Source organism: Aedes aegypti, chromosome 3 (assembly GCF_002204515.2).
Source record: "Aedes aegypti strain LVP_AGWG chromosome 3, AaegL5.0 Primary Assembly, whole genome shotgun sequence".
In the NCBI taxonomy this organism is placed as follows: Eukaryota; Metazoa; Arthropoda; class Insecta; order Diptera; family Culicidae; genus Aedes; species Aedes aegypti.
Window position 1 is genome coordinate 55,479,195 of NC_035109.1, and position 144,179 is coordinate 55,623,373.

At 39.3% G+C, this 144,179-nt stretch overlaps 7 protein-coding genes, 1 long non-coding RNA gene and 1 other non-coding gene across 17 annotated transcripts; 5 read left to right on the plus strand and 4 right to left on the minus strand.

Annotated features, from left to right (window-relative positions):
- Nucleotides 1-4,317: 4,317 nt before the first annotated feature.
- LOC5579897 (3-ketodihydrosphingosine reductase) lies at nucleotides 4,318-5,951 on the plus strand. The gene is made up of 3 exons (XM_001657827.2): nucleotides 4,318-4,526; nucleotides 4,602-4,860; nucleotides 4,916-5,951. Exons 2-3 carry the CDS (start codon nucleotides 4,644-4,646, stop codon nucleotides 5,689-5,691), a joined length of 993 nt encoding a protein of 330 aa, XP_001657877.2. The 5' UTR covers nucleotides 4,318-4,526; nucleotides 4,602-4,643; the 3' UTR covers nucleotides 5,692-5,951.
- A 5,442-nt stretch (nucleotides 5,952-11,393) lies between these two features.
- Nucleotides 11,394-24,057, minus strand: LOC5579896 (methyl-CpG-binding domain protein 3). 6 transcript variants are annotated; one of them, XM_021854561.1, is made up of 5 exons: nucleotides 23,905-24,057; nucleotides 23,417-23,833; nucleotides 12,396-12,710; nucleotides 11,903-12,077; nucleotides 11,394-11,841 (listed from the first exon to the last, which is right to left on the minus strand). In XM_021854561.1, the coding sequence occupies exons 2-5, from the start codon at nucleotides 23,437-23,439 to the stop codon at nucleotides 11,530-11,532; spliced, it is 825 nt and encodes a 274-aa protein (XP_021710253.1). In that variant the 5' UTR covers nucleotides 23,440-23,833; nucleotides 23,905-24,057; the 3' UTR covers nucleotides 11,394-11,529. The 6 variants fall into 6 exon arrangements, with proteins under 6 accessions (XP_021710253.1, XP_021710252.1, XP_021710254.1 ...); XM_021854560.1 differs by having other exon boundaries at nucleotides 23,893-24,057; XM_021854562.1 differs by having other exon boundaries at nucleotides 24,026-24,050.
- LOC5579894 (metaxin-1 homolog) lies at nucleotides 18,863-25,827 on the plus strand. 2 transcript variants are annotated; one of them, XM_021854556.1, is made up of 4 exons: nucleotides 18,863-19,127; nucleotides 24,492-24,636; nucleotides 24,717-25,580; nucleotides 25,651-25,827. In XM_021854556.1, the coding sequence occupies exons 2-4, from the start codon at nucleotides 24,568-24,570 to the stop codon at nucleotides 25,720-25,722; spliced, it is 1,005 nt and encodes a 334-aa protein (XP_021710248.1). In that variant the 5' UTR covers nucleotides 18,863-19,127; nucleotides 24,492-24,567; the 3' UTR covers nucleotides 25,723-25,827. The 2 variants fall into 2 exon arrangements, with proteins under 2 accessions (XP_021710248.1, XP_001657873.2); XM_001657823.2 differs by lacking the exon at nucleotides 18,863-19,127 and having other exon boundaries at nucleotides 24,221-24,636.
- Nucleotides 25,828-32,586: 6,759 nt separating this feature from the next.
- Nucleotides 32,587-35,206, minus strand: LOC5579917 (vacuolar protein sorting-associated protein 45). Its single transcript, XM_001657822.2, has 3 exons — nucleotides 34,941-35,206; nucleotides 34,648-34,846; nucleotides 32,587-34,192 (listed from the first exon to the last, which is right to left on the minus strand). The coding sequence occupies exons 1-3, from the start codon at nucleotides 35,031-35,033 to the stop codon at nucleotides 32,760-32,762; spliced, it is 1,725 nt and encodes a 574-aa protein (XP_001657872.2). The 5' UTR covers nucleotides 35,034-35,206; the 3' UTR covers nucleotides 32,587-32,759.
- Nucleotides 35,207-43,390: 8,184 nt separating this feature from the next.
- Nucleotides 43,391-45,317, plus strand: LOC5579893 (probable nucleoporin Nup58). Its single transcript, XM_001657821.2, has 2 exons — nucleotides 43,391-44,518; nucleotides 44,677-45,317. Exons 1-2 carry the CDS (start codon nucleotides 43,544-43,546, stop codon nucleotides 45,253-45,255), a joined length of 1,554 nt encoding a protein of 517 aa, XP_001657871.2. The 5' UTR covers nucleotides 43,391-43,543; the 3' UTR covers nucleotides 45,256-45,317.
- A 5,067-nt stretch (nucleotides 45,318-50,384) lies between these two features.
- On the plus strand, nucleotides 50,385-85,678 carry LOC5579891 (putative elongator complex protein 1). Of its 3 annotated transcripts, XM_021851984.1 has the most exons (6): nucleotides 50,385-50,655; nucleotides 50,718-50,788; nucleotides 50,875-50,945; nucleotides 81,388-84,384; nucleotides 85,091-85,461; nucleotides 85,526-85,678. In XM_021851984.1, exons 4-6 carry the CDS (start codon nucleotides 81,407-81,409, stop codon nucleotides 85,588-85,590), a joined length of 3,414 nt encoding a protein of 1,137 aa, XP_021707676.1. In that variant the 5' UTR covers nucleotides 50,385-50,655; nucleotides 50,718-50,788; nucleotides 50,875-50,945; nucleotides 81,388-81,406; the 3' UTR covers nucleotides 85,591-85,678. The 3 variants fall into 3 exon arrangements, with proteins under 3 accessions (XP_021707676.1, XP_021707678.1, XP_001657869.2); XM_021851986.1 differs by having other exon boundaries at nucleotides 50,385-50,788; XM_001657819.2 differs by lacking the exons at nucleotides 50,385-50,655; nucleotides 50,718-50,788; nucleotides 50,875-50,945 and adding an exon at nucleotides 78,153-78,672.
- Nucleotides 55,276-76,237, minus strand: LOC5579892 (mucin-19). Its single transcript, XM_001657820.2, has 4 exons — nucleotides 75,926-76,237; nucleotides 75,602-75,864; nucleotides 64,381-67,095; nucleotides 55,276-56,375 (listed from the first exon to the last, which is right to left on the minus strand). The coding sequence occupies exons 2-4, from the start codon at nucleotides 75,856-75,858 to the stop codon at nucleotides 55,556-55,558; spliced, it is 3,792 nt and encodes a 1,263-aa protein (XP_001657870.2). The 5' UTR covers nucleotides 75,859-75,864; nucleotides 75,926-76,237; the 3' UTR covers nucleotides 55,276-55,555.
- A 591-nt stretch (nucleotides 85,679-86,269) lies between the features above and the next one.
- On the plus strand, nucleotides 86,270-86,353 carry Trnal-uaa. Its single transcript has one exon. It is a non-coding gene; the product is annotated as a tRNA-Leu (tRNA).
- Nucleotides 86,354-108,114: 21,761 nt separating this feature from the next.
- On the minus strand, nucleotides 108,115-108,595 carry LOC110678772. Its single transcript, XR_002501927.1, has 3 exons — nucleotides 108,460-108,595; nucleotides 108,325-108,400; nucleotides 108,115-108,249 (listed from the first exon to the last, which is right to left on the minus strand). It is a non-coding gene; the product is annotated as an uncharacterized LOC110678772 (long non-coding RNA).
- Nucleotides 108,596-144,179: the final 35,584 nt, after the last annotated feature.

A 144,179-nucleotide genomic window follows, 5' to 3' on the forward strand; every position in this document is an offset into this window, starting at 1 on the left:
ACCACAGGTACCTTGAATCAGTGGATACGAGTAACTGACACTGAAGACGACTGCAAGTGGTAGTCGAAATACGCGTATCTGTCAAAGATAAGCATTTAGGAGCGGAATTAAAAGGTATACGGTACTCCATCTACTTTTAAGTTTCTCTATTGAGATTCTGCTCAGAGGATTCGAACATTAATTAAAGACCTTGAATCCTTCCCGACGGCTGACAACAACGTTCGTCGAGAAATAAGAAGGCTGTCGGTAGTCCTCTACGGTCAGGAGAACGAAGTGTGACGGCCGAAGAATGAACCATGAGCCCGCTCAACTCTACGGAGAAGCTAGTATCTTGAAGGTGGCTAAAGCCGGATATGTTGGGCAGGGAATGTTGAAAGAATGCCAGGCAACATGGGCGTAGCCAGAGGGGGGCAGAGTGAAGTCGTTCCCCTGCCCTGGTCGGCGAAAAAAATCAAAATCAACTTGTTTGCTACAAAGGATAATATATTGTTTAAATTTTCCAAAGATTCCAAAAATGCGTATCTATCAAATAATAAATAATAAAGCTAAGAGACTTTCTCCAAATCAAAGATCTCTCCAGAAATTATTTAGAGAATTTGGCATTGTATTGCTCCTTTCTGTACGATGAAAAAAATGCCACGGAAATTGAGCTAATGTTTGAATTTCTAAGTTATTTTCCAAAACTAAAAGAAATTCTTAAAATAGCAAGATTCGAATTAAAGTCCCAACAGTCCCCACGGATACCTAAAATATCTTCATCAGTCAATACGATGTCCCAGAATTACATTTTGTCAGGAAACTTGGGGGCTGAACCTCGAAATGGTATCCAAGGGTGTTACAATCAAACTTTTGTATTGGGTGAGCTCTAAGGAATTATGCTTAGAGGTTGCCTCGTAGGGATCGTTGAAAAAAAGTGAGATTTTCTTGAGTAACATCGAAATATATTTTTAGTTTACCAAAATTTTTATATTTTTTGAAGATCCCTTGGAATCCAAACTATATCTTAGAAAAATAATTTAATGTATGTTTTGCATAAACATTTTGCACACAAACACTAATTTTTCAATATGTGAAAACTATTATGGTTTTTCAGTACATTTTTATTTTGTTTCACTCAGTGGATATCAAACTTAACGCTAATATTATTTTTTAACTATGAAAAGATGGGAAATTTTGTAAGGAAAAACTTCCCTAATTTTATGCGTTATATAAATCCAGCCTTCCAGCAATTATATTTGAAATATGATGCGCCACTGGATTTCCTTCGGTTTATGGTTACATGTAGGAAATTGGATCACATTTATATATTCTGCAAAAGATACCAAAAAAATTACATATCTATTCTCTGGAAAAAATAAAAAAAAAATAGATTTCACGAAATTTTGCTACGCTAAAAAAAAATTGGATATTACTTACGAAAATACGAAAAAAATTAAAAACCAACAGGTCAACCTCTATTTCTCAGAGTTTCCCTATAAGGTACCGTGGGGTAAGTGGGTAATGGAATTCGCATAGTTGAGATTCTTCAAATTCTAGAGACTTTAAATTGAAACAAATGAGGTCGTGTATATTTTTTAGCTTGACTGCCACCAAATATAAGCAGCATGCTGAAATTGATTTTTATGAAAAATTAAAAAAAAATACAGAAAAAGTTTTTGAAAAATGTCTCCTTACTTTTCACTTGCCCCAAAAGTGGGGCAAGTGAACAGTTTACCGTTTTAAATAATCAATTCAAAAATAAACAGTTATATCCACGATTTCTATAAGCTTTAACATTTGTTAAGGCTTCCCAATGAACAATGACATAAGTAATCTGTAAACAAAGAAAATGTTATTCTTTTCACTTGAATTTTCTTCTGTTCAGTTATGTTAGTTGAAATGATTCGACAACATTATAACTGCAACATTTCCAATGTTAATTCTTAAATTATAGGACAGCAATTGCATTTCTGCTCTGTATAATTCCCACCGCTCGTTATTTGTTTTTGAGAAAGTCGGATATGACGTCGGATAACTCTTCGGGAGAAATCAAACGGAATCCTTCAATAACGTATTTAGAATCTTTTTTATGTGGATAGACCTATATCCCATTTTTATGTTTTGAACTAGCTTTACATAGACATTCCACGAGATTTCCGTGTGTTCTCTAATATTGCAACTTTTCAGTCAACGTCTTCCTTTTAATTGGCTGCTCGAAGTAGACATATTAATATTGTAATGTTTGGCAACATCTTTTAGAGAAGTTCCATGATTTCTAATAGCTTTTAACGCTTGAGTATAGTGTTTCTTGAATTATCAGCACGTTATGTTTTTCTATGATAATTGCGAACCATGTTTACTTATGGCGACTTAAAGAGAAAACACAAATTCAATCTCTAATGATAAACTTTTCACTTGCCCCACCTGATAAGAAAATTGACGGAGTTTAAATTTAGTTATTTTTAGGTCTACGTCGAATTAATTCTAAAACTTTTTTTATTGCAGTTTGAAACTGTCACAGAAGACAACTAAGAAGTGGTACAGGAAATTGTTTTCCGCAACTTTTTTCCACTGAAAATATTAAAATAAGATTGTACGCTGCCAACTTGTTACGGAGTAACAGTTGACAGGTTAACAATTTTTCACTCTATTATGCAATAATGGCTGAAAAATCTCAGAAATATCTTACCTATCGTAATGTTCTCAATGGCCTCAAAGGTTTACGCATGAGTTCAAAACGTTATTTCACATATTCAGTGAAATATATCAATTGTTTTCACTTACCCCATTTACCCACTTGCCCCGCGGTACCTTACAAAAGATTGATTGTTATATCCCTAGCTACAGTTTAGGTTGAGCTCCCAAATTTTCTGGCAAAGTGAAATTTTGGGGAACTCTAATAGTTACCATCATATAAGCGAACTTCATTCACACTGTAATCTCTGGATTTTGCAAGAACTGATTAGCCTTGTTAGCCGACTGGATATTGATAAGACTATTTTGGAAAAAGTTATTAAAAGGGAGAAGTTGTAAGTACATATCTACTATTCAAATATAGACACTCTGGACATTCTAGGGTAACGGTCGTATTTTGGACCCCCTAAGGAAATGATTTTAGTTTTTTGTCCCAATTAATTAACTGCACAGTGTAACCAAGTCAAAGAACATGCCAAAATGTAGAGAAAAACTTCCTCTACGAGATAAAAATGCCCATACGGTCATGTCCAACCCAAAAAAACGTCGAAAATAATTGAATTGTAAAGCACTGTTTTTCATTATTTTGGACAAACCAATACATTTTGGACCTCCGGCATTTTTTATCGTTTGGCGACAAAGTCCATGACACTGTATGTATAATATGCTAGCCCGTAGTCTAATCAATCGATTGACAATGGAAAACCGAAGAAATTCTACGCTTTTGGTTCAGAATTTTGAAAAAAGTTTTTGTTTACATTTGAAAAATTTCTGACGGCTTCAATTTCTGTGTGTAACGTGTTGTAACGGTTGCATGGATGACCCGATTGAATTAAATTATATATAGTATAGTCCTCTCTTTCCAAATGACATGCGCATTGAGTTGGTCTTCCGATTTAAACTGGGAAATTTGCAGGAAAATGGCTCAGGGGGTCCAAAATATATTGGTTACCCTACTTCCCATATGATCGCGTCTCTATGTTTTCATCTCTTTAAACTTCGATTCACAGGTAATATTGCAAAAAACAATCGTTTACTATTTTAGGAGTTTACATCTGCGATTTCTTGGATTAGCAGCAAACTACATATTTCGAACACTTCTACCATTGCTATTATTTTTTTTTTTTTCTTTTGTTGAATTTTCACTTAGTATCAGGAATTGTGAAAATTGAGCTTCTTTATAAATATGTGCGAGGCTAGGATCTGATGAATTTATTCCGCTAAAGAAGAAGAACTTCATTATAAGAAAATTGATTGAAAGTAGACAACAAATGTTCTGTAAAATGAAGAATAATTTAATTTTGCATATAGAAAGTAAGGTAACTTGTTGTATTTTCGGCAGCTTTGTTCTCTTCGTCATGGAAGTCTTTTTAAAACTTAGTGGGCTCAAAATTTGCACCAATTATTATTAGCCAAATTTCTAAAAAATGGTCTGCAAAAAAACATGACTAAGAGAACAGAACGGCAGAAAATAGTATCTATATTTATTTTTTATTCCAAAGACAATTTTCATACTTTATCGCTAAATCTATGATGTTTTCAAACTGTACATTTGAAACGAACCTTTCTGGCTCCGATGGAACCGGTTATTCCCAAGGGTACTTCAGAATGCAGCCATACGCACACAGAGACATATTGTAAAAAAAATCCATAATTTATCACGGGAGGGGTCAAAAGAATCTGTCAGAAAATCGTTAACATCTTTTAGAAGCCGAAAACTGCATCAGATGTGAAATTCTCTATTGCTGTTTTTTTCATCTATTCAATCCCTATTCGTGACCTGTTCTATACACCGAAATGTAATCCTAATTCCACCGAAAATCTACACCGAAAGTGACAATCCCATTCAAAAGGTATGTGTTTTGGGTGAAATCATATTTGCATGACACATACCTTACCTACTGAAGTTTCGACATATCTTATCACAGAGCAAACACATCACACCTCAATTTTATCACATCGAACTCAAAATGGATCACCGGACGGAAATCATCCTAACGGTGCTCGGAATCGTTCTGGTGCACGGGCTCATATTCTACTGGGTATCCCGAAAATCTCGCACCAACATCCGCGGAAAGCATGTGATCGTTACCGGCGGATCCAGCGGAATCGGATTGTGGGCAGCGATCGAATGCGTTCGCTTGGGGGCTAACGTTACGATTGTGGCGCGCAATGTTAAGCTACTCGGTAGGAACACGAAAATAGTATTAATGGATCCTAAAATGATGATTCTTCATTTCAGAAAAAGCTAAGGATCAACTCGTATCGAACAAGGTTCGCGAGGACCAGAGAATTGAGTACCGCTCGATAGACCTCGCGAAGAGTTACGACGTTGTGCAAAAGGGCTTGCAGGAAATCGAAGCCTCCCTGGGTCCCGTATTTATGCTGGTCAACTGCGCCGGAATGGCCATCTGCGGCACAATCGAGGAAACATCCGTCGAAGATGCCAAACTGATGATGGACGTCAATTATTTTGCTACCTTCTATCCGACTCGCTACCTTCTGCCGAAGATGAAAGCGGCCAAAGAAGGGATCATCGTCATAACCGCATCGCAAGCTGCTCTGATCGGACTGTATGGATACGGAGCTTACGCGGCGTCCAAGTTTGCCCTCCGCGGATTAGCCGAGACCATCGCCATGGAAGCGAAGCATTGCGGAGTGAGCGTTACCTTAGCGCTGCCGGCGGATACGGACACACCCGGATTCGAGCGAGAAAACCAATCCAAACCGATGGAGACGAAGATCATATCCGGTTCGGGGGGACTGGCCAAACCCGAGGACGTTGGCAAACGTATTGTGCACGATGCGCTGAAGGGATCGTTCTTCTCGGTGTTGGGACTGGAAAGCTGGATTTTGAGCACGCTGTGCGTCGGAATGTCACCCTGGAAGGGACCGGTGCTGTGTGTGCTACAGTTTTACCTGCTCGGACCGTTACGACTGATTGGACTGCTGATCCAGTGGAACTTCCAGCGGGTCATCCGAAACTGCGCCAAAGAGAAGGAAAGCAAGAAGGATTAAGATCTTCAACATGCTCAACGAAGAGGAGGACGATAGATCGGGGCGGAGGTTGATTTTACACTCGCACCACATTAATATATTATCGATGTTGTTCACAGTAGTGTTAGGATTCTTTGATCTTCCTGCATTTAACATAGGCACAAATTTTAAGGAAGGTTAATATTTGCTTGTAAGTGCACTAGCAATAACAATAGAAGGAGATACAAATTTAATAAAGTAGATAACTGAAGTCTCTAGAACCTAGATTAGATACTTTGGAACATTTTTTTTCTCATAACCAGAAATAACTCATTATTCGATGCGATCAAACTCTATGCAAAAGGAGGTCAACAATATTTCCATAACGAAATATCCTAGATCAACCGGGAAAAGAACTAAGACACCTTCCGCATGGATTTGCTTTGTAGCCGAGGACGTTACTACTAGGCTAAGGAAGGCCCCCTAACCGCAAAATATCAGGAAGAATTTCAAGGTTCTACCCCGTTTGGCATAATGCCATTTGGCATAATGCCGTTTGGCATACAGTCGTTTGGCATAAAGTCGTTTGGCATAATAGTCGTTTGGCATAACAGTTGTTTGGCATACTAGTCGTTTAGCATAATGGTCATTTGGCATAATTTGAAAAAGGAATATACTGTAATGGTACAGTAATATGCGAGGCCATAAGATACGTCATAAAATACTATGTTCCTTTTTTCCAAATTACATGGAATAACTGAGGCGTCGGATACATTTTTGTTAAAAATGCTCTATAATATCCCGGACATAATGACCCCGGAAGTCATGTCATTATGCCAAATGGCGATTATGCCAAACGACCGTTATGCTAAATGGCATTATGCCAAACAGCTATTATGCCAAACGACTGTATGCCAAACGGCATTATGTCATACGGCATTATGTCATACGGAATTATGCCAAACGGGGTAGACCCGAATGCCAAGAGTTATTCCTGCACATCAGTTATCCGAAAGACGATTTGAGAGAATATCTGAAATAGTCATGGGAAATGTGGCAAGCGACCTTAAACATTCATTCATAAACTCAACGCTAAACGATACACAACTTCTGCACCCTTTTTGCACGAAACGTTAAACAGTGATGATATCAACCCTCCTTTTTGTTTTACAGTGAGTAAGGCGAAATCCGAAACGCGTCTCGGTTTAATTGAACAGAACAGAATTGAACAGAAATTTCAGAACTATTGAACAGAAATTTCATCCTAGCCAATTATTGAACGAGATACATGGATTTCATACAGTTCCTCCAGGAATTTCCGAACATAGAATCCAGAAGTATTCCATCCAAGAAACTCCCGAATTTCTCCAAGCATTTAACATGTATTCCTCGAGGGAAAATGTACCGTGATGCTACCATATTTCGCGCGCGCTCCTAATTTCGCTCATTTATCATTTTATTCATATTTGCTGATACCGTCGGACGGGGCCACTTTTGATTCCGGGGGCTAATTTGGATACTCACCTTTTGTATTTATTTGCAGCGTAAATATTAATCTGAGAAATTTTGTGTATTCAGCACTTTTATTAACCAATGTAAGCTCTACCACAAGGCATGATTTGTTTTTGGAACTACTTCAACAATAACAGGATAAACAAGAAAACATTTCAAAAAAGTCCGCATAAATATTCACAAGGTATAAAACATTGGCTATGCAAACATTGTATGAATTTTTCCCATGTCGTGTAAAGTTATTGGGAGCACCACAAAGCTATCGATTCGTCATGTTTCATAAAAATCTTGAGATTTGTTTTGCCTAAAATTGTTGTTTTATTAAAATAATTGATCAAAGGTCTTATTTTTACGACTTTCATTTTATTATAATATTTTGGTTTATATATTTTACAACATAAAAAAAAATAAAATAAATATTTGGAAACGTGAACAGATATAGAACACACATATTTCAATACGTACCAATGACAAGTTCACAACATAACCTCTAAAAAAATATTTTCCGTCGTATTTCAAATGAATTTGCAGTACAAAACAATTGCATTCTTCAATTGGGTCCTAAAATTTTTAATAAAATCTTGTTTTTATTTAACAACACGAAAGAGCATGTTACATCAAGTACTTTAGCATTTTTTCCCGCTCAAATAACGGCTATATCATGTTTAAACTTTAATTTTAAAGTTGGGTCCATAAATGAACCTTGACACTTGAGATCATGTTTGACGTTCACTTAGTCGACAAAAACACCACAGGGGTTTTAGTTTTAACACTGGGGTTGTTCCTATCTGACATTTCGGAAGGGACACGGAAAACAAAATACACCCAAAATTTGAGTTTAAGCCAAGGGGTGTGACAAAATCTAAAAAAAATGTTTTTTGGACTTAAACCAACGGAAAACATTAGAAAATTGAGTAAACATGTATTTTTGGCCTAAACTTAAGCGTTTGGCACTAAAATCGGGACAGGGCTTTAGGACCCTATTGCTAAAATAAACTACTTTCAAGCCAACTCTAAACAGCTAAGAAGCTAAAAGCATATTATATAAGCAAACTTTTACTTCTCTACCAGCTTTACTTCATAGGTTCATTGCGTTTATAAAGAAAATTACTTTTTTATTACAGGTATTAATGTGATCCTTCTACACATCGTTCATATAACAGTAAGAATAAAAAGACAGTTTTTGTACATAACTCATCAATCATCGCAGTACCTAGTAGTTACATCATTTGTTTATGTCAACTTCAACTTAAAAATCAAGCATTCGTAACTGATAGTTCCATTCAAGAGGAAGTTGAAAGTTTAAGTCTCATACTACAAATTGAAAATAGTGAATAGCATGTTTCGCTGAAATTTGTTATATATGTGTAATTGTTTCGAGCTTTGCTTTGCAATCATTCTAAATTATGTTTATCATTGAAAAAACGTTCAATAACATTACAATTGACGATAATCTATAAAACCAGTTTGAAATTTATAAAGAAAAATCATTTCATTATCAAATTGTGAAAATGTCCAAAGTAGCCCCTTTTTTGTCTTGAAGGACACGTTTTTTCGTTATTCAAGCATTTTTGTTATTCCTTGATGGATTTGCCGCATATTTTGCACATTTGTTACTTACATATACAACTTAAATATATGCAAGAATCATCAATATCCATTCCTAATTCTAAATCCTCAAAGTTGAAGAATGTGGAAATAATGTCAAAAGAAGCCCCGTTTGACGGTAGGGTAACGGTCGTATTTTGGACCCCCTAAGGAAGTGATTTTAGTCTTTTGTCTCAATTAATTAATTTCACAACATAATCAAGTCAAAGCATATGCCAAAATGTAGAGAAAAACTTCCTCTACGAGATAAAAATGCCCATACAGTCATGCAGAATCCAAAAAACGTCGAAAATAATTGTGAAGCACTGTTTTTCATTATTTTGGACACACCAATACATTTTGGACCCTCAAAGTATATATTTTGGACCCCCGGCATATTTTATTAACGCGAACCATCACTACTCCTCCGTTAAAATTCATTCGCTCCATGGTGCACTTGTACCATCTTGTACTGTTTTTGAGAATTTTCTTCGAAAGATTACGGTAGGAAGTAGTTTGGAGAAACTATTATAGATATTATAGCTTAAAAGTTTCTCTATGAGCCTTTTTACTTGTTCATTATTATTTCTATAATTTATACCTGACTAATCATTATAAAGAGGATGAACATAATAATAAGCAGTAATAGTTGCATCATCCATACGCTTCGCCCCCACTCCGCCGAAATTTCCCATATATTCAACATTAGCGTGGACGATGAACAGAAAATATTTCATAACAAACAGCTACAATTCCGTTGTATTCCTTATGTATAAAAGTACGTGTTTTTTTTTTATTTGCAGCATAGCTGAGCGCTTCGAATTATAAATCCAAAATATTACAAATCACGCGTTGAGTATCATACAGGCGTATCTGAAGTGATCGATTTCTCTTCGTCGATTTTGTCTTAGCATTTTTACACGGAATTCAATCGGTTTTCGATACATTTTACGGTGCAGTACGATGAAGGATGATGAGAACTTTCTACTGAGTCAAAAATAGCTGTCGGAAACAGTCGCCAGACCAAGTCATTAAATAAAAAGAAAATCGATGAAGAGAAATCGATCACTGCAGTTACGCCCTTATGATACTGAACGCGAGAAATAATTGTTTCGAAATTGTCTGCGTGGTCTTATAGTACTCCTATCATATATCATATATTCAACACGACAATGTGTCTAGTACCTGGATATATAATGACTTTGTTGACGTAATTTTTCCACTAGGAAACGGTGTCATCTATTTTTTTTCCTCAGAACTGGTATATATTATGTTTTGTTTCCTCAGAACTGGTATAATATTTTGTTGTTCATTTGAATTTTCTGCATTAATATTTACTGATATATTCACGATAGACCTAAGATTCGAATTCCCACAGAGTGACTCCCCTATTTTATTTTGTACTACAACACCATAGGAGACCACATAACATACTCTGTCTATAGTACGGCGTCTTGTACCTACTAACATAGAGCAAATCTCGCATAATCTGAGATAACGCCCTAAAAGCCATTGGTAACCACGTGTGTAGCTCGTTGTTTCTGAGCAAATGAATGAATAAGCACCCAAACCAACACCACCGGCAGGTAGAGCATGATCCTTTCTTCACCATAGAGTTGTTTAATAACGTGCCCGAGATGTTGGTTTGGATGCTTATTCTCTCTTTTAATCAGGAACAACGAGCTACACACGTGGCTACCAATGGCTTTTAGGGCGTTATCTCAGAGTATGCGAGAAATGTCCTTTTACTCCTATTCGCAAGCGCCCTGTTGGATCTCGAAGAGCCACAGAGAAAATTACATACCGTCAATGGCTTTCCTATACGCTATCCCACATTGCCCATTCCAGGGTCTGACTGGGCTTATTACCTTCTCTCAGTATGCAATTCTTTCATCAGCTTGGCATTACATTTTCCAACAGTATAATTGATTTCGACGGATGTCCGTTATATTATGAAGTTGGATAAATAGAACCACAATATCAGCAAATGAAAAGTCTGATATGTATCAAATATTTTGCCATCGTTCTATTAAGATTTGTAATTTCTATTTAGCATCACAAAATACATCGGCCATATGTGTCTAGTCACTGTTTCCTGGAAGATATAATCCCAAGCCCAGGGTCAAACGAGACCCCATAGAACATGGAACAAAAATGCTAATAGGGCTAGTATACGAGGCCGAGATCTCCTACCTCACTCTTCTCTTAGGAATAAGTTCAATTTTTTGAGTTTTTAGTTTTCCTAGGCATAACTTTTATGTTTCCGAATGAGAAGCTTTCCGGTTTATTTGATTATTACTAATTGGAAGTACAACCAAAGTAACATTAATACCTGAGTAACAGCTTAGTCAGCTGAAATGAGTATATTTTAGCTGAATAAACTGTTTTTCAGCTGAAACTGTTACTTGGGAAGTCCCCCCGATTGGCCTAGCATTGTTATGTGCAGTATATCAACTGATAAGATAAAGAGCTTTGCGCTATGATACCTTTTCACAATTCATGCTGGGGGTGAACCAGTTAACAGATGCTTTTTATGATAGAATAATAATGGTTATAACCATTACGAACATGCCTAGTGTGAAGCCACCACACCATCCGATGTTCAATCCAAGGCTGTGATATCTCCTGATACCACACAACTCGCCTTTATCAAGAATCATTCGAGATTTATTCCCATCCACACGTCCAAGCACGGTTACAAGATGAAAAAGATGGATCACACTTCTTACACAATTAGAGAAAATATCCTTACTTCTACAGAACAATTTACCATTAAGAGTCCTAAGCTCGCAGTGCCTCCTGCAGCCTTAGCCTCGCAAATTGCACCCGCTCCTCCTGGCGCTTGATGTCATCTTCGGTCACCGTTGCCACGTGCATCAGCGGCTGGTCTGGGTTGAGAAAAACCCCGGCGTTGGTGTTGAGGGACGTTTTGGAAGCGGTTTGCCCCGTCACCGGATGCGTGTTGTGGTGCAGGGCGGTGGCCAGCGATTGCAGAACCGTGGCCTCGTCCACGCCCGGACCCACGGATTTCAACCGTTTGGGCAGTTCCAACGTGCCGATCTCCTCGTTGAACGTATTGTTGGCGCGAAGATTCTGCAACCGACAGACGTGCTTTCAGATTACTACCCACAGAATTTGACCCATAGGAACCAACCTCCAAGCGTTTCTCCCAGAACAGCTGTTTCGGTTTGACCTGGGAACCGTGCTGCAGCTCTCGTTTGACCTTGCTGTCTCCATCCTGGGAACGAACCACTGTCACCGGTTGCTTGAAAATAGAAGCCGTCTGCCGGATCGGTGGAATGAGCGAAGTGTCTGCTCGCATTCCGCGACTGAAAGTTTATCAAAAACCATAGAACTATTAGGGGAAATTTGAAGTAACACGACGGATGCTCGTTAACTAAACCATACAGAAAACAGCCTTGATCCAATAGTCTGACTCTATTGGTTTCAGTGCTACCGCAAAAACCGCCAATCGGGTAAAATTTTCAATTTCGTTTCATAAAATCACGTCTCAGCGGAATTTTCTGCCTTTGGTCCTAAAAAGTGTTCTGCCAATCGGGATCAATTTCGTACGTGGAAATCCAAACTCAAATCGAAACGGAAGCAATACAGAATCAACAACATCCGGTCCCTTGCGAGACCGGTACCTGTAATCGTACTGCTGCTGCTGTTGGTTATGATGATGATGGTGGGATCTTCCGGCCGCTGGAAGCTGGTTGTAGATGGGAACCGGTGGTGGTAGACTGGGACCCGTAGGCCCAGCCACGATTGCACTGCTTGACGAAGATCCAACTCCGATCGGTGTAGTGTTGAGCTTTCGCTTCAGGGCGTTGTGCTGCAGCATCATGTGGGTTGCACTGGGAACAACGCGCCCTGCTTGGTAGTCGAATGTCGACAAATCGATGGTGTCCCCGAGGGCACGGGCCAACTGGGGTTTGCTTTCGATTTTCTTACCCGTTGGGCTGAAGAGGGTGGGAGGGTTATGCGCGTTTACATGAATCAAAGATGAAATTATTAAGAGTAGATGAAATTCAATTTATGAATTGAAAGGGAAAGCGATGGAGTTTGTTCAAATATCTCCTATAATAACTTGAGAATGCGGTATTAGGGAAATGTCTTGATTTTTTCTTAATTTTGTAATTTGTTTCTTTATTCTTACGATAACTTGTTAGTTTACACTTTTTATCAAGTCAAGGATTGATAAAATCTTTCAATAGTTGGTGGGAAAATTATGACAATAATCTCTGTGGAAATTACTGGAAATAATAGTTTTAGAGTGCGGTTTCCTAAAGCATGTTCTGTAAAAATTCCTCTAAACGTTTCTTGAAAAAAATCTGGGAAAATTCTAGAATTAGTAGCGAAATATCTAGAAAGCATTCAAGAGGGATCCCTTGAGAAGTCTCTGAATTTATTCTTGAAAACTTCTTTGGAGAAACCGCTAGAAAAGTTCCTAAATACAATCATCTCTTCCTTGCTCGATATTGAAGGGACCATCGAGTTAGGGAGGTATCGAGTTAAGCCTGATTCGCTGCTGACAAGTAATTTCTTGGCCTATCTTGATGCATGGGAAATTCCTGCAAGGAATCGATCAAGGAAACGCTTTTTTCTGATCGCAGTACGCAGTTGAAAAGAGATGTCAGTTCAAACGGGAGTCGCTGTAGAAAATTTCTGCAAGGAATCGGCGAGAAATTTCTTTAGCGATTCCTGTTCAGCAGCAAATCAGGCTTTACAGAACAAAACCAGTGCAACTGCGATCTAAGGAACCATCGAGTTAGCCATGAAAACTAACTTTTACTATGGTTCTCTAACTTGATATCGAGATACGGAATATCGAGTAAGGGAGAGTTAACTGTACTTTCTTCAAGGAATCTTGTGGAACAAAACCTGTGGAATAGTCGTGTTTGAAGGTTTCGCTAAAGCTTTTAAAACTTTATTCCGGTATTCAATGTTAGCATGATAAAAGAAATAGTTACTTAAGATATATATTATTTTGGTCGAAATAGAGACTTTCCCTTAGAAAAAGACAGTTTTCAGAGACTTGCATTAAAATAGTAACCAAGTATCTAAAAAGAGACCTGCTACCAGCCCTGTATGGTGGTATCCCGCACTTTTATTCCCGATGTCGTACATTTTGGAGGTGTTAACAATAAAATTCATATTGACTTTATAAAGTTCATACTAACATTTTTCTTCCAATTAGGAATAATAATTCCCCCAAAAATCAAATCCAGCCTTACCTGTAGTAGTAAACATCCACTTTGCCCGCTGAGAGACCGGACTTCCGCAGGACTTCTTCTCGTTGCCACCCCTTTGGCAATGCAGCGCAATCCGAGCGTTTTCTCTCGATTGATACGTTCATAGTTCACTTGATTGTTTTACGCTAAAATGCCTAAATTATTCGAACTTTTGAAAAAAAAAAACTAATGCACAAAATCACAAACTTGCACGAACTGTTGGTAAACTTTTCTGCCAAGCTCAAGGATGTGAACCGATATGTCGTCTGACAGTTGCTGCGAGCGACACACAGTGGGTCCAATTGAAATTTCTAGCAGGAATTATTTTGGAGATTTAAGCCTGATCGCTGCTGACAAGAAATTTCTTGGCCTATCTTAATCAATTGATGCATGGAAAATTCCTGCAAGGAATCGATCAAGGAAGCGCTTCTAGCAGGAATTATTTTGGAGATTTAAGCCTGATCGCTGCTGACAAGTAATTTCTTGGCCTATCTTAATCAATTGATGCATGGAAAATTCCTGCAAGGAATCGATCAAGGAAGCGCTTTTTTCTTATAGCTAAGTATGCTGTTTCGCTCAAGAAAAGTAAAGAAATTCCTTGACTGAAAGGGTCAAGAAATTTCCTACAGAGAGCCCCCTTTGAAGTGACATTTCTTCTCAACTGCGTACTGCGATCAGAAAAAAGTGATTTTCTTGACCATTTCTTGGGAAGAAATTTTCCATGCATCGAGATAGGCGATTTCTTTTCTTGTCAGTAGCAAACCGGCCTTATCACAGTACGCAGTTGAAAAGAGATGTCAGTTCAAACGGGAGGCGCTGTAGGAAATTTCTGCAAGGAATCTGCGAGAAATTTCTTTAGCAGAATTACTTAATAGATTCCAGGTGGAATATTCTCAGCGATTACAACCTTTAGCAATTCCACCAAACCTCCTCCAAAGTATTTTCTCTAGGTATTTCTTGAGGAGATTTCATCAGGATTCCCGACTGGGGTTTGACCTGGTAGGGAGAAACCAATACGAAATTTATGTACGTCAAGGTGAGCCGAGATTCTGCTGTCACGAACTGTCACTGTGAGCCCAGATCTAAAACAATGGACAGACATTATAAAAGCGCGTAATTGATTAAAACGTATTTTTGCATTTTATCAAAGGTGACAAAAGATCGATTGAAAAGCTATTCATGCTTATTCAAAAGTATTGTCACAATAGCACCTTTTTCCTGATTGAATATAAATTGAACACTTAACGCATTATTTTACTTTTTCTATTGACCATTGCACGAATTTTTAGATTCTAATGCAATTGTTCATTTGCTGAATACAACTTACACACTCGCTAACACCAGTAGGCGTATTTTTTAAAAGCTATGACGTTTCAGAATTAATCAAAACAGTAAAGATGGATGTTATCAAAACTTATTTATTTTCATGTGAGGTCTTTAGCCTCCAGTCACCCCAGCCACTCCTATCTTTATCTACTCACGGTACTGGCCGGCTACAACCAATCCCGATAGGAACTAAGGTCGTGCGTTGACAGGAAAACGGGAGGGTTTGCTTCTGCAGTGTATGTACTGAATTCTATCGGAAGTACTTCAAGCAGTCTTAACCGTTCAAGAAGAACTGAGCTGCAGAATCACCATGGACATCTGCAAGTGTAGTTTCTGCGCTACTCACTGGAGCTTTCCGGCGGAATTTCTGGCAATGATCGGATTGCCTTCTGAAATTTTAAAATGATGTCTAGAACAAGATGCGTTTCGAGAGTCAAAAATTGATCACTAAAATATGTCGAGTTTCAAACGAAACACTTACCAGAGATAAGTTGAGATAGTTTTAATGTAAATTTAAAAAATTGCACTAGTTTTCTCAAAACCTAATGTCTTATTTAGGTATTATCACCTCGCTCGCGTAAAGAAAAAAATAAAACAATGATGAAAAACGTTGGTATCGAAGCAACTGTCATGCTGTTATGCGAGTGTTTGTGTGAGGTGTGAAAATGTTCACTGTGCAAAAATTATTTGCACAGTAGTCTAATAAGGTGCAAAATGCTCAATAATAAAAACGAAAATTAAATGCACAGAATACTTTGGCCCTTTTTCCATGTTTGTCCAGAACGATCGAAGTAACACAACAAAATAAAACTAGCGATTTTCATCAAGTCTGCCTTGAGTGTCGTAGGCAAGCTGGAATTGTCTTGAAATTCTAAATAACTTTGTGTCATATTTCGTGTGTAATATCGGTGCCTCCCTTCCAGGGTTCGACCATATTTTTTTCAAGAATTCTACAAGGAATTCCTTCAAAGATTCCACCAAAAATTTTACTAACAGAGTTGAGGGGAATATATTATCGAAACTTCTGAAAGAAATCCTGGGTAAATATTTGGTGAGTTTCCCGGTTGAATCCCGAGTTGTATTGCAATTTTATGGGAAACTTTCCATTTTACGGTCGAGCGGAAAGCTACCGCAGCAGTCACATCACTGATTTGCTTTGGTAAATCATCAGTAGGCTTCAATGATACCTTGGATACCGTCTTGATGTTTGTTGTTTGTTGCTATTTTATAGCGTTTTCTCTTTCAAGCACACTATGATTGAATTGTTTGCTTCAACGATAGAATGATTTCGAAGCCTGCGGTAGAACTCTGCGGCTACCGTAAACCGGAAAATTGGGTGAGGAAAGGAAATCATTGTGAACAATTGTTCAATCGCCGAAGAGAGTTCTTTCTATTCGTAATAACTGGGCGAATGGTAATGGTTAACACACACAGTGGCTTCGTTTATAAAGAACTTTTATCCTACCTTATCACATCAGCAGCTTTAGCACAGGACACCAACGCGCCAGGCATCCAGCACACCATCATCCTAGTTGTGGGTACGAATCCTGATTCCAACAAAATAAAATCATTGATATGGTAAAGACAACCAAAGGTAGCCAATGGATTCATTATGTTGTTTACGTTTAACGCATGCTTCAAATATACATTATTTAAGCTAATATACATCATGAACCCTAAAAATACAACCATAAAAGCTTTAGTAGGGCTTGTGCATTGAAACCAGGTCCGTCACACTCGCGCTCAGATTGGGTACCACTTCTAGTACTGCATTTGGTCCCTCAGTAATGCAAAAGGTACCCAAGTTTGACAGATCACAGTACACTTTTCACGGCATTCTAGATTACCTTATGAGCCATAAAATTTTGGGCAACTGCAAGGGACATGGTGGTCTTTAATTTGTCTTTGTTGAAACTGCTTTACCAAGTATTGGATTAATTTGGTTGTTGTGGGGCCCTTTCCCACTATAATTATGCTTTATAAAGCTCTTAAAGATTACGCCACTTTATAACAAAATCTGATAGCACACTATAGAGCAAACATAAAGTATTCATATATGGGTTAGTGGTTAGTTGGGAGGTTACTTTGCCAATGCATCATTTTTGCATTCGTATACCGTGTGGTAGTTACAAAAATACTCTATACCCAGGAAAGTCGAGTCTATTACGAAAAGATCCATCAGTCGAGGATTTCGAAATTAGGGTGATCAAAGTAATTTGGACAGACCGTTACGCGTATATAATTCGGCCATTTACGGCAAAATCAAATGGAGGTGGCCAAATTATATACGCGTAACGCTCTGTCCAAAATACATAAAACACCCTACAACCCTCAGTTTGGTCACAGACAAACAGACGTCACACTCTCATCATTGGCCATCGACCACCTTTTTAACGGTCGGTTCAAAAATATGGTAGGTGGACGATTCACCACCCGCAGCGCTCGCATCGTTTTTGTTCGTGTTTGACGTTTGCACACTACCGCCATCTGTTGGCCTATCGGCCAAACACACCGATTTTAGCATTGGGCGTACATGTCCTCGTGACTATGATTTTGATCGACATTTGTTCTAAGTGTTACGTCTGTTTGTCTGTGGTTTGGTCTTTAGCTCTTTTGGCGTATTGGCGCTTTCATCGGAAATTCATCCTTCTTTTAATAAGCTGCTGTTCTTTCGTAGCGTACTGTTGTAAACGCAATGGCTTTAACCTGCCTATATTTTTAACAGGAAATACTCGCCTCGTTTTTTAAACAGAAGAGCCTGTTTTCGGCACCCTACTCCTATTTTCATTATATATGGACCGATGCACGAGTTCACTATTTGACTTTTGAGCGGTGCCGTGTTATTTACGTGACCATGGCAACGAGTGAATTCGGCACCGCTCAAACGTCAAATTAGTGAACTCGTGCATCGGTCCATACCCCATTAAACATTTGACAGTACACCAGCCGACTAAATTGGTTGAAAAATCGGTCGATTGTTGCACCGACGCTTATGGAAAATTAAAATAGGGATCAACCGAATATCATCAGATTTAATTGGGTGGGCCGAAGCAATCCTACTAAATAGGTGGATAAATCGGTATTTTAAGTAAAATCCAAGCAAGTTGACCTACTGAACATCAGATTTCCTCGGTCACCCGATTTAATCTAGCGATTAGTCAGTTGATCGCTGTGTTAAACTTCCATAAGCATCGGTGCAACAATCGACCGATTTTCAACCAATTTAGTCGGCTGTTGAACTGTCAAATGTTTAATGGGGTAGGCCTTTTCATGTGGCAGGTCCGTCTATGCATTTGTTTACATCGATGGAGATCCGGTGCTAACTAGAGCTATGTATGCTGTTCCGCTCAAGAAAAGTAAAAATTTCTGCCCAAGAAATGGTAACGATTTCCTACAGTGAGCTCCATTTGAATTGACATTTCTTTTCAACTGCGTACTGCGATCGAATAAAAATGCTTTTCTTGAGCATTTCTTGCAAGAAATTTCCCACACATCGAGATAGACGATTACTTTTCTGTTGAAGTGCATACTTCGCTTAACAAATGTAAAAAGATAATTAATAATTGAATTGTTTGCAAAACTAGGTAGGTTGATCATTTTTTTGCGTTACGAAGAATGTTAATGATGTGAACCTGAGATAAGTATGAACAAAAATAAATGAGTTTTTCCCGAATCGAAAAACTTCTTGACCACTGTGCACCGAGGAGTGCGGCCAGATTCTCGCACTGATAACGCGAAACGTCATCAGATGACAGACCGTCGCGAAACGATGTTGCCGATGTTTCACAACCGATGTAAACATTGCAATTTCCAGTTTCGGTGCACGATTTCATTCGTTTGGTAGATCTCGATCGTGACGGACGTGTTATTTTTTTCGGAGTGAAGAAAAACGTGTCTCGGACGCCATTTTGATTTCTCGAAAAATCCACGAAACGGTTGTAAAAAAGCGAATTTAATACCTCCGAAGTTTCTCAATACAACGTGAAATACATTTTTTTGTTGGAAGAGAGAAAAAACTACATTGTGTGACTGAGTTCTAGTGCCGAAAAGTGTGAAATAGGAGAAGCGGGAACCTAACCTCGCACGATGACGGAGCCTCCTGACAAAAGTCGAAATGCGGAACAGCAGCAGAAAGTTTACACCATCTACGAATATCACCAACAGGATGTGTTCCCGTACAGGGTGATCGTTCAACTCGCAGACGACAACAAGGGAGAACTAAGGATCAACAAACTTACCCTCGGAAGACTGGTCAGCAAGCAGAACGACTACAAGAACAGCATCTACAACATGCGCGCGCTGGGTCGAAACAAAGTCCTTGTCTTCCTTAAGGATTATCAGACTGCGAACAAACTTCAATCGGATCCCATGCTGAAGAACAACAACTACAAGGCGTACATCCCGCGCAGCTTCGTGTCGGTGTCTGGAGTTGTGGCTGGAGTCCCTACCGACATGGACCTGGAAGAGATCAAGGAAAACATCAGCAGCAATTTCCCCATCCTAGCGATCAACAGATTGCACCGATACGAAGCAGGAAATAAAATCCCGACAAACAGGATCAGTATTGTGTTCCGCGCCAGCACACTTCCGACCGAAGTTCGGCTGTTTTGCTGCATAAACTCGGTCAGACCGTTCATCAACAAACCCGTACTGTGTCTGAATTGCCTGCGATACAACCATAAGACGGAGAGTTGTCGGTCGAAAAAGAGATGCGAAAACTGTTCACTGCAGCACGAAGGGCTCGAAACCGGACAATGCCAAAATAGATCGAAATGTCTCTACTGCAGAAACAACGATGAGCACAAAACAACCGACCAAAACTGCCCAGAACGGATACGCCAGAAAAACATCAAGAGCATAATGGCGAAGACAACACTCACATATATGGAAGCAAGAGAACAAAATCCTACGTTTACGCAGAACCGGTATGAAATCCTGGAAAACGCTGACGAATTTCCGACGATTCCCGAAAGCTACGCCAAAATGACAAGCGGAGTCTACAAACCAGTCAACGCGCACCAGTACAAGCCACAGAAGGCAAAGCGTCCCATCGAGCAAGTCAACATTGCGGAACAGGTGACGGTTTTTGCGGATAAAAAGAAGAAGAAGGATGATGGTGAAGAACAACGTAATGGAGTGGCGCTCTTCAACAAATACCGAGTCGACGATTTTGAGAAGTTCGTGCAAAAGTTCGAGCTACAGCAGAAGCACAAAGATCAGCAGCAGCAAATTGGCAACGATGGGGATGGCAATACAGCATCTACGAGCGGAGCAGTAATCGCCAGCCAGCAGGTCCCGATGGTACAGCGCAAGAACAGATCTCGAGACAGATCCAAGCAGGGGTCTGAAAGGTATGATTGGTCTATGGATGTCAACGACAAAATGTAAGTAGAAATGACAAAAAATTTCTTGAAATTTCTACAATTAAATATACAGAGCCTTGAAAAACATAAAGATGAACTAGCTAGAACACTAATAAAAGAGAAATATGACGTAGCATTTATAACAGAGAGTTGGACAAAAAAAGAATACGAAAAGCTTAAATATAAAGTGCCAGGGTACTTCACATATCTTGACTCCAGGGATGATGGATACGGTGGTGCCGGTTTGATTATCGACAGAAACATTAGGACGTGTGAAGTAGAAATTGCGAGTTATCCGAAGATCCAGGTTATTGCACGAAAAATAGTGAACATGGATATTGTAATAGTTTCAATATACGTCGCTCCAAATGTGTTTCACCTTGACCTAAAAGATAAGCTGAAATCCATTTTTCGTAAATTAGCACATTATCCTAAAGTGTTGGTGGGAGGTGACTTTAATTGTCACCACACTTCCTGGGATCCCAGACACTCGGATAATAAAGGAACAGCTTTATTTGAACTTATAAACGAAGAAAATGTTATCCTGATGAACGACGGTCAACCAACATTCGTTCCGGCAGAGTTGGGAAAAACGCCATCTACTATAGACTTGGTACTAGTGACTCCGCAGCTCTTCAATAGTACAACAATGAAAGTTCTTGATTATGGAATAGGTAGTAGGCATCTAGCGATCGAAAATAGGATTTGTTTAGTCGAACCTAGGAGAGCACAAACCTTCGTAAACAAGGCCAAGGTACATGAGGCTTTCAAAAAGATCAATGTTAGCACAGCAGCTACTTTCCAGGAACTTCAGAACGTGTCTAAAAAGATACACAGGAATGCTAGGCAGAAGGACAAATACGACCCTAAGTTTTGGTGGTCTGATGAAGTTGAAATGGCCTGGCAGGACAAACGTAATGCCAGGGCGGCGTTCAACAGGAATGGAGGCATGAGGGAATTGATTGAGTTCAAAAAAGCAGAGGCTATCTTCAATAAAAAGAAAAAGGAGGCATCAAAACAACGATTTGAAGAATTTGTGAGCAGCTTTGACCCCCGAACACCGTCCAAAGAAGTTTGGCAGAAACTGAGATGTTTGAATGGCAGGAAGAAGAAGGTCAATAATGTGATAGTTCATGACGACCCACCGATGGCTCGGGTTTTCCTGGACAAGCATTTCCCGCAGGAAGACTATCTTGATTATAGACCATGTTACCTACCAACATATGATATCATCACGCCTTCGTTCTGGGAAACAACTCTTGCGTCTAAAAAGAGTTCGTCACCCGGTCCTGATGGGATTTCCTACAGTTTGTTGAGAAGCTTGAGCCCCGAAGTTCGAAATAGCATCATTAGGGATATGAATCACATGTGGCGAACGTGCTCACTAGCTGAGGAAATAAGAACCATAAAAATTGTTGCTATCCCTAAGGCCGGTAAGAATCCGGAAACCGTAGAAGGAACCCGGCCAATTTCGCTGATTAATTGCGGCCTGAAGATGCTCAACGCAGCGGTGCTAGATAAGCTACAATATCATTTGGAGAAGCAAGCGTTTCTGCCAGACTTGTCGTTTGGTTTCCGTAAGCGAATGTCCACGGTAAGTTGCTTGGAGTTTGTGACTAACAAGATTATGCAGATTAGACGAATGAACCACATTGCAGCAGTTGTGTTCATCGATTTATCCAATGCGTTCAACGCTGTGAAGGTAGAAGTACTGGAACAAACACTGTTGTCTAGCGGAATCCCTCCGGAATTCTCCAGCTGGATGATTGCTTTTTTGGTTAATAGACCTGTACATTTACGTGTAGGTAATGACACTATGATTCGCTATGTGAGTCAAGGACTACCGCAAGGAGATGTTCTCTCGCCCACAATGTTCAACATATACACTGCAGCACTACACAGCATAGAAGTAGAAGGAGTGGTGTTAGTGCAATATGCAGATGATTTTGCCATGATTATTGAAGGACGTAGCATCGAGGAAGTAGAGGCAAGAGGACAACGTTTCATGAACATCTTTGTGGAAAAGGCCAGAGATCTAAATTTTACGGTAAATGCTCAAAAAACAAAGGCGATAATTTTCAACAGCAGTCCCAAAGATCTCAACATTTCCATTGAGAATAACAAAATCGAAACTGTTAGGATGCACATGTACCTAGGTTTATTGCTAGACAAAAATCTAAGGTATGGGCCACATATCCGTGAACTTACCCACAGATTAACGGATAGGCTAAACATGGTGAAGGTAATCAGTGGACTCAAGCACGGAAGTCACCCCGAAACTCTAGGGCTGGTGTACAACGCACTTTTCAGAGGATTCCTAGAATACGGTGCTAGCATCTATGGGTCAGCTAGTCCTACCAATCTGGACAAATTAGAAAAGATAAACAACGCGTGTCTAAGACGAATAACTGGCTGCACAAAAACGACTCCACTAAACACGCTCCAAGCCATATCGGCCCAACATCCGCTCCGTTTCAGGAGGATCAAGGTAATCGGTAGGCAGGTAGTTAAACACTGCTACGAAAGAACTCCAGTTTGGGAGCAACTAACACGTCTAAACACATTTGAAGAAAATAAAATGTCGATGGTAGAAAGGAACTATCGGCAACATGAGAATATTTTGAAAGATATGTCATATCTTGTAGAAATAGAATGCCAACTCGGGGATGTGTTTGTACGTACAGCTTTAGACAGGGATTTATGGCCTAAAAAGACAACAAATATTAAAATACTTAAGCAACTTACCCTATCGCTGATAAACGGAACATATAATAATCGACAAATCATCTATACTGATGCCTCAGACAACGGTGAAAACTGTGGCATTGGAATTTACCACGAATCCAGGAACGTCAGGATAAGTCTTCGTTTGCAGCACTCTGTGTGCATTATGTCAGCCGAAATAGAGGCAATATACGTCGCACTGCAGTACATCACAAGAAGCAACATAACGAGCCCAGTGATCATGACGGATTCCAAATCTGGATGTGAATTGATTAGAAGCAACATCGCCAAACGAGAACGAGATCGAGTCATAGACAATATCCTGGAAATGGCTACGAAATCCGGAACAACTATACAGTGGATACCCGGGCACACTGGCGTCAAAGGCAACGATATGGCGGACCAGTTGGCCAAGGCCGGCACCACCAGCGACAATATCTGCAAAAACAAATTGTTAATACACGACGGACTGAACTATTTTGCTTCAGTCAGCGAACAGGAAGCTCAACTATGGTATCTCAATTACACCGCAGAACTTGGAAAAGGGAGGAAGTTTTTCCAGGTTTGCAACACAATCCCTAAGAAGCCCTGGCACCACAAGCTACCGTTAAACAATATTGAAGTACGAACACTCAATCGATTGCTAGCGGGCCATGACTACTCCAATTATTGGCTAAGCAAAATGAAAATCAAAGACGACTGCATCTGTGATATATGTGATGTAGTCGACAACTCTGAGCACGTCATATTTTACTGCGTAAAATACGCATTAACAAGGCAAAAATACAACCTAGACCAATACTGCAATATACACCAACTCTATGAGAAAAAAGATTTAACTCTCTTGAAAAATGTAACAAATTTCCTGCGAGAAATCAAAAGCACGATATAAACACAATCAGAAACTGACAAGTGATAAGCGCCGTCAACTAGATCGGCCAGCGTTCACAGTCTTTTTCACGTCACGCTGACAGCGAATCGTGTACGTTCATGAAGTCTTTCAGACTATAAAGAAAACCGCTGGCAATATAGCGAAAAGAGCTGTGCCATCCCTAAATGCCATTGAACAAGTGGCGACAGAAGAAAGAAGAAGAAGGTGCACGATTTTACCTGAAAAAGTTTATTAAATTGCCGACTCTCTGCCATTTCTATCATTCCGAATAAATGAAATAATGGAACTGTTTCTGTACCGAGGCGAATGGGGTCTGCCCACAATCGATTACGATTGTGCCCGGCTTTTGGTAAGTGTGGAACGTAATCACAAGTGTCTCCGGTCACAAACCGATCCATGCTTTTCCCATTACTCTTATGTATTTTTAAGGCTTATCTGAAGTTTGCGGAAGCCAAAATTACCCTCAACTTTAATGGCAATCCGTTCAGTTCGCCGACGGGGATGCTTCCGTACCTGGTCACGGAAGAAGGCAAAAAGATTGGCGGGTACAATCGCATAACGGAATTTCTGCAATCCCGGGGCTTCGATGCCAACGCGCAGCTCGAAGGCCAGAACTACATTGTGATAAACGGTTGCATTCAGTATGTGTTCGAGAATCTGTTTCCGTACTTCATGTACAGTCTATGGGGCGATCCGAAAAACCTGGACACCACCAGGGCACTGTACGCCAAGCGGATTCCTATTCCGTTCAATTTTTACTGCCCTCGGAAGTATGTGTTGAAGACGAACGAGCTGACGGTTTCGCTGGCCGGATTTAACCTGGAAGATTCCGTTGAGTTGCACGACGTAAAAGATTTGCAGTTGAATGCGAAAAAGTGCATCAACTGGATCTCGGAGAAGCTGGGCGAGAATCGATTCTTTTTCGGAGACACTCCGAGCGAAATCGATGCCATCCTGTATGGATACCTGTCGGTGCTTCTGAAGCTCACCCTTCCGAACAACGTCCTGCAGAACCACGTCAAGCAGTGCAGCAATCTAGTCAAGTTTGTCGAACGGATCACGACGATCTACTTTGCACGGGAGGGCTTTACCAGTGCCAGCTCAAATTCGTCGTCGTCGTCTTCGAGCAATGATTCGTCGAAGGAGAAACCGGAACAGGAGCAGAAGTTCTACGACGGGACCCAGAAGGATTCGGACGATACGCCGTACGAGCGCCGGAAGCGCTACGTGGTGTCGGGAATATTCGCCACCATTGCGATGGTTAGCTATGCGCTGCTGTCCGGGATTTTGTCGGTATGGTTTGAATATTTTATTCGCGCGGACATTACATTATGGTTAATGAAATGACTTTCTTTCCTTTCAGATTTCGCAGCATGACCATGGTGGAGGTGGTTTTATCTCGTACGACGAACCCGAGTACGATGACGAAGAATAGAAGACGGGGTCTTGTTGTTTGTTGAGAAGTAAGATGCGTGATCAAAATATTAGCGTTGCCTGTCTTCCAAATATGATGGACATAGCTGAAGGCTTAGTTATCACATTCATAGTTAGAATACATGTATCCGAAATTCCTCACCGACGTGTAGAAATCCCTTTGTCCAGGGATTCTTGCGAGAATTCCTACGAGAGTATTTCAAGATCCCTCAACAAATTTCTCTGGAAAACCATTCGGGTAATTTCTATAGGCCAAATATACGAGAATCAATTTGAGGGTTTCTCCAAAAACGGATGCCTCAGAGATTTCTTGATTTTTTTTTTTCAAAAATTACTTCTAGGACTACGGCAAAGGTATCCTAGTTTTCTTCCGAAAATTATACAAGGATTTCCTACGAAAATTCCAACCGAATCCTTTTAAAAATATTCCAGAGATTCTGCCAGGAATTTCTCCAGCCAATTCCTCCTAAAATTGCTCCAAAAAATCTTCAATAATACTTCAAACCAGCTTCAAACAATATCTCCTATCATCTTTCCAGAGATTCTGTCAATAATTTTGAAGGATTTCTAAGGCACCATTTTTATCCGTGTGTAACTGTTTAAGTCCGTGGGTATAACTAGATTGGAGTGTATTGTTTACATGTGCAAAAATGTCATAACAATCGGTTCAGTGATTATTGAGATGGCATCGAAACAAGAAGAAAATCTCCGGAGAATTTTGCGCGCCGTCATGGAAAATCCGACTGCATGAGCATGAGATGGATCGGAAGGAAACTGGGAATCACCCATACAACTGTCTCTCGGATGGTAACATCGTTTAAGGAGTCTCAGACGACCGAGCAGCGGGGTGGAAGCGGAAGAAAATCGAAGACAACTGACCCTGTGAAGGCCCGGAAGGTGTTGGCACAGACAAACAGACGTAACAGCTAGAACAATTATCAATATACAACATAGTCACGTGAACATTTACGCCCAATGAGAATATATACTAAGGTGTGGAAGAAGAAGCAATGGCTATGTATTACAGTCGACTCTCCACATCTCGACGTTCTACATCTCGATATCTCTCTTCAATCTGCATACATTTTTACTCTCCATATCTCGATATCCTCCTTATCTCGATATCTCCACTGAGGAAAGCAAACGTAAGACTGTCATAAGATTTGCTTATGGAATTACGACACAAGAAAAATCTTTGAAATTCATAAGACCATCGTATGGTTTTCGGCAGATGTTGTTTCCATAATACACTTCGAAGGAATTTCGTAAGATGATCTTATGAACCATCATTGACTTGATAACAAAATCCATAGATAGTCTTATGAATTACGTTCTGAATCATTATTGGTTCCAAATGAATGAATAATACTAATCCGCGTTGAAAAATAGGTTAACCAACTTGGGAAAATCAAATTTTCATCCATTTTGTCACGCCGCAATTCGATCAAAGCACTTTACTGTAAGCATTAGAATCGATTTGCGATACGACAAAATGGATGAAAATTCGATTTTCTCTAGTTGGCTAACCTATTTTGAACGCAAAGAAGTATATCATAGCAGCGAAACATTATTGAGAAAAGTTGTGAAGAACGCCTGAATTGTTGCAGGTTTACGTTTGGGGCGGATTAATGGATGAGGGGGGTTTGTGATTTCTTACGCGTCATACAAATTGTTTTGAATTTTCATTCCCAAATCTTATTATTTGGATCCAATTCCTTAATCTGTTCGAAAGAAAGTGTTAGTTACAGCGGAATTGATGATAAATAGAATATATTTACCCTTTGATGCATTAGAAACGGAGTCAGCCAACGACAAATCAGCAAACACGTCCATATCGGAAGCCATATTGAATTTCTGATAGTGAAATGAGAAAATTTACCTCACGTGGTTCTTCACAATGATGAGCAATGGGTTTCATAAGCGTTCTTATGACATTGACAATTGATTGTTATGAAAAAATTACACTTGTCTTATGTCGCGTTCATTAGTGTGATCTTATGAAAATCATGCGAGATTTTTGCCTCAGTGTCCATATCTCGATGTGTTTCTGTTGATCGTTTGTTCTCAATTTTCTCTCCGTATGTCGATATGACCAATATCGAAGGTTACTAGACCATAGTTTTGTAATTCAAAACAAATTAGGAGAGCAAAATGACGTCTGTTTGTGTATTACTTTCTTGGCAACGGAGTGTTTTTCAGTATTCATCAAAAATTTGTTCTTTGTCTCGATCTCTCCCTATCTCGATGGTCCCTTCGAGATGTGGAAAGGCGACTGTAGTACAGAGAAAAAAACGTAAACAAAAATAACTACGTCACTAATTTACACGGCTTCTTATGGGAACTCGCTCGCTTGTAGTAGTGAAACATTTTGCACCGTACACGGATGTCACGCACACTAAATGTCTTCTTCCTCACCTCGGTATATATTCCCATTGATTTACGCCCAATGCTAAAAATACTTCTTTTGGCCAACCGCGAACTAGGTGGCGGTAGTGAGCAAACGTCAAACTCGAACAAAAGCGATGCGAGCACAACGAGTGGACCGTCGGCCAACTATCAAATATTAAAATTGGGTGCTTTTCTGTAGTGCGATGAAAATAATTTGAGTGTTATGTCTGTTTGTCTGTGGTGATGGATAATTTCAAGCGTAATCCGAACTTTCCGATTCGCGACGCGATTCTGAAGGCCAAGTGCTCCGCTTGGTTCGTTTAACAAACAATGAAACGAGCTGAGCTTCGTGTATTCAAGGTCCGGAAGGCACCGAACCGGCGTGATCAACAAAACACGGCGGTCAAATCTCGCGTAAGGAAGCTGTGGTTATGGATGACGAAACCTACATTAGGGCAGACGTAAAGCAGATGCCGGGGCTGGAGTTCTACATTGCCAAATCACAGTTTGATGTTCCGGAAGGCATAAGGAAGAAAAAATGGATCAATTCGTCAAAAAATACTTGCTCTGACAGGCCAATGCGGTAAACTGAGTAAACCGTACATTACAACAAGTACCATCAACATCGAAATTTAACATCGAAAGGTGTTTAAAACGAGCTGGAATTGAAGAAAGCATGGATGAGAGTGACCAAAAAGGTTGGCTCCATTATCATACAAAATGTAATGAGGGGTCTCAAGGGAAAAGTGCTTTCAGCGAAGAGAAGGACATTGAATAAAGTAATTATGCCGAAACATAATCCATTAGTTCATTGCCTGAAAGTTTCAAGAAAATCCGACCTAAAACAAATTTTTGGCAAACCCTTTTGTCTGGTGCATTTTTTTTGGGTACAGCTGCCGTGAATCGCAAGTCAGTCCCATCTGCATTTTTGTCAAAATTGAGTTGAGTTCAGTTTTCGACATATCTTCCAATGCTCTTTCAGCTGCACCATGCTGTCCTTTCAAGGAATCTCTAAAAGTGCTCCTCCTTAGATTCCTTTAGAAATTCCTCAAAGGATTTCTTCAGAAATCGTCCAATCGCTTTTTGTAGAACTTTTCCAGATGTTTCTTGAGAAGTTCCACAAAAATTTCTCGAAGAGATTCTGAATTTTTGTTCAGGAATTTGTCTAGATATGCTGTCATGATTTCTTCCAAAACTGTTTCCAGAATAAAAGTAATAAACCATAGAAGAAGAATGTCGCTGGCGTCGCAGTAGGAACATCTTTTGCTGGCGGAGATAGGCGGGGCTATAAATGTCATCGTGAAAATGTATGCAGTTTGACACTTATGCACCCAACATGTTTCTGAGCGAGAACAAAGGGAACACCAGCGACATTATTCTTCTATGGTTTATTATTTCTATTGTTTCCAGTGAATCCTATAGGCAAATTTAATGCGCCACCATCATAGAGGTCGCTAGGGAACTAGGAGAGAAATGTTGAAAATGTTTGTTTACGTCCAAGATTCAATTTTTCGATCCAAAAATTAGCTCATAATCAATTAATTATTAAACTATTTTCTATTGGCATAATCATTTTGACCCTTTATTCTTGAGATACGCGTGATTTCACAACAAATTTAACTACAAACAAAGAATCCGGAAGTTTATAACCTATGTTGCCAATGATTAATTTTCTATTTTTATCCCACTAATCTTATATGAGCACTGACCGGATCTGTACATTTTCGAAGGGAAAAAAGTTTATCGTGTTTTTCAACGGTCTCTGATCGTCTACAACATAACTTTTCCGAGAAAAAGTGTAATATGTGTGCTCCTTCCTATGCTGCACACGGTGCGTTCTCAACCCAACCTCTTTTATGACGGTTCTCCTACTAGCCACCAGATGTCGAAGTGATCGTTCAGCTTTGAAAATATTAGCCTATAGGGATTGCTGCAGTGATTTCTTTATGTATTTCTACCACTTTTTTTACAAATAAGTTCCTCCGACAATTCTTTAAAGATATTCTAGCGATTTTTGTAGGATTTTATCAAGTGGTTCATCCTTGACTAACTGGTCAGTGTTTAGTCAGACTGAGCCGGGTGCTTTTTAATTACTTCAGTAAAACGTACTCCAAGCATTAGGAATAATAACATATTTGCATTATTTGCCGTAATATTGGAACTAATCCAGATATTGGAATATCTTTATCAACATTACACCGGAAAATCCGAATTGATGAAGTCCTTTGCAAGACCAGAATATCTAGTTCGGTCTGTCTGAGCATTGACCAATTTATTCAGTGATTTTTCTGAAAATACTTCTGAGATTCATTCAAGATTTTTCCTGAAATTCCTCCCATGTCTCTTTCAAAAGTTTTGCCAGGTAATCTTACAAGGATTTTTTAGGGATGTTTTCAGTCATTCCTCCAAGGATTATCATATAAATTTCTTCAATAATTCCCCAAGCACTTTACGGAATATTAGACCAGGAATTCTAAAATTTCTTCCAGAGATTCGTTCAGGAATTCTTTCGGATATATAGTCCAGAATTCCTCCAACAATTCATCAGGCAATTAATTCAGAAAATTCTAGAAGGATTCTTAAAAAAGTATTTTTCACGGAATTCTTCTGACAATTTTTTCGAAGTTCTCTCAGAAGGTTCGACAAATCATGTAGCATTCTAGGACTTCTGGAGCTACCTCTAGAGAACCTATGGAGAAATCTTAGAAGGAACACCTGAAGAAATAATACTACTAAAGAATATTATTGAAAAATCTGCGAGAATTCTTGGGAGAATCACTGCGGAAGGTTTTGAAGAAAATCTTGGAAAATCTTATAGCAATTATTCGACATTTTTCTCTCTGGATTTTGTCTTTTAAAAAATCTAAGAGAAATCTATGGACAAATTGATGATAGGTTTTTTTAAGGAATCTGTTCTATAAATTATAACTTTTATTTTATAACGAACGTGTGGGCGAAATTTCTGTTGGACTTAGAGAAAAACTTCTGGAGAAATCAATCAATAGCTTACAAACAATTTATTGAAGGAATTCAAGAGAAATTATTGTTAGGATATTTTCAGAAGAATTCCTAAAAAATGTTTGGAAGAGTTGTTTTAGTGGCACGGGAAGTGGGACAGGACATGTACTACACACTAAAACAGGTGGGTAGGATGTCCTACCAACGATTCAACAAAAACAAAAAACAAACGAGAAGGCATGAAAAATAGATTAAATTATTTATCATCTCTTCAATATACATACAACTTCCTACTTATTCGTATGAAGGATGGAAGACACGCTACAGTTTTTCATGGTTCACTCTAATTCCTAGCCAATTTCTGAAAAAGGATTTGATCAAATTCCTACTAATGTTTTCATTAGAATATTTACAGCAGATTGACGATTTCTTGAAAGATTTTTTTGCAGAATTCTTGCAGAAATTCCAGCGATATTTGATGGGAGTTTCTGCGCGATGAAACATTTTTTATACATCATTAGTTTCTTCTGAAAACTTTCGTGATTAGCCGGGTTACTTTGGCAACACAAATTTACAGAATTTTTAATGTTCATCCTTGTTATCTAAAAATTGCAAAGGCAAGCAGTTTCGTCTATTTTCGTCAAATTTGTTCAATAAAATTTATTCAAAAAGGATATACATATGAAGCATACTCACATTTTAAAAGACGATCCAATGAATGATCCTCAAGACAGGACTGCTAGTAGGTTTCTTTTTAGATACTTGGTCTCTATTTTAATGCAAGTCTCTATTTTTAATGAAAGGTCTTTAAAGTATTTTCTTTAACCAAAATTGTCGCTCAAGTATCTTTTTTCCTTATTCTGCTTGCACTGAATCCTGATGCAAGATTGAACAGACTCTAAAGAAACTTTCAGACACTATAACGGGATCAACAGACTCTTCGTCCCACATTCCCCGAAAAAGGAATTATCATAATGATGTCATATAGAATACTTTCAGGGTCTCCTGGAGGGATCTCTCCAGAAATTATTCTGTAGATTCATCTATCAATTCTCTCAGAAATTCTTTCAGCGATTTTTCAAAGGATTCTTAGAAGAATTTGCTTTAGGAAATCCTTAAGAACTCCGAAACTGCTACCTTCAGTAGTTTCCACAGGGATTACTTTGTTTTTTTTTTCCAAAACTATCCTGGAGTCTCCTTCAGATATGTTTTCACTAATTTTTCAGTTACCCTAGGAGATCATCCAAAGATTTCTACATAATTGAACGGGTTGCTTCCACACATATGTACATGTGTATGCTTTTGAGCTTGAACAGATTACTAAGCTGTGGATTTGGTTCAACAGTGGCAGTTTATCCTATTTTAAGATTTGTTGAATTTGATTGTTTTTTTTTTTTGAATTAGTTGTTCGATTTTGATTTAAATGGTCTACCTGTTCAATGAACAGGCTGATCAGCTCCACTCTCGAGATCAAAAATGCAGTCATCATTCGACCAGCGCATCAAATCAACACATTTCGTTATTGATGCAACTACATAAAGCATAATATATTACGTTCTCTTACACAGCGATACCCTATTTATACAGAGACAATAATTTACTCAGAAAGTTAGAACAATCAATGCTGGAATACATTTCGTACGACGTTAGATACAGACAATGATAACTTACCGACTATTCGTCCAAAAGCACTCAAGCCTCTCCGGTCGGCGCATGATGGAACTGCTGCAGGGAGCGGGAATGTTTGAACGGTATCCCGGCGGTAGCCGCCAGTATCTCATCGATGAAGCTGTCCCCATTATGGATGGTTGTCCCACCCAGAATGATCTTGAAGCCGTCCTGGTTGAACCGATGGACAGCCAGTGCCTCTTCGTAGGTCGTTCCTCCGACCACAAACACCACAATCTCCTGCGGTGGCCTCCGGAAGGGCAACTCATTGCCCATGATGGGGAAGGCCGCGTCCAAGGGGCGACCTCGCGTCACATCATCCAGCACCTCTTTTAGCACACAGTTATGCTGCGTGTAGACGTTTTCGACCCCTTTGAGACCCTTGATCAGGTTTCGAGTTAACTTTACGGCATCGGTGATCTTGACCGTGTTGAAGAGTTCCTGCCGAGCGCTGGTGCTGATGTATTCCAGCATCCGCGGAACGATGTGAGCCCGACCGCCACGGTCCTTCAACAGCTTCAGCAAACCAGATGTTCCACAATTGGCGTGCCGCTCGTAACGCATCGCGTAAAGCATGATCAAGCGAAGTGCGTTCTGAAGATTGATTTTGTCGTCTGCAATGAGCTTCTTAACCCGTTGCAGTTGAGTCGAATGATCGGCGCGGCAAGCTATCTCCTGCTCAAGCTCGGAAACTTCAAACAGCTGCTGCTTGCTGACCTGCAGCGACAGCTCACTGATAAGCACCAAATGTTTGGACACCGTCCCGGACATCTTCTTGAACTGCGGATACGTTTCCACAAAATTCTTCATATCATTGATGCTCTCAATCTTCTTCTGATCGTGAACCTTCTTCTGGAACTCATCCATCAGCCCCTTGATGGTGGTGGCAATCTCACCAAAGTTTGAATATAGATTAGCGGCGAAGAATTCGTCCTGTTCAGACGACAGAACGATTTCTTTCAAGTCCTTTGGAACACCTTGAACATCAGAAAGATCCACCCGCTGTTTGTTAATGGTCAACAGTTCGTGGACCATCGCCTGATAGGTCCATTGGTTGAGCAGTGGGGTGATCGGATCGTCCCTCCGATCCAGAATCAACAGCAATGGCGGCGGAGCTCCATCCTCCGGGGGACGGAAACTGAACAAGGCCGTTTCCTTGTTGATCGTTTCGTGGATCTTTTTGGCTAGGGTTTGCGCCGCACTGGAGCTTGATTTGTACCGGATGGCGGGCCGCAATTTGAACGACAGTAGCACGCTGATCACTCCCTGTACAGAGCGGTCCAGAGCATCTAGGTTCCATGCAAGCGACTGCAGGCAGGTTGGAATGTTTAGCGAGAAGAGGTTCGGATTTACCGGCAGGTAGTCGGCGTAGGTCTCTTTCACTTCGCGAACCGATTCGCTTTCGTCGCTCTCGGCGAGAGCTTTGATGTCGGTGCGAGGAATGATGTTACTGAAATCTGTGAAACAAATTTTAATTACTTTCTGTTATCTACTTCACGATGCTCCTCTCCAGACCGTTATTTTCATTTTAATTTTGCAGCGTTTGGTGGGGCAATAAGAACGCAAGTCAATCCAAATTTGAAGATAGGAGGGGTATTGGCTGAATAGTCTATGCTGACCACGCAAACGCCATGGGAGACGGAAATAGGATTGGCTTGGGTAATGCTACTAATGCTGAAAATGGATATAAAATGGATTCAATTTGATTTCCAGTTTGGGTTTCCCAAGAGTCCGCCAATGATTTTTTATTTGATTACCTGTGTTGGACGATTATTTTCCTTCTCTCTTCGCATTATAACTTAATTTCTTAAATTTGATCAACTGTAAGCACAGATCTTTCCATTTTTTTTCTGATAACGGTCTGAGGAGCACCGCGTACTCGTAATATGTACATAGATTGGATGGTACTCACGGACATAGTACGAGCCATATTTCGGGCTCTTCAGTTCACTTTGCAGCCGCAGGACGTTATCCCGTGTCGGTCGGATGAAAACGATACACTTTAGGTATTTGAGCCGCTCGTTGGAACGCCCAGAATCGATCCTCTCGAACAGGAACACTTCTTTCTGGAGCATCTCCGACTGCGAGAAGGCCATCGAGACGATGCTGGTCTGAAAATAATGAGTGATAACAATAATTTATTCTCTTTTGCTCTTCCATATGGTAAGAAACGGTCGATTGACTTTTCTGCTCCGGGGCACTTACGGTTTCTCGATCCATCATCAGCATCTTCATTCCGGGGCCAGCGTCCGCTACCATCTTCTCCAGGTACAACTGGACCGCTCTGATTACGTTCATTTTACCGCCGGCGTTGGCCACAACCGGAATTGCTTGCAAAGCTATCTAATTAAATGCGAAAGATTAAATTTTCCAGTACAGAAAAACACTTTTTCTTCCGATTTTGGGTTCGACTTTTTCCACTCGTCTGCAAGACGACGATGACGAACAGCGGTGTTTTGATTTTGATGACAAAGAAAGTCTACACACAACTTAGGGGAAATCGGGGTGACCTGCACCTGCTGCACCTGCAGGATTTCATTGCCAATTCAAACTCTTTCTGAAGGGCTTGTAGGCCGCGCACACGGAGTTCACATATACACTCAGGCAAATGGACTATCGATAAACATAGGAACCCCTTATGAAAATTCGCCACAAGAAATCGGATTGAAATTCATAAATTTGCCTAATGAAACCAGAATTAAAAAAAAAAAAAAAAAAAAAAAAAAAAAAAAAAAAAAAAAAAAAAAAAAAAAAAAAAAATGTTTGCGCGGCAACCCGGAATCGAACCAAGAACCTTGCGATCGATAGGCCCGAGCGTATACCACACGCCTATCGACGCCTTGACGTAGAGTGATGCTGAAACGATACATAAAGCGTTCGTATTGCAATAATCGTTCCACCTTTCATAAGGCAAAATGGAAATTCGATACTCCAGTTCGCTGCGTGTAACACACGCTTTTGTGATCAGAAACGCTTCAATAATTATTATGTATCCGGTAGAAATTAAGACCAACATTTATTTATAATTATTGTTTTCTCGGGCCCCGTGTGTCGCAGCTAATATGTGAATAGTGCGCTGTGTTCATAAAAGTCATAAGAATGCAGCGCCACACTAAAAAACTGATTTCAAAATCGCGCGAGTTGAGGCGCGTCGCGAGTCTCACTGGCGCGATCCGGTTTGGTGGTGGTGCGACAATATTCTTCATATAAGTTTTCGGCTGTAAAGCTACGCTACCCGGATAAAAACGTACCATTCAGTGAATGGAATAAACCATTAATGTACAATATAACGTATTGGATACAATACAGCGTATTGTAATTGAATGTCGAAGCAACATTATTCTTGTTTGAACATACAATCCAAAAATAATATAATATGTTGTAACAGAACACTGTATTGTTTTCTATTGGTTTTATACCTTACAATTCTGGTCAAATTCCTATTTTCGCGTAAAACAACTGTTGCTTTTTTCTGTGTAGCTTGGCTGAAAGAAGTAAACAAAACAAGTTCAGAAAGCAAGAAATGTTGGGTGAAAAAAATTCAAAAAGTAAAAATAAGTAGTTTTGTAGAAGTCACTTGATATTAGCTGTGGCGACGAATGCAACTATGATAAATATCTTTACTTCTGTAAGAATTTAAATTATGTTGACACGAATATCCGGTAAGTTGGGGAACAATCCATACAAAATACAAATACTATACTTTTCACCACTAATTGGGTCCTAAAATTTTTAATGAAGTCTTGTTTTTATTTAACAACACGGAAGATCATGTTACTGCAACTACTTTAGCAATTTTCCCCGCTAAAATAACGGTTATATCATGTTTAAACTTTAATAGGGTCCTAAAGCCTTGTGCCAATTTTAGTACCAAACCATTATAAAATTGAGTAAACATGTGTTTTTGGCCTAAACTTAAGCGTTTGGCACTAAAATTGGGACAGGGCTTTAGGGCCCTATTGAAATACAGTTCGTTGAATTGTTTTTGTATTGTACAACAATACACAAATTGCTAACTTAACCACCCATACATTATATTGCAAAAAATTCATATACCATACAAAGAACTGTTCAAAACAATATATTGTACTGTAATTGTATTGTCATTTTGCAATATACTGTATTGTATTCCAATATATTGAATAGTACTGTTACAATACGTTATATTGTTTTTGTATTGTATTTTTTATCCGGGTAGAAACGCGCACAGTCATCAACCATCATCATCGCGAAAACTGATGACGATGATTGAAAAGATAAACTTAACTCCCAGGTCTCCTGTCATTTGACCAGCTTCATAACATGGTTCATTCTCTTAAACCCAAAATCTCTCGGTATTCTCTATTTTCCCCGCACAAATGTTGTCAAAAATAGAGACAGCTGCACCTACCTAATAGGGATAGTTTGGTCTAGTAATCCTTTATAAGAGAGATTTGCGGAAGCTGACATTTCTGTCAAAGTGTGAGCCAATCTAGCAGCAAGAGCTGTCAAAGTGTGAGCCAAACGAACATGCGTTACGTTTGTTTTGAACTTTTCTTGAAGAGTAATGTAATCCGTTTGAAATTATTTCGATAAAAGTAATTTTGCATGAAGCAAACATATTAAATATTTTTCTTATTTAAATTTTTGTCAATGCGATTATTAGTTGTTGATTTTTTCGGCTGTTTATTAGTTTGGATATGTAGCTCAAAGATCTATAACGAAACAAAATAAACTTTTTAGCAATGAGAAAGTCATGTCCGTGTTACAATATTTTTCGACGCCGAGCAAAATCAGCACTGCTGGTCTGTTGCCAAATCATTCCATTTTACTTCCGCTTATCTCTCTATAAAGGATCACTAGTTTGGTCCTATAAGCCAAATTTGGGTAAATGCATTATTCTCAAGCTTGGGTCAAATTAATTAAATTTTGCATTGAATCAAACCAAATTTAAGTATTTTTTTCTTATGGCTTCAAAGGCAAAATACCTACACGAACAAAACGAAGTACTCAAATTTGAGTTCATTTGACCCAACTCGGCACGTTCGTGCATTACCCCAAATTTTAGTAAGTGGCCTAGTACTCAAATTTGAGTAGCTGCATTAAATCATATCAATTGGTAGTTTTTACCCAATGCTACCTCGAGTGAAAAAACATATGTAATATATATACCCACAGTTTTGTAAATAATGAAAGAGAACAGAATTCAACCATATATTTTATTTTATTTCTTGATATCATCATCACATTTTAATTTACTCATCACAATTAAATCAATCACATTCACTGTAATCAGTTGCAGTTGTCGGTTCCGGCAATCGTTCACCGAGAACGCCTACGAACATCAGACCAATGCAAACAGGATCGGAGGAAAACACTAATCATAATCAGGAAACATTTGCTGATGGTGGTTGAGTGGCTGGAACGGCAGCAACAACAGTCGGAACGGCCTTCTCGTTTTTCCATCATTCATGGTGGGTGGCAGGAACGGCAAACAATACTTTGAACATGTAGTAGCTATCGAGAACAGCGCAGTAGTTTTTTAGTCAGGAACAGGCACTTCTTATAAATTCCAGCTATCTTGCGCAAAAATCAATCGTGGAACCAGGAAAATCAAACTCCTGAAAGAGAAAGGGATAATTTTTTTTTTGTCGCCGCACCGAACTCTTTGGTGGAGTTTACCTTTAATTAATTCGTTACATTTCCTGCCAAGCTTCCGGAATTCAGTATGACACGACCTCAGAAACAATTATTTCACCATTTTAAGGATATTTTTTAAAGAAACACTATTTGTTTACTGTTTGACGATGACGGTTCCAGAATGATCAGCGTTGACATTTCAAAATGGCTGGCTTACTGTTTCATCCAAAATTGAGTTTAAACTACTCAACGGCAAGAACGCAGTCTCAATGCCACACGTTGAGTTATTTCTACTCAACTTATTGTTTTTAAAGCGTAGAAAATTAATGATCAATTTAAATATGCTTGTTTGATATATCGTTTAGAATAAAATTTTGGGAAAGGGCCTGTTCACAAATTTCATAACGCTGAAGGGGGTGGGTGGGTGTCTTCGAAATGTACAGCTCATAAAAAAATTGTAGAATATTCATACAAAAAGCGTTATGAGGGGGTGGGTGGGTGTGAAAAATGGCCATTTTTGGCGTTATGACATTTGTGAATGAACCCAAATTTTTAAATACGTTGAATACCTGCAGTAATATGCATGAACAAAGTAATCTAGGTTTTTTCATTATTTTTATTAACTAAAACTCAAACAATTAAATTTTATGGTTAGGAAGCGCAATCAATTGAATAAGTTTTTTTTTTTTACTCAAATTTGGGTTTTCATTAAACTACTCAAAGATTGAGTTTAATGTACGTATTTGGCAGAATGAAAATCACTCAATTATCCAGTTCGACTGTCTTTACCCAATTCTTTTTTTATGGTATTCAGTTGGAGCTGCCTGACAGCTTAACTTGTCAAGGCTGAACCCTCGGTCTGGCATTTGCCAAGTTTCCCTCTACCAGGACCAATACTCAGACGGACTAGGCTATGGTGCCCACATGAACACTGTTTTTTTATTAATATTGTGACGTGGTAGTTTTTTAAAATATCCATATTCCCTTGCTTCTGAGAAAAGGAAGCATTGTACAAATCAGCAGCTCCATCCGAATTTTTTGAAATAGTAGTTTAGTAGTGTCATTACTAATACTGTCTAGTCGAAATGGTTTTGAATAATTTGTCATTTAAGCCTGGTATCCACATCCTAAGTAGAGCGGTCAAGTACAATTTGTTGCTAATTACCAAAGTAATTTTGACAGCTGATCCAGAATGAGCGAAGTGTCACTTTTACTAGCGGAATAATTGAGCGGCACATTTTTCTGTACGGAATAGAGACAGCTCCATTTGATTTGTACGGCAGGCGTTGCCAATGTTACGAAATCAGCTCTACTTGTCAACTGGGTACAGCTCAAGTAATTTGGACAGCTGTATTTCTTGGCCATTACTTGTCCTATCCTTTTGCACAGTACTTACGAAGTGGATACTACCCATTAAGTGCTATTCTGATTACTCCTGTCTTTTACGTAAGATTAGAGTCTTAAAGGGCCCAGATAGCCGTAGCGGTAAACGCGCAGCTATTCAGCATGACCATGCTGAGGGTCGTGGGTTCGAACCCGCTGGTCGAGGATCTTTTCGTAAAGGAAATTTTCTCGATTCCCAGGGCATAGAGTATCTTCGTACCTGCCACACGATTATACACATGCAAAAATGGTCAATCGGCAAAGAAAGCTCTCAGTTAATAACTGTGGAAGTGCTCATAAGAACACTAATCTGAGAAGCAGGCTTTGTCCCAGTTGGGACGTAATGCCAGAAAGAAGAAGAAGTAGAGTCTTAAATGTCTATTGTCGTCAAGTCCTAACAAAGTTAGGCTGTTTAGTAATAGTTCTAGTTAATTTCAGGTCTTTACATTCATATATCCTTAAAGAAAAAAGTCACTTTCCTTGTCTGTTCAACAATTTCTCGAAACTAGCAAGTGTACCCTAATGATCGATCTCAGCGTCTTACTTTCCATAGTGATTTTATAGTGAATATTTAAGAGTAAAGTTACCTTAGGCTTCTATTACAGTCTCCTACAAGATTCACTTTTCGGTGGCAAATGCAATGCTTCAGAACGCCTACCCGCATAAACTGGAACCATATCAGTACATTTACCCGAACTATCCACAACCACTCACAACAATATCTAAACAGTACCGTATAACACCCAAAGCAACAATAAACTAACAATACCGGGATCTGTTTTTACAATCTGGGAAACAGTAAATGGACAAATAACAATGTGGGGATTAGGCGGTTAAGTTATGTAACCATATAAAAATGGCGATTTTCTCGAACAAATTTTTTCGGAGACTGTTTGTCAAACTGTGCATATATTGTACATTTTTTGACAAATCAATTGTAAGGCAAACAGTTTACAAACTATTCAACCATAACATTCTAATGAAAAGGAATAATGTATGTATAATTATTCGTTTATGGTGATGTGTGGTATTTAAACCAAATACTGGACTGTTATGATACATTTATACCATTAGAGGAATTGCGATAAAATATTGTAGAGGATACAATGAAACAAGTAATTGTGTAGAAACAAACAAATTTAAAAAATCTGTTCATTTTATTCAACAAATATTCATGATGTTCGAGGATGTATTAAGTAACTGATTAAGAGCACAACACGACCATGAAAATCGATTCCAACTGGTTCCCCGAACCAGTAGTTCCTCTGTGCGGTAGCTTCATGCCGTTCAGGCACAATATAAAACAGTTCCTGTAAGGATTTATCCTGCTGCTGGAGATCTAATGATACGCTCTGGTTGCGGAGACTGGAACGTGTCGCGTATCGGCTTGGAGGAGGTTGCCACGGAGGTGTTGTCGGTTCACATCTGCCTTTTGCTCAGCGCCAGCATTGCGAATCCTTTGGGGGGGGTAGAAGAAATTTAGTCCCGTTGTAGGCCGATTTGAAACGGTTACTTACCAGCTGCAGTTCTGGATCCGGTACCAGATAATAAAATAGATTTTGTAGCACAAAACAAGCAAAAATCGGAGTCTATATACATATAAACGCTGGCAGAAACCGGAGATGAAAATTTTGTGGCACCGCAAGGATATTTGGTTTTTGTTTTTGGCACACAGGCATAGGAACACGCTAAAAAAAACACCACGCAGGTGTAGTTTTAAATTTCGAAAAAAAGTTTTTTTTTTTCTACTCACCTTTACTGGAAAACTTAAACAACACAATTTTGTTGTTTATTACACATGTATTTCCTTGGGATGTGCAAAAAAAAGAATTGTTCATGTTTTGTGCACTTGCGTGGTAGTCACTTAAAGTTATTTGGATAAATTAAATATTTCATTACTGTCCGACTTTAACACTACTAATTGTTTTTTTGTGAGCGTGTATAATAAAGGCTGCTCGCACAAACCAATCGTTTGCTGTAATGTATTAATTTGGTAATATATGGTAGAAGCGCAAATCATTCGGCAAATGGTGGCCTTATAGCTCCACTGTTTCTTATGAGTCTCAACCCCAATATAATTTTACAGTTTCCAGCCATTTTGAAATGATGTTACTATTTCATATGGATTACTCAAACCATTTTTAATAATCTAATGCTTTAAATTTAATATTGTCCAACATGAAAGCTACTGTTTGTGAAACATTAACCTTTACAGCTATAAGAAAACTATTGTTTGCAATGTATGGCAAACTGTGTTTTTCTATGCGGGTACTTTCTCCTTGTAAATTTTGCGAAAATGAAGCTGGAATCAGATTATTTATACCGTTGTTACAAAAGAGGTATTTCTTATTATGGCAATGTAAAAACCATATTAAAATAAGATTGTCACCACTTATTTCTACTCAGTGAATCTACTAGTCATTTTCCTCAGAGTAATAAGGCCCAAACGCAATGATAGCGGAACGGCAACGGAATGCGGAACCGGTTCGCCAGCATGAATCACACCATCTCGACTGAGCTGACAACGAATGAAATCGAACCAACACTGAGTCGCTAAGCTTGTTGTAGTTCATGCTGGCGAACCGGTTCCGCTTTCCGTTGCCGTTCCGCTATCATTGCGTTTGGGCCTATATTCCCTACGTCGAATATGATAACGATGTGTCTAGCTAGCTAATAGTAAGAGTGGCTACGGATCATTCAGTTTAGCAAAAGGCAAACTGATCGTCACCAATAGTATTAATGTCCACTTCGAATAGATTAATTATTTGAAATGGGCATCAATTGGGTCCTAAAATTTTTGATAAAATCTTGTTTTTATTTAATAACACGAAAGAGCATGTTACTGCAACTATTTTAGCAATTTTTCCCACTCAAATTACGGATATATGTTTAAACTTTAATTTGAAAATTGAGTCCAAAAATGAACCTTGACATGTTTGACGTTCGCTTAGTCGACAAAAACACCACAGGGGTTTTAGTTTTAGCACTGGGGTTGTTCCTATCTAACATTTCGGAAGGGACACGGAAAACAAAATACACCCAAATTTTGAGTTTTAGCCAAGGGGTGTGACAAAATCTAAAAATACATAAAAACCAACGGAAAACATTAGAAAGTTGAGTAAACATGTGTTTTTGACCTAAACTTTAGCGTTTGGAACTAAAATTGGGACAGGGCTTTAGGACCCTATTCTATCAATGACGCAGAATGTCCGTTTGATCACATCCGAGATATTATTGCGTCTATGCCTTATGAATTATGACGCGGATTTAAGCAAAATATGCCAAAATGTGATACCACTACTACAGGTTACGCCTTTTAGCTTCCATCTAATGGGCTAATGGATTATGCCCTCCCATCGCGCCAAGGTCGCATAAACAAGGAGAGGGAATTATCCAGTTCGACTGTCTTTACCCAATTTTGAGTATAAAAAAACTTATTTTTGAGTATTTCGTTTTCTCCGTGTAACGGAGGATTTGAAAATTTAGCCAGATTTGGGTTATTGGGCTCAACTACGGTTTTGCGTTGAAACAACTCAGATTCGAGTAGATCTGCGTTGCATTGCACCCAAATGATAAAATCAAAAATTTTTTGAGACACCCTAGTCGGCTTCTGGCCAAGACCAACTGTTTCTGAAGGGTTTATTGAATCTCTCAGCGGCTGAGTCTCAGCCCAGCTGTCAAACTCGTAAATTCCAAAACGCGGACGCCCGTTTCTTTTGCCGCTACGTTCTGTAAATTTCCAAGTGATTCGTTTGTGTTTTGTGGCAAACAGATTCCTGGCAAGTTAAATCGAACCGACGTTTGCCATGTCCGGTTTTAGTTTCGGAACGCCGACGACGAGCGCTCCGGCATTCTCGTTCGCAACGCCTGCCGCCTCCACAACAGCAGTTCCCACCGCTGCTTCCGCGGCTCCGGCTGTAACAGGATTCGCATTTGGTGCCACTCCAACGGCGTCGATCACTGCACTGCCAACAACCGCAGCACCGGCATTTGGTGCATTGGCCACCAAACCAGCCACCTCGGTCACTCCTTTAGCGGCTACTGCAGTTGCCGCGGCAGCTCCCGCTTTCAGCTTCGGTGGAGGAACTTCGACAACGCCAGCCACGACGACCACCACTTCAACGGGATTTGCCCTTCCGGGAGCTTCTGCAGCAGCAACGGCACCCGCTTTGGGAACGGGATTGTCCTTTGGAGCTACAGCTGCAACAGCGAGTACTTCAGCAGCCCCAACACTTTCCTTAGGAGGGGGATTTGGAGCGGCATTCGGAGCACCCAAGGCCGCTACGGCTACAACCGTAACGACGACAGTGGCCACGACCAGCACCGGAGGATTGGGTAAACCGGTCGGTCTAGGCGGAGTTGACATCAACGCAACGGCTCCGAAATCCGTGGAAGGGAAGCCGGACAGCACCAAGGCGAAGGAGTTCCAAGTTCCCCAGGAAATCGTCAACACCGTAGAGCAGCTCAAAGAATACATCAAAAAGCAGAAGTCCTTCAGCTCGGACATTGCCCGGACCTCGTCCCGTAAGCTGTACAATGTTTCGTCGGAAATTAGTCGCCTCAATTGGAGCTTGATCGACATTTCCAATAGCGTCACAAACAATCAATCGGCCATAAAACTGCTCCGCGCGGAAACGGCCAACATTATCCAGCAGGCTGACATGGCCCAGAGGACACACGACACGCCCGCCGGATTGCAGTTCGAGAACACGATGCCGCTGCAGTACTTTATCGAGCTGATTCAGAAGTATGAAAGCGATTTGCTGAACCTCAAACAACAGGTGAGAAAGCGATTTCCGGTTGCAGGGTTGGTAGCACGTTTTAATAGTCTATATTTTAATGGAAGGTATCTAAAATCACTATCTTAATCCAGCCGAATAGGATAGCAATTTCAAAAAGTTTGGAAACCACTGCTCTATCAAACTTCTTACACTTTCAGGTCGAACTAACAGAAAAGCACATGCAATCGCTGACGGTTCCTCAGCACTTCACCGCCACGGACCTTAAACGGGGTCTGCAGCAAATCCACGAGAGTTTCATCGCCCTGGCCGGTCGGTTGCACGAAACCCATCAGAAGGTGGAAACCCAAAAGGAACGCTACATGAATCTGCGGCGTTATCTTCTGCGCGACAACACCGACGTTTTCGACGGTCAATCATCCGGGCAGTCCACGAATCAGGTTCGCTTTACCAGTGCAGTTTCCACCGGACCGACGCCATTCTCGCCACTCATGGGTCCCGTCAATCCGGGACTGGTACCCAAACCGACACAGGAATCGACTCTGTGGCCACGCAGTACCGGTTTCGGGTCGGCGTCCGGGTCGATGATGGGTATGGCTGGTCCCAGCGGAATGTCAGGCACGGGATTCGGATCGGCTCTGGGCGGTGGAGTCGATAGTAGTGGTCTAGGGAAGACGACCTTTGGTGACGGAAGTGGTGCGGCGACGACTTCCACATTCGGAGCGGGAGGATTCAATCTACAAACCCCGCCACTGGGGAGCAAGCGGAATAAACACTAAAACCAGTAAGTGAGTGTGCGTGTTTAGTTAGATTTCGGAAATATAAGCGACTAATGAATGTTTGGGAATTCTTGTTGGATTTGTTCCGAAATTCATCGAAAATGATGCTTTGTCATTGTAGAAATTTTTACTACCCTTTCAATATAGTGCTATTTAAGCATTTCTACAGTTATTAATCGAAGGATATTCTTTAACGTAGGTACTCTACATCAAGCTTATTTTGTTAGTAGGGAGCCGGATCCTATTATAGGCACTTTTAATTCACTTTAGGTTTTTTTTTTTAATATACTGAGCCCGTATTTGGTATTTGGCCACAATGTGCGTCGTCGGGCCTTCCTTAGCCGAGTGGTTAAAGTCCGCGGCTACAAAGCAAAGCTTGGAAGTGGCTGGGTTCAATTCCTGGTCGGTTCAGGATCTTTTCGTAAAGGAAATATCCTTGACTTCTCTGGGCATAAAATATCATCGTATACCTGCCACACGATACACGAATGCGAAGATGGCAACTTTGACAAAGTTAATAATTCAGTTAATAACTATGGAAGTGCTTATAAGAACACTAAGCTGAGAAGCAGACTCTGTCCCCTTCTTCTGTCGGGTGTGAGACCACTGCGTCCATTTTTTAGAACTATTGTCATATAACCTATTGCTTTTACAAAGACCCTCAGTGGCGAGAACGCCACCGGAATACTTTGAGCGGTGACTGAACTTTTAGCCATCTGCCATTGATGGGCAGAAGTCCTAAGTTGCCGCATTGTGAATCCCCCAATCTGGTACGATCAGCCTGATAAAGCCGACCACTTCCCTGGGGGATGCGTTCCAAATATCGTCCGGCTCCAAAAAGGGCTTGCCAAATATTTTGGACCTTCGTTGTATATGTGCATTGCAGGAGCAGAGAAAGTGTTGAGAGGTTTCGCACGTTTTACTACAGAAGCGGCAATTTGGGTTTTGGATGGTTCCGATCTTTTGTAATGCACTGAGAAAAATCTACACGTCAAGGTCGTGTGTTTTACTTATAGATTTGCGCAATGAGGAAAACCACATGATTTGAGTGTGGTAGCCATATGGATTTCATCATTGATTTCACGGTATAATAACATGTGTATCAACATTAGGTTGCCATATGAAACAAACATGAATTTCCAAATATTAAATCATGAAAACCAACTGATTTGCTTATTGAATTCGAAATGTAGTAGCTTTAGATAGTCATGTGTGATAGAACATAAATGTCAAGGGACTGAAAGAAGAAATTTGGTTTACCTATAGAAAAAGTTTTGCTCCCCAAAATATGGATCCGAGGCTCCTCTGCTTATCGCAAGCTCTCTTGATTTTTTTTTTTCAAACCCGTGAGCCAGCAACAAGCGGGGCGCCGCAAATCCATGATTTGGGAAGCCAGGGATAAGTATATTCCATTTTTTTCGAAACTGAAAGCCAGGAAAATCTGTTAGTGGAATCCGATTTTTCTACTAAACTATACATTATAATCATTGTTTTCTTATAGAAAGGTAGAACTCTCGTATATCGGTCAACTTCACTAATAAAAGAAAAATCGAATTCACAAATTTTCATCTAACACTTTCAGCTTCAAAATTTGCTTCTTCTCTTTGGAAGCATGATGATGACTGTCGTTTGACACGAGGTCCAACCGCAATTCAGTTCACTATGCATCCTATGGGTTGATCACAAACAATTTAGAAGCTTTGAACATGGAAATCGATAGCCTAGCTCATGGATTTCATCATAACAATCTCATTGCGCAAATCAATGAATCGACCAACTTGAACATGATGATTATGACACAAGATAACCATAAGCAAAACACACTGAATCCGTGTTGGAGTGATGATCTATGCGTCCATAGGTTGACACATACGAATCTGAAGAGAAAGCTTCGGGAACTTATGTGGAAACAATATGGAATTTGAACAAATTCCTTCAATTAAGCAAAGGGGCTGTTGATAAACTGCTCGCGATCGTACATTCTGCTGTTAATTATTAATAGGACATACTGTAGATCTTTATTTTTAAAGGAAACCAACATCTAATAAAGCTCTTTTGGAATTATATCATACATGATTCCCGATGCCATTATGTCCGGGGTATTATAGTGCTATTATTATTCAAAAAATAACAAAAATGTGTCCAATGCATAAGATTTGCCATGTTTTTTGAAAAAAGAAGGAATATGATAAATTGATTTCATAACCCATATCCATCCATCTCATGTTAACTACCACACGCGGGAAGAGCGAGTGCGATTTATTTAGTGTTGAAACTGTTTGCCTATCGTAAGGAGTCCGCGTGGTCTGTAGGGATTTGAATTCTAAACTTGTAACCAACTCAGTTATTGGGTCACCAAGTGGCTCGGTAGCTTAGTTGATAAAGCGCTCGTCTAGCATACATGAGTCCTGGGTTCAAATCCCAGCCGAGTACGTGGATTTTTTTCATAATTTCACCCATAATTTGTCCATCTTTACCACGCGTAATGAGTTAATTAATTCAATAACCATGCGGATTGGATTACCGAACAGCTCAATATAAGCGTCAATTTATATTAGAGTGTTACTGCCTCTCTGTAGTAGTCATGTCGTCACTTGAGTGAGAACGACACGTTGATAGCCTTCCCACATCTTTACTGTTCCACAATACAGTTGTTGTGGAAGCGATGTAGGTACGGTAGGCAAACAGTTTCAACACTAAATAAATCGCACTCGCTCTTCTCGCATGAGATGGATGGATATGGGTTATGAAAGGGGTCCGCGTGGTCTGTAGGGATTTGAATTCTTAACTTGTAACCAACTCAGTTATTGGGTCACCAAGTGGCTCGGTAGCTTAGTTGGTAAAGCGCTCGTCTAGCATACAAGAGTCCTGGGTTCAAATCCCAGCCGAGCACGTGGATTTTTTCATAATTTCACCCATAATTTGTCCATCTTTACCACGCGTAATGAGTTAATTAATTTAAGGAACATGATATTTTCTGACGCACATTATGGTCCCGGATATGACTGTACCATTGTAGTATCTTCCTTTTCAAATTATGCCAAATGACTATTATGCCAAACGGCATTATGCCAAATGGCATTATGCCAAACGGGGTAGACCCGTGTCCAGTTATTAGACCGGTGCACAGTGGTTTAAAACCCAAAAAAAAACACGATCATCAGCTTTTTCAGTATCAAATAGTGAAAATATTGCCATACTATATTCGGCAAAGTTACTGCATATGTTAAGCAGCAACTTTTGACATTCACAAATTTTTGATGAATTTACTCATAAGTGATAAAAAAATTTTATTTTCTCTTTTTTTCGTTAAAAGCAATTGGTGTCTTCGACAAAGCTGTTGGAATTGTTAAATGATTTGTAATTTGAACTTTATTATAAACGATAACCTGTTAGTTGAACTTTACATCGGGTCAAGAAACGTACAGATATTACATTGAGAAACATTGGAAGGCAATATAAATGAAGAAAAGTTGTCGAAGACACTTTAACTTTATTTATTGAAATAAAGGATTTATAGCGATTTCCATATAAAAACCACTTTAAAAGTACAAATACTCACTTAATTTTTTTCGCAGCGATTTTCATGGCTTACAATGTTCTAGGACTATGTACAGTGCTGTTCTGAATAATAGCAGCGCATGTCGATTTTCATACAAAATGCACAACTTTGACATGCTGTAGTTTTGTTCCCTTTCAAGCAATCGAGCTGAAATTTTCTCCACAGAACTACAAATATGATCAATTTTGTAACTACAAAATTTCAGTTTTTTCTGAGTCCCTGCCGAAAAGTGAGACACTAGGTGAAATTTTTCGAAAAAATAGCAGTTTTTCATTTTAAAATTTTTCTTCTACAAATATTTTAAACATTTTTGGTTTAGATGTAGGTTTGATAAGTAGGAGGAGATTGTTCCAATGGTAAGTTATATACAATTTAAAACTATAATGTCAAGCCGAAATTCAAATTTTTAAAACTGCTATTTTTTCGAACAATTTCACCTAGTATCTCACTTTCCGGCCGGGGCTTTGAAAATTTTGAAATTTTGTGTTTACAAAATTGGGCATATTTGTAGTTCTGTGGAGAAAATTTCAACTCGATTGCTTGAAAGGGAACAAAACTACAGCATGTCAAAGTTGAGCATTTTGTATGAAAATCGACATGCGCTGCTATTATTCAGAACAGCACTGTATATATTTTCAAAATACAACACTTGCTGAACATACCAAGACAATATCTTCATATTTTCTATGAGTTTTATTGTGGAAAATTTACGTTTTTACACTAAAATATCTCGAAAAGTTGCAAACAAAATTACATGCATTAGAAAGACCAACATATCTACTATGTTTTCCAGGTGGACTCATTCGTGTCTTTGCCACGTTTCTGCCAGTTGAAAACTTTAATATTTTTACTTTATAAGTATTGATTATGCGTGTGAACACTATTTATAACTATTTATAACTACGCATAATTGAGAAAAACATCAATCCACCAAATTGCCCTCAGCTTCGACCCATCGAACGTTACTGGGCAATCGTGAAGAGGGTCTTCAAGAAGACTAGTAAAGCAGCTGGGAACATGCAGGAATTCAAAAAAAATTGGGCTCAAGCGTCCAAAAAATGTGATGCAACTCTTGTCCGGAACTTGATGAAGAGTGTTTGATCAAAAGTTCGAAAGTTCGTAAAAGAATAGTTTTAATTTCATCCGGTCTTCTTTATGTTCAAGTTAAATCTTGTACAATACAGGATCAGTTTTTTGTTTGAACAAAATATCAATTTTTTACATGATTTGAAAGAAAATATGTGGATAGCTTATTTTCGATACACTCCTTAGCATAAACTTCAGCCTGAAAAACTGTAGGCAACTGTCCGAGAGGAACAGAGATTTTAGTTCTTGGTCCGTGCACTCCAGATCCAGAACGATTGTTCATTTTCGATCGATCAGTGTAGAATTTGATTGAGCCTGGAGGATACTCGGTCCACCTTCTTGCCACTCTTGGCGAGAAGAAATGAACACCGTATATGGTATGTCATAATTCACAACCATTTTCATCCAGTCACTGCATTTTTCTACAATTGGATTTATAGAAAATTCGTTTACTATGCTTAGGTGACCGTGTTGAGTACACCCTGATGTACCTGCGCGCCTCTCTATCCAATCTAGCCTCTTTAATTATTACATACACCAATCTACGCTGGTAGCGTATGATACCTTCTTACCTAAAGAGGGATATAGAACGTCATCATTCAACGGTATTGGGGACAAAGAAAACGTTGTTACCGTGAAAACCACAACATCATTCTAGTGCTACATTAATTTCCCTAATTTCATTACTTATTAACTATTATGTACATTTAAACCAATTTGAAATTGTGCTATTTAACTATAATTCACTTAAGGTAATAGTGTTTCTATGAACTACGTGGAAGTTATTGCTAAATTAATGAAATCTTATCTACAGTGTCGCCTTAAGCCTACAAAGTGCATTACCATAACCCTAAATCTATTCACATTGAGAACCTACATGCAAAGGTAAATTTAAACACTTAAAATACTATTGAAATACTTAAACTAGGACTGAATATTACTACTTATAATGAATAATGTTTGGTTAACAGGCTAGAAGATCGAAGCTCAAAGCTCGCATGATCACTGAAACATTATCCAATAGCGCACAACGGGACTAAACGTAAGTCACAATGGACAAACATATATTGCAAAAATACTAAATGGACATTTATTAATTAAGGTAAAAACATGTAAACTAACATGAACATGCATGACATCCATTACAGGAATTTAATAATAGCCACATTTAAACGTAAATCCTACGTGTCCGGTCGTTTGTGGTATTATTACCTTGGAAATAAACCCTGTGCAGTTTTACGTTGGGCAAATTCCCAACAGACCGGTTAAATCACCTGGCAGAAGGTTTATTGATCGTTTTAGCCTCAGAGCGCTTTTCTCAGCATCCAGCTTTTTGAATTGATCTAGCCGGGGCAGATTAAGCATTACATCTAGGGCGAATGAGGGGGCGCCAAACTGCACCAGTAATGGCGACGCACGCAGCGCGTTGGATTTTGTTCAGCTTGGCTCTAGCCGTAACCCTGCTTGTTTTTGGCCACCAAACAAGGGAAGCGTAGGCTATTCTAGGCCGAACGATGGTTTTATATATCCACATGATCATATTACGTTTTGGCCCCACTTCTTTCCACAGGTCTTTGAGCAGACCCACAGAGAATTGATACCTTTATTTACCATGTTTTGAAGATGTGTGTTCCAATTGAGTTTAGCATCAAGCGAAATGCCAAGGTATTTGACTTCATTTGAGTAAACCAGAAGTGCTCTTTTTCCAAGCTATTAAGAAGATCATCGACCACCACTAGAGACCACAGCAAAGCTGAAAGTACCCCTCCTTGAGGACACCCCTTTGTGGCCATGACAGTGGCGCACGATCCGCTCAACTCGGATGAGATTCGGCGATTTGCTAGCATAGCATGTACCCAGGTAGCAATGCATGGGTCAAATCTTCTCATATGCATTGCTGACACTATAGACGAATACACACTTAAATTATTTTACGGATTGTAATTGTAATTGCTCAATCCACACCCTGGCAGACAATTATCCGCCCATCTAGACACGGGCTGGGTGAGGACCTACCAAGCCTCCCCCGTTAACATGTCCTATACCGTTTAGCACACCGGGATCTTCCACAAGCAGGCGCCGGAATTAAAGCGGTCCCACAAGCTTCAGATACATTAAATAGATTTAGTCCCTCTGGCACTAAACCGAATGGCGCCCTCCGCTTCACCACTAGTACTGCTTCCCCACACGCCAAGCACAATATCGAAAGTAGTGCGTTGTATAGCAAATACAGTACACCACCTCCGACACTATGCCAAATGTACAGGAAAAACAGCACCAGTAAGAAAGCGGAAGGCGCACCACTCGGTTCAGTGCCAGAAGGACTATAAGTATAACGAAGAAGAAACGAAAAGATAGTAGAGTTGGTTCGGTTATTTGATTGCTGAAACGAAAAAAAAAACAGAAAAAACAGAAACAAAGTGTTAACATTAAAACGGGGTTTTATAATTGATAAATGTATCGATAGTTTCTCATCTGTTACGTTTCCTTATCGTAGCGCTGTCGATTTTTCCATCTCCAGGGTGTTCGTCTCCGCTCGAGCAATGAGGACCATGATGAAATGAGAATATAAAAATGTGAGCATTAGTGTTGATCTAGTAATAGATTAATTTAAACTGCTTTTCATGTGCTAAGTAACTTGTAAACTCCTACTCAATTATGTTTTGTTGGCCTACACGTTTTATTTAGATACAATTTTTATTTAGAAAACTATTTGGATCCGAGATTTTAGGTGCAGATTGAGCATGTTTGATAAAACAAGCATCCTGTTTTCAGTTGAAGAATGTTCAAGAAGTTGATGATTCTGTTATTTATACTGGCTACATACAAGAATTCACTATTGATGTAATATATGGATATTGAAAGTTCCAACGCGCGATTATAATACTTCAGTTTTCGTGCTGTTGTATTGGTGTAAGTAGTGGGAAACCAATCAGTTTGGTGATTCTAACGGTAACAAATAGCAAGACGAAAGGAAAGTTGATAATCTATCATCATTATGATTTCAGTCCTAATTTCATGATCCGTTTAATAAATTCCGCGTATGATTCGGCAATTTTAACAATTTATACATGTGTATTCGAATAAAACAGACTACGGGCATTTATTACCTGTTGCAAGGTTCCTAAGTGATCAGATATTTATCATTTTCTACAGCCTAATTTAATAATACCTACATTGGGTTGTAACAAAAATTTGATCTTGGGATGTTGATTTGCCTCCTAATCATAGTTTCGACAATAGTCACATGCTTACTATCCCTTATGGCAGTGTTGTTGATTCTATTGTCTATCGCTCATCAGTTTCGCGCCACCCGGCAGGGACTTGGTCCTATGTACCCAATACTCTGCTGTGTCTTAACTTCACGCAATACATTCTGTAGATGTGTGATACAGTTTGCGGAATATTATGATTTATCACTTCGTTCAGATGGAAAATTCTGTTATGGTACCATATTCACATATCAGATAACTCCCACCTGGAACGATGTAATACATCGGAGACATGTAGATTCAGATGTATGTAGACGATCTATGCCTAGTTCGGCTCTGATCGACAGGCAATCAGTGTATTCAGTTTTTCAACTAGCTTGAAGCGATGAACGTATCAAGACAAGCTCTCCACTATATCTGCTAGCAATCACCGGTCGTCGATAGACATTTCGGTTCTTTTCTGCTAAAGAAAGACCCGATTGTATGCCAAAGACTATGGCTCATGCTTTTCAATACAGCTGGAAAAACAAGAACTACACCCAGCACCAAATAGTACGTAACTATGAGGCGGACCGGAAGGTTTGATAAGCAATCCCCACCACACTTAAATTATTTTACGGATTCCTGTAAAATCTCAACAGCTGAACAGTTCGGTGAAACAAATTAACGGAGTACGGTAAAATTTTACAGTATTCCGTTAAAAATCACCGGAATCCGTAAAATTTCGACGGAATTACGGTGTTTTATTTCACCGAACTGTTCAGCTGTTGAGATTACGGTGAAATTCACCGTAAGAGCTTAGTGTGTAGGAAGCGTTATCACCAGACTCTGTCCCAGAGAGGACGTAATTCCAAGAAAAAAAAGTGCGTCGTTATTGCAAAGGTATAGACAATTCGGTGGAGAAAAACCCCACATGACAAAGTGAATCATGTGAATGCCCAAGTGCTCCAGGATCGCCAGATCAGCTGCACTTACACAAGGAACCAACCAGATGACTGATGAGGACTAACATATACCCTCAGTGTATAGCAGTGTTGCATTTGAACGCGTTCAGTTTGCGTTCCAGTTCAAACTTTTGAACGAGGGATCAAGTAGGCTTGAACATTGAGCAGTTCAAAAATTTGAACCCATGCGAGCTGAAAATTGAACGCGGAATGAAAACTGTCGTCATGGCAGACACACGACTTATTTCAATGTTGCAAAGTTTTGCAAAGATGTTAGGAAACATTTAAGGTGCCATATATTAGTAACGATTGGAATTCAATATTTTATGATGTAGTGTTTTTCATGTTTCCAGCTTCATTGTGCATTTTGAAGTGAACGGGCCGTTCTTGAGCAGGTGCAGAATCTTGCACGAGAGTTCAATGCTTGCTAGGTTCTCGTGCAAAATTAGAACGCGTTCAGTTCACTTTTGGCTCGCGTTCAGTTCAAAATGCATCACTGGTGTATAGGTGCTGGTGATTTTCTATTTTTAGGCAACAATGGCGCCTACCACGTCAGAATGCAGACCAATGAGGGAAAAGGGGAGGAATGGATCATTGAAGATAGTTTTTGCAAGTGCTCACCGCATCAAAACAAAGGCGCCACTGTATATGGGATTTAACATTGTGACAGCATTGCTGTTCTGTCAAACACACAAGGCTACGGTGGCGCTATCTATGCTTTTCATAGTGACCGTTTTGGTTATTTTAATGATCCATTGATGGTGCACTGACTGTCTCCCACAGTAGACCGGACATACCCCTGCATCTACGCCAATTCATGCGGGAAGGTGTAGGGCTGGTATAATTTTATGGCAGAGATGCTTTCTGTTTGGTTAGCAGACTATCATCAGGCGTAAGGAAAAGCGTGCTATAATAATGGAAGAATGGAAGCGTAGGAAAACGGGTTTTTTTCGTCTCTGGTTCTAGCAAATGCTATGAACTGTGATAGATTGAGAATGGAAGATAGAAGCAACAACAGATACATACAACTACAAAGTTCGAGGAAATGGACGGGCCTGGGATTGAACCCATGGTCTTCTGCCGTCTGCCGTCTCAGATTACCCAATCTTTAACTTAAATTTAACCGGAGTTCGCCATTTAGACAAAGCGTCCTAATAGTTGGCTTTAAATATGAAGTAAAGCTTTCTTTCTTTCCTACTTTACTGACAAAAACTGATTCTTTGTTAAATATATCACCAGTTGGTCTAGCTTTATTACATAATGATTTGACGAGCACACAATCGTCCTTCTGATTAGCAGAATTTTTGTTCCACAAGTAGATTTTTCACGTAAAGAAAAAAAAAACGAGACTGTATAATATGCCATTGACCAAAATAGAAAACATTGGATCTGCAATAAGCTTTCTCTTCTGTACACAAAAATACATGAAGTTCCAAACGAATTTTACAGTATCAAATACTTACACATCTAAACCGTTACGTTCCTTATCTCTGCGATCACTTGAGCCGGCGGGTTGCCGTCCGAATGGGCCTCCGCCCGGGAGGCAGATTGCTTCCGCCACCGGTTCCTATGCTGAACATCGGTGCCCCTCCCGGTGCCGTTCCGTTGGGCATCGCAAAGGGACCTCCTGGTGCTGCCGCAGCACCACCGGTGAATGAGAATGCTGGTGCTGGGGTGGCGCCGCCCACAGTGCTGCCAGCGGCGTTCGATCCGGCGGAGAAATTGAATGCTGGCGGTGGGGATGCGGCAGCAGCACCGAAGATTCCGGCACCAGCTGCGGAAGGAGCAGGAGCAGATTGAGCCGGTGTCCCGAACGAGAACGGCTTCACGACAGCTTGGTTGCTCGTGGTGGTGTTGTTGGTGGCATTGGCGTTGAAGGAGAAAGAAGTGTTGCCAGTGCTGCTGCCGAAGGCTGGTGGAGGGGCGGCAGAACTATTGGTGGCATTCCCGAAGCTGAACGAAGCTTGGGGGGCTACCGGTGCTGGTGCTGTGGAATTCGATCCTGCAGAAAAGCTGAAACTGCTGGCTTTAGCAAGGTTGCCAGACGAGACCGATGAGTTGAGGACACTGTTGTTGCTATTGTTGGTGCTTGCGGTGCCGATTCCTCCAAATGCAAAAGGTTTATTTGCTGGTGCTGCAGTTGATGTCGAGCCTGCCGCGGCACCGAACGAGAACGGAGCCGGAGTTGAGGATGTGACGTTGGATTGATTATTGTTGGAACTGGCAGCACCGAATAAGTTAGTGGTGGATGCTGCCGGTGTCGAGTTGGTTGCACCGAATGGCGACGTGACCGATGAAGAGCCACCAAATACGGAACTAAAACGGAACGAGATAATTATCAATTATAATTTTTTAAACATGTTTAATTTTGTGCAGTGGTTTCCAAACATGTTGAAACCTGCGGACCTCTTTTTAATTCGATGAACATCCTGCGGATCCATCGGAAAAAGAAGCGCTATAAATCAAAAATTGTTAAACCAATTCGCTCATTTTTTTAGTATTAGGTAAGGTACAGTCAACTTTCGTTCGTTGCACTGAATCTATAGCCCACTTAGTGAAAGACTTTCACTAATCGGGCTGAGTTTCGAGCTGACATAGCTAACATAGAACAAAGGAAAAACAGGGCTACCAACATTGATAAATAGCGTCTTATGTCAGAAAATGACGTTTTAGGTGGGCTATAGCCCAACTAACGGGAGCCCAAGTAAAACGTAGCCCACTTAAAGATTTTTTTTTGTGGTATAAAATTTGGTTTTATTATGGTCAATTCATTTGTAACACAGTTTTAAAATTCTAAATCTAAGTGAAAATTCAAAGCGTTTACATCAATTCTATCGTTACATGAATTAACAAAGCAGATGTAATTAATTAACATTCGCAATACTTTCACTCTTGCCGTTCGTCCTATTCCTGCCAGAGTAGGTCTCAGCAGGTCCTCAAAAGAGAATCGTCTCCATCCATTCATCAGTCCTGCAAGCCTCTGCTGTAGACTCGTCCATGCCGGGCCGACACGAGCGCAGGTACTAAATTTGTGTTGGAGCGTTTCAGTCACTTGGTTCCCACAGTGTGTGCAGTACTCGTCAGCCACTCGCTGCATCACGAACAGCAGCTTTCGATGCTCCGTTTTGCCATTTACGAACAGATACAGTTGAGTACGTTGTGCCGAAGATAGCTGTTTGTCCGCTATGTTTCGCCACACACGTGGCCAGTTGCATGCTGGATTATTGCTTTCCACTTTTGGCAATTCAGTTTGCTGCACGAAATGCCGGTGGATTAGATCGGCGGAGGGGTTTTGTTGGACAAGGTGTGGAATTTGGGAAAAGTTTGAGAGGATGATTTTGATGTCGGGATGATCTATTGGAATTGCAGGGCGGGGATGAGCGTGGAAGAGAAAGGATCTGTAGTAGGGAAGGGAATCGATCTCTTGGATGTGTCGGTTAATTGCCAGTGATTTTGACTTCAAAGCTGGTAAGTGCAAATTCAGCCCACCACGTTCCGTACTACGAGCTAGCTGCATCATCGGGACACGGGCGACTACACCTCTCCACAAAAATGCACCCATCGTTGATGTAATTTTCGCCGTGTGGATCCCAAGGGGTGGCAGCACTGATGAGATGTACCACAATTTTGAGGTACCGAACATGTTCAGCATAATCACCTTCTGCTGTAGCGTGAGCGTACGCAAAGATTGCAGCCACATTTGCTGCGAAAATTTCCCAATCATTGCGTTCCAGTTGAGGGTTGTCATCAAACGTATTGAGTTCGCGAAAACAACCCCCAAAATTTTTACAGTGTTGGCTGTCTGCAGCCAATGGGCATCTATTTCGTTGCCTGCGCAAAACCCAACATTTATGGCAACAGTTTTCCGCAGGTTCAATTTTGCTCCGGCGACTATCTCAAAACGAGTGAATATTTCATTCATCGCTTCGATTTGCGCCGTCGATGTTACGATGACGCTGATGTCGTCCGCATACGCCACCAGGAGATCGTCGCCACACACTTGCTCGAGCCTACACACCAGTGGATGGAGGTACAGCACGAAGAGGTGCATTGACGGGGTCCCCTTGCCGGACCGAACGTTGTAGGGCGATATGATCGGGCCGTATTGTCGCCTCCTTTCTTTTTCACCAGGACGATGATGCCCTCCACAAAACGCGGGGGGGAGATTGCCGGTGAGTGCTTCGTTGAGCAAAAGGTTCAACTCTCGGTGGATGACGTCGAACATGCGGAGGTAAAACTCTCTTGGGATACCGTCGCATCCCGGGGATTTTCTCGGTGCGCTCGCTCTAATAGCAGACAAAATCTCTGCCGTGGTAATCTCGCTTGTGCATGCTTCGTTCACCGGGTCGTTCGGTGGGATGACACGTTGGCAGGCAAACCCGTCCTCGTTGTTATTTGCTGCTTCTTCCGAGTAGAGGCTGGAGAAGAAATTGAACAAATTTGCCTCGATCGCTTGTGGCTCGTCGATGATTTCATTTTCTTCCGTTCGCAGCTGCGTGATGACGGTCTTCCTACGTCGCCTTTCTCCCAATTGGAAGATGGACATCGGTTCACCCGCCACGTAGGTTTCATTGATGCGCATGAACATGTGGGAAAAATTTCTCTGCAGAGCCAACATTTCCCCTTTGAGCCGGTTGATTGTGGGTAGCATTTCTGGATGTTGGTAATATCCATCGTACGCCAGTCGTAGCTCAGCGTATAAACGCTGATGCTGGTCGTGGAAATAGTCGACAGCAATTCGAGATTTCCACTTGAAAAAACTTTTTATTTTCGGCTTAACGTACGTGAGCCACCAATCGATCCATGAATTGTAGTTTCTACGCTGCCGGGTCCAATATTGCCACTTATACTGGAACTCGGCAACGTTTTCGTCGGTCAGAAGGTGCGGCCGCAGAGACCAGAATCCGCGCCCAGGCTCATGTCCGAGCTGGGGAAGACATAGTCGAACGGTTAGCGCTTTGTGGTCTGCGAACGAGTGTGCGCAGTTCGCAAATTTTCTCGCAAACCATTGCTGACGTAAATGCGATCGAGTCGCGATTGCGCGTTTCGGCAAACGTAGGTGAAGCCAGGGTCTCGTGGGCGCAGTTTTTCCCACACATCATGCAGCTGTAGCTGTTGCACGGCTATCTTTAGAGCAGGGCTTGTATTGGGGCTAGTCGAGTCGCATGCGCGCAATACGCAATTGAAATCGCCAGCGTGAATGACGTGTGCTGTACGATGACGGAGGTAATAGGCGAGAGTTCCATTATAGAACTCCTCCCGAGCAGCACGTTGCGCAGAGCCAGAGGGAGCGTAAATATTGCAGATGGTCGTGTCTTGCACTCGCAGCGCAAGCAGTCGACTATCCAAACTCTTCTCGACGTGAGAGACCTGGATGTGTTCCTTCACCGCAACGGCCGTACCTCTTCTCGTGTGGTCTACATTGGTGTATACGACAAAGCCAGGCAAGGAGAGCTGGTCGTTTTCCACCTCTTGCAAACACACAATATCGAGGCTCTGGCTGCTAATGAAGTTACGTAGCGCGTTTAGTTTCGTGGGGTTGGTGATCGTGCCGATGTTGATGGACGAGATATTATAGGACGAGAGAGCCATTTATGGGTGATAGTCCTCATCCTGCTCGTCGTCTCCATCTTCCCGACGGGGTTTTTTGCCAGGTGGACGGCCTCGCGCGCTTCGTCTGCTGTTCGTGGAAGTGTAAGAATCGTCAGTTTCGTTGCCATTGCCGCTCTTACTCTGCGATCGTATCGCATTCGTTGGCTTTTTGAAGCAGTCAACCAAAACAATGCTGGCTTTTGGTGACTCTTCGACTTGTGGAGTTCGGAGCGATAACGACGAGCCATGCGCGCATTGGGTTTGCGGGCGGGGGGACGTCGTCAAATCGATCCTAGATGCCGAGCCAGGCTGTTCGGGTTGGCTCGAAGGTTTCGGAAGCTCGGGGAAGGCATCCGACGTTAGTGAAGGGAGAACAGAGGGTTTCGGCCCGGTCGGCTTTGAGCTTGTCGGCTTCGCGCCAGCTGACTTTTTCGGTGGTGGTCGTGTCGATCCAGCTTGCTTCGCTACGTTTGCGTAGCTCTTTTGCACTAGCAATTTCTTGTTCTGTACACAAGAGATGCCAGTATGTGCCTGCTCTTTGCAGTGTTTGCATGACTGCAGCTGCCCTTTGTAGACAATATATGCCTGCTGCCCGTCGATGGTGACCCACGAGTCAATGTTTTTTTGTATTAGCATGCGGGCCGACCATATGCCGAGTGGTATACCGGCAAACTCGTAGCCCTCTCCCCACGTTAGCTCTCGAATAGCGATCACTTCGCCGAACGCACACAAGAAATCGACTATTTTCTGTTCGGACACATGTTCGGGTAGGTCGTGAATCTTCACTTCCACACTACCATCTTCCATGGTGATACGAAGCTTGTGCTTCTTCCCGTTTAAATCCACTTGATGACGGGCATCATGTTCGTCCACGATTTTTTGTGCGAGCGACAGGTCACTAACCTTGACGAACGCACACTGTTCACCCTTATGGCACTTTAGTCTTTCGACGTCTTCTTTCTTCAGCCCGAGCACTGAACGGCAGAAGCCGTGCACTTTTTCGAAAGACGGCTTCACTGGGAAGCACGAATAGTCTATTCGAAAAGTGTTTTCTCGCCTCATCGCGACCACACACGCGACGCGGCACAAACAGAAATATCGATTGAACGATCTGAAAAAAAAAATGCTTGACTAATGAGGAGCGCAATCGTGAAAACGTCTATGCGTCTCAGAAGCTGAGCGATAACTGTAGATAGTGCAACGAACGTTCAACTGTATAATCAAAACATTGCAGTTCTCATTTGATTTTGCAGCATGATCAAAGCAAGCGAAGAAAAACATCCCATCTGTAGCGGTCCATGATCGGCAATGTATCGCAAGTTGTAACAAGTTTGATGAATAAGAGCAGCGAACAAAAGAAGGGAGAGCGACGATAAAATCCATTTTCCTCGCTTGTTATCATTGGGGTTTGAGCATGCACTGATATCCCCCGATCCAATCAAAGCTGAAGCAACAACAGGTTTCATAATGTGCTGCAAGTCATGATTGTTACAGAGAGCGATAAGTGAGAGATTCTTTTGTTTTTTTCTCAGGATTCAATCCCTGCCCCAGGTATTCAAGAAGAATTTAAAAATGATCTTACTAGACATTCAAAAAAGATCTTCCAAGGAACCTGTTTAGAAGTTCCCAACAAGTCGAGCGTCGCACACTGGGGCAGATCGCTGTTTTCGACGGCCAAAACCTCTAGTACTCTAGATAGGGGGACATGGGGCAAGAAGGACACCCGGGGCAAGAGTGCCACCTCTAATTTCACGTAGTTCAAATCAATTTTTTGATGTTTTACGCAGGATAAGTATAAATTGAGTACTAATTGAGGGTTGTGTAAATATTACAGTTAAAAATGTTTAGTACAAAAAAATAGAAAAATGTCTTTAACTCACCAACGCAAAATATGCGAAATATTATAAGAATGTAAGACTGGAAAACAAGGTTTGACTCCCAATAAATACAAAACATATTGATTTTTCCGCATAGTATTGATGATTTTTAATTGTTTAATATAGCTGTGAGGATTTTTTTTCGAAAAAGTCCTTTTGACATTAAATTTTACATATATAATAACAGTATGTCTTATGGGGCAAGAGGGACACCGCAATTTTCTCATATAAAATCAAATGAACTTTTATTTTTCTTGTTTAATATTGCATTCAATCAATGATTCCTACTAAATAAAATCAAAATAAACCATCTTGGACATTCAAGATGGTTTCTGAAAATGTTTACTATTATTGTTACAGTCAAATAAGATGAAAACTAAATTAATTTCGTAAAATTTCTGTTTAACTATAAGTTAACTTTTATCCCTCAGTTTTTATCTCTACTTACTCTAGAATGTATCGTTTAGGCGGGGAAATGATAATATACAAAATTTGTGGCATTTTGCTCTGGTGGTCTTCTTGCCCCATACGAGTGGCACTCTTGTCCCGTGCCTCGTTTAAAAACCTCATAAGAAGGGACATTTTCAAAAATCTCAAATCATCATGTGTTTCTTATATTTTTGAAATCTATCGATAACATCATTTAGAACATTTGCCCCTACACTGGAATAATCTTCAAAAATTGTGCTAATCAACCATGATTTGAACCTATATATCTTAAGGTGTCCTTCTTGCCCCCAGCCCCCCTATGCACTTTAGAGGTTTGGTGTCTTCGACAAAGTGTTTTGGAATAACTTGTACTATATTTTGACACATTCAGATTTGATCTAGATAAGTGAAAACTGATCTAGATCAGTTTTATCTTCTGATAGGAGCGTCCTAGCAAAAAACTTTCTTTTGCAAAGTTGTTCATTGAGGCATTTTTGACATTTCTTCGGAAGACACTTACACTCTATCACTGACGTGGATGACAATTTAGTAAAAACAGTCAAAAATCGATCTTGACCATTTTTTCATAAAAAAAAATATTAAAACATTTTTTGTCAACAAGTATTGGAAGCTTAACTATAACAAAGTAAATTTACATCATTCACTAGCAAAATTTTCAGATTTAATTATATTTTTGGTAAAAACAGTCTAAAAATAGTGTTTTACAAAATCCAGGATAACTCATGAAGCGGCAGATGGCGGCAGCTAATTTTTTGTATACAACTAGCCAAGAACATAAGTTTCATTGCCGCGAAGAAAGAAAAGTGGGGCCACGCTGGGCTCTTTTGTTTGGTTTGAAAATTTGATGAAAATATGTTAAAAAATGCTTATATTTGTGAAACTTTTCATGAATTTATATTTTTCAAATGTATTTCTGAAACATATTGCATGTTGACGAAGTGTTTTGAAGAAGTCATCTCTAAACTACGGATTATCAGTTTGGTGATGACTTTTTCAAATCACTTCGTCAACATGTAATATGTTTTAGAAATACATTTGAAAAATATAAATTCATGAAAAGTTTCTCAAATAGAAGCATTTTTTAACATATTTTTATCAAGTTTTCAAACCACCACAACAAAAAAGCACCACGTGGCCCCACTTGTCTTTCTTCAGGACAATGAAACTTGTGTTCTTGACTAGTCGTATACAAAAGATTAGCTGCTGCCATCTGCCGCTTCATGAGTTATCCTGGATTTTGTAAAACACTATTTTTAGACTGTTTTTATCAAAAACATAATTAAATCTGAAAATTTTGCTAATAAATGATGTTAATTTACTTTATTATAGTTAAGCTTCTAATACTTGATGACAAAATATTTTTTAACATTTTTTTTTGTATGAAAAAATGGTCAAAATCGATTTTTTGACTGTTTTTATTAAATTGTCATATATCGTAATCCACGTCAGTGATAGAGTGTAAGAGTCTTCCGAAGAAATGTCAAAAATGCCTCAATGAACAACTTTGTAGAAGAAAGTTTTTTGCTAGGACGCTCCTATCAAAAGATAAAACTGATCTAGATCAGTTTTCACTTATCTAGATCAAATCTGAATGTGTCAAAATATAGTACAAGTTATTCCAAAACACTTTGTCGACGACACCAAACCTCTAGGGTGCATAACTAGAGTACTAGAGGTTTTGGCCGTCGAAAACAGCGATCTGCCCCATTGTGCGTCGTCCAGAAATTACGCAACGCTAGAAGAAAGGAGGGAGGGGATAGGCTAAGCTTTACGACTCACACAAAAATTTGAAATTTGTCGTTCAAAAATGCGTTACAGAAAGGGCAGTGGGTCAAAAATAGTAGTTTACGGAACAAGTTGCAGAATAATGATTTGCCTACGAATCTTGCCGAGTAGGATAATTACGACGAGTGCTGTAAAAATCAAGTTCTGCAACGAGTTACGTACAACACTTTTTTTCCAATTTCTCATCGTAATATGCTGTTTTTCACCACGCCAATCTATCATGAAACGGCCTACTTTCCTGCACTGAATTATGCAGTGCGGGAATAGTTATTACGCAACTAAAACCAGTGCTGTAATGATTCATTATGCAACGCTTTCTCATTACGCAACTGTTTTGAGTTGCGTAATTAATCATAACACAACAATTTTTCAGAAATTGAAAAATAATGGTGAATGCATTCCGATACAATTTCTGATACCGTCAAGTGGTCTTCTACGAAATTGCAAGATGAGGTTAGAAAAGCGATCAAGGAGCCGAAAAACAATAAGGCAGCTGGAAAAGATGAACTCACACAAGATTGCAACGAAAACAACAAGAAAGCTTTCCAAGTCATCACGCTCCCCAAGAGATCCGCGGACCATCGGTTGGGAAACCCTGATTTAGTGCCTATACTCACCTTGTATTAGCGGAAGTAGCTAACGAACCGGAACTACCACCAAACACAGGTGGTGCCCCAAATCCGCTGGCCACCGGTGCAGCGCTGGTAGTGGAAGCACCAAACGCAGGGGGACTGGTGGCACCAAATGTCGGCGCCGGATTTGTACCGAACGAAGGTACCGCACCGAAACTCGGTGCTGCTGTGCTGTTACTGGCATTGCCGAAAATGTTGCTTCCGGTAGCGCCCACAGGTGCTGCTGTCGTTGTGGCCGTTTGTGCTGACGTTGCTGCCCCTCCAAAGGAAAATGCCCCGGTGTTGCTGGTGGTGGTGGAGGCCGCAGGTTGCGCTTGGGCACCGAATGAAAACGTGGAGTTAGCGGCGGATGGCACTTGACCGAACGTGGTCGGTTTGGCGGGAGCTGCTGAGCCTCCGAATATGCCCGCTGAGGGTGAAGTAACTGTGGAATTGCTGGAACTGACCACGCTACCGAAGGCAGGAGGTGCCGTCGTAGGAGGAGCGGCCTTTGCTGAGAAACCACCGAATGAAGGTGCCGCTGTGGTGGCTGTCGTCGTTGGGGCGCCAAACGAGGGAACGGTAGAGGAAGTAGTTGATCCGAAGCCGAATTTCGGTGCAGCGGAAGTAGCTCCGAAAGCAGCAGGAGTTACTGTTGCTGGCGTGGGAGCCACAGGAGTTGCCGCGCCAAAGGAGAAAGCACTTGTGGTTGTTGTTGCGGTGGATATCGCTGTCGTTAGTTTCAGGGAAGTGCCAGTTCCGAAAGAAAAGCCACCAGTAGAGGAGAGGGTGGCAGCTGGACTGGTTGTAGCGGGAGTAGATGCCGTGATGGTTCCGAAAGATGGAACCGCAGCCGATGCAGGGGTTGTTGTTACAGTAGAGGAAGCGGTAGGTGACAGAGGCTTGAAAGCACTGAATCCGGAACCACTTCCGAATGCTGGGATGGACGATTTAGCGGTGCTCAAGGTATTTTGAGGGCTTCCGGATGACGCATTGGTAGAAATGGCTGGTAGAAGCGAAAAGCCACTCTTTGGCGGCTCATTCTTGGACGTTGGCGCCGGTGAGAAACTGATCAAGCTGGGAGTTGCGGTGGTTGTATTTGTAGTGATGGCGGCTGACGATGGTGGAGATTTCCCAAAGCCAAAGCCGGATGGTGTTGCCATGGCCGGAGCGGAATTGGTGTTGGCCGTGGCGAAGCTGTAGGCTGGAGGAGCATCGCTTTTCGGAGCGCTGGAAGTTGAGACGGCTGCAGTGGTTCCGAATGTGAAACCCCCATTCGCTTTCTCCGGAGCCTTTGATTCCACGGGAGCAGCAACAGGTTTCGTTGGGGTTTGGAAATTGAAGGTAGCGTTAAGATCTGTCGTCTTGGCTGGTGTTCCAAAGCTGAATCCTTCGGCTGGTTTAGGTGGCTCACTTGCTTTGGGTATCGACGGTTTGGGAGGCTCAATTTTACCCAAGCCAGGGTCTTTGATGGGTTCACTGATCAAAGCGGCAATTCCACTGGGTGGTTTGGGGATCGTCACTTCCGGTTTCTTTTCCTCGACCTTCGGTAGCGGTTTCGGTGCATCCACCGTATCTTTGAACACAGTGTGAGAATTCATGACCATTTTCGGGGGCTCTTCTTCATCGTCGTTATCCTCGCTAAGACAGCTGAGAATCAACGAAAGCTTCGATTTCTCAACCTGCTTCAAAGCGGCTTTATCACTGTTCAAAATCGGTGACTTCTCTTTTGGCTTTATGAAACTGATCCGGCCGCCTAGTTCTTCGTCATCGTCTTGTTCTTCGTTGTCGCTTACCACTGGCCTCACCAACGTCTCGTCATACTTTTTGTTGAACAGAGTAATTTTGGGCTGGGTTGGTTTTGGCCTCACTGCGGGGACGATTTCCGGTACACTCCTCACTATCTGTGGCAACGGTGCAGACTCGATTCGGGTCAGCAAGGCCGGTTCTCGCGACTCAATCATCCTCTCGGTCGCTACTGTAGTATTCAGTCCAACTGGAGTTGCCACATTGGTAGCAAAAGTTTGATCCATATTCAATCCTCGTGGCCTCGACGGAATCGGCTCAACCCTTTTGGGCGTACTCATCACCAAACTGGAACTCAACGAGCTTAGAATATCATTGTTCTTACAACATAATCGCTTCTTCTGCAACTGTTCGCTGGAACCCTTCAAGGGTGGCGAAGCTGATGACGGAAGTTCTCTGGCTCGTTTTGTTCCGCCGCCCCCTCCAGAATCGACCTCCGACAGTTCCTTGCACTGCTTTTTGATCCGGTCCGCATCCAGTTCTTCGTTATTTATCCGCTTCCGAGAAATTTCCTTCAAGGCATCCAGGACACTCTTTGTCGGTGCCGCATCCAGTTCCGCGGTCGGTGCGATAACTCTGTTCTCTGCGTCGATTTCATCCTCCGGCTGAGGTCCCCTCGTCCTATTCAAATGGGGCTCCGCTGGAACCAGTAGCGATCCCGCCCTCAAGATGTTCGATCGCGTGTTCGCTTGAAAGACGGACTTCTCCGGTGGCGCAATTCGAACCGACGTCACGGAATTGTTCCGCCGGGGCGAATATTTGATTTCGGTTTTCTTCAAATGCACCACCGGGAACTGGCCCGGTTTGTTGTACACACTGGTCATCGACTGGCTCCGATTCAGTGGTGATTGTGTCCTGTCATGGTACTTTACCAAGCGGTTGACCAAACCCCGGCTCTGAGCATCCGTGTAAACTCTGAAACGAGAATCAAGAAATTACTTCCAAGTTTCGTAACGAATCATCAAAATGCTCTATCTACAGTCACTCAAGCAGATATTCTTACAGGGCACTGTATTGAAATCAAGTTGATTAAAAATATTAAATTATATACCGACTTGGAAATACTTTATTAAACCTTCATCTTTGAAATACTTTATGAATAAACTTTATTAATATTAAAGATTGTAAAATGGAAAAGTACACTGAGAAAACTGGAGTTATGTTATTCATAACACCTTTCGTATGAAACAGTATTTTGCTAGCTGAAAAACATTTCATACGATTCGTATGATTCCCATAAATCGTTTATGAAGAGTATACGAATCAAATTCAAGATTCATACGAGGCTCTATAACATTTCATACGATGTACTTATGAAATCCAATGCAAGCCTTGTTTGAAAAAGTTCATACGTTTTTCTTATGAATCGAGTCTGGTCTACTTTCTATTCGGATCAAAATGGCGTTTGTATAGAAGAAGCTCGCGAATTTCATAGTTTTGATGAAGGCCTTTGCCGTGTTTAGAGGTAAAAATTAATTATCGATAATTCTACGTAGAGCGTAAATACGGCGGCCAAAAGAAGAAATTTGTAAAGCTTTATCTCGTGCAATGGGAGCACAATGGGAATACGAGGTTATCAAGAAGGGTAGAACAAAACGTAAGTTGAGTTATTAGATTTTATCTTATGTTTCATATTATTAATCGACTATCTCCTTCAGAATCTGTTCAACATCTCAAAGAAACTTTCTTTAGCGGTGCCAAACTGCCAGGAGACTTCAGTTCTGACAACGGCAATATTCAATTGGATGTCATTTTCAACGGGGATACAAACTGTTGATTTGTAAACAGCGATCGAAATGTATGTTTTTAAGTGAATGATGTTTTTATTGTCATTTTTTTGCAAAAATATAGCATAGTTTACATATATTGAAGTGCTCATTTCTAATCAATTTAAAAAGTTGCAAACAACATTTTCCAATAAGTGGCCGTGTTTAGAATGAAAAGGACGCTATAAGTGATATTCTATAAGACAAAGAAAACTACGAGAAACGTCTTGTTACAATTGAAATACTGCAAAAGCCATAATAATATTAAATAAATTATATGAAGTCTCGCATACTCTGAGATAACGCCCTAAAAGCCATTGGTAACCACGAGCGTAGCTCGTTGTTTCTGAGCAAATGAAGGAATAAGCATCCAAACCAATATCACGGGCAGGTAGATATTGATTCTTTCTTCCCCATAGCGTTATTAAATAACATGAAAATCCATTCAGATGCTCAGTAACAACGAGCTACACACATGGTTACCAATGGCTTTTAGGGCGAGATCAGAAGTTATGCGAGAAGTGTCGTACAAGGGTCATACTCAAATATATTGAGATTCATACGAGTACAATTTGATGTTCATAACAAGTATTCATAGATTTCATACGAAACATTTATGGAATCTATACTACTGTACTGCAAGAAGCATACTATACCACAAGCTAATTCGTTCATAACGACATCGTATGAAATTTATAATATTTTCTTCTGGTAAAATTTCATACCCGTTTCGTATGGAAATCGATATATTTTTTTCCTCAGTGTAGGTATTGAATTTGAGTCCAAAATTGTTCAAACTTCAATAGGTAACCAAGACAATAATTTTGAATTAGGCAATAGGCAAAGAGTAAGATAAGTTTGAATGAATGAAGTACTAGTTTTGAGATTCTGACAATTTTTTTTAATCTTGACAGTTCTCTAACCATACGTTGATAAACCGAAAATTACCGGAGAATTTAAAAAATGTACAAAGCATTTTAGTTGAATGAATTATTTTGGAAGAAATCCAAAGAAAGTATCAGAAGACAATCAATTCAATTAAGTTGGTAGAAAGATTCTCCAACAAATCTTTAGTTACCATGGATAAACCAGAGATTCTTTAATTATTTTTTTTAATTTCTTTATTAGTATCATTCCAAACATTACATTCATTATTCCTTATATCTAGGTGTTCTGTGTTATTAGACAACACTATCATCCTAATTTGGTGAAACAAATCTAAGATTTTATTAATATTTTGTTAACAACATATTACATTTCATTTGCCGTAGCAGTTCAGATTTTTTACAGGCGAGTTGATTTCACCTGCTTATAAGAAAAAAAAAACGCTTTGAATATACTTAACCTAAACATATAACGCATTAATCGTGGCAATAGAAGATTGTAACGATTTTTGCCTGAAATTATTGATTATTTAATTTGACATTTGTTCCAATGTTTCAACATTGGATATTCTATGTAACTCATTGGTACTATACCAGGGAGGAAGCCTCAGAATCATTTTCAAAATTTTATTTTGAATTCTCTGCAGAGCTTTCTTTCTGGTATTACAACAGCTAGTCCATATTGGTACAGCATACAACATGGCTGGCCTGAAAATTTGTTTGAATATCAAAAGCTTGTTCTTAAGACAAAATTTGATTTTCTATTAATAAGGGGATAGAGACATTTTACATGTTTGTTACATTTGGCTTGAATGCCCTCAATGTGATTTTTGAAAGTTAAATTCTTATCTAGCATGATCCCTAGATACTTAACTTCATCTGACCAATTTATTGGAACCCCTCTCATCGTGACAACATGTCTACTTGAAGGTTTCAAATAAAGAGCTTTTGGTTTATGTGGGAATATTATTAGTTGAGTTTTGGAAGCATTAGGAGAAATCTTCCATTTTTGCAAGTATGAAGAAAAAATATCCAAACTTTTTTGCAATCGACTACAGATGACACGCAGGCTTCGTCCTTTGGCGGAGAGGCCTGTGTCATCCGCAAACAAAGATTTTTGACATCCCTGAGGTAACTCAGGTAAGTCAGATGTGAAAATATTGTATAATATTGGTCCCAAAATGCTGCCTTGGGGAACACCAGCTCTTACAGGAAGTTTTTCAGATCTGGAGTTCTGATAATTAACCTGAAGTGTACGATTTGACAGATAACTTTGAATTATTCTAACAATGTATGTTGGAAAATTAAAGTTTTTCAATTTTACAATCAAACCTTCATGCCAAACACTGTCGAATGCTTTTTCTATGTCTAGAAGAGCAAGACCAGTAGAGTAGCCTTCAGATTTGTTGGAACGGATCAAATTTGTTACACGTAAAAGTTGATGAGTGGTCGAATGTCCATGGCGGAATCCGAACTGTTCATTGGCAAAAATTGAATTTTCGTTGATGTGGTCCATCATTCTGTTCAAAATAACCTTTTCAAAAAGTTTACTAATGGAGGAAAGCAAACTGATTGGACGATAGCTAGAAGCTTCTGCAGGATTTTTGTCTGGTTTTAAAATTGGAACAACCTTAGCATTTTTACATTTGTCAGGAAAATATACTAATTGAAAACATTTGTTAAATATATCAACTAAAAATGATAAGCTACTTTCTGGAAGTTTCTTGATGAGGATGTAGAAAATTCCATCATCGCCAGGAGCTTTCATATTTTTGATTTTTTCAATAATAGTTCTCACTTCTTCCAAATCAGTCTCCCAGGTATTTTCGAAAACGTTCTCTTGATTGAGAATATTTTCGAACTCCTGAGTAACTTCATTTTCAATTGGACTAGTAGGTCCTAAATTAAAATTGTGCGCACTTTCAAACTGCATAGCAAGTTTTTGAGCTTTTTCGCAATTAGTTAGTAATAATTTGTTTTCCTCTTTCAATGCCGGTATTGGCTTCTGAGGTTTTTTCAAGATTTTAGATAATTTCCAAAAGGGCTTAGAGCCGGGGTCCAATTGAGAAATTTTATTTTCAAAATTTTTGTTTCTTAAATCTGCAAAACGTTTCTTGATTTCTTTCTGCAAATCCTGCCATATTATTTTCATAGCAGGATCACGAGTGCGTTGAAATTGTCTTCTCCTCACGTTTTTAAGACGGATCAAGAGTTTAAGATCATCGTCTATAATCACGGATTCAAATTTTATTTCACATTTTGCAATTGCAATGTTCCTGGCTTCAACAATGGAATTTGTTAAAGTGAGATTCTTTAATGGTCAACATAAAGCATAAGCATAAGCATAGATGACCGTACAATTCGTAGTTGCTACTCCGTGATTGACCAGAACAATCGAAGTTGCACAGGGAATTAATGAATGGGGCTTGGGATTAGCTTACCATTCTTCCATGTGCACAAATCGAGAGCTCAAATTTAAAAGTCAATAACGGTGCCGGCCACGTCCTTACGGTCATCGGGGAAGGGAAGGAATGTTAGTGTGACTCAATGTGCTTTAATAGAGGTGAGGAGATGTTTCTCTATAATACACAATCGTTTACATGTGTTAGTGTGCTGCTTTTGATTTCACACATCAATCCTTTGCAACATGACGGTGCGTGAAGTCATACTGTTTGTAATGGACCAATGCACGAGTTCATTATTTGACGCACTAAATTAGAATGCCAACGCCGAACTTCGCCGAAGTTTTGACTGCCGAACTTCTAATTGTCACTCGAATTGTCAATATGTGACCATGGAAACCAGTGAATTCGGCACCGCTCAAACGTCAACTTAGTGAACTCGTGCATCGGTCCATTTTGACGTTTGAGCGGTGCCATGGTCACGTAAATAACACGACACCGCTCAAACATCAACAAGTGAACTTGTACATTGATCCAAAGCAAGTTACGAGGTTTTCGTTGCTAGCCACCCTGCCGTTACCACGGTTGTCCTGTGTGCTGTTATTCAATCGAAAACATGAAAAAATATGCAGCAAAGAAAGATGGCCTTCATTTAATCAAATAAATTTTTCAGTTTTTTCTTCATTTTAGGAATGAATCTTCAACGTAGGAACACCCCACGGATATTATGAACGCTTAGAAGACCAGTAATCTATAAATAATCTGGAAAATCTCGGGAATAACTACATTGGCGGACATTTCGAGTGAAATGTTTAAAGTGAAATGGATGATAGTGAAAGTGATGAAATGGATGAAATTATTCATAACACTAACACAATCAAACAACGTCTATCTCCTCACCTCTTATATATCACATTGAGTGTGACTACCGTTGTTACTAGAGACCGAGATCACCTCTGCATCTCCACGGTTGTCATGGAAAGGATATTGGGTTAGTGGGATAAGGTAGAGATCTGGGTTTGGTGATGCGATCCATGATATAATCACGCCTAACCGGATTCGCGAAATAAACAAGTATTCGTCACTCGCCCACGCAAGAGCAAGCGACGCGATCAACAGATCAGCGCCCATTTATTACGTAATGCTAGAATTTGAAATTTTTGACCACCTCCTCCCCTCCGTAACGCTTTTTATATGAATAAATTTCAAATTTCTGTATGAGCCGTAACGCTTGAGCCTACTCCCCCCTCCCCATAGAGCGTTACGTAATTTGAGAATGCCGTCCAATCAATATATGATTGAATGCAATGGCGCAGTTTTGGGGGTCAAAGCCCCCCTAGGAGCCGAAAAATATAAGACTTACCAAGTTTATTCAACTACTGAGCAGTAGCTTACAAGGCATGGTCACGATAGCGCCCCCCGGGGATTTCAACCGGACTATTTTTGTTGTATTCTATATGTCAAAATATGGAAAAATCCAAAGCCTTTCGGGTGATGGGTCAGTGGTGAAGTCAGAAGGGGATCTTAAAGGTGCAAATTTTTGCAAGTCGAATATTCTTGTAAAATTTTATTGTTGAAGTAAAATATTAATATAAATTCAAAATGCAGTAGCTACAGACAGAACGAAGAATCATCTAAATTTAAAATGTATATTTATTACACCAAAGGCGCAATCAGGGTGAAAACTCGTGGGTATAATTTTAAAATAACCTACTTTTTTGGTGTCAATTTCCAAGCACTTGACGCTCTTCCCACCTTTACCACGAAAATAGAGAAAGGGTAAACATAAGGGCATGTTAACAATGTAGAAAATGAGGTAATACGAATCTACTGATATGGTTTACGAGTGATTTCAATTATATTTTTTTAACTACACAAAATATGGAAAAGCATACGTATGTTTTCATATGAATCTAAGTCATGTATCGCTCATCCATGTCATGTCATGTCATGTCCGAATTGGCTGAAATTTAGATGACGAACTACAAATAACTTGAAGTTTTGCCTGTAAGGGAATTATCACATTGCAGTCATTTTACATAGAGTTTAAGAGGGTTGTTCAAAGACAAAAGTAAGTAACCGAGAGGCTTTGTATTTTAATTCTAAATCAGTAAGTTGTGGGCTGTTGGTTCGTTCCACAAAGTTGTTCAATTTCAGAAGTCACACAAATTTGCAGAAGACATCAACCTGACTTCACCACTGGCCCATCACCCGAAAGGCTTTGTATTTTTCCATATTTTGGCATATAGAATCCAACAAAAATAGTCCGGTTGAAATCCCCGGAGGGTGCTATCGTACCCCCCAAGGCGACGACTTTGAATTTGTCCATTTTGTTTGGGAAACCAAAAAAAAAAAATAAAAATAAAAAACAATGTGCAATACTGTCATTTTATAGGGAGTCGATGCCGGTTATGGACCCTTTGCATATTATGGAACCCCTACAGAAAAAAAACATAAAACTAACACTCAAAGCAACCTTATTCATATGAAAATCCACCGGGGGAACTTCGATTGCATTGTTAGTCGGCAGTTTCAAACAAAATATTTATTCTAATATGCACCTTAGGGGTCGTCCATAAATGACGTAGCTTTTTAGGGGGGAGGGGGGCTTCGCGAATTTGTGACGATGTGTGACGAGGGGGGGGAGGGGTCCTAGCTAGTGGACGTAGCATTTTGAATCATGTCGGTGAAAAGAGGCGCTGAAAAAATGGCATACAATTATTTTTATTGATCTTTTTTTGTTGACTTATAGACTTGGGTTATAAAATGATGATTGAGCTTCAAAAGATTCATATGGCAAGATTGAAAAAAATCTATGAAATTTTAGATTTTCTTGGTAAATACAATCAAACAAATTCTATTAAGCTTTAAATAAGTATGTGAATATTATATTATATTCGTGTCTAATTTAATGAGTTTTTAAATAAAAAAAATTAAAGTTCAATAAATTAATTAAACATCAATGCTTTAACGACTTGGAGAACATTGTTTTCCCATTTGTTAACAAGACATAAAGTCAACTGTTTTAGTTTTTTCATATTTTCTGTTGGGGCCTCATTTCTTTAATAGAATGAATATGCTCTTTTCCTCTTAAAACAAGATATAACAAGATTATTCCGTGAATTATGCATTCATTTCCACCCAATCAATTCATCTATTTGTTTTGATATATCAATGCCCTTGATCAAATAGCCTTAATATTAATGAAGACAACAGATTCGAGTGTTATAGAAATTGCCCTGTCATTCAATTTTCTAAATAACTTGTTAGTAAGATTATTTTTATCATTTAATTGTTTCATTAGAGGTTGTGTAATTATTTTTCAGTTTGGGGAACGACAATGAAGTCCAGCTGAAGTATTAATAGAGATGAATAATTTGTATAATAATCGCAAAAATTTTCCATATCTGGCCACTGATTGCTGGATTTTAATTTGGATAACGAAGATCCATTTCAAATTAATACATTTTGTTGATCATTTTCATTGAAATCTATTTCCTATCAACAAATAATTAAATAAACAATCTTCCAATATAACAAAATTTCTGTTCAATACATTATAAAATATATTGTAGTCTAACTCGTCACTGTTAGCTTTATCAATCCAATCAAACAATGATATGCTTGATATGCTAGGTATTTTCCAAGGGGGAGTATCAGCATTTGTGACGAAATGCTACGAGGGGGGAGGGGGTGTAAAAAATCGTTGGAAAAATGCTGCGTCATTTATGGACGGTCCCTTAGAACAGTTTTGTAAATTCAACCACGTAAGAGGGTCCATAATAGGCACGTTGGCAGCGAGCTGTATTACATGGAAATCAAATGGAGCGTCCATAACACTGCCGTGAATCACAAGTCAGTCCCATCTGTAAAAAGTAGGCATTGAGAAAATGGACTGTGAAGTTTTCAAACTCGTTTTCCATACGAATATTCAAAAAATCCAGAGGATTGTAAGATGTTCCAATCTTAATGAAACTTTCACAACTTGCTCTTCATTACGATATCTTTACGAGAAAAATATGAAGATGATCAAAACAAGTTACATTTTTGTGTTCCACGGTGCGAAAGTCTGTAGTGGGACTGATATGCGGTTACTTTTCATGATGGGACAATTTGACTTGCTGTTTTTTCCTAATTTTCCGAACAAATTATATTATTTCATAAGTGTAGCTGAAAGAGCGTTGGAAGAGATGTTAAAAACTGAACTCAACTCAATTTTGACGAAAATGCAGATGGGACTGAATTGCGATTCACGGCAGAATAGAAAACGTCAAATTTGAAAAAAAAAAAAAAACCTAGTATTTTACCAACTTGATGTGAAAACAGTGCCCTGTACGAATATAAAATTGCATTAACTGTACAAACTCACTGTGGATCGATCCGACTGAATCCCACCGAGCTCAGGTTCCCACTGCTTTTGAAGGTGGTCCTACTGTTGAACAGTGGTGACGTTGGTTTCCGCTTGGCACTTCCACCCACCACTTTGGCCGGACTAGCAAACAACCCGCTCCGGTTATTCGGCCCTTTCAGGTGTGTCGATTCCGCTACCGGACTGCTAAGCGTGCGGCTCAGATTTACCCCGCTCAGATCGTTGAACGACGTGAACTTACTCCGATTGTGATTCATTTCCAGCTAAAAAATTGATATAAAAATCAATTACGACTACCATGTAAACAATCATCCATTTCCTAACCTCCAATTCTCATCGAGTAGTAACAGAGAAGGTGTAGTATTCGCGGTTCTCCTTGACCCCTCACAGCGACAGAAGACGACGGCTGCAATCATGAAATTTCAACCACTCAATTCACCCCACTTTCTCGACTTTCCCTCAAAGATTTTACCACATTTCACTAGGGAAACACTTGCACTAAAGCGGGACACAGTTTAATGCTACTTTTGATCGTGGATTTGGGCTTAATTTTATTTCGCCGTAGCACAACGAAAACAGGAATCACCCAGAACCGAACGCGACTCGAACTCGTTTGATTTGAACGTGAAGCGGAGAAAAACGTTTTTGCGTCATTTCGATGATGACAGTTCTGATGATGACGACAGATTGCGCAAAGTGTATGTGGAGACTTTTTTCCTGGGCACGTTTCTGAAGGTGCAACAGCCACGGAAACAAAATTTTACAGCTCAGTGCTAAAACACAAACTTTGCCATATTTGAAAAAATGTTTAGCAAATTCCAACAAATTTATTTGTTGTGTGTACTGATCAAAGCTATTTGCCAAAACATTGTTGTGCAAATATTTGTTTAAATTTGTTATGGCAGATACGGCAAAATATATAATGCGAAAATACATTCAGGCAAATGGACTATCGATAAACATAGGAACCCCTTATGTGCACATGAAAATTGGGTCCTAAAATTTTAAATGAAATCTTGTTTTTATTCAATAACACGAAAGAGCATCTTACTGCAATTACTTTAGCAATTTTTCCCGCTCAAATAACGGCTATATCATGTTTAAACTTTAATTTAAAAATTGGGTCCATAAATGAACCTTGACACTTAAGATCATGTTTGACGTTCGCTTAGTCGACAAAAACACCACAGGGGTTTCAGTTTTAACACTGGGGTTGTTCTTATCTGACATTTCGGAAGGGACACGGAAAACAAAATACACCCAAAATTTGAGTTTAAGCCAAGAGGTGTGACAAAATCTTTAAACAAGTTTTTTTGGGCTCAAACCAACGGAAAACATTAGAAAATTGAGTAAACCTGTGTTTTTGGCCTAAACTTAAGCGTTTGGCATTAAAATTGGGACAGGGCTTTAGGACCCTATTTGAGTTTTGGCTTCGATTCATCATCACCTCAATTCGACCATATGGGTTCATTCATTTATTTCATAACGCTGAAATTGACCATTTTGGGCACCCACCCACCCCTTTGTAACCCTTTTTGTATGAATGTTATTCAATTTTTGTATGGGCTGTAACATCGCTAGGACACCCACCCACCCCCTCTAGCGTTATGAAATTTGTGAATGGGCCCTATGTTGCCAAGAGCCGTTATCCAACGGTAGTGTGATCCACGAAATGCAGGGCCCATTCACAAATTTCTTAACGATAGAGGGGGTGAGTGGTTGTCCTCGTTTTGTTATGGTTCATATGAAATTTGTAGAATATTCATACAAAAAGCGTTACGAGGGGGTGGCTGGGTGTCGAAAATGGGCATTTTTGCGTTATGAATTTTGTAAATGAACCCGCAACGAAACTTCACCTCTCTTGCAAAGCAACTTGCAATAAGGGCCCATTCACAAATTTCATAACGCTGGAGGGGGTGGGTGGGTGTTACAGCTCATACAAAATTTGAAAAATATTATTACAAAGGGCGTTACGAGGAAGTGGGTGGGTGTCAAAAATGATCTTTTTTGGCGTTATGAAATTTGTGAATGAACCCTAACTGAGTTTATGAGCCATTTTACGAGACGTTTCGGAACAGCTGATCGCCGCAACGGCGTCAATTGACAGGAGACCTGGGATTAAATCCAGCGTGATTTTCAATAACGCCTCATCTTACCAAACGAGGACATGGAGAAAATGACAAAAATGAGATCCAAAAATGTTCGTTACTGCAACATTACATCTAGTTATTGTATCAGCTACCTCTTTGTTACCCATATTGCACATAAAAAATCACTTTTGTGATCAGAAATATTTTAATATTTTTTCTCCATTTAAGTTTTCGCCTGGATGAAAAGCTACGCTAGAAATGCACACAGTCATCATCCATCATCATCGCGAAAACTGACGCCGATGATTGAAAAATCCCAGGTCTCCTGTCATTTCACCAGGCTTCGTAAAATGGCTTATTATTGATCGAATAATGGACGTAATTATTGAACGTTCCAATCTGGGAAATGTGGAGAGTTGATTGTGTTTTTGGTAACCCTATTTCTCGTTATGACATCTTTGTTTGCATCAAAACACAACGTGCGCTTCAAAACCAAAACAACGTGTGTCGCGGCGGTACAATTTTCAGAATTTTGATACGTTTTTATCGAATTTACGGAATTTACGCGTTTTTCAACCCTTAAAATCACAAAAGTATTTCCAAGATGAAAAACCTCTACCGAATCGCTCTTCAGAGCGCCCGTTTCGATGGAATTCCGTCGTCTCCGGACCGGCAAAATCTGATGGTGGTAGATTCCAACAACAGCAATTTGGTGTACATAGTTGTGGGTTCCGTTTTGTACCGGTTGGACCGAACGAATCCCCACTGCGTGCAGGAGTTGGTATCCCTCCCGGGAACGGTGGTGGGTGTGGAACATCTGGCGCTAAACGACGAAATTTGTTTGGCCACTGAAGCGGGAGAAGTGCTGGTGGTTAATTTGGGACGGATTGGGGAGGAACCCGAAGTGGTAACGTTCTGCGGCGGAGGCATGATGGCCATGGGATGGAGTCCAGATCAGGAGGTGGTGGTGTTTGTCGATTGGTAAGATAGGTAGGGGGACATTCCCAAGTACCGGATAACTATTCGTGGATATGCAATCTTTACTTTCCCATTTCTACTAATACAGGGTTGGTAGCGAGTCACTTTATGATGACTTGGATAATATTCCTGGTCACTAAAAAGTCACTATTTTCGTAATCAGATGATTACCGAAATAGATCAACTTAATGGACGCAGTGGATCGAACCCAAAAAAAAAAAAAAAAAACGACTGAAATCTGATGATAACACAGCGTAACAAAAATGGCAAGTTTGCGTGTCTCAAGGATCAAATTATGTGTTTCTAGTAGTTTTGGGGTTGCTGGATCTGATGCCATTCTCAGAAATGTTCCAGCACGTCATAATTTTTAGCTACAGGTCGCCAAAGTTGTATAAAACACTGGTTTCAATGATGTTTACATACAATTTAAAGTATAATTTATCAAACTTTTTGGTCATCTTATCCACTAAGCATGGAAAATAGGACCTGAACTTTCAATTTTATCTATAATTTGGTTGAAATTGCACGATTAAATTTATATTAAACCGATTTTTTCAACATGCTTGCTGTCTTCATACAAAATGCTTCGTTTCTCTTGTATGGGAAAATACAATACATTTTTGAACCATGAAAAAAAGTATTAGAAAATTTATTGACAGGTATTGTTATACCCATAAAGTCTAAATTTTGTTGCAAATTAGGCAACTAAATTGCCTTACAAGCTGGTAAACTTACATGCAAGTTGGCTAAAATAGTCAATTTTTGCATTTTCAAAAGCCAAAAACTAGACGTGCTTTGATATTTCTGAAAACGGCAATGGATGCAACAATCCTTAATTGAGTGAATAGCGGTATTTTGGTGCTTGAGACAAAAACGTGTTCCGCAGTGTAATTCAACGATAATCTGGATCAGCCTTTTAAACTAGGGTAAACCTGGAGAGTGAGGGAATTTAATTTCGGACCTGTGAAAGTCAGGGAATGTCAAGGAATTTCACTTGAGGTCAGGGAAAAATATTCATACTACCCATGTAACAAAATAGCACTTTAACCCTCTAATACCCAACCCCGCCTTTAGACGGGGTACACTTTGAAATTTTGTGTAATTTTTCTTAGCTTGGAAATAAGAATGATTTTATTTTTGGCTTAAACCTTGGCTCAGATTACACATGTTCCAGAAAAAAATGAAAATTTAATATTTTCAAAAGTATTGTGAAAACTTATTTTTTTATTTTTGCCAACAATCAGTAAACAGAAGAGGCTTTAAGAAAAAATAAAAAAGGATAAGGATGTTCAAAAATAAAAAAAATTAAAAATCAAAAACCAAAATTCACAAATTGGCGAATAAAAATTAATCATTGCCCAAAACGTGTTTAGAAGGATTTTAGATAACGAAAAAAGATATATAAGGTGCTCCCTCATGGAAAACTGGTTTCATTTTACATCTTTATTCTCTATGCCAAATATCAGTTCATTTCATATTAATCTCGAGCATCGCAAGGATTTTTTCCAAAATTACAATAGACCAATGCACGAGTTTACTAATTTGACTTTTGAGCGTTGCCGAATTCCCTCGTTTCCAAGGTAACATAAATAACACGGCACCGCTAAAACGTCAAAGAATGAACGCGTGCATTGGTCCATTACGCAACATATTGAGAGAAAACTTGTGCAAAACTTACTTGCATGCAAGACAATTATAAAGTATGCTGTGATTTTCCTATATAATAATCAAGTAACGAAAATAAACAATCACACAACGATCCAGATGACAGAAAACATCAACAACAGATTGGATGCGTGTATTTAAAATGGAATTCGCCTAAACGAGAAGACTATTCTGATAGAGGACTGAGGATGGCAAGAGGAGAGTCCTGTGTGGAACATTTCGCATTATTAGGCAGTATCCTAAAATAGAGCAATCATAATTCATCATCAAAAGCACCTGAGAAATGTTATGTATACCAAGCGAGATTTTTCAGGCTTTTACAAAAAAAGAACAGTGTTAAAACAATTGTGAAATTATCATTTTCGTCATCAATCATTTGCTCCTATGGGACGGTCCATTAATTACGTAAGACAAATTTCGGGATTTTTCAACCCCCCCTCCTCCATGATAAGATTTTTAGTATGAAAATCCAAAATAAACTGTATGGCGCGTAAGAAATCTCAAACCCCCCTCCCCCCATAACCTCTTACGTAATTAATGGACAGCCCCTATTCTGAGGTCTTCATAGATTGATACGCAGGCAAAGAACACAAATAAAGTGCATCCATTATTTAGGAAAACGGCAGAGTTTTGGTTGAAAATTTTTAAATCAAATATACTTTTTTAATAACATCAAATTGTGAATAAATGATTAAATAGGTTTTTACGAATAATTATTTCAAAGTTTTATTAAGCTAACGATTGCAACACTAGAGATTCATATCAGTAAGAGTATTTTAGGGTTTATTCACACATTTCAAAACTCCGGAAGTGATCATTGCTAGCACCCGACCACTTATTCGTAACGCTTTTTGCATGCATATTTTAACATTTCTGTATTAGCTGTAACATCATGATTTAACCTTTATGCGTTATGCAATTTGTGAAAGGGCCTTTGAAATCCGCTCAAACTAAACTATTCTTATGATTGTATTGAGTGATATCCGGTACTGGGGGATCCCCCCTATTGTTATTTTTTTCTTAATCTTATTGAACGCATTTATTTCGTTACAGCAATTTGAACGTTGTGGCGATGAACAGCGCATACGACCCAATCAACGAGGTGTCCCTGAAGGACGACACTTTCGGTGATCGAGAGTTCATGAGCGTTGGATGGGGTAAGAAGGAAACACAGTTCCACGGATCGGAGGGGAAGAGTGCAGCGCGGAAAAAGAAAGAAGAGACGGAAGTGGAGATCGATTTGAGCAAGATCGATCCCCAAGTGCAGATCAGTTGGAGAGCGGATGGGGAATACTTTGCGGTTGGTTTCTTAGGGCCGTTCGGAAGAGCATTTAAGGTGTTCAACAAGGAAGGTGCACTGCAGTTCACGTCGGAGAAATGTTACGGCCTGGAAGTGCCGATGGGGTGGAAGCCATCGGGTCTGTGGATCGCAGTTCCTCAGATATTGAAGGACAAATATGTCGTAGCGTTGTTTGAAAAGAATGGATTGAAGCACAGAGAAATAGATCTACCTTTTAGTCACGAGGATGAACTGGTCAAAGGGATCTACTGGAGTCATGATTCGGAAGTGCTGGTTATCAGAACTCAAAAACTTAGCAGGGGAAAGAACTGCTTGTACTTCTTGATAATTTGCAATTATCATTGGTATATCAAACAGTATCAAGAATTTGAACAGGATATAATCGGAATTCAGTGGGATTTAAAGTACTCCGAGAGAAGGACACTTCATGTTCTGCTAAAGGATGGTCATTATGAAGCATCTCGATGGGATTTCTCCGTGGATCATTCAACTGGATTAGAGCATACAGACGAATCACTTGTGGCAGTCATTGACAGAGCATCCGTTTTGCTCACAAATTTCCGAGGGGTCGTTATACCTCCGCCGATGTGTGGATTTTCCGTTAAAGTTGAAGACCTAATCAATTCGATAAGTTTCCTACGTAATCCCCAAGATCAAATGGATTCAAATTGCTTTCTGACAGTTGATTTTCATAATAAAGTTAGCTTCTTTAAACCTGACTTCACAGACACCGCAGTTCGACGGCTTACAGGCGTTCAATTGCTTGGAAAAGCCTTGGACATTGGCCCCGGCAACTATTCTCATTGGCTATGGTTGTCAAACGATACTCTGCTCGCCGTTGAAGGATCCAATACCTTGAAGGTCTTCAAAGTAGACGTTTGTAAAAGCGAATTCTGCGTTTTAGATTCCTTTTCAGTCGGTACCGAAATCGATCGAATTGGTTGCATAGAACCAATCAACGAATCGTCAGCCATGATTGAAACTTTCACTGGTCAATTGTTTAAATTGGAACTTCAACCTTCCATTTCGCTGTGTGAACATCTGCAGTTGCCCGAGTTCTGCGAACAGATGCGAATCGATCACTCAGATCCGACCAAATGCAAGATTTACTCATTAAGAAATCGTCAAAACCTTTACGCAGATGGTATAAAGATCGCCTCAGACGTCACCTCTATGTTCCTTACGGAACACTATCTCCTGTTCACGACGATCTCCGAACTGAAATTTGTAGACCTCAAGAAGAATGTGATCGTTGGTGATCGCCGCATCGAACGCGGTTCCAAGCTTGTGGTCGTAGTTCCCAAGTCGGCCAGAACCGTTTTCCAGCTTCCCCGAGGTAATCTGGAAGCAATTGCACCGAGAATCCTTTCTCTGTGCTTGGTGGCAGATCACCTGAACGCTTTGGAGTACCATGAAGCGTTCGATATACTTCGAAAAGAGCGAATCAATTTGAATCTGATCGTCGATCACAACCCTCATCTGTTCCTGTCGAATCTGGATCGGTTTCTGGAAGAAATTACCAACGTCAATTGGCTGAACTTGTTCATAAGCGATCTACAAAATCAGGACGTCTGTAGCGACATGTACGAGAGTAATTATCTAGGGCGTGAGGTTTCCGCGATCGATGGCTACCAGGTCGATTCCAAATCAGAGTTCCTTTGCGATCGATTGCTGCAGGCATTCAACTCGGCCAAAACCGGCATCAATTACATGCTTCCGAAGATTACGTGCTATGTGAAGAAGGGGATGTTGGAAAAAGCCCTGGAGGTCATCTGGGATCTTAAGAAAATGCCCTCTAAAGGCGACGATGCGGACGAAGCTCTCAAGTATCTGCTGTATTTGGTGAACGTGAACGATCTGTTCAATGTGGCCCTGGGGATGTACGATTTTGGATTGGTACTGTTTGTAGCCACCAAGTCTCAGAAGGATCCCAAAGAGTACCTTCCGTTTTTGAACGAGTTGAAACGATTGGATGAAGACTATCGTAAGTACAAAATCGATTGTCATTTGAAGCGTTTCGGAAAGGCGATCGAGAATATATCCCGGTATCAGGACGATGAAGGCAAATTTCAGGAGGCATTGCAGTTGACGATCACGCATGGATTGTACGGAAAAGCTATGATTGCGTACAAAGGTAACGATAAGTACTATCGGAAGATTTGCACCAGCTATGGAGATCACTTGAGGCAAGCTAACAAACAGGTGGAAGCAAGTTTGATCTACGAAAAGGCGGGAGAGTATCAGCTGGCCATAGCTGCGGCGAGGAACGCTGCAGACTGGGAGAGGTGTCTGAAGTTGGCTGCTATAGCTGGGTACGATCACGACGAAGTCCGTCGTTTGGTGCAGTCGTTGATACCAGCTCTCCAGGAAAGCGGAGAATATGTAGCGGCATCCCGCTTGGTTAAAGATTACCTGAAAGATCATAGAATCGCGGTGGAGATTCTGCTGAAGGACCATCTGTTCGACAAAGCTCTTCTGGAAGCCCACATTTCCGATCGCTCCCTGGTGGACGATCTTATTCGGCCAAATTTGAAGGGATATCTTCAAACCTTTTTGCACAAGCTAGCCAGTGAAAAGGAAGAATTTACGAAGCACAAAAATCGACTGCTGCTGGTAAGGGAAGAGAAAGCCAAAAAGAAGTTGGATCCGCAGCACGACGAAGATGACGACAATCTGGAGGATTGCGATTTGTACTCGGAAGTATCGACGGTGGCCTCTTCGAGGCACACAACCAGCTCCGGACGATCAGGGTGAGTAAACTTTATGTTTTCTATTCTCAGACATGGTAATAGATCTCTTTCAAATAACTAGGTATCTATTCCAATGCAAGTTTCTGAAAAAAATCTCTATTTTTGATGGAAGGTCTCTTTGTTTCCCAATTGGTATTTAACGTAAAGTGACCAGACATGTTTACAGCAATGTTGAGTGCGAGCAGAATGATGTTAGGATACCAATAATATTTTGCAATGATTATAAGAATAAGCACAAAGTTCTGTTATGATATTTACTGACTAGAATCCTGTGTAGATTTTGGTAATATCTTGATTAGAATCTTGTTGGTCAATGGAGGAAGCCAAGCAGTATGTGGATGTCAATTTTGAATCTCCATATAACAAAAAAAATCATTGTTAATATTTCAAGTCCAAATTCCATTAATATCTCTACAATCCGGAACGTTTTCCATGACGCTTGCTTCTGCGGGACAGGTTGCTAAAATTCGGTACTGTCCCGCACAATCCGGGACGCCTGGTCACTTTAATCTAACATCACCTTTTTGATTGCATACAGTGTTCAAATTTTGATCCCAATAAGCCGATCGAACCATATTAGGAGAGTGTATTTCCTATTTGATTCCTTTTCAGGCTCTTATTCCAGGCATATGGTCTCTCAAGTTCCTATTTATTAAACATGTTTTCGCTACCAGCCCTGTTTTCAAGCAATATTTTTGTCTTCTAGAAAATCGCATCGCTCCAGCAAGAATCGCCGAAAGCACGAACGCAAGCTGCTCAGCCTCAAGGAAGGAAACCCATATGAAGACATCGCTCTGGTTGACGCCCTCCACACTCTGGTTACCCGGCTCTGCTCCCCAGAAAGGCAGCGCCAGGTGCGAACCATCTGTAAGGCGGCCATCGAGATGGATTTCCTCCTGGAAGCTTCCCACATCCAGAAAGAGTACGGTGAGCTGTTCCACCTGATCAAGTTTTCGCTGGATGCCATCTGGATACCGGAAATGGTGGTGCCCGGTAGCGGGCAGGATGTCGAAACGACGGCTATGGCCACCGGTAATCTCGAGCAGGTGCAGAACGTGCAGCACTACGCCATGATTAGTGAGTCGAATAGATTACACGATTACTTGCTTAATCTTTTATTGATGAATGATTCTAATTGCAGAACCCCACCAGCGATACAAGCCGGATTTGCAGAGCGTGCCTTGGAAGTTCGAAGTGCTAGAGTGATCTGACGCTGTTTGAATAGTAATAATGAAACAATGTTATTGAACATATATCTAAGTTGTAAAATCATAATTATGTACTGGTACATATATATAATATTTTTTTATGTTGAAAATCTTAAAAAGAATATCATATTGCGTTGTCATATAAGCCTGAAATAGGATAAGCTATCAATCTGCAATATCTGCCTTTATTAAAAAAAAGTGCTAAATAATGGTTGAAAACCGAATACAAGATTAGGTATAGTTTTAATTCTTTCTTCTTCTTGGCATAATTTTCGCATTCGTATATCGTGTGGCACGTATGCTCATGGAAGTTAAGGCCCAAGTAAAATTGGAGCAAATGTCAAAAATGAAAAATCAGTTTTCTTTCGCCATTGTAATCTTCGAATAAAAAAAAACTAAACGCATTTTTTTCGATTTTACGATTTTAACGGCAAAAACTGCTTTCTCACTTTTAAAATTTACTACATACTTGGGCCTTAAGGATTTTCTCCTTTACGAAAAGACTCTGGTCCGATCGAGAATGGAACCCAAACAACTTCGTAGCCGCGAACTCTAACCACTTGGACGAGGAAGGCCTCTTAAATACTTACACCACTCCTAATAATAGTTGTTCACTTCACTTATCTTTCTTCACTTATCGTCTTGGCTTGAGGCTTTTTCAGCACACCTCTCCTCAAGTCAGAATGGCCGAGCGGTCTAAGGCGCCAGATTTAAGCTCTGGTTCCCGTCTGGGAGCGTGGGTTCGAACCCCACTTCTGACATTTTTTTTTTATTGTGTCGTATCTTCAATCTTCTTTTTGTCTGCATTATTTTATTTATAATCATTGTATTACTTTTAGAATCCGTATAAAAGAATCATCTTTTTTCATAAATTGGGTCGTCCATAAACTACGTGCCATTAGCGTAGTTAGGGTGAATCTGGCAAAATAAAGTAAGCTGGCAACATAGTTTAGTGATTTTGATCAGATTTTTAAATCATTAGATACGTCAAACAAAATTAAAAAATTTTAACCACCCTCCTGTTATGAGTGTGACGTAATTCAGAGATGTTCCTTCACTATTCGCTGCTCTCGGAAAAGAAAGTAAAATTGAGACTTAAGACATAAAATGTAATCATAGTAATTTTAGTATTGTTATAATAAATCGTCAAGCTGTCTAGTGGAATACACATCGACTTCTTTTTAAGGAGGATCGTAAAATAACTCGGTCGTAAAAAGCAATTTCAAAAACATTTTATTTTGATAAATTAAACGACTAGATGCCAAAATACCGTCAACGTACCAGTACCCGCTCATATTCCAGTAGGCCGCTCACGAGTTTAAAAAGTAAGGTAATTTGAGTAAATACATAAAATATTTACTTCGTTTAAACTTATCTCTTTTTAGTGTGAGCGGGCTACTGGAACATGAGCGGTTACTGTGCACCACTGATGGTAAAGGTCCAACATATTCGGCAAAGCTGAATCATGGTTTGAGAACTCTTCAAATTCTGGCTTTAGATGACAAAACTGCTCGGTTGCCATCAAAAGAGCCAATTATATGGGGTTGTTTACAGGTGTACATCGTTCGATAACTATTAATCGATAGTGTGGGAATAAAAAAGACTCAAAAATAATTGCTATTCATGGCATTAATCAAAAATGTACATCGTTCGGTTTTTGAAGATTATCAAAATCAATTGGAGCCGGCCTTCTGATATCTGATCATCAATAAGAATATCCTCTTAAAAATAATTTAAGCTTGTTGAAGCAACGATTTAAAAATATCATAAAAACAATTTATTCATATTATTATTGCTTAGAGCACAATAGAGAAAATAGCTTTATTTCGAAAGTGCTGACGAATTTCGTCCAGAATTTAACTGTTGATTTTAGAAAAAAAGTTCTTTGGACAAGTTTTTTTTTTATTACTTTATTATAGAGACTTTCAGAGTGGCCGTAGCTTCGACCGAAAAGATCGAGGTGGATTTGGGTAGCCCTCCGCATTTATTGATATTGGGTCCGAAAATGCCAAAGCCAACTTCGCTAGAAGTCTTTGAACCGTCAGTATAGAAGAGTTCATAGCCGTTCAGCTTTCTTTTGATAAGTTCATTGAAACGTGGAATCACAGTAGTGGGATTCAGGTTTTGCTTGGTTGGTGTATTGAGTGTCCAGTAGATCCTGGGTGGAGAGAAGTCCCACGCTTCATCTCCAACCCAGTGGACCGTGGACACTGGGGGGAGGATTTGGTGGGCGAATTGCTGAAGGAGTTTGTTTGCCTCTTTGAGGAGGAACACTCCCTCGTCATCCCCGCTTGTTTTCTCCAGGAAACTGACAGCTTTGGAGCATACGGATATCGCAAAAATGTATCGGAAGGGGGGAATTCCAGCTTCGACGCATGTGGATATTGCTGGTGTACAGGATAGGAGTCCAGACAAACTGCGGATGCACCGATTGTACGTCGGTGCAAGTTTGCTGATCACGTTTTCGGAGTTTCTACACAGCAGTTCGGCACCGTACAGTAGCCTGCTGCAGACAATTGCTTTGGTAACACGCAGACCCACGTCGCGGTTGTTTTTGGTGTGCTTGCTGGTGATAATTCGTAGCAGGTTTAGTCGACTTTCACATTGTTTTTTGATACGATCGCAGTGCGGTTGTCCGATCACGGACAGTAGTTGACGAGGGCAATCCTTTCGGTTGAAGGATCCCTGCTTCGGTGGCCAATTCCTTTTCGGAATGCCAGGGATGATCGGCCAATTCCTTCTCCTGAAGGAATGCCTGGGGTTTTGATAGCTCAGACTGTGAATATGATTTCGCAACAACAGTCCTGAAAAGGACTACTAGCTGGGCTGCTTCGGTGAGAGAAACGCTTTGGTATCGGTTTTCGAACTACGACGGTTTATTACGCGTGCCATACAACGGCTAAAGACTGAATACTGAATCTGTGCACGCAAGCTCCTTAGGGCGATGACATATTGCAGGAGTAGAGAAGGGATAAAAGGAGAGAAGAGAAAAGAGTCAAAGCTCTCTCAATGCAAACTATATGGAAAACGCGCTTACCTGGTATACTGAAGGCGAAGTGAAGAGGTTCAAAGAGATCTGTGGAAATCATTTGCTGCTTCGACGCGCAAGAACGCTAGTGAACGCTAGAGGAATATTATATGACTGCGCTCGTTCTTGGCGTAAATGGAGCACGGATCAGAACGTTTGCTAGTAAATTAAATCCACAAATAGGGAATTTTATAATTAAATGAATTAACTTTTGTAACTTATCATAATTACAACTGATTTATTGATAAACTGTTACCGTGATGAATCAAAATCCGGACAGGACCAATATCCGGACACTCTGGTGAAATTCAATCATTTCAATGTTAAATATCCTTCCTAGTGTGAGAATATTATTCCTACTATTAATGTTAACTATTGTTGACTATTGTAACATGAATCGACATCAAGTTAGTCTTGTAAATCATTAACAAAGACAAAAACAAAAGTCGCGTTTGCTTTCAAAATTAACGATAACCAAAAAAATTCTACTCAATGCGCCATCGCGTTTCGGCGATTCATCACGCGTTTGTTACGTGCTTATCATATGTGATTCATGTTCTGTAGTGATTTGTTTGTATTTTGTTCTCGGTAAAGTCAATAGTTTCGAAGAAATTGATGAAATGCATGTAATTCTGTGCTAGAAAAAGACTGTCCGGATACTTATATGTGTGGTTTCAAATCCTGTCACAGTGTGTTAGCATACAATTTTTCAAAGTTCAAAAAGAAATACAACATCATAATTGTTCGAAAACCTGGAAAACTCGTTGAATGTTGTACCGTTGTGATTTTAAATAGTATTAACTGAAAATGTTTGTAAATTATGTGTAATTATTGGGGAACGATGCACATATCACAAGTATCTTTTGAAGACTTCAAAACCTACGTTTTATGATGTTTCTGTATAATCCAACAGAGGAACAACATTATTTTTACAAATCCATGAATCTTTGTATCGTGATATCAAGATATGTTTAATGGTTTTTATTTTTTTGAAGAACAACTGCGATTTTTTGAATGTCCGGATTTTGATTCATGTGTCCGGATTTATGGACACGACATGATGCAGAATTAACTAAATTTTCATTAAATTCATTGTAAATTTGGTGAAAATTATCAAGTTCTAACCTAAAAGCTATCATCCCAAAGTAATACATAATAAAATAACGATTAACCAATCGTATGTAAGCATTTGAATATGTGTATCATCTTAGGTGTCCGGGTTTTGATGCATCACAGTAATCAGTATTTTTGTTTTCTATATTATTTTACTGCTCTCTCCAGTTGATAACTACTTCAGAACATCTTTTATCATTGAATGTGGTGGAAGAATCCCAACTTGGTATTGTTGGTGAAAATGAAAAAACTGTTTTCGATCGAAATGGCATTTGAATATAAACAAGAACAGGGGTTAATAATATTTTGCTTGTTCAGCACTAATCTCTCTTTTAAATATCTATAATTTTCAACATTTTTATTACAATCATGAATAATTATAATTCGTCAATCATATATTCCTTATTTCTATTTGTCTTGTTTCCTGTATACATTTTCCTCGTAAATCGAGATAAAAAGATGTCGAAGAATATGATCAGTTGATCATGTAAGTTCAGGCTTTGATTTAAACTTTCATCAGTTTGAATATTCACTCTTGTATAATTTTCAGAGTACTCTTGGCTTTATGTGACTCCATTTTGCTGATTTGAAGAGCAGATTGTTCACTGTTAGATGATTTGACAGCAAATAAACAGAAATACAGAATGATAATACTGACATCTAAATTAGAAAAAAAAAATCAGATGGATTTTCCATCGAAAATTGAAATTCAAGGTAAAAGCAATATTCTTCGTCCCAACCTCACCTATCTAAAATAATCTATCCAGCCCAATGTGAAACAAAACCAAAACAACGCCATTATGGGTTCCGGGCAATTCGATCGGATAAACCTTAAGTAACTGTTTGTAAAACGCCTCTAAAAACAGGAACTCTTCCTAGAGTTCTTGATTACGATTCAATATCAAGCCCCAGTTCAATAAAATTTTGTGAAATATTGTGTGCAACACTATCATCCAAAGAATTGCTGTTCCATTACTCGATATTTCCATGAGTCGATGGTCCCTTCAATATCGACTCATGGAGGTTTCACTGTATCTAGATATTTTGTGCAACACTATGGCTTACGTAAAACAAACTTGCTCCTTGTGGATCACTTGTCAATGCGGTATATAAAAAATCGACAAGGCATGTTTGATATAATCTCAAACTATATTACTTAGTACAGACAGAAAGCGAGGATGTGAAAGAGGAGCGTACGCGTTGAAGGTCTCTCCATACATGTTGTATGAAAATCGCGCTTACCTGGCATACTGAAGCGATGCGAAGAGGGATGGAAAGTGTGGTCAAGCGTGAAAGCAGTTCGTGTGGTGCTTCGACGCGCGAAAACGCTTGAAGATAATTTGAACTATTATTGGCAGCACTAATATTGCGCGTGAATTTCGAACTGATGAAAACAGTTGGGAGTAAACTAAATTAACAAACACAAAAGAAAAGTTCTTTTTTATATTTGAAAAAAAAAATGTGTGCTTTGTACCACTGAACTGATCTTATACATTAAATTCCCCAAAGCAACATTATCACTCGGCCATTCCGTAGAAAAAAAAGGAAAACCACAATGTTCCATGACTTATAAATAAGAGAGTCGATTTGTTATCAATCATTAAAACCATAGCTTTTACTTCAATAAAACGGGAAATTGCTCTCAAATTTGATCGATTATTACCCGTTCGGAAAATCAATATTTACTTAAAAATTAACTGCAATTGGAACCATTCGTGATCTTGTTTATAATATCGATGATTCAAGTTTAGAAAAGATTCCCATAAACCATTTAAAGTACTCGTAGAAAAGGTATGCAATTTTTTTTTTTCATTTTTTTTAATTTCTTTATTAGTATCATTTCAAACATTACATTCATTTCTTCTGTGTGTTCTGTGTTATTAGACAACACTATCATCCTAATTCGGTAAAACAAATTTAAGATTTTATTAACAATATATTACATTTCATTTGCTGTAGCAGTTCAGATTTTTTACAGGTGAGTTGATTTCACCTGCTTATAAGAGAAAAAACACGTTTTCAATTTACTTAACTTAACTTAACCTAAAAATACAACGCATTAATCGTGGCAATAGAAGATTGTAACGATTTTGCCTGAAATTATCAATTATTTTATTTGACATTTGTTCCAATATTTCAACATTGGATATTTTATGTAACACATTAGTACTATACAAGGGAGTAAGCTTCAGAATCATTTTCAAAATTTTATTTGAATTCTCTGAAGAGCTTTTTTCCTGTTTACAATCACAACAGCTAGTCCATATTGGTACAGCATACAACATGGCTGGCCTGAAAATTTGTATGCATATCAAAAGCTTGTTCTTAAGACAAAGTTTTGATTTTCTATTAATAATGGGATAGAGACATTTTACATATTTGTTACATTTGACTTGAATGACCTCAATGTGATTTTTGAAAGTTAAATTCTTATCTTGCATGAGCCCTAGATACTTACCTTCATCTGACCAATTTATTGGAACCCCTCTCATCGTGACAACATGTCTACTTAAAGGTTTCAAATAAAGAGCTTTTGGTTTAAGTGGGAATATTATTAGTTGAGTTTTGGAAGCAGAAGGAGAAATCTTCCATTTTTGCAAGTATGAAGAAAAAATATCCAAACTTTTTTGCAATCGACTACAGGTGACACGCAGGCTTCGTTTTTTGGAGGAGAGGCCTATGTCATCCGCAAACAAAGATTTTTGACATCCCTGACTCTGGTAAGTCAGATGTAAAAATATTGTATAATATTGGTCCCAAAATGCTGCCTTGGGGAACACCAGCTCTTACAGGAAGTCTTTCAGACCTGAAGTTCTGATAATTAACTTTAAATGTACGGTTTGACAGATAACTTTGAATTATTCTAACAATGTATGTTGGAAAATTGAAGTTTTTTAATTTTACGATCAAGCCTTCAGTGCCAAACACTGTCGAATGCTTTTTCTGTATCTAGATAAGCAAGACCAGTAGAATAGCCTTCAGATTTGTTGGAACGAATCAAATTTGTTGCACGTAAAAGTTGATGAGTGGTCGAATGTCCATGGCGGAATCCGAACAAAAAATGAATGTTCGTTGATGTGGGCCATCATTCTGTTCAAAATGACTTTTTCAAAAAGTTTACTGATGGAGGAAAGCAAACTGATTGGACGATAGCTAGAAGCTTCTGCAGGATTTGTGTCTGGTTTCAAAATTGGTACAACCCTAGCATTTTTTCATTTGTCAGGAAAATATGCTAATTGAAAACATTTGTTAAAAATATCAACTAAGAATGATAAGCTACTTTCGGGAAGTTTCTTGATGAGGATGTAAAAAATTCCATCATCGCCAGGAGCTTTCATATTATTGAATTTTTTAATAATAGTTCTCATTTCTTCCAAATCAGTATCCCAGGAATTTCCGAAAACGTTCTCTTGATTGAGAATATTTTCGAAGTCCTGAGTAACTTGATTTTCTATTGGACTAGTAAGTCCTTAATTAAAATTGTGCGCGCTTTCAAACTGCATAGCAGTTTTCTTCTTCCAATGCCGGTATTGGCTTCTGAGGTTTTTTTTTAATTTTAGAAAATTTCCAAAAATGCTTAGAGCCAAGGTACACTTGAGAAATTTTATTTTCAAAATTTTTGTTTCCTAATTGAGAAAAACGTTTCTAAATTTCTTATTTATTCTGTTATATTTTTCTCCAATTTTTATGTTGTTCCGCCCACGCAGTTACGGATCACCCACAGTGACGGATCACTTTGGCGTTCAACATCGAATAACTTGCCCAAAACATAAACGTTTACGTAAAACATATTTTTCCCATGTTATACTATTTGTCTTCTACCATTTGTAATGTTCAACCGCTAAATAACGGTGTATTTGACAAATGTTTAGTTGGTAGCACACAGCTATCATTATATGGTCGTTTTCTGTATGAAGTTTTTTTTTTTTTTTTTTTAATTTCTTTATTAGTATCATTCCAAACATTACATTCATTTCTTATATCTAGGTGTTCTGTGTTATTAGACAACACCATCATCCTAATTTGGTAAAACAAATTTAAGATTTAATTAACATTTTGTTAACAACATATTACATTTCATTTGCCGTAGCAGTTCAGTTTTTTTACAGGTGAGTTGATTTCACCTGCTTATAAGAGAAAAAAAAAAACGTTTTTAACATACTTAACCTAACTTAACCTAAACATATAACGCATTAATCGTGGCAATAGAAGATTGTAACGATTTTTGCCTGAAATTATTAATGATTGTATTTGACATTTGTTCCAATGTTTCAACATTGGATATTCTATGTAACTCATTGGTACTATACCAGGGAGGAAGCCTTAGAATCATTTTCAAAATTTTATTTTGAATTCTCTGCAGAGCTTTCTTCCTGGTATTACAACAGCTAGTCCATATTGGTACAGCATACAACATGGCTGGCCTGAAAATTTGTTTGAATATCAACAGCTTGTTCTTAAGACAAAGTTTTGATTTTCTATTAATAAGGGGATAGAGACATTTTACATATTTATTACATTTGGCTTGAATGCCCTCAATGTGATTTTTGAAAGTTAAATTCTTATCTAGCATGAGCCCTAGATACTTAACTTCATCTGACCAATTTATTGGAACCCCTCTCATCGTGACAACATGTCTACTCGAAGGTTTCAAATAAAGAGCTTTTGGTTTATGTGGGAATATTATTGGTTGAGTTTTGGAAGCATTAGGAGAAATCTTCCATTTTTGTAAGTATGAAGAAAAAATATCCAAACTTTTTTGCAATCGACTACAGATGACACGCAGGCTTCGTCCTTTGGCGGAGAGGCCTGTGTCATCCGCAAACAAAGATTTTTGACATCCCTGAGGTAGCTCAGGTAAGTCAGATGTGAAAATATTGTATAATATTGGTCCCAAAATGCTGCCTTGCACTAGCTCTTACAGGAAGTCTTTCAGATCTGGAGTTCTGATAATTAACCTGAAGTGTACGATTTGACAGATAACTGTGAATTATTCTAACAATGTATGTTGGAAAATTAAAGTTTTTTAATTTTACAATCAAACCTTCATGCCAAACACTGTCGAATGCTTTTTCTATGTCTAGAAGAGCAAGACCAGTAGAATAGCCTTCAGATTTGTTGGAACGGATCAAATTTGTTACACGTAAAAGTTGATGAGTGGTCGAATGTCCATGGCGGAATCCGAACTGTTCATTGGCAAAAATTGAATTTTCGTTGATGTGGGCCATCATTCTGTTCAAAATAACCTTTTCAAAAAGTTTACTGATGGAGGAAAGCAAACTGATTGGACGATAGCTAGATGCTTCTGCAGGATTTTTGTCTGGTTTTAAAATTGGAACAAACTTAGCATTTTTCCATTTGTCAGGAAAATATGCTAATTGAAAACATTTGTTAAATATATCAACTAAAAATGATAAGCTACTTTCTGGAAGTTTCTTGATGAGGATGTAGAAAATTTCATCATCGCCAGGAGCTTTCATGTTTTTGATTTTTTTAATAATAGTTCCCACTTCTTCCAAATCAGTCTCCCAGGCATTTTCGAAAACGTTCTCTTGATTGAGAATATTTTCGAACTCCTGAGTAACTTCATTTTCAATTGGACTAGTAAGTCCTAAATTAAAATTGTGCGCACTTTCAAATTGCATAGCAAGTTTTTGAGCTCTTTCACAATTAGTTAGTAATAATTTGTTTTCCTCTTTCAATGCCGGTATTGGCTTCTGAGGTTTTTTCAAGATTTTCGATAATTTCCAAAAGGGCTTAGAGCCAGGGTCCAATTGAGAAATTTTATTTTCAAAATTTTTGTTTCTTAATTGAGCAAAACGTTTCTTGATTTCTTTCTGCAAATCCTGCCATATAATTTTCATAGCAGGATCGCGAGTGCGTTGAAATTGCCTTCTCCTCACGTTTTTAAGACGGATCAAGAGTTTAAGATCATCGTCTATAATCACGGATTCAAATTTTACTTCACATTTTGGAATTGCAATGCTCCGGGCTTCAACAATGGAATTTGTTAAAGTTTCAAGAGCATTGTCAATATCCAGTTTAGTTTCTAAAGAAATGTTAACATCAATATTGGAGTCAACATACGTTTCGTATATATTCCAGTCGGCTTGTAAATAATTGAAAGTGGAGCTGATAGGATTGAGAATCGCTTCTTGGGATATTTGAAATGTAACAGGGACATGATCAGAATCAAAATCAGCATGAGTAATCAGTTGGCTACAAAGATGACTAGAGGCGATTAAGACCAAATCAATCGTAGATGGATTTATTTTCTGTAAGAAGTGCCGTCAGCATTCATAAGCTCCCACAGGTGGTAAAATTCAAATGTTATAGCATAAAACATGCTCGTTCGTTTCGATTCAGTATGAATTCATCATTGGAAAACATTTTTCTTGATTGTTGATTCTAAATACCAAATATTAGCACTTCTAACTAGTGATCCATAATATGGACCAGGAAATGATTGTTTACTACGGTTATGGATCACATCCAAAGAATGTAGATTTCTTCGCACGCCATCGAGAAGCAGTCTTCCTGCTTGATGAGAAATGATTTTAACAAACTTGATACATTCTACAGAGTCGCCTTTACAGGCCTCTGTTGATGCGAATGGGACATGGGAAAGGAGAAGAAACCGAATAGAGCAGCCGTGCGCGCTCTCTCTCCGGTCGCAGGCAGCATGCTGTTGCCGAAGCACAAAATCAATGAAAACACGGAGCGCATTGAAACTCTTTCGAAACCTCTTCCAATATGCCATACCATTTTTACCTCTTCTCTTCTCTTTTCGCCAACACTTCACTTCACTTCTCTTCTCTTTCGGTATGCCATCAGCCTTAAGTAGGATGCAGGTAGAAGGACTCATTGCATGCACAGTGAAATGGCTTCGGTGGGAAATTTCCACTGTCTTATGTACTGGATGCTGCAATCGGTGGTCCGGGTGGTGTGATGATGGAGAGCTCAAGTTTGTCGATAGGGTTGCGTGAAGTAGTGTGTGTGTGTGTGTGTGTGTGAGGTTCAGGTAGAAAAGGGTGTTTGTTAGTGGTGGTAGCCGAAATACTCGCGGCGACTCGAGGTTAGTTATGTGGTTACTTTACATAAATGGGAATAGGGGGGAATGGATTACATAGACAGGATCAACAACAAGATGGTGAAAACGATGACTGAACTGATCAGGGTTGAAATGTTGCACACTGTTCGCGTTGTGCGTGAACAGCGGTTGAAAACTCAGATGCCGGTCTAAGTATAATCCCCATAATCCCAGGACGCGGATCGCCTTCCTGAGAATATATGGGAGAAACGGCTTTTGGATGGTGATAGGTCGAAGCCTATGGACCTTTGCACGAGTTCACTAATTTGACGTTTGAGCGGTGCCATATTCACCAGTTACCATGGTCACGTAGATAACACGGCACCGCTCAAACGTCAACGAGTGAACTCGTGCATTGGTCCATAGATAGTGCCCAATCATGTACTGCTTTGATTGCGTTTTGGAGTTTCCTGCGGATCAAAGTTGGTTTGTGTCCTGCAACGAGGATAACAATGTCATCCGCAAACACAAATATAAAAACGCCTTTTGGTAACGTTTCAAAAACTCCGTTCATGGCGATAAGGAAGAGGGTTACCGCCAACACGGAGCCTTGAGGTACGCCGGTTTCTTCCGGAAAAGAGTTCGATTTCGTGTTTCCGATGCATACTTGAAAGGTTCTGTTCGTCAGAAAATTACGGATGAAAGCAAAAGTGTTGCCACTGATTCCCCAGCTGGCCAGTGTTCTAAGCACTCCTGGAGTCCAAGTACGATTGTACGCCTTTGAAAGGTCCAGTGTGGCCAAGTCCACGTGGAGGCCTTTTTCGAGGGCGTCGTCTAGAACTTGGCCGAGTGTTGCGAAGAACGTGTCTGTGCCACATCCTTGGCGAAATGCGTGTTGTCGATGGTCGAGGAGATCGTTGTCACGGAGGAATTGTGTTAGTCTTCGATTGACCATTCGTTCCATGACCTTACCACAGCAGCTGGTTAAGGAGATGGGGCGGTATCCGCTCGGTTCAGTACGATTCGAGTCATTTTTGGGAATAGGAATGGATAGGCTATGTCGCCATTGATCGGGAAAAGTTCTATCTTCCCAAATTCTATTGTAATTTTTAAGTAAAACTCTTTTTCCGATGGGTGGAAGGTGGCGAAGGAGAGGGTAGCCGATGTCATCTGGCCCAGCTGATTTTCCTTTACCGTTACCTAATGCAAAGGACAATTCAGCAGAAGAAAAGGGTTTGTCTAATCGATCACCTGGGCGGCTACGCGGGATTGAGATGGATTCAACGGTAGTCGAAAAATCGTCAAGCTGAGTAAAATCAGGGTTATAACCGCTCCGAGAGCTCAATTTAGCAAAGAAACCACCAAGAATGTTCGCAATTTCTTTGGGGTCCCTGGAGATGCCGTTACTGGTTTTAATGGCAATACCGTTGATGCCGCGTTTCCCTTGCAACGCGTTTATGCTTTTCCACAGTTCGGAAGATGAGCTGTCACTGCTTATACCGTTCAGGAATTCGTCCCATGATTTGCGCTTTGCAGCACGAACTATGTCCCGGCATGCGTTGCGTTTTGAACAGTAGTCCGCAGCTATTTTTTCTGCGTTAGGGTGGTCTTTCGGAATCCGTTTCATTTTTCTTAGGGCTTTCCTCCTCAATTTAATAGCGGTCTTGGTTTCAGGTGACCACCATCTTAGCGCCCGACGGCCAGCGTTTGGGCTTGTTTTCGGAGGCTGCTGTACCCGAGTAGCACACAAGTTATAATTGAGGCAGAATAACTCTTATATGACCAGATCTGGTCAACTATGTTTATAACATGTGTGCTACTAGGGTAAGGATTGAGCTACCCAACTAACATTTAGTGCAAATGTAAACATTCTCTAGGCCTTCTTTATACGGCTTTATGCTGAGTAAACGCGCTGTACATACGAACGAAAGCTTCTATGCGATCCTTTTACCAACAAATCTGACGAATCTACTCAGCTACTTTTAACCTGTGTTGGCAGCTCTTATTCATATCGAGCATTGCTTTATCTCGATAGTTATACGACAAGTAGCTGTGTAACATCTTCGGAAGGCGCTTTCTCAACCATTTTGCAACTGCTGAATAATTATTATACAGCTTCGCTGTATTATCGATTAAATATTATTTTCAAGCTGTTTCACAGCTTCCGGAATTCATATCATAAGTATCTGAATTTATTGTTCTCAACGTAACCTGCCACCGCTTGGAATCGAACTCACAATCTCTGCATCCACAAGTCTCGACGCTGTCCTTGTTGCCACCACAGTCTTTATCGAAAGGTAAAGAAAACACACCGTTTTGTTCTACATCGAAAACGGTTCGCACAATATTTCATAATGATCGTAAAAGATGCCATAGCCACGCTTACACCACTTCATCAGGCTGTAAAAGGGTGCGAAACGTTAAACGCAATGTTTACATCCAACAAGCTGAGTAGATGCGCCACAAATTGTTGTTTTACAGCATACTGCTGTATGCTCGCTGTATAACTAATGACAAAGCGCTTCTTTAATATATATTGAGCAGCATAACAAATCATATTGTATAGAAGCAGCCGGATTGATGATGGCGAGTTTTATTCCACATCATTAGGTTGCTATCCTTTAAGGTGTTTGTAGTGTGCAATCCGAGTACAGATGATATATTAATCAATGATCAGTTATTGTCAATTAAAATACGCGAGATGTTAGCACTGGTTGGAAATAGCGCCCTAGTCTATGACAAAACGAAACGCTTCAACGTCATTCCGAATGAACGGTAGACTCGGACAGAAGAGCTTTACGAATTGAAGCACGGTTCAATGCTCGCATAAGTGTGCGTGAAGTATGTGAATGGAAAGTCAGAATTAGAAAAGCTTCGCGACGACGGAGATGATTAGAGCAGGAAAGCTAGAACGGCTGTGTGTCAGAGCAGGATGGCGATAAAACTCGGATTGGGTTCAAAGAAAAATATGCTTGACACATGATTCATTCTGTTGACGATTTTATCGGCAAACGGATGTGTGTGAAAAAAGGACAGTTTTGATTTCGGACGGTCTAGATTACAAGGTTTACTACATGGCGCGGTTCGGTAAGGATTTGTTGATAACATAGCTGTGCAAGTGTAACTGAGTTTAACAGTGTTTAATATAGTTGAAAAAACAAGGCAATTTTGAATGAGGATGGAATGTGAATAAAATCAGAAAAATTGTGATTTGTTAAACGCATATGAATTGGAATCATTGCTTCAAAGGCAGAACGAGTGGGTATCTGCTCCAGAATTGGATTAAAATGAAGCAAGAAAAAAACTGTTATTACAGTAATCAATGCAGGACGACTGGGTTCCTTGCTCAAAAAAGCAGAACGAGTGGGTATCTGCTTGTGATAAATGATTGAAATGAAATTTGCAGGACGACTGGGTTCCTTGCCTCAAACGCAGAACGTGTGGGTATCTGCGGTGATTTTTTTTTAACAAATATACTATGCACAGAATATGAGCAGAGCAAATAGAGGAAGATTTTGATAACGTTAGACAATTGGAAGCTGGCCACATCCAATGTTGTCTACAAAAACCTTATGTTGTACCAGTGTACCAGTGTACCAAGAGTTGAAGTTTTTGTGAGTAATAACATAAGTTCAGCAAATAATGGAGATCAATTTAATTTCTTCACAGACAAATGGATGCTGACCATTATTACCTGGTAAATGTTTTGAATGGTATTATAATTGAAATAAAAATCATTTATTCATTTTTCATAAATCTATTCATTTGTAATTTGAAATGTCAGTATTATATGAACAATTTAATGAAATTCTAACTACAGAGATATTCCTCGACCAGAGATCGTTGAACTCTGGCTACAATCAACATTATTCAAAATTCGTTATTGCACTTGTACAAGATTTGCTATAATGCTTAAAATGATAATTTGTAATAACAGAGCGAATTTCTATTCTACCTTGAAGCACTGTCAGTTAACATACAAACAGAAACTAGTAAACTTCAAGTATTGTTTCTTCAAATACTTCTGAAGAGTAAATGATTTTTACATATAACTGGACAACATCCGCAACTGTGAATGATCTTTTTTAAAGAAATTTTAGTTGATGGATAATTTATTTGATATCGAATAGCACATGGTGAAATATTGTTATAGATTATGTCAAAAGTTAGCAAGAACGAGAGTTATTTTAATTTAGCAATTCATGTTCCCTAATTGTGCATGATTTGGTTGTAACGAAAAGGGAAATGAGTTGTTTTATTATTAATAAGTGTTTTGTTTACAGAAAGTTTACTAATGTTATTGGATTAAATGGAAACGTTATACATCCAACAATGTATAATCATCACAAGTAATGACTTGCCCTGCTGAAGTGTAAAAAAACAGAAGTCTCAAGAAACTGTTGACGTAGTAGATCTCATATGTTATGCGAAATATCTCAATAAAAAGCATGTTTTGCTGATTGATGTGCTTATCTTATAATCGCGTAAGAAATTTGTTTCAGTTTGAGTGTGCGGAACTGGTTTGCATGTAACATTGAACGATTAACACAAGGAAACAAATGATTTCACAAACAAATCCGAAACTTAATACTAACTGCCTACTTTGAAATTCTATGAACTAGAAAGCTAATCAAATGGAGCTTCAAAATTATGATGTTTTGGTAAAATAAGGACAGAGAAAGAGTTTTTGTGTTTCGAAAGATACAACCCGTTTTATGTCGAAAAATAGTTTAACTGTAAGGTGGAAAAAAATGAATTCAATATAGTAACTAACAAATTTTACTCCCCCATACGATTTACTAAAAGTTTTTTTTTACGATTAAAATTATATAAATTCTTTTAGATGTAAATTCGGGAATTTCATAGAAAGCCTTAAAATTGACAAAAATATCATGGAAAGAGTAGAGAAGGGGACGAATGTAGTGTGCAATCCGAGTACAGATGATATATTAATCAATGATCAGTTATTGTCAATTAAAATACGCGAGATGTTAGCACTGGTTGGAAATAGCGCCCTAGTCTATGACAAAACGAAACGCTTCAACGTCATTCCGAATGAACGGTAGACTCGGGCAGAAGAGCTTTACGAATTGAAGCACGGTTCAATGCTCGCATAAGTGTGCGTGAAGTATGTGAATGGAAAGTCAGAATTAGAAAAGCTTCGCGACGACGGAGATGATTAGAGCAGGAAAGCTAGAACGGCTGTGTGTCAGAGCAGGATGGCGATAAAACTCGGATTGGGTTCAAAGAAAAATATGCTTGACACATGATTCATTCTGTTGACGATTTTATCGGCAAACGGATGTGTGTGAAAAAAGGACAGTTTTGATTTCGGACGGTCTAGATTACAAGGTTTACTACAGTGTTGAGTTACAGCTTAGTGAAAGCAGCAAAAGCGATAACTGATGAAATTTATTCAGCTAATATTTGTAGCTGCAAAACGTTTGCGTTACAGCTGTATTGACGCTAATCGTTCAATTTTTGACAGCTTTCATTTTTTGCTGCGTTCGCTGCTTCAATTCAACTGTTATACAGCACAAAGCAAATAATCTTGGCTTATAGCGCTAAAATTGTTAGTTGGGTAATCAACCCTTCTAGTGGAGTATCATCTTCTATAGGGCTGATTTCAATGGTATTTTGGAAAAGTTGCCAGTCAGCTAATTCATATTTCCATCGTGGACGTCTGGTTGTTTTTGGTGTGGGGAAGTTGCAGTAGATCGATATCGGATGATGGTCACTACCCATGGGATCCTTGGAAATTGACCACTGAAGGCGTCCTAAAAGGTTTTCGCTAGCGAAAGATATATCTATGACGGAACTGATAAGCGGTCGCGTGAAAGTGGGAGAGCCGTCGTTCAGTATACGAAGCTTTGCTTTTTACGAGGCCCGAAGAATTTGGAAGCCCTTTTCAGTGTTCCTTCGTGAACCCCAGCTAACATGATGCGCGTTAAAATCGCCCAAGATCAGGAAAGGCGGGAGAAGCTGATCGAGAAAATTGGACAACCTCTGCTCAATGTTCTTGCAATCCAATGTTGGTATATAAATACTGACAACGGTTATTGGAAAGGGAGATTCAACTCTAGCTGCTAGTGCGATCAGATCTGAGTTAGGAGTAATGTCAACGTAGGTTGTTGATCTATGGATTCCAATTGCTGCAGACTGATAAATGTTTGCCCCACCTTTCAGGATCCAGTTGTATTGGCCTTGTAGAGTTTTTTCCATTGTTTTGGTGTCTGATCTATGAATCTCCTGAAGGGCAATTATAACGGGTGTAGACTCTGCTATGAGCAGTTCTAGATCAGCAAGGTTGTTCGAATAGCCATTCATATTCCACTGTATCGCTAGCGATGAATGCTTCGTCTTCTTGCTACTCGCGTTGTCTGGGTGTGAGGGAGGGGTTCTTGTTCGCGTACTTCGTCTGCGTGCTAGTCGTCAGGGCCGGTAGACTTAAGGCTGGAAGCAGATCGCAATGGATCTTCACAGGCAGAAACAGCTAAAGTGGGTCTTTCTAGCGGTGAGGATATTGAGCTCTCAGGAATGAAGGTCAATAAGGATGAAGGGCCAGCAGCTGGAATAGCGGCGTTGTCGGTTCTGTACTTCCATTGGTCATATTTTTGCGCATCCGACCGAGCTTCCGGAGGGATAGGATTATTGAATTGTAACTGTGCAGGCGGAACTGTCTCCTGTCTGGGAGCCAACAAACGCCGGGGATTGTCCAAACGATCCGATTTACACGAGGCTCTCACGCTGGTGGTGCTACGGCTACTTGAGGCATTTTCCTTATTAGTTTGCTCGTCGTCCTGGGGGAGTATGATGTTATCATGCGACCCGTTGTTTTCCTTACAGTGCAAAGCCTTAACTCCCTCGCTGACCGTTCCAAAGGAGTTTGCCAACGAACGCCGGAGGTTGTCCACCGGTTCCGGTCCAGCAAAGTCTTCCGCACTGGTGGGGCCCCGGCTGTCCGAGACCTTATCCTGCTGGCTTGTTTTTTTGGTTCTGTCGAAGTCCGGGTGGGGGAGTATGATGTTATCACGCGACCCGTTGTTTTCTACAAACGGAGTACCGATGGTTCCAACGCAGTTTATTTCCAAAGAGTTTGCCAACGAATGTAGGAGGTTGTCCACCAGTTCCGGTTCACCAAAGTCTTCCGCACTGGTGGGGCCCCGACTACCCGAGGCCTTATCTTGTTTGCTTGATGTGTTTATGAGTCCCTCGGAGTCCAAAAGGGGGAGAGTGAAGTTATAACGCGACCCAGAAGTTTCCAATCCCAAGGTTTGGACGTTCGGGAGTGCTGTTTGAGCCGCTATGTTAGCGGGGTGGAAAGTTTGTTCAGTAGTTTTTTGGGGGTATCGTCCTCTGTTTGATGCATGTTGTTTTTATCTCGACATGAAATAATTTTTGGTTTATAACTCATTGTAGTTATTTGTTATTACGGATGGTGGAAAAAGGTAGGACGTAGCTTGCTAAAATGTTCCTGATGCCACGCTCTCTTCCATTGCTTCGTCTGAAGACGACGAAATGTGGTGTTCTACCTCTGACTCATTGCAAATATCGTTTTCAAGTGCTGGAAAATCTTCTGTATCGGAGATGTACATTACTGATTCGTTGGCCTTGGTTCGTTTAGCATGGAGATCGCCGCTGTCTGCATTTTTTTTCCTCAATTTCGGTTTTGTTCCGGTGTTGGTCCCAGAAGCGACTACATTCATCGGCGTCGCGGGGACTACCGATAGGTTCTGCGCTACGGTGACTGGTGTTGCCTTGCTTGTTCTATCTTTCTGGTTGTTGTGCCCTTGAGAGCCGGGAAATGAGGGGGGGGGACTTGAGTTTTGGTGGGTTGCTGTCGTTGTAATTTGGAGTTGCTGCTGTCGAGAGAAGTGGTTTTGGTGTGCGCGCGTAGAATTCTAATTTCGTTGTCCTTTTTAGTTACGGTCTCTTGAAGGAGCGAGACTTTAGCGACAAGGTCCTCAATGGTCCCATGCTTGCGGACCAGATCCAACCTGGAGTCCTTCTCTAAGGCTTTCTCTAGATTTAGGATCCTCTCATCCTTCTTTTGTATTTGATTTTGCAGGTTAATAATCAGTTTTTCGAGACGCTGGAATTCGTTGCTGCTGTTGGGAACATTTCTTGAGGAGATTTGATCTTCGAGAGTCTTTATTTTGCTATCCTTTTCAACCATTTGTACAGAGAGAGCTTCCAACTTCGCCGACAAGTCCGAGATGGTTTTATCTTTGCTATGAACTGCAATGCCTGCGAAAGAACGTTGACCAGTGCTTGCTTCAAAAGCTCTTCTGGCTTCGGGATAAGACAACCACCTATCCACTCGTATGTGCTGTATTGCGTCCTCGTTTTGGTACACTGGACATTTACGGCTGCCGAGCGAATGGTCGCTAGACTTACACCGAGCGCAGTATGCAGAGTTTTGGCATCGAACACCTTGTGTTAGTTCATGTTCCTGGTTGCAGTTTCCACACGTCGGGATTTGCTTCTGGCATTTTTGCCTGGTGTGGCCAAATTGATAGCACTGGTAGCAGAGCATTGGTGCGGGGTAGTAGGGCCTGGTTCGAATACGCTGGTAACCGATGTCGATGTGTTCGGGAAGTGTAGTTCCACTTACGGTGAGAATCACCGTGGGTGTGAGTTCTCTATCTTCACCTACTTTCCTGGTTATTCGACGGATACCTATGATGTTTTGGTCCTTCAGGCAATCAAGGATCTCGTTGTCATCCTTAACCTTCATTAGATCGCGGCAGCTGATCACGCATCGTGTTGAGTTGAGTCCCGGGTGGTAGGAAACTTTGACAGCGGTACCATCGGTGAGTTGCGTCATCGTTAGAAGCCTTTCGATGTGGTGCCTACTTCTGACTTTCAGTGCGTATGACCGGCCCTGAGCTTCAGGAATCGCTCCTTCGATCCTTCCGTTTACCCTTTTCTCGATTGATTGACGTAGTGTGAACGGATGTTCTGGCATTTTGCCGTTCACTGGTTCCATGCGCAGCACTATCAGCTCACCGCAGTTTCCTTGTGGGTCCATATAACTGGGCAATGTTGCTCCAGTGTACGTTCCGTCGATGTAACTAGCAGTCCCTCCTCCAGGATCACCGGGGAGGGGAGGATAGCCGCCAATTAAGCGACATCGCTGGTGGGGCGTGTTGATTATGTGGAACACCAATGAATCGAGTATTTCGTATGTTTCTTTTTAAAACTAGCACTTATTATTTTCTTATCCTGCGTACGCGAAAACCAACCGTCGATTTGAGTGACTGGCTCGAGCAGAAGATGCAAGCGGCGCAAACGAACTTGCGTGCAAGTTCGAGTGAGTAAACTGATGTGGGGTTATTTTATCACGATGGTCTAATCCACCGGTGTACTAAATTTGCTCGGTCTGAGAATTGTGACACTTGAGCGGGGCACGCTCCCGTATGGTCGCCACGTGATCTGAACCCGCTCTAGTGTCAAAATTCTTCGACCGAGCTGGTTTAGTACACCAGTGGATAAGACCATGGCGACGTTGTGTGGCGTCCTTTCGTTTGAGCAATTGTAAAACTAAATCTCTTTTTCCACTTAACTGGGACAGCTGTTATCAAAATCTTCACTATCCACTAAATCACTGGCAGCGAAGGGATATTTTTCACTATTTTTCGGAAGTAATTAGCGCAATTACTTGAAGAGAAACGCGAAAAACTCGACCGTGAAATAGTAAGCAACCGAACGTGTCGATGTAAACGATACTGTTTGGACAAGTTGTTGTGAACAACCCCCTGAAGGTAGCACTAGTTCTTGAAGCCGCCACCATCTGTGTGGCGCTAATGATGAGTAAACAAATTTTAGGCTTTGCCCTCATCAAACCCCGCGCGGAAGCGACAAATGTCGTATGAGAATAAAATTATACTATTGGTAATCGTTTATTATTGTGCCTAATAAAATGTGGTCAAATTATCCAGCAGTTACAGATAATTAGCTGAAGTACTACGCACTTATTACCAGAATGATAAGTAAAATATGAATGTCGCATTCCAAATCTAGTGTGTCTCGTGCCTAAAACAGTATTTTTGGACGAGCTGTCAAATCAGCACCTTCTTCAGCACCAAATTTTCGGCTTCACTCCAGTTGTTCGTGGAAGACAGCCGTTTCAGTCCTGTGGTTGTGAAGCGTTTGGACTACAAGAAGGAAATATACACTGAACAAAAAAAACTTTATTTTTTATCATAATACCTCATAATACCTACCTAATATAGAAAATCATAACAATAACGAAAAGCCTAAACAGAGATCTTTTGGCGTCAACAGAAAGATTTCAACCTCTAATATATGGGAAAAATATAAAAAGAGTGATAAAACTATTTTTTTTTAACGTTAAATCGTTTGAGCCACTATTGGTACACGTGTTCCAGTAGTTGCGCTAGTGCTCCAGTAGTAGACGTTCGGGAATGATACAAGGAATTTTAAACAAAAAGGTATTTTTTTTTCAATAGGTTTAACATTTTTCCCTCGTAACAGCAACTAATATCTTTCGAATGAAGCATAAAGATCATCTCTGGGACTTTTCTTCATTTTTATACATCAACACATAACACTTCTTAAAAAAGTTTAAAATTGGAAAATAGATTGTATAACAAAAGTAGGAATTACTTTCATGTAACCGCTTTTTCGTACGATACAGTGAGAAGAAACGAGCTGTGGCGGAAACCCAGTAAACACACGATCGTATATGATAAGATATAAGAATACAAATGTGGAGGAGATAAACGTACATTTTGCATGCAGCCTAATGGCGCAAGTACGTATATCGCCTCCACTTTTATACTAATATGCATAAAAAAACGACTTTGTGTTGACTGGGAAATTCCTTAACATGGTTTTCCGGAGAAACTGATACGTGAATGATTCCAAATCAAGTCTTCGGATTGCACATGATGTTCAACCTTGTTTGTGATGTTAGACGGGTTGAGGGTGTTATTAGGAGATCTTGCGCATAGGGAATCGGGACTATCGTCACAAGGTCACATGTATACACTGAGAACAGCATTGCGGTAAAAAATACTATGTTGATGGTTTAAATTAAATGCGCTGCACCACTTGATTTGTGCAGACTACGTTACTCATTCATTTCAAACGGAAAGTGTGGTCTTTTAGACCATGTCAACGATATTTGAGCCATCAGTCAAAATTACCATGCTGCATGGTAATCTTGACAACAATTCATAGTAATTTATTTTACCATGCGATGCGTTCAAAAGGACAGCTATCGTACAGTAAATTTGAGTATTATTTATATTTATTCCAACCTATTGAAAAAAACTACTATCCAATTCCATCAATCGTAGTTATTTATTGAAGAATAAATTCTCTGATAATGTATTTTTGGATTTCAAAAACGGCGATCGTAGTGGAGTCCTGCAGAGAACTTTATGCCCGTATTTGCCTTCATTGATCTCTGATGGAACATGGCGGCACATGCAGAATCTGCTCACCATCGCTCATATTTTCTATAAAACATGTGCATGGTTAATATCGCATTAATTTACAAAACGTAATAAATCGATCAATAATGGAATACTCACCAATAAAAGTAGAATGAAGTAGTCTTAAATTATATTTTGGATCACTTATTTGGGTCTGGAAATTGCACGATGCAATCTGCAAAATTAAAATAAGTTGCTGAGCGAATTATTGTATATTTTGTGAATATTTCTTACCAATTCAGGAAATTCTGGATTAATAGCAGGATGGATAGATTAGTTACTATAAAAACATTGCTTAATATTACGTCCAAAACACAAAACAAAAGTCTTTTATATCCGCGCTGATGTTAATCCTTCACAAGTTGACGGAGAAAAATAGCCAAGTTGGTGGGGTCATTATCACTACGTTTTGTTGTTAAAATTACCATGCACATAGTAAAAATGACAACACTGTTCATTAAAAATTACCGATCTTGTATTTATCTTCAATGCAGGGCAACAGTGCTCTTGACTTCTCATGATAGTATAATTTATCGATCGATGGCATAGTAATTTTAACAATATTGCAGTACTTGTAAAGACAAACACGTTAAATTTTAACATAATCCTGAATAGTAATTTTAAGAACTATGCAGCGGTTGTGTTTACTCCAACATTAGTTTCAGTGTAGGATTTGTGGTACACGCAAAAAAATTGTGCGGTAAAAACTACCATATTAGGGGGTTAACTTAAGCGTTCGCACCGGCAATTTTCAGCAGACCAGAAATGTGCTTGATTTTACCATGTCTGTTGTCGAAATCAGATTGTTGTAAATTATTTCTGTCAAATGTACCAGTAATGTGGTGGGATGTACCGTAAACATAGTAAATTGATCTAAAATTCCATGGTAGTTTCAAGAATGGGCGTAGTCAGCTACAATAGTAATTTTTATCACAGATTTTTTTTCCCCGAATATTGGTATTTGACGCTTCTATAGTCAAAATTTCTTGTTATCATTTTTGTATGCTTAAAACCGGCCGACAAATACCTTCTTTTATTTTATTTTTTCTGCTTAATCCGTAAGATATCTGGTTGAATATTCGGTGTATCACTACTTTGCGGACAATCGATCTCATTGATATCGGTCGCGGAGCAGAGGAGGAGGGCTTCGTGCGTCTAAAGAAGGAGACAGCGAGGATAGGCCTGACCATCAATTCATTAAAATGAAGTACATGGTCGCAGGTAGAGATATAAGCAGGCGTAGTGGTGTTGGTATTGAAGTAGTGTTTGATAGAAATGTGTTTGAAGTTGTTGAAGAATAAGTTAATGTTTGGATACTTGCGACAAGGGGCAGTGATGTTTCCCGTGAAATAAAAACAATTGTGTTGCGTTTGCGAATAGGCTTCTTATTGGTTAGTTTAGTTTGGGTGGATAGTTTGGGACAAAATTCGGATTCTCGCTCCAGTAAGCTTTTTAGATTGCATTCGGGTCCCATACAGCAACTGTGCAAAATTTCAGCTCAATCGGTAAAACTGTATTCTAGCGTCAGCCGTTCAAAGTTTGTATGGGATTAACTATGGGAAAACTTACTTTTGCAAACAAAAATCGACAAATATTTTTACGATGAAAAATATTGCCGAAGACCGCGAAACAATCCGACACTTGTGAAAAAAGTTATTCAACGTCGTGTAGATATTTATTATTTATTGATACTGTCGCTCAGTTTAACGATTTCGGTCGTGAAAAAGTGGTCGTATAAAATTTAGTACTGTACAACTCAAATCTGTGCCCTTTGACAAACGTGAATTTGGCACCGTTCAAACGTCAAATTAATGAAATCGTGCATTGGTCCATTGTAAGGCCGTTCTCATTGTCGTGTACAAGACTAAAATCCATGTCAAAACATGGACTCTTAGATCTGAAGAATTATAAAAAGGCTTTCAATAAATTTAAAACATTTCCATAAAATTCTACACATATGAAACATTCAATAAACCACAACATTTAAAACTAAAATTTATAACGGTCGCTGTAGTGCCTTCAGTAGCCTTCAGTAGCATACTTTCTAACCACATAAACCTGCATTTTACCAGCGATAATAGCCACCAAAATCAAACTCGATTTCTGATATGGATTGAACGATCTAACACGTGGATTGGATCATTTAACAGTTTGTCGATCGATTAGATTTAAGATCGATGCACCGATCACTTGTAGTCTAGCTTAAGAGCCGCAAACGAAGATACACAAATTGATAATCAACTTACAGTACATTATTGCGATAACGAACCCCTTTGTACAAAATTTCCGACAAATTAAAGACGCAGAACACTTTCAACAACCCCCGGTCGTCAATTATCACCACCATTAATCATTTCAATCGAGCGCACCATAAAGCTCCAGCAGTGTGCTCTTCACAGGTGTACACTATTATCTTCCGATATTTGGCCCGGATTGTTAGCTAGTTCGGCAACTGCATCCAAACAATTTACTCAATCTAGGAAAATGAGAGGAATCGCAGATAAAACCGTGGACTAATGGTCAAATCATAGGAAGAAAAAAGCTCACATTACATTCGAAATATTGACTCTACGATAACTTCGGAATCTACTGGATGACCCACTTCAGAACAGGGAGCCTCCGCAGCTGGTATGAATCAGCAATCGGATCTGAATTGTTGATGTCCGACGTAATTGCCTCGACCGAGAAAAGAAGCAATACGAAAAAATTCTGAGCCAGAAATAAGACCAAATCGATCATGAAACAATTCCGCTTGGGAACCTCATTTCTATGGCTTCGCCAGCGATGCCGATCTGCTGAGCTATTTATCAATCGACAGATAGATGCGCAGTGTTTTATCCGTTTCTACATGTTAAAAAATGGTTTCTATGCATATTATTATTTAAAAGCAACTATACTATGATCATTCATGGGGGGAGGGGGGTTCTGGCCAAAGACCACGGTTCATACAAAATTTAATTTTAAAATTTGTGTATGGACAAATGACCACGATGGGGGAGGGGGGTGGTCTGGAATCCAAAAAAAAAAAAACTGCCCACGTGGTTAATGGGCAGCCCCTAATTAATTAAAACATTTTTACATATTTTAGAATTAAATTATTTGATATTATTGTTTATAAAATCAGAAGAATTCTATTATTTACCGGTACTGTAATCCGGGGTAACATTGAGCAGTTTATATAAGCCATTTCACGAGACGTTTCGGAACAGCTGATCGCCGCAACCGCGTCAATTGACAGGAGACCTGGGATTAAATACAGCGTAATTTTTAACAACGCCTCATCTTAACAAACGGGGACATGGAGAAAATGACAAAACAGAGATCCACAAATGTTCGTTACTGCAGCATTACACCTATTTATTTTAGCAGCTACCTCTTTGTTACCCATATTTCACATAAAAAGGCACTTTTGTGAACAGAAATATTTTAATAATTTGACTCCATTTCTGTTTTCGCCTGTATGAAAAGCTACGCTAGAAATGCGCACAGTCATCAATCATCATCATCGCGAAAATTGACGACGATGATTGAAAATCCCAGGTCTCCTGTCATTTGATCTGCTTCGTAAAATGGCTCATTTGACCTTTTGGCCTTTCTCGTACCGTAAACCGGGGACAAATTGATCACCATTTTACTATTTTTTGTAATGTTATCCTCATGAATTCAAATATTGTCAAATTAATTTCCTCCTCGTGACCGTGCTAGTGTCGTTAGACAAATCGTGACAGAACGAACTCAGTGTTCGGCATCTGAATCAAAATGTTGTTCCCTACTTTTACGTAAAAACAATACCGTAAAACGGGGTAAATTTGATAGTTTTTTCGAAGAAAACTTGAATATTTATGCATGCTGTTTCAAAGAATTATAATTTATATTTTGAAAACAAGTACTGGTCCAAACAGTCGATTGCAGTTGATAAATTGCCAAAAGATTTGTTCAGAATAGATATATAATTTTCCATACAATCGAAAGTCGGTTTTCTGTTTTGGGGTAACTTTATAGGGCGTTGCATACCTCTAGGCGTTTAACGCTATATGGAAATTTCTGACTTAGATTACAAAAATAGTCCCAGTTTGTAAAAATGGTTTTCACTAAGAAATTTGAGACCGAATTCATGTTCTACTACAACTAGGCTGTCAAGGATAAGCGACGAACTTATTATGACTCCATCAATTAGTTATCGTAGAATCGATTGTAAGCGTTTCAAAAATGCTATTATCTTATTAATTTTTAATATTCGCATAAAAATCCTCAAATGTACTTGATTCCAACGAAAATAGCTTTGACATGAAGTGTCATACCAATATTCTTTACTTTTGCATTCGTTTTGCTTAACTGATCAACTGATACTTTGTTATTTCGTTAAGTATGTCGTGGATCTCGCATTATAAAAGTTACCCGCATTATCAAAGTTACCCCGTTTTAGCTAAAATTTTCATGGCACACCCAACAACTAACAGTTAAACTTTGCGAATAAATCAAAATTTTCACAAATATCAGCTAATTTAAGACTATTAGATGCATTGAAAGTCTCTGTTGGCCTCAAGTGTTCGGAATATGAGCCAACACGGTATTCCAATTTGTAAATGAGACACTGGGTGAAATTTATCATCATATAATAAAACAGGTATTAAAATAAAACAATTCTTCCTACTAAATTTGTTTCTCCTGAATTTAAAAATGATGTCAAAATTCTTATAACTCTGATCTGATCTGATCATTTTATTGCAAAATCAACTCAAATCAGCATAATACGCCTAAATGTAGGCGGTTTCCCTTGTAATAAACACAAGAATTCATAGTTTTGTTAGCGAGAAACTATGCTTCTGACATTTCCAACAATATTGCTACAAAACTGTGAACGTTTCTATTCGAAACTAACCCTATTAAAATATAATAGTTTAAAATCATCATTAGACATCTATAAACTAGTAAACATGAAAGGTATGTGATGCCATCAAGGAAATGTTATTTGGTACCGACCTAATCAAATTCGCCCCACTATTGATCAATTCAATCCGGCATTACACGCTAAGGGATCATCCAAAAATGACGTCCATCATTAGGGGGAGGGGGGGGGGTCTACGAAAGTGTGACAGTACGTGTAGAAGGTATTGGAAAAAGCGTGACAGAGGGGGGAGGGGGGGTCTAGAAATCTCAAAAAACGATGGACGTCATATTTGAATCGTCCCTAAGCCTGCACAACGCAGCCCATGTGTTAAAACTACACAGAATGAGGCAAACAATGCAGGACTCTCTGGCTGAGTGAAAATTCTGTGTAAGTCGCACTCATGCTATGTGTAACCGATGTGTTGGCCATTGGCTGTGCGCGGATCGATGGAAATGGAACTGTCAGTCATCTCCCGCGTGGCAGCAAACAGTTGGCCGTTGGTAAGACGGGGAGTTTTCAGGGATTTTTTCCAGCGAAAAGCCGGAAGATGGTCGCAAATGAGAAAGTTTTTCCCCCATTTGCTTCCGCTTCGGCTATTTGAATGAAAAAATCTCTGAAAAACTTTAAAATCGGAATGTTTTTTTTAATGTTTTTAGAAGCAAAACAAACATGGAAGCGAATTCCGCATTCCAAGCGTTCCTCCTCTGTGCGCATTTCACTCATTCGGTTTGTTTACCACCGTTTGCACAAAACTGTGTACAGCTCCTTTTGCACAGGATCTGTGCTGCATGAAGAGAGGCCGATTTTGTGTACTCGGCACTCATTTCTGAGCGGATGAAGTTTAGCGTGTACGGCACATGTTCACTCTAAAAACGGATTTCCGGTGTCCGGTCATTAGGCAGACTGACGTTAGGCCGAAATCTACATAATTAAATGAGAGCAGTTCTTTTAATGATTTGTTTGTACCGTAATCCGGGGTATCATTGATCAGCGGGGTAACATTGATCGGAATGACTCATCTCGTAAAAAGTTCGTGTCATCATTTATTGATAAAATGTTTTCAAAGCATGAATTGCGCTTCTCCTTCTTATATTTATGAGCTAATGAAAATTAAGATGCTTGTGAAAATTGCATTTACTTCATGCGTAAATTTAACAACTTTTTGAAACAACGATTTCAATGATTAAGGATGACACTACCGAAAATTCATGTCTCACATAAGTTGTGCAAACGATATGAGCAAGGAAAATATTATTCTGGCTAAAAATGGCATCGCCAAAAACGATTCCGTTGTCAAAATTTTCAAAAGAATGTTCAATTAGGCAACATTAACGAATTACTGTTAGGAATGTAAAATTTCCTTAGGAAATTGCCTACCTTTAGGCGTATTCCGCTGTTCGAGGTGTTTTTAATTTTAAAATAACTCAAAAAGTAAATGACTTGTAAGAGTTTGGCCATCATATTCGGCTTCAGAAGCCATGATTTAAGTAAGCAACGACATTTTCAATATTACCGAGCTTTGTTTACAATAATGATCAATGTTACCCCATATCAGCTAAATAAAAAAATCACCTAAAACATTTTTTTAAACATGCTTAAATCTTTCGAAAAACAAAATACAGTATATAGTCACGAGCTATTGGTGGGAGTACTTGTTTTAAAAATATAAAACTTGCAACATTTGCATTTTCAAATGAAATATTTTAGAAATATCCTAAAAACTGATCAATGTTACCCCGGATTACGGTATTTTTTTCAGCATTTTGGATGTCTAATTACAAGAATTTTATTTTATTTGCTATAAAAGGTTTTATTTGAATATAGGTGGTCCCCAATTGCTCCAGCAGTGATATTCTGTTCAATGAAGCTTAGTGAAAAGATCGAACCTCTACTGTAGAGCAACAGTTTTTGCGCTCTCCTATGGAAAGGAACGGATATTTATATTGGAAGTTTATGAAAAAATCGTTACTCTTACATTCATTAGTAGTTTTGTACATTGTGCATTAGGGGTGGTCCATTAATTAAAACTCTTAAAACCCTTACGTTTATGGGGGGAGGGGGAGTTCAAGATTTCTTACTCGCCATACAAATTATGTTTGATTTTCATACAAAAAATCTTACCATGGGGGGAGGGGGGTTGGAAAACCGCCAAAATTGTCTTACATAATTAATGGACAGCCCCTTATCTGTTCTCTAGAGCTCTACGTTCATAGTTATTGTTGCAGTTATAGGGTAACGGTCGTATTTTAGACCCCTTAAGGATGTGATTTTGGGTTTTCGTCCCATATAATTTATTGCAAAGCATAACCAAGTCAAAGAATATGCTAAAACTGTAGAGAATAGTTTCCTCGTTAAGATAAAAATACTCACAAGGTAATGTATAGTCCAAAATAAGGCCGGAACAAATTTGAAATTTTACTTTTGTCTCCCCCCCCTTCAAAATTTTCAAAAAGTCAGAAGGGGAAAATAAATAAATTATCTTATTTTCAGTGTTGATTTTCATTATTTTCCGTGTTTTTTGCTAGTTTTGTTTATCGTCTTTACTGTATTACTTGAGATAACATGTGTTATTGGATTACAAGTCCTCAATTTGTTTGTTTTACAGTGTGGCCTATGAAAATAGATTTTTTTTATGATTTACATGGATTCTTCTTCTTCTTGGCATTACGTCCCCACTGGAACAGAGCCTGCTTCTCAGCTTGTGTTCTTATATAGCACTTCCACAGTTATTGAATGAGAGCTTTTAGTGCCAAAGTTGCCATTTTCGCATTTGTATATCATGTGGCAGGTGGTACGATGACCTTTAACGCCCAGGGAAGTCAAGGAAATTTCCATAACGAAAAGACCGGGAATATAACATACATGTTGGACCAAATTGAAATAATCTAAATATGATTTCAAGTTGCATATAAGTGCAACATTTTCGCAGTCTTCTTTAAATTGTTAATAGCTAGAGTACAATTTGAAAGCCGTTTTATGAAAAATGTTATGCGATCGATGTTAAAAATAAAAAAAATGTCGTGTTTTTTATTCAAACATTTTGATTTGACGGATATATGAATTGAAAAATGATGACTTTTCCTGAATTCCAATTTTATTATTTTTTGCCCCCTCAACCCCCCCCCCCCTGATTCATTTTGGTGGAAGGTGACAAAAGAAGATTTTAAGATTTGTTCCGGCCTAAGTCGAAAAAAATGGAATTGTGAAGCACAGTTTTTTTTTTTATATTTTAGGCACCCCAATACATTTGGACCCACAAAGTATATATTAAGAACCTTTAGCGTTTACATTCGATTGAAGAAAAAGCCTAAGATACTGTTTGTTTAATATGCTTGCGCATAGACCAATCAATCGATTAACAATGGAAAACTGAAGGAATTTTATGCTTTTAGCCTAGAAATTAAAGAAAAAGTTTTTGTTTACTTTCGTTAGATTTCTGGCGTCTCCAATTTCAGTATGTAACGTGTTGTAACAGTTGCGTGGATGGACCACCGATTGAATTAAATTAGTTTTAGCCATAATAAAGATATTTTCCATGCGCAAACGCTTGAAGCAAGTGTCCATTTATCCACATAACATGCAAACTGAGTTAGTCTTTTGTTTTAAACTGGGAAATTTGTTGGAAAATTACGAAGAGGGTCCAAAGTATATTGGATCTCATGAGAGATTTTGCCTTTTTATAAAAACTGTTCTTTCGAGTAATGTTGCTTCAATGATTTTTTTTTGGCATCAAAGTTGTTGTAAATTTATAAGTTTTTTTCTCTTCTTTAAAATATGTACTATTCTTTCGAATTATGTCATCACATTAATTATTGACACTTCTTATATTTTGAAAGTGGGATTACTTTCTTAAGTCAGCTAAGCTTAATCTCAAATGCTTTCTTTATCTTAAGATTAAGCAGATATCTATCATCATTTTTGAACTCATTCGGTGTAATGGCCCGTTTGGCCTAACGATCCATTTAGCCTAACGTGTTTCGGCCTAACATACTTGGGCCTAATGACTTAGCACCAGTCGTGCACATACTCTCTGGAACACCCTATATTTTGATCATACTCCTTGTTAGCTACTCCAACACGATCCACGTTCATGCAAAAAACAACCGCTACACAAGAAAAACATATTATTATCGATTAAAGATTTTGTGAAACCGGCAAAACAGACTGACAATGCAAAAGCTTATTAGTATAAAATATCACTGTTGATAGAAGGTCTATTTGCAGACAGTGTGAGTTATTATACCAAAATGTATGTATATACAGCCATTCCATGAAAAACCGATCTAGTGGGTCAATGAAAGCTAAAGATTTTGACTTTTTAAGAAGAATATAAAGTTTCACAAAAAATGTTTTTTGACATAAAGAAAAAATAAAAAAAATCTGTTTTTGCGTGTTTTGAGGGCCTTGGGAAAAAAGAACTATTGCTGTTTTTTAATTTTTTCTTGAAAGTTTAGAAAACTTTACGTTTACTGTCAAATTTTCATTTTTATATTTTGTTACTTATCTGAAATAAGGATTTCAAGTTTTCTTGGACGGAATGAAAGCTAAAGATGTTGACTTTTTATGAAGAATATAAAGTTTCACAAAAATTGTTTTTTGACATGAAGAAAAAAATCAAAAATTTCTGTTTTTCGTGTTATGGAGGCCTTGGTAAAAAATGGGCTATTACTGTTCTCATTTTTTTCTTGAAAGTTCAGAAAACTTTACGTTTACTATATTTTTATAGTTTCTGAGATATACTTTTTGAAAATAAAAAATCAGTCATTTTTCATCGGCACACACTGTAGGTCTCAGCGCATTAGATTTTAATTTTAAAAAAATCATAACTTTTGAACAGCTCAACCGATTTCTTTTTTTATGGAATGAAAGCTTAAGATTTCAATTTTTCAAAACAAATATATAACTCTGAAACAAAATTACATGAAAAAATATAAAAAAATATAAAAAACTAGAAATTTTCATATTTTTCAATGTAAAAAAAATGATTTGAGAGTTTTATATTTTTTCTGAAAAGTTGGAATCTTAAGCTTTCATTCCATAAAATAGATTGAAAATCGGTTGAGCTGTTCAAAAGTCATGATATTTAAAAAAAAAACATAAAATCTAATTCGCTGAGACCTACAGTGTGCGCCGATGAAAAATGACAGATTTTGTATTTTCAAAAATATATATCTCAAAAATTTAAAAAAAACATTCATCGCTGAAAATTTGACAGTAAACGTAAAATTTTGTGAACTTTCACGAAAAAATGAGAACAGCAATAGCCCCTTTTGTCCCGAGGCCTTCAAAACACGAAAAAACGGAAATTTTTTACTTAATTTTTCATGTAAAAAAAACAATTTTTATGAAATTTTATGTTTTTCTTGAAATGTCAAAATCTTTAACTTTCATTTCGTCCAAGAAAATTTAAATTCGGTCAAGCGGTTCAAAAGTTATGATTTTTTAATAAATGAAAATTTTAAAAAGTCGTGATTTTTCTGGTCACCTTTTTTCGAAAATGGTCACCTAATCAAAAACTCCAAAAACATGTGTATCCTTATTTCAGATAAGGAACAAAGCAGCAAATTATATATATATATATATATATATATATATATATATATATATATATATATATATATATAAATAAATTGAATTTCAGCAGTGAAGCTGCTATCGAGAATGCTGCTCTCAGTCTTTGATTATCGCGGCAAATGTGACTTCCTCCTAGTGGTCCCGGCAAACTTCGTCTTGCCATCAAGTAGGCTGTTGCAAAACGTCATGTAAGTCTTCTCCCGTTTTCCCGATTATTCCGGAGATTTTACCAAACTTTTTCATTGCACGAACACGTCGCATCCCATGTCGAGTGCAACAATGAATAACTTACATCAATCCGTTGATCCGTTTCCAAGTTATTTCGTTACATACAAACATCACTCCGTTTTTATTTATATAGATTTTAAATCTAACTTAATATATACATATATTTTGATATTATAACTCACGCTGTCTTCAAATAGACCTCTCACCAACAGTGATATTTTATACTAATACGCTTTTGCATTGTCAGTCCGTTTGGACTGACGAACCATTCTTAACATTCATTTTATGAATCAAGAGCAAAAAACGAAACTTTTGACTGCTTTATTTGTTCAAAGCAGGGCATCGAAGATAGATCAAATTGGATCGAGTTTTGCAGACTAGCACTTTTTTCAAGTATTGCGTTTTCTGGATGCTTTTATTGAAATGTTTTTGGAAGCTCCTGTTGAATTATTCAAACGAGATTTCACTTCTAGCGGATTCTAGAGAAAACATAATTGATACTTTTACAAAATAAATCTTTTAAGAAATGTGTTACCCTATCTAAATCTTCGTCAGATTTTGTAAGTTTGCAAAAAAAATATGTAGCAACGTTTTAAAATACTTGTAGATGGTCACAGTTACTTAAAAACGTTTTGGTGTCTTCTGTGCGATTTTCCTGATTGTCATCAAAACTACTATTTAAAAAAATATCTGAAATGGTCTTCAAGCTGTGCAAATTGAAATAACCCACTTGAGTTAGAGATCTGCTGTATTGTAGGATAACCAGTTCCGGATTTGGGCCTCGTGGAGCCCAGGCTTTTGGTAAAAATGGAACCGAAAACGCAAAGCATTGGAAAGTTAAATTTTATGGAAATAAAATCCCCGAAAACTCCAGCAAATTGTAAATTAAAACAAAATTGACAACACCCATCACATCGTGTATATTGCGTAAATAAATCATCTGTATCAAATATTTGAAAATACTTACATAACTAACGGATTGGATTCGCTAGTTAGAAGGCAGTCGTGTCCCAATCAGCAAATCCCCGCTGTTGTATGTTTTTGGAGTGAAATATCAACAATAAATATTGGAGCCTTTAATTTTTCATACAAAATAGTCTACGGTAGAGGGTTAAATCTGACATATTTATGGATCGATTTGGCTGAAATTCTCACAGTTCTTTAGAAATAACTTGAATTCCAAAATATACTTTGCAAGCTGTCACGTCACGAGTTCAAATTTTTTTTGCTATGCAATAATTTTTTGGATATTTAAGAAAAATTTTAAAACGAAAACGTTGATAATCAATTTCACCCTGCAGATAAATTTCAATAGAATTAAAAAAAAACGGATAAAATTAAACACTTTACCGGATACGAAAGTTGATTCGAGAAATACAGTCAGAGCACCAACTATGGCAGCGTTTCGCCGGCACTGTTTTAAACAGTGGTTATGAAAATTCCAATTGACCGTAAGAAAAATAAAAAAGTGTAAACGCCGAGTGCATCTCGGGCATATTTTTTTTTGGCGATAATTGTTCTCCTTGCAAAAAAGAAACAAAAACTGGATTTAACGTTAGGCATGAAAACAAAAACATGCCGTGATCGCGGCCCGTTAGAGGGGTCTTCTTCATATCGTTCGGCTCGCGATCGCGATCGCTATGGGATTGGGAGCGAAAATCGATCAGAACTCTACGTAACCTGCATTCGAACACCTCTCTTGGTTCGCCGACGTTCGCTTGTAGGCATATAAGCTGATTGAGCCATATTCGATGATTGATGGTGTCTGGGAAAATGGAAATCGGAATCGCTTTGCCAGCACCCGTGTGGAGGAGACTTGCAAATAAACTATCAAATTCTACTATTTAAATAGTATAGTATGATTGGATGTCAAAGTTTGTTACTTGTTTGTTTTGAATAAGAGTAAAAATAACACAGATTGTTTGGCATAAATACTTAAAACATATCTTAGTTTTATGGTAATAACAAATTAATAACAAAAATATAGACAAAACAAAGTAACAGAATAAGTTATTGTTTAGATATCGATTACATAATTATAATAAGGGTAAATTCTTATTTGTTAGAATTCTTGTTTTGCAATTTACTTTTCTCTATATTACATATTTGTTTTAGTTTGTATGACATGCAAGCAAAGTTATGTTAACTCGTAGGTATTTCAAACAAACAAATAACAAATTTTGACATTTAAATATTTTCTTACATTATAGAGATTGCTGTTGCTGCAGATTATAACTCTTCTCTATTCGTGTAGCGGTTTATTTAGTCTTTCAAATTAGCTATGATATCAAAAGCCTATGTTCGATTGCTCAAATGTATTATTTTAGTACAATTATAGGGAATATAGGGGGATAATAACAAGTTTTACTCTGATTACAAAGTTTGTTATTTTAACAATATTTTATGTCATTTAGTAATTTATGCCCAATTAATAAATTTTACATGATACAGGTCGGACTCGATTATCTGGAGTATCGATTTTTTTTTACTCCGGTTAATAGAATATTTTGGATAATCGAATCACTAAAAGAAAAAAAGAAAATCTGCGATAAAAGAACTTAAATATTTTCTTTATTCGTTGTCTTTTATTTCTAGGAACTGTACTGCCGTGAATCGCAAGTCAGTCCCATCTGTAAAAAGTAGGCATTGAGAAAATGGGCTGTGAAGTTTCCAAATTCGTTTACCATACGAATATTCAAAAATGTCCAGAGGATTGGATCATGTTCAAATCATAATGAAAGTTTCAGAGTTTGCTTTTCACTACGATATCCTTCCAAGAAAAATATAGAGATGATCAAAATACGGTTCATTTTTGTGTGACACGGTGCGGAAATCTGTAGTGGGACTGATATGCGGTTACTTTTCATTATGGGACAATTTGACTTGGTATTTTTTCCTAATATTTCCGAACAAATCATATCATCTCATTAGTGCAGCTGAAAGAGCATTAAAAGATATGTTGAAAACCGACCTTAACTCAATTTTGACTAAAATGCAGATGAGACTGACTTGCGATTCACGGCAGTGTAGGGGTCTAGGAACAGATAAAAAAATTTACCAGCATACGAAAAAAAAAACACTTTTTTAACACCCCTTTTCTTAAATACGATCAAAACTGCAGAACCATTCATATTGTATATGTATTGCAATACCAAATTATCTCAAATTTATGCATAAAAACTGACAAACAAGAATATCAAATGACAAACTCCGGATAATCGAGTCTGAAATTCCGGATAATCGAATCTCGGATAATCGAGTCTCCGGATAACCGAGTCTGACCTGTATATAGTATATTTTGTTAATAATTAGTTATTTGGTGATTTTCAAGAATAACATACCAATAACAAATTCTGTTTTACTACTTATTGATATGATATTAAACATCATACTAGATATGATTGTTTAATTTGTTCTTATTTCGACATTACGTTGTTATCCACCTCTACCCGGGCCAGCGCAGTGGGAGTAAGATTGCCGACCGAGATTCTGGGCGTTATGCTCTCGATTCGGAAACGGCTGTAAGGGAAGTGGATTCTATGGATGGGGTATCTTTTATCTGGGCTGGGCAGCACAGTTCATGTAGGAACGCTTGTAGGTGTGAAGGCTGGCTGATCATTTCCCCAAATTCGATAATGATGGCAATTTTCTAGTCACTCAGCGTCTGGATAATAGAAAAGTGTTAAACAGGGCGTATAGATTTGATTGGTTCGGTAGGCTGTGGGAATTGAGAAACATTTTTGCAAATAATTTGCGTCATGGTTTTTGCTAGATTTTTTTTTTGCAATTTTGTTATTACTTTAATGGTTGGAAATCAGTGGGATGTAGGTTATGAAGGGTTTGTTTGATTTTTCAAGCTTTCAAAAATTATAACGGCATGGTGGAGGCTCACAAACTTTTCCTATCTTAGACTTACTTTACGGAATGCGGTATGCAATTTTACTTCCACCGTTTTTATGCCTTTTATTTATATCTAATTTGAATGAAAGGCTATCATTTTATTTTAATAACGAATTTTAGCTTAAAGCTTGAGTAAACCTTGTACCGTAATTGCGGGCGAAATTGATCGACTTTTACAAATGTTCGTACTAATTTTCCTTAATGCTTTGTACATCAGTTGGTTTGATGTTGGGGAGCAGAACTAAGATGGACAGCATCCATTTAGTGTTGTTACATCTAAATGGACTTTGCTCTGCTGTTCGAAGTGACACAATAAGAATTAAACCATTTCGAATATTGCAGGATTTCGTAGACGTGCTATTGTCAGCATTAATTTTCAGAAGTACTGCCAACAAGTGGGAAATAGGGTATACAAACTTTAAGCCAATCTTCTTATTCTTTTTTGTTTGACGTTCTTCTTTCTGGCGTAATGTACTATCTGCGACAGAGTCTGCATCTCAGTTTAGTGTTCTTGTGAGCACTTTCACAGTTATTAACTGAGATGTTTTTTGGCCAAAGACTATTTTTGCATGAATATATCGTAAGGCAGATACTCTATGCCGCCATGGAAAGCTAAAAAAAACAACCCGAAAAGATTCTCGAACGACGGATTCGAACCTCAGCTTGGTCTTGCTGAATAGCTGCGCTTTTACTGGCAGTAAATTACTGCTACAACAGCTATCAGAGCCCCTGAACGCACAGAGTTACCTGAATGAATTAAAATAAGAGCGAATTATTAGTAAACATATATTTCCATCGCAAGTTACAGTTCAACGTACAGTTAATTTTCGTTGACCCCGAGTGCCCATAGTACATGATTTATACCGTCTTTCTAAATTGCGGCGAAGTGAATCCGACATTGAAATATTTGCACTGTTTGGGGGGAAAAGTTTCTCTTCTTCAGTCCGTTTCGTTCGCATGCCGATTTATTGAGCCAACCCCCCTTAACGCAACCGAAGCTGCGCCGGACGCACGGATAAGACCTTATTTCTAAAAACGATTTTCCGCATCGTGGTAGACCATATAGACATATCGCTCTGTAGAGTACAGTGGGGCAAATGTTCGAGTGAGTTGAAAGTTTTTTTTTTTGAGATTTTTATCTCAATGCAGAACAAATCTCGAAAAATTATTCAAACAGACTCAAGTCATAAAAGTATACAAACACGCAGAGAAATTAATTTTGATATCAAATATATTCTGAGTCATTACAACAATATTTCTGTATTATCTGCCGGCTTATAATTGCGTTTCATTATTTTAATAACTACTATCAATTTGATTGAACAATTTTTATTTTTGATTTTGACAGCTGGGTCCAATACGGTTCAACAAAATTTATTTTTGATTTAATAATTTATTCTTTTGAAACAACAATATTTTTGCATTAAAATAAAAAAAAATCTGTTTTGAAACAAAGTATTGTTCTTCTTTGATTCTATAATATATTTATTTGAAATAATAAAACATATTCGTTGATGCCAACCCCCTTCTCTCACCACCCATTTTGTTATTTTTACATGAAGACAAACGGCTGTAGCTTAAAAAATTAATTTATTTATTTTCGTTTTCATTAGTTAACATTTAAAACGACAAGCAAATATAAAAATGGCCTTAAGTACCTGCGCCGCTTTCCTCATCTCAAATTATTGAATGAAACTGTTTTGCACCGCAAGTGACAAGGTGGACTCATCAGCTAAATCTACTTTCGCTGAGTTAGTTCCAGTATTTCTGCTATAATAAAAACAAAAAAAAATGATTTGATTCAAACTAGACGGTCATAACTTACCAAAGAAGGCTTCTATCATGGATTCCGATGTTTCTAAAGTATTGAACTAGTCGATTTATTGCACTTTTGCATTGCAAGTTCTCCGCGTCGGTTATTTTCACGTTTACACAAAAGTTAACTCAGAAGCATGGCTGCTTGGGCACGTCAGGAGTTAATCATCAATATTAACCTCCTTTTCCCGAGCAGCCTAGATAGCCGCGTAGTGTCGGTAGCGGTTGTTTCAACTGGCTAAGAATTAACACTACGGACTGCCTGTTCCGGTGGTAAAAGTCCACCTCACAGGTGACCCCTAATTTATGGTGTGATGCGTACCGTGCCTAAGAATGAATGGTTAGGGGGGTCTAAATAAAACCTAACCGCAAACGGAGCCTGTGGGGTACCAGGGCGCCCTCCACAGTATTGAGTCCTTCCTGTGCTACCCGGAGCAATGGTGCAGGTGACCTTGTGTTTCTCCGAGATAATCGGCTGCCCTTCTTCAGTCTCTATCCTGAGGCTTAATAAGGGTGGGATTATGAATTTGTTGACATTTAATTTAAATTATCACCTATATGGATTCGCATTATGCGTTTTACACAGTGTATTCTGTGCTCTTTCGCCTTTGGCGACTTTAAATAGATACCGATCTGGTTTTTTCGTTCCTGTTTTTTTTCGTGCTGAGATTGCAAAAAGCTTAATCCTGCCTAGTTTGGGTAGTGGCTACGGTTAGGTTAGCTCAGATCAATCTTCAGCATAAAAGCAACAATCATAACAGCATAGCAGCATAACAGCAACGATCAATCTTTGCAGACTCATGCAAAATGGTGCAGCCCAAGTGGCGCTAGTTCAAGAACCCTACTTTCGTAGAGGGAACTTCTATCTAGGTAACCTTGTGGACCCAGTTTTTGCTACTTTTAGCAAACTTGAAATGGCAAACTCGCGCTCCATGCCCCGCGCATGCGTGCTCGTTAATAAAGCAATCGTTGCTACACTCATTTCTGAGTTAACTACCAGAGATGTATGTGCTGTCACAATCGATGTTTCTGTTGGTGACCTCAACAGGAAATACGTCTATTGTTCGGTATATTTACCACATGATGAACCATCCCCAACGGATGACTTCAAACGAGTTGTCGTACACTGCGTAACAAAAGGCCTTCCGCTGATTGTGGGCAGTGATGCCAATGCTCATCGCATCATCTGGGGCAGCTCGGATATCAATTTGAGAGGCTCCAGTCTGATGGAATACTTAAGTAGTACAGACCTTGGATTACTTAACATAGGCAATCGCCCAACCTTCATGGTTTCTAATAGAGAAGAAGTGTTAGACATAACGCTCTGCTCGAATAGAATCAGTCACGAGTTGACGAATTGGCATGTATCAGATGAGGAATCATTATCTGATCATCGCTACATCTTCTTTGAACATTCAAATGTAACTGCGCAGACTTTGCGTTTTAGGAATCCCCGGTCAACAAACTGGGAACTCTACATTGAATTGGTTGCGACCAAATTTCATGGATATTCTCCGTCCATTGAAAATCCAAGTGATCTGGATGATGCCGTTGATACTACAACATCCTACATTATGGAAGCTTTTGAAGAAGCATGTCCTCTGCGGTCTGTAAAGACTACAAGAGGGACCCCATGGTGGAATTCCGATCTGACTAGACTCAGGAAACAATGTAGAAGGAGTTGGAACAGACGCCGTTCAGCTGGATCAGAGTCGTTCAAGTCAGCTCGCAAGGCTTACAAGAAGGCTCTTCGTTCTGCTGAACGATCCGGCTGGAAAAACCTTTGTACAAATGTTTCCAGTTTGAGTGAAGTCAGTCGGCTGAACAAAATCCTTGCAAAATCTAAGGATTTCCAAGTGAACGAAATTCGCTTACCTAATGGTGACTTTACTTCTTCCGATGAAGAAGTTTTAGAATGTTTATTCAATACACACTTCCCCGGATGTGTGGACATAGCATCTACGGATGAACCATGTCTTTTCATGTAGTTACGAGTCTCTGGCCTTGGCTCGCAGTATCGTAACTACTGAATCGATTCAATGGGCACTTAAGGTGAAACAGTTTGGAATCAGCTTCTAAGATTGCACCAAAACTTCAAAGGCACAAATCTCACAAAGAAAGCATCCAACAACCGTGCACTTTTTATTTTGGCTTTGTGCACTAGCAGAAAGCTTAAAATAAGAAGATCAGAAACGTTTGCCAACTATTTCTCCAGTTTTGTGCCTTTGAAATCGTGAGTAGGGGCACAAGTCGGCCATTGTGCCGGCCATCTTTGGATTTTGAGATGTTTCACCTTAATAGTTTTGCTCCTTTCAAATCTCCAGCGGATGGGATTTATCCTGTTCTGCTCCAAAAGGGATTTGAGTCTATCAAACATGTTTTGAAAAAGCTACTTGTAAGCAGTTTTGCTACCGGGTACATTCCCAAATCCTGGCGTGATATTACTGTAAAGTTTATCCCAAAAGGAGGACGTGCGTCGTATGAGGAAGCGAAGAGTTTTAGACCAATCAGTCGGACCTCTTTTCTTCTGAAATGTCTGGAACGCATTATCGATCATCACATCCGTGATGTTTATTTGGCAAACATGCCTCTTCATGTGAATCAACATGCTTACCAATCTGGAAAGTCCACTGTGACTCTCTTACACAAAGTTGTATACGATATCGAGAAAGCATTCGCTCAGAAGCAATCCTGCTTGGGTGTTTTCTTGGATATTGAGGGTGCCTTTGATAACGTGTCTTTCGATGCCATATTGGAAGCCGCACGAAACCATGGGCTACCTACAATGATTACCAATTGGATTCATCAAATGCTCAAAAACCGACATCTCTTCTCGACATTGCGTCAAGCAGCGATTCGAAAATTTAGTGTTTGCGGATGCCCCCAAGGGGGAGTCTTGTCACCACTTTTGTGGAATCTCGTAGCAGATACGCTATTGAGGCAACTCAATAATTGCGGTTTTCCAACTTATGGATTTGCCGACGACTATCTAGCTCTGATAGTTGGTATGTGCATAAGCACCCTATTCAACCTGATGCAAAGTGCTCTTCAGGTAGTCGAGAGTTGGTGTCGCCAATATGGCCTTTCGGTTAACCCGAATAAAACATCTATTGTTCTTTTTACGGAAAGACGAAACCGCGATGGAATTCGACCTTTACGTCTTTTTGGCACTGAGATTAATGTGACTGATCAAGTAAAGTATGTTGGAGTCATTCTAGATTCCAAACTTTCATGGACACCTCACATTGATTTCAGAGTCAAAAAAGCTTGCATGGCCTTCGGTCAATGCCGGCGAACCTTTGGTAAAACTTGGGGCCCCAAACCCAAATATATCAAATGGATTTACACAACAGTTGTTCGGCCAATATTGGCATATGGATGTCTTGTGTGGTGGCAAAAGGGCGAAGTGAGAACAATCCAATCAAAATTGGGCCATCTCCAAAGGATGTGCTTGATGGCGATGTCTGGTGCGTTCTCTACAACTCCCACAGCAGCGCTCGAGGCCCTTTTCGACGTTGCGCCACTACACATATATCTTAAACAAGAAGCACTTTCTTGCTCTTACCGTTTATGGGTACTGGATCTACTGGAGAAAAATCCAGTGAATCGTAGATCTACACACACTTCGTTGTTTCCACTTTTGGTGAATTGGGACAAAATTGTCCTTGCTCCAAGTGATCTCACAATTGCTTGTAACTTTCCTTACAGGACATTTACCACACAATTCCCTTCACGGGAAGAGTGGACGTCTGGCTATTTGGAAAGAAGTATATCAAGCAATATAGTATGTTACACTGATGGCTCCCTTCTTGAAGGTAGAGCTGGTGCAGGAGTATATTCTCGTGAGCTAAGGCTGAATCAGTTTTACTCACTTGGTAGAAACTGCACCGTTTTTCAGGCGGAAATATTTGCTCTTATGTGTGGAGTGCAATCAGCACTCCAACAGCGCGTAATGGGTAAAGTCATATACTTCTGTTCAAATAGTCAGGCTGCTATAAAAGCTCTCGCTTCGGCCAACTCAAGGTCGAAGCTTGTTATCGCATGTCGAACTCAAATTGAGGAACTGAATTCAGTTAACTCTGTAAACCTTGTATGGGTACCTGGCCATTCTTCCATCGCTGGAAATGAATTGGCTGATGAGCTAGCTCGCGATGGAGCATCGCATGACTTCATTGGCCCTGAGCCGGCTATTCCAATTTCGAAGTGCTGGGTGAAGCTTCAGATAAACTCTTGGGCGGCAACTCAGCACAAGCAATATTGGAATAGTTTGGAGTCGTGTCGTCAAACAAAATTGTATATTACTGAGCCATCTCCAAAGGTGGCGAAGTATTTAACAAATCTGTCAAAGCAGAATTGCAGTCTCTTGGTCAGAGCGTTGACAGGCCACTGCCGACTCAACTATCACATGGCAAATATTCAGCGTGCTGACTCATTTGTGTGTGATAGTTGTGACTCCGATTATGGAACTTCGTATCACCTGATATGTAACTGTCCAGTTTTTGCGCAAATGCGATTCCAATTACTTGGTAAACACTTATTAAGTGAAACTGAATTCAGAAGCCTGAATCTTCAGGACATTCTGTTATTCTTAACCCGCTGTGGTAATGAGCTATAGGCTCTCTTTACGCTCATGCGTTTTGCAGTGCCCTTTTTAGGGCGCTGTTCGAACCCATTGTGGTATGGAGCTACATGCTCTCATTTCGCTTATGCGATCTTCCCTCTTCAAGGGACCCCACTCCTATTTCCTCCCATCTTTCCCTTCCCTTTCCTCTCCCATCGGGTAGATGATGAAATAGGCTCAAATATGGCGATGGCACAAATCTCCCAACTGGTGGGGAACGTGCCTTTGGAGCCGGCCTTCTGATACCTGATACCTGATACCAAAGAAGGCTTCTATCATGGATTCCGATGTTTCTAAAGTATTGAACTAGTCGATTTATTGCACTTTTGCATTGCAAGTTCTCCGCGTCGGTTATTTTCACGTTTACACAAAAGCGTAAAACAAAATGGCAGATCAGCTCTTAATATATCAGAATCAACAGTAAAACGAACTGAAACAAAAAAATCCTCAATTTGAAATGAAGTTTTTTGTCGTTGTTTCAAAAATGAATCTGATTTGAAATGCTGTCAGAAAATTCAAAAATATTTCTGTTTTGTTTCAATAAAAATCATTGCTGCTTCAACGCACTTCGTTTAGTTACAACAAATTGAAAAGTTTTATTGAAAATAACAAAAACAATTATAGTTTTGAATAGCTGTTAATTCTCTGCGTGAACTTATTTTATCGATTCTACGTGTTTCACAGGCGAAATTCTACACGTTTCGCTCTGAACAAACTCGATTCTTCACTTTCAGAACGTTTAATTTTCGGATTTACAAAACGACGAAAGTAAGATTTTCAACTTTCATAACCTAACCACTACTTTCGCCGCTCCACTGTATGGAGAGACAAAAGGACTTAACCACGAATCAAAACAGAACACTACTTGAGTCGATTTCAAACTGGTAGAAAAACGTCGCAAGTAACTGAATAAAATGGCTTATCATTTTGTCATATTGTGGGAAATAATAGGAACTCCCTAGGTTTTGAACGCGAGCTCTTTGTGTGCAAAATTTAAGCAATGTACAAGGTGAAAAAATGTTAAAATGGTGCACGCAGAGAATTAACAGCTCTTCAAAACTATAATTGTTTTTGTTATTTTCAATAAAACTTTTCAATTTGTTGTAACTAAACGAAGTGCGTTGAAGCAGCAATGATTTTTATTGAAACAAAACAGAAATATTTTTGAATTTTCTGACAGCATTTCAAATCAGATTCATTTTTGAAACAACGACAAAAAACTTCATTTCAAATTGAGGATTTTTTTGTTTCAGTTCGTTTTACTGTTGATTCTGATATATTAAGAGCTGATCTGCCATTTTGTTTTACGCTTTTGTGTAAACGTGAAAATAACCGACGCGGAGAACTTGCAATGCAAAAGTGCAATAAATCGACTAGTTCAATACTTTAGAAACATCGGAATCCATGATAGAAGCCTTCTTTGGTAAGTTATGACCATCTAGTTTGAATCAAAACTTTTTTTTTTTGTTTTTATTATAGCAGAAATACTGGAACTAACTCAGCGAAAGTAGATTTAGCTGATGAGTCCACCTTGTCACTTGCGGTGCAAAACAGTTTCATTCAATAATTTGAGATGAGGAAAGCGGCGCAGGTACTTAAGGCCATTTTTATATTTGCTTGTCGTTTTAAATGTTAACTAATGAAAACGAAAATAAATAAATTAATTTTTTAAGCTACAGCCGTTTGTCTTCATGTAAAAATAACAAAATGGGTGGTGAGAGAAGGGGGTTGGCATCAACGAATATGTTTTATTATTTCAAATAAATATATTATAGAATCAAAGAAGAACAAGACTTTGTTTCAAAACAGATTTTTTTTATTTTAATGCAAAAATATTGTTGTTTCAAAAGAATAAATTATTAAATCAAAAATAAATTTTGTTGAACCGTATTGGACCCAGCTGTCAAAATCAAAAATAAAAATTGTTCAATCAAATTGATAGTAGTTATTAAAATAATGAAACGCAATTATAAGCCGGCAGATAATACAGAAATATTGTTGTAATGACTCAGAATATATTTGATATCAAAATTAATTTCTCTGCGTGTGATTCATTTTAAAACAGTTTAAGAAGACAGGTTGTGATTCTTGTGAATTAATTTACTCAAAACCGAATGAAAGTTACTTCTTCTTCTTCTTTCTGGCTTTACGTCCCCCTGGGACAAAGCTTGCTTCTCAGCTTAGTGTTCTTATGAGCACTTCCACAGTTATTAACTGAGAGCTTTCCATGCCGATTGACCATTTTTGCATGTGTATATCGTGTGGCAGGTACGATGATACTCTATGCCCTGGGATGTCGAGAAAATTTCCAACCCGAAAAGATCCTCGACCAGCGGGATTCGAACCCACGACCCTCAGCTTGGTCTTGCTGAATAGCTGCGCGTTTACCGCTACGGCTATCTGGGCCCCTTGAAAGTAACTTACGTCCATTTGAAAAAGTAATCGAGAAATGTTATAAACGCCATAGTGAACTCCAAATATTATAGAAATCGATGTAGATTTGGAAAAGTTATGGCTATTTGTAGGTTTTAGATGTGATAATTGTAATTTTCGGTCGAATTTTTTTGTGTTTTAGTTAGTGAGCTTTCCCAAGTAACCATGATGCATTAGAGTGATGCAAATTTTACACCATTTTTGCGGGATTGTTGTCCGGCATTCTCACAACGTGTCCCGCCCATCGTACCCTTCCAGCTTTGGCGACTTTCGTGATACTGGGTTCACCGTAGAGTTGCGCAAGCTCGTGGTTCATTCTTCTCCTCCATACGCCTCCATAGGCCGCTTTGAAATCGATGAATAGGTGGTGCGTAGGGACTTGATATTCGCGACACTTTTGGAGGATCTGCCGCAACATAAAGATTTGGTCTGTCGTCGATCGATCGTCCACAAATCCGGCTTGATAACTTCCAACAAATCTGCTTGCCAGTGGCGATAGACGGCGGAAGATGATCTGGGAAAGCACTTTATAGGCTGCATTAAGAATGGTGATCGCTCGATAGTTCTCACATTCTAACTTGTCACCCTTTTTGTATATTGGGTATATTATTCGCTCCTTTCACTCCTCCGGTAGCTGTTCTGTATCCCAGATCCTGGCTATCAATCGGTGCAGACAAGTGGCCAACCTGTCCGGGCCCATTTTAATAAGTTCCGCTCCAATACCATCCTTTCCAGCTGCTTTGTTGTTCTTGAGCTGTTTGATAGCATCCTTAACTTCACCTATTGTGGAAGTTGGCACGTCTCCCTCATCCGCCGTACTGATGAAGCCATGCCTCCTGCTGTCTTGATCTTCCTCCTCTGCGCCGTTTAGGTGTTCATCGTAGTGCTGCTTCCACCTTTCAATCACCTCACGTTCGTCCGTCAAGATACCACCATCCTTATCCCGGCACATTTCGGCTCGCGGCACAAAGCCTTTGCGGGATGTATTTAGTTTCTTGTAGAACTTACGTGTTTCTTGAGAACGATACAACTGCTCCATCTCTTCGCACTCCAACTCTTCCAGGCGGCGCTTTTTATCCCGGAATAGATGGGTTTGCTGTCTTCGCTTCTGTTTGTATCGTTCCACGTTTTGACGGGTGCTTTGCTGCAGCATCATCGCCCGCGCTGCATTCTTCTCGTCCAAAACCGTCTGACACTCCTCGTCGAACCAACCGTTCCGTCGATTTGCGAACCAAATGGCACCTTCCGCTGCGTTGTTTATGGCTGCTTTGAGACTACTCCAGCAGTCCTCAAGAGGGGCTTCGGTGAGCTCTCCCTCTTCCGGCAACGCTGCCTCAAGGCTTTGCGCGTATTCAGTTGCGACTTCGGGTTGCTTGAGTCGCTCCAGATTGTACCGGGGCGGGTGTCGGTACCGCATGTTGTTCACAACGGAGAGTCGTTGGCGCACTTTAACCGTCACAAGGTAGTGGTCCGAATCGATGTTTGCGCCGCGATAGGATCTGACGTCGATAATGTCCGAGAAGTGCCTTCCATCAATCAAAACGTGGTTGATTTGTGATTCAGTCTGTTGGGGTGATCTCCAGGTGTACCGATACGGGAGGCTGTGCTGGAAGTAGGTACTACGTATGGCCATGTTTTTGGAGGCGGCGAAATCAATCAGTCTAAGGCCGTTCGTAAGCTGGTGAGCGCTGAACTTCCCTATAATCGGTCTAAATTCCTCCTCCTGGCCAACCTGAGCGTTGAGATCTCCGATAACGATTTTGACTTCATGGCTTGGGCAGCCGTCGTATTCACGTTCCAACTGCGCGTAGAAAGCGTCCTTATCGTCATCGTCACTTGCTAGGTGAGGGCTGTGCACGTTGATTATGCTGATATTGAAGAAACGGCCTTTGATCCTCAACTTGCACATTCTGTTGTCGATTGGCCACCACCCAATCACGCGCCTCTGCATTTCGCCCATCACGATAAAAGCTGTGCCCAGCTCATGTCTATTGCCGCAGCTCTGGTAGATGGTATAACCATCCCTATACGTATGTACCGTCGACCCTTTCCAGCAAACCTCCTGCAGCGCTACGATGTCGAACTTGCGGACCCTCAATAATTCGGAAAGAATGCGGGTACTTCCCAAGAAATTAAGAGACTTACAGTTCCATGATCCGAGTTTCCAATCGTTAGTCCGTTTTCGATGCCTGGGCCTATGCCGATTGTACCGGTCCAAATTTACATTGTATGCTTCCTGTACTGATGATTTTTACGGCTGGCTTGTAAGGCCTGCACCAACCCCCTGTCTCGCCGGAGGATCATCGTGCACAGCACTGTTTAGAGTCCCACGCTGGCACTAGGACGATGATCAGCCGCTCCTAACATGGAGAACAGACGCTGTTTTGAGCCGCCCCTAACATGGAGAACAGACGCTCTGATAAGCTACACTCTCAGAAGAGAGGAGCCCCCCTTCCCTGTCAGCATACGACCAAGGTTCCACCAGGGTTGGTTACCCGATCTTCCCTACGGTTACTCGGCACCACGGGGAGGTAGGGATAGGAGTTACTGGACAAGAGGCTAAGGACCACAAATGGGGTCTATTTTATACCTGCAGGTACGCGAAGTACCAATGGTACGCATTGTCCAGTCATTTACCACCCAAATGCTCCTAACGTCGGCCATATCGAATTAACGATATCCCTGAGGAACTTCTCCATCTGGTCCGTAGGGGGACGCTTTGGCAAAACACTGAAGTCCATTACAAGAGTATTCTTCGGAAAAGAAGACATCTTGAATTTCACTACAGCTTTCGCGAGGAGCTTGAGATACGAACAAGAACGTCTGTCGCGCACGAAGGGCAACTGTCAACTGCCATCCATTTGTGTTCAGCCATGTATCTCTTCGTCATAATATTTTATGGGAAAGTGAACACAATCTTCTCACAATCTTCTCTCTCCTTCCAGCTACAACTCTGACGAAGACCACATTTTGATTGGACTTCAGGATAAATTGCTATTCATAATCATAAACTGACAGCTCTTGAAATTTGTCGAATAAAAGCAATGTCGCATCAGAATTGTTGATAAGTAGTAGAATTAGAGGGTCTTGTTTTCCGGACTCGAAAAAATCCCGGGATTCGGGATTTTATTTTTAAAAATCCCGGGATTCCCGGGGCAAAAATCAAATGCTTCCAAACGGCTATAGAACTATAGACTATAGCAGTCAGAGCGGGTGTTGAAGCAATGTTTACTTTTATAGAGTAGTTCCATAGTAACCGAACATGTTTTTGAAGGTTAAGTTGAATTCTTATAGCAAAAAAGAATGCTATCTTAGATTATATTCATCAATATTTTACCTATCTGCAGTCGAAGTCAATGGTCATTTATTAAAATTAATTCGAAGCGAAAATCAATCCTGATGCATAAAGCATATACCGGTATAGACATAGGTGATAACGATCACTCTCAAGTTTTACCATGAAGTCTTCTAAAATCTACTCTGATATTGCCACTTATTTACATTGTTATTAAATTATTGGCATATAAGCCACGTTAGACGTTACAGCCACGTTTTGCATGTTAGACAAGGAAAAATATAAGGTACACCGGGCAAATTAAAATGGTTAGGGTAAATCGCCAATTGTTGAACGGTCAAAATGCTCGCTAATTGTTGAACACGCCATAAGGAATACACGGATTGTTCAACAATAGGCGACGTTTTTAGCCGTTCAACATTAGGCGAATTGCCGGGAAAATAAAAAATTAACTACCAAATCAATTGATGACAAATGGAACAAACCGTAGAGAAACCTGTTATATTGAAAATTACATAACTAGTATTACAGAGGAATTAGACATAAGTGGCCTTAAATCTCAACAAAAATTCTTTTTGAGTAAGCTACATGCAATGACTACAATACATTCTTGCATCAACAGTCATCAAAATAACATGCCGCTTGTTTTGTGCCATTATTTGAAAACAACATGCAATTTCGGTAAATCCCGGGATTTTTGAGAATATCCCGGGATTCGGGATTTTTTAGATCCCGGGATTTCCCGGGATTTTTGTCCCGGGATTCCCGGGACAAGACCCTCTAAGTAGAATACGTGCTATGTTGTCATGCTTGTGGTTACTTGGGTTTGCTTCACATTAGTTTTGAACTGTTTCAGACAATCGAAATGTTATAACCAAAAATGGGTATATATTTTGACACAGGTTCAGCAAAAGTGTAATCATATTGAAGGTTCACCGTGTGGTATTTATTTCTTTTAAACTATTATAGTTTTTATGCAAATATTGATTATTCCACTAAGGTCAAACTTTTGCTCCACCTTACACTACTGTGCATCTACTTATCTCATCTCTTTACTGATTCAACATCATCATTCAGCCAGCGATCGTGAAGGCGATCGCGAAACATTCAGACAGACAGGTGAAATGCGACACGGTAAAAAATAGGCACCATGCTATCAATAGTTCTGCACTTGGATTTGCACTACTGTTGAATCTTGACAAAATCAAGGTAACATCACTTGAATTCAACGTTGCATGTTTTGATTTGAAATAAAAAAAAAAGTTAAAATAAACATTTCCGCCTGACCCAGATTTGAACCACCAACCTTCGGAGTGCAAGTCTAGTGTCTTACCTCGACACTAACTCGCATCTGTTGAAACGGATTGAATTGATCTCAATCACTTTCTACAACGAGCTGTCAATGATTGCTCTCATACAAAAGACATGATGTTCAAAATCAACGACTTTTCACTTCAGAGTCTAGTTCTAGAGCCAGTAGAGCAAATCCAAAGTTGAAACTCTTCAAATCATGGTGATTGGTGTTATGAATTGAGTCAAGTGATAAATCTATTCCATCGAACGTGCTGATTTTTTACCGTGGATAATTTGACCATTTTTTCGAATTTGCTCGAAGTGGTGTGAGGTGGAAAGAACGCTCTATAGGTTGCACGAGTTTCACTTCTTCGCGTGGAAATGCGTTAGCAAATGCAGAAGACGACGTCTACAGACAAACACTGCAACAGTGGGGGTGCTGTTGTAGTTGGCACAACAGGCAGTGTTCCATCCGGTGGAGAGTGCTGATCCGATTTCGATCCACTTTCGATTGATGGCAATTTTCACGATAATGAAATTGAATCAAATTCGGGTTTCAAATTCTATCATTGTTGATAACCGAAAAAGAAGATTGCGATTTTACAAACTTTCACTTGTTTGCAAAGTTTGGGGGGCATCTTGGAGGTCTATGTATTTAACTCGCTCTGACTTGAATAGTACTATATGAGTATGACCCATTAGGCATGAAGATGTTAGGCATAAAGACATAAGGGATAACAGACGGTTGGAATAAAATACGTTAGGCATAAAACTACTTGTGTATGCAACTTGACAAGTTTTTGATCGGAAAACATTGAGGGCTCATTGACAAACAACATAACGCTGAAGGAGATGACTGGGTGTTTTGAGTCAAAATGACTATTTCCCCCATTAGTAAATTTTAGAAGGCGTTACGGAGATGAACCAGCCATAGGGCTGAAAATCTCCTTAATAAAGATAATAATAATAATAATTTTAGAAGGGAGAAGTCGCAAGATATACAAGTAGGCAATTTGTGTTGGAGAGTAGGTACATCACAAACTCTACAGTGGAGATGTCTTGGGTAAGAATTGTAGAGGTAGTCGAAATAGACTGGCTGGTAGCGATATCAGTCAGTAGCCTGCGGTTGGGCGTAGCCTTGTTGGTTGTTTAGTCGTTTTGTTTTCAACAGGTTATGGGCTCAGGAACGCCTGGAGGACGCTGAGGCAGCTTCAATGAGGGACTACGAGGAAGCACCTGGACGAGGAGGCAGAATCTGGACGGGAGGTGGAGTCTGGACGGGAGGTCCAAGAGTTGAAGGCCAATATGCTGAATGTGCGGATGCTGGCTGATCAGAGAGGTCTGACTCGGAAGTCAAGAGGAACTTGGAGGACGGTGCAGTTGACCAGGGTTAACTCAAGGCTAGGAGGAGTTCAGAAGCTAGAAGGAGCTCGGTGCCAGGAGGAGCTTAGATGACAAGAGAGCCCGGCTGGCAGATGTGCGATTTTAAGGTTGTGTGATGAGAAGGAGCGTTGGAGAGTAGGTACATCACACATCCTGCAGTGGAGATGTCTTGGGTAAGAATGGTAGAGGTAGTCGAAACTGATTGTAAATATGAATATCTATCTATCTATCTATATAAATAAAAATGGAGTGATGTTTGTATGTCACGAAATGACTTGAGAACGGGTCAACGGATTGACGTAAGTTTTTCACTGTTACACTCCACAAGGGATGCGACGTGTTCGTGCGAGGAGAAAGTTCAGGAAAGTGTCCGAAATAATTGGGAAAACGGGAGAAGACTAAGGTGTAATTTTGTATGGGGGGATTCTTGACGTTTTCAAACAGCCTACTTGATGGCAAGACGAAGTTTGCCGGGACCACTAGTGTTGAATAAATATGAATATGTTCCATGTACCCAGACATGGAATAAAGAAGAGGTGCTGACTGGTAGCGATATCAGCCATTCAACCCATTTTTCTACATTATCAGTTATTTATGAGATCTCGCATTACTTGTGATCTCGCCCTAAAAGCCATTGGTAACCGAGTGTGTAGCTCCTTGTTTCTATACAAATGAATGGACCAGGATGAAAACTATCATTACTGAGAGACAGATTAAGATCTTCTCTTCATTGTAGCATTGTTGAATAACGTGTAAATCAATTCGTTTGCTCGGTATCAACAAGCTACACACTCGGTTACCAATGGCTTTTAGGGCGAGATCATAAGTTATGCGAGAGATGATCAAAGTTTACAAAGTTGTAATAAAGTTAAGAAATATCGAACATTGTTAACATGTTCTTTTACCGATTCAACAGGATTATTTTATCGCAAGCTTCAATGGAAGACGAACGGTCGCAAACGAAATTTTTATCACCAAACCCATGCCATTATATCTGTTTTTATCTGCCGTGTTTTTATTTGAGTAAGTTTCTGTAGGTTAATTAACAAATAATAATGTACGTATAAACATATCAAAGAGATTTTCAATGAATAATAAGAGAAAAAACAATAAGAAAATATAGACAATAAAACAACCAATATTATGGTTGTTTGAAATCAGTTTTTTGTTGTTTTCAACTCTCTTGTTGGTTTGAAAACAACATTGAATCTTAGTTCGTTTCAAACAACCGAATGATATATTCAAACTAATGATTTGTTTGGGCAAAATTCAACCTAAAATTTAGTTTGAAATCAACGGAAATTTGGTTGCAATTACTAATTAGTTTTTCTAAATGAAAATCGAATTAGGAACTGTATACCATTTAATTCCACTAGAGTTTATATCTTTTGACAGATACGCTTATTTCGAGAGTTCTGTTTGATCTTTCGACCTTGACACTTGCTTTTGCCGGGGTGAGCGACGAGGGCAGGATCAAACATGTCGCGCGTTGGTCTGGTAAGTGAAAAAGTGGCGTGATCGGTGAGTTCGGTTGGAGTAACTGAAAAAGTGCCGCGATCGGTTAGTTCTGTTTGATCTTTCGACCTTGACACTTGCTTTTGCCGGGGCGAGCGACGAGGGCAGGATCAAACATGTCGCGCGTTGGTCTGGTAAGTGAAAAAGTGGCGTGATCGATGAGTTCGGTTAAAGAAAGTAAAAAAATGCCGCGATCGGTTAGTTCTGTTTGATCTTTCGACCTTGACACTTGCTTTTGCCGGGGTGAGCGACGAGGGCAGGATCAAACATGTCGCGCGTTGGTCTGGTAAGTGAAAAAGTGGCGTGATCGGTGAGTTCGGTTGGAGTAACTGAAAAAGTGCCGCGATCGGTTAGTTCTGTTTGATCTTTCGACCTTGACACTTGCTTTTGCCGGGGCGAGCGACGAGGGCAGGATCAAACATGTCGCGCGTCGGTCTCGTAAGTGAAAAAGTGGCGTGATCGATGAGTTCGGTTAAAGAAAGTAAAAAAATGCCGCGATCGGTTAGTTCTGTTTGATCTTTCGACCTTGACACTTGCTTTTGCCGGGGTGAGCGACGAGGGCAGGATCAAACATGTCGCGCGTTGGTCTGGTAAGTGAAAAAGTGGCGTGATCGGTGAGTTCGGTTGGAGTAATTGAAAAAGTGCCGCGATCGGTTAGTTCTGTTTGATCCTTCGACCTTGACGCTTGCTCCTGGGCAGTGCGTCAAGAAAGCCCGAACAGTTTTTTTTTAAATTATTTTTGGGTCGCGCGCTTATTTTTCTTTTTCCTGAGTGCTTTTTTATAGCCGAGTAAACGAGTGAAGCCGAAAGTGGATTGTGGCTGCTCAGTCAAGGATAACGGATCAATTGGTGAGCTCGTTTCATGCTACTATTTCTAATCTATAAAATATGTATGACTGCACATTCAATCGTTACAATGGTGGGATGTAAATATGATTTTTCAACAAACTATGGATGGTTCGTCACTGTGAGTGTCGACACAAACTCTGATTCATGATTTATTTATGTTTAACATTTTTTTTCAGAACACCTCTTATATACCTTTATTTTTGTAATTAAAAAAACTTTGAATGGTTCGACACTACAAGTGTAGACTTGCGAAAGGTTCACTTTATTCAACAAACTTTGGATGGTTCGCCACTGTAAGTGTCGGCATAAGAATAAGAGTGTTCTATGATGTCCCAACCAATCGAGTTTTTTGTTTCTTTTCAAATGAGTAAAATATAATAACACATGCTTTCGTCCTGACAGCTGTAGGAATGTTACATTTAGGTATTTGTTCAACAAACTTTGAATGGTTCGTCACCTCAAGTGTCGGCATAATTTTCCTCTACATAGAAATTGTTCATATCAAATGAAAGTATTATATTTACGTATAAGCATGTATATATCTCACAAATCATTGTTTATCATGGTCTAATCGCTTATCAAAGTGAATCCTATGACCCAACGATCCTCCCCATTAACAAACATCTCTCCCAGTAACCTTTGTGGAGATGCAGAGGCAAACACGGTCTCCAAAAAGCAAAGGTTACACACTAACATTCCTTCCCCCAATCCCACCTGACTGCAAGGACGTGGCCGGCGCCGTTATTGACCCTGTATAAATAGAGGCACTGAATTATGCACACTGAAGAAGATTATGGCCAATCCCAGCCGAACTTCTAGTTGATTCTTTGTGCATTTTCACTGACTTCGGTCAATCACGGAATAGCAACCATTGATATGTGTAGTCAGTCTAAGCTAAGCTAAGCTAAGCTTTGACAGATACGCTTATTTCGACCTCAACTGTAAGGTAGTCTTCAGTGTCGTGTATTTGAACCGACTGAAGGTTACCTAGTTGGAAGTTAACCTTAAGAAAATAAGCTTGGTAAGCCCCACTTGGACTGCACCACTTTGTATGAAAGCTGCTGTTCTCTTATGCTCAAGATGGATCTGAACTATCCTAACCATAGCCACAACTCACACTAGGCGGGTTTAGGCTTTTTACAATCTCAACATGAAAAATACCAATAGAATGTATCTATTAAGAGTAATCATAGGTGAAAAAATACACGGTGAGAAACGCATAACGCGAGACCATTTAGGTAATTCAAAAGTAACTAACAAAATATCCCATACAGACACAGTGGTGAACGCTCGGCTATTCAGCAAGACTTCAACATGGTCAGCGTGATCTTCCTCACTTGAACCCATCACTCTATCAATTTAACAAACACTTTTGAACTCTGGTCACGTGTGTATCTCTCATCTCCTCTCCAGCAGGTGAAACGAAGAGATTCCGGTCAACCCATTAATCGCCCGTGTCGAATAAAAGCGGGTCACTTGCTGCGTCAGCGGGACCAGCCAGAGAGTTTCATATACCCCCAGCATCATCATCATCACGATCATCATCCATCGGGAGCCATCATGTGCTATCCAGCCTCAGCGGAAACGCCGTTAATCCAATCATTTGCAATTGGCGCTTTTCGGCTTAATATTTCCCAATCGGCGCGCGGCCAGCAGCCGAGATAACGATTTGGGGAACATGGGAACGCCAAAGTGTGTATGCTGATCTGGTTGGTAGATAGCTACTCGCATCCAACAAGTGGGTACTTCATACTAACCCTCTAACATCCAAATTTTTATTTTCGAGCAAAATATTATTTTTCGTTATCTAAATCGACAATTTTTAGCACGTTTTGGTCAATGATTTATTTTTCCTTGCAAATTTATGAAATTGGCATATCCGGATTTTTATTTTTTAATATCTTTATCGTTTTCAACTCTATCATTTTGTTTTGCAATAATTAAAAATTAGGTTTGTACGATTTTTTAACGTGAGTTTGTTTTTTAGAACATATTACGTTTTCCGTGTAATTAACGTAAATCTTGTTAATATCACTAGGCTCTTCTTCTATGATAGGTTGATTGTAGAAACATAAAATAATGTACACATTTTCGACTTATACACATTAAACGAGACCCAGGAAATATAAGGTTATTAAATCATCTAACAATTATGGTGTTATGCTCCAAGTTTTCAGATAAAAATATGATCATTTTGATTTTCGAGCTACAGAAAATGCACAAAATTCGAAAGGGCATTCCATCTAAATGCGGGGTTGGGTATCAGAGGGCTAATATATCAGTCAGCAGTCAAGGAACAACAAATGATCGGGAGTTTGGGGTCTTGTTTGTTTGTACACTGGTTGCAGCACCATCATTATACTCTGCGCACTTGAGCTGTACAATGTGCCTAGTTTCCCATTCGAGCGCAAGATGGTGTGGCCACAGAGTAATTCTGTAATTACCAATGGGTTTTGTAGCGCCGGTAGTTGTGCGGTGGTTGCCAATTATTTTAGCTAAGATTTCCACGTCTGGCTAATCCGACTTGTACGTGATCAAGTGATTGGTTGCTTGCTAATTTACATTATGCATATCGGGAATTTAAAATAATTATGAAAGATTGTTTTTGAGATATGCGATACATATTATGTAAATTTCCATGCAGCGGTCAATTATTGTAAATTTTAATTTTTCGAAACTCACACCGGAAAAGGATACTATCTAAGTGAGTACCGTAATACGGGGTATTATTGAACAGAGGGGTAACATTGATCGGAATGACTGAATAATTTGAAGTCGCAAATATTGATAGTATTTTCAATGCAAAATGTATGTAAAAATAAAAAAAAAATGATCTCAAATTAAAAAAATGTTATGCCTTTTCCTAGTATAGTTTCAGGATTGGAAAGCTAATGGGTGGTTTGATTGAAAGGCGTTTAACTTTACTACATGTAGCATCTACTCAAAAACGAATTTCATAAAGTTTACTACATGTAGTTTGTACTGCTTTCGAACATGAGCTTTTACTAAATACGGGTAGCAGTGAGCTGTCAACTGATGTTGAACATTAAAAAAAATCAAATCAGAATCGTAAAATCAATCGAATCATGCATATAAAGGGAATGCTTAATTTGTCGCTTATTTACACGACAAATCATGTATAAATATGAATATTACTACATTCCTGTCCTGTCACGTAATCGAGTATGAACAAAAATTCATGCAGGTTATGTAATTTTACACGATTCGTAGAGTAAATTTGCGATAAATCTATTTATGTGCATGTAAATTTTATAATGGTTTGACATCAAAGATTTTCCTGCGAATTTTGGAATTTTAGCTAGAAATCTGAATGAATGATCTTGAGATTACACCAATGTAAATTATAAAATCACTAGACTTTTTTAGATTCCAGGTTGGAGATTCTGATGTAAAACCCGAAATTTTCATAGATTCGGAAGTCTCATAGTTCCTATCAGAAATACCTTCTCCAAGATACCAAAATAATTTCCGTAACCGGTCCGTAACCGAATCAAATACATGAATATTTCCACAAAAATCCCATAATGGCTTATAATCCCAGACTTATTATAACAAATCTATAAAATGTCTAACGGAAACCCAGAATTTCTTCAGAAAATCCGGAATTCCAAAGGAAATCCGAGAACTTTGAATGTCACAATACTCACGTAAAGTTCAGTAGTACTTTATGAATACCTGAATTCCCACAAACATCCAAGCATTCTTAAAAATTCTTTTTGAAATCTCAGATTTTTTACGGAAATATCAAAGTAGGCATTATTTTCCCATGATTTTTACTCAAAAGTAAATTTTTCCATTCACTTCAACAATCTTAAAGCAGGAGTAGCAACCTCTGAAGCTAACTACCAGTAGCTTTGTAGTAAATGCTACTTTTATTTATACCAACGCGTTGTTTTTAATATGTTCGAAATGTGTAGTGAAGTAAAATGATGCAAACATGTTCCACTCAGGTTTACATGTAGCATTTAGGGCAAATGTACCATTACCTAAGGGAAAACTGCTAAAACATGGTGTTAAATATGTGATTTTAACATATCAGTCGATAGATTTCAAATCCTTCTATCATTCAAATGCATGAAAATCACGATTTATTCGAAATTTCCCTGAAAAAAGCCTTGCTCCAATAATAAGAACAC

Bases quoted from the DNA above. Each gene is read 5' to 3' on its own strand.
- LOC5579897 (XM_001657827.2), top strand. From the start codon at position 4,644: ATGGATCACCGGACGGAAATCATCCTAACGGTGCTCGGAATCGTTCTG. The intron at 4,861-4,915 runs GTAGGAACACGA...TCTTCATTTCAG, and splicing joins GCGCAATGTTAAGCTACTCG to AAAAAGCTAAGGATCAACTC.
- LOC5579892 (XM_001657820.2), bottom strand. From the start codon at position 75,858: ATGAATCACAATCGGAGTAAGTTCACGTCGTTCAACGATCTGAGCGGG. The intron at 67,096-75,601 runs GTGAGTTTGTAC...TTCTCGTTTCAG, and splicing joins TTCAGTCGGATCGATCCACA to AGTTTACACGGATGCTCAGA. The intron at 56,376-64,380 runs GTGAGTATAGGC...GTTCCGTTTTAG, and splicing joins GCTACTTCCGCTAATACAAG to TTCCGTATTTGGTGGCTCTT.
- LOC5579891 (XM_001657819.2), top strand. From the start codon at position 78,296: ATGAAAAACCTCTACCGAATCGCTCTTCAGAGCGCCCGTTTCGATGGA. The intron at 78,673-81,387 runs GTAAGATAGGTA...ATTTCGTTACAG, and splicing joins GTGGTGGTGTTTGTCGATTG to CAATTTGAACGTTGTGGCGA. The intron at 85,462-85,525 runs GTGAGTCGAATA...TTCTAATTGCAG, and splicing joins GCAGCACTACGCCATGATTA to AACCCCACCAGCGATACAAG.
- LOC5579896 (XM_021854558.1), bottom strand. From the start codon at position 14,107: ATGAACGTATCAATCGAGAGAAAACGCTCGGATTGCGCTGCATTGCCA. The intron at 12,711-13,985 runs GTAAGGCTGGAT...CACCCTCTTCAG, and splicing joins GTGGATGTTTACTACTACAG to CCCAACGGGTAAGAAAATCG. The intron at 12,078-12,395 runs GTACCGGTCTCG...ATAAACTTTCAG, and splicing joins CAGCAGCAGTACGATTACAG to TCGCGGAATGCGAGCAGACA.
- LOC5579893 (XM_001657821.2), top strand. From the start codon at position 43,544: ATGTCCGGTTTTAGTTTCGGAACGCCGACGACGAGCGCTCCGGCATTC. The intron at 44,519-44,676 runs GTGAGAAAGCGA...TTACACTTTCAG, and splicing joins TGCTGAACCTCAAACAACAG to GTCGAACTAACAGAAAAGCA.
- LOC5579917 (XM_001657822.2), bottom strand. From the start codon at position 35,033: ATGAACGTAATCAGAGCGGTCCAGTTGTACCTGGAGAAGATGGTAGCG. The intron at 34,847-34,940 runs GTAAGTGCCCCG...CATTATTTTCAG, and splicing joins TGATGATGGATCGAGAAACC to ACCAGCATCGTCTCGATGGC. The intron at 34,193-34,647 runs GTGAGTACCATC...TTTGTTTCACAG, and splicing joins ATATGGCTCGTACTATGTCC to ATTTCAGTAACATCATTCCT.
- LOC5579894 (XM_021854556.1), top strand. From the start codon at position 24,568: ATGGAACTGTTTCTGTACCGAGGCGAATGGGGTCTGCCCACAATCGAT. The intron at 24,637-24,716 runs GTAAGTGTGGAA...TGTATTTTTAAG, and splicing joins ACGATTGTGCCCGGCTTTTG to GCTTATCTGAAGTTTGCGGA. The intron at 25,581-25,650 runs GTATGGTTTGAA...CTTTCCTTTCAG, and splicing joins TGCTGTCCGGGATTTTGTCG to ATTTCGCAGCATGACCATGG.